We start from the raw sequence: 143769 nt of genomic DNA, 5'->3' as shown, positions 1-143769 counted from the left end.
GTCTCCACCTTCCCTTTGAGCACCGCCTTCTAGCACACAGCTCAAGTCAACAAAAGGCATGGGGTCTTTGAATGTGCCATGAACCTCTGTAACAATTCATTCAATATATATCTTTTGCTTACGTTTTAATGAGTATATATTGCATAAATGCAACTCTATCAGTCTGTTTCATTGTTTTATTCATGTGCTGCTCTCATTATGCTGTAGCTGTCTGTATTACCATAGATTATAGTTAGCTAATGGGCTAATAAGAAGAAATAATTAGAGCCGAACCTAGTTGTGAACAACAAGCTTTCACAAAGTCTAAATGCAAACAAGGAGTGTGTATGCATACATAAGCTTGTTTGTCCTTAAGCAGTCCATTTCTCAGTATGGCCAATGTCTGTTTATGTGTGTTTGTGCAAAAAACCATGTTTGACCTTTTTCTGTCAATCTCCACATCTGTTAATTGATTATGTGTGTGCATGTGCGTGTATCACTACAGTGTGTATGAATTGGCAGGCCATAATTAAATGCACAGACCTCTCCACTATCTCCACCTCCAGCACCGCGCCAGTGACGCACGAGCCAGCAGCAGGAGAGTGAGTCATACAGCCCCCGGGGAGCCGCACCCCTCCTTCCTCTAGCTTCTCTGCCTCTCTCTCCTTCTCATTCATTCCTTTTGCTCTCATTTTTTTCCCTTGTCCTTTTTCTCTGTTGTCCTTTCACTCACTTTAGTATTCGGCATATGTTTAAAGACTCTCGTTTATACATCTCTTGCTTTTTTCTTTGTTTCTGCTTCATACTTCTGTTCTATTTGCTTGCTTACTCCCGGATACACACACGTTTATTTGTATAGCACTTTTTACAATATTGTTTCAAGCATCTTTACAGAAAATGCTTGTGTCAGTGTTAAAATTTGAATTTTCTATGGATTTAATTAGATTCAATTAGAAGATAGATTATATAGAAAATTTAAATGGTTCTGGTAATTTGTGCATTATCTGTAAAGTGTGAACACAGAATCTTATATATATATATATATATATATATATATATATATATATATATATATATATATATATATATATATATATATATATATATATATACATATATATATATATATATACATATATATACATATATATACATATATACACGCACACACACACACACTGAGCATTCCAATCTAAATCAAACTGCACTTGGTTTATTTTGATTATTTAAATAACAAAAAAATTAAATAAACAATACAGCTAACTAACACAATCATGTGGAATGAAAAAAAAAAAAAAACACAAAAACATCCCCAATTCAAAATACAGGTAAAACACTGGCAAAAAAAAATCTATACTAATTCATACGCTCTATAAAAATAATTCCTTCATTTTAAAACAGTATATTGAACCTTATTTTTAGAACATTGATACTTTTCTGAGTGTACACAAACCCAGTGCCAAACCATTGGCCTGTGAATCGTCTCACCAGCCTCAATGAAATGGCCAGAGGGAGTCCCATTGTACTGGCAAGCCCTGTTATGGACTGCCAATCCCCTGCCAACTATGCTAGGTCTTTCATATTGGTTATTTGGAGGGGATGAAAGCGTATTTACCAGCATCACATAAATCTGACCCATCTTGGCAGCTCAGTAAGACTCACTGGCATTCTATTGAGGGTTGATGTGGCAGTATGCAGAGTGAGAAGTATGTGCAGGGGTGTGTTATCAACAGATGACACACCATCTGGGGGCTAAAGGTAATGGCAAGATCAAGCACAAGGCTGCACACATTGCTGCCACAGAGTCTCCACGATGCTCATTAATCATTTCAGATTTAATTAAGAAAATTCCATGAAGCAATGTTAGTATGACAGGATTGTTGTAACAGAGTCTTACGGTATGAGAGTTCATGTATGTGAAAGAGCTTGTGAGATGACATTGAAAAACTGTGTAGACACTCGTAGGAACTGCAGTGGCTCCTCTCTTTCTCTGTCTCTCCTTCTCTCTCTCCTTGCCCACACGTGTGCAGTGGGGGGTGAAAGTGTGTGGGAGACAGTCCGGTTCCAAACAAGGCGATAAATCGTCAGGTCCAATAACATCAGCTCTATAGTACTACAACAAAACCACAGAAAGAGAGAGGAAAAGAAAGAGCGAGGGGGTAGCGTCATCAGACTAATGTGTATTGACATTGGGGGGATCTGAAATTAAGGGGAAATAAGTCTGCATCATTTATTTTTTAAAGGATAATTGAATGTTAATTCATTAGTATTCTATATGCAAAGCAGGATTTGAGTATTTATTGCATTTGGCAGATCTTGGCACTCTTAAAAATGAAGGTTCTAAATGGGGGTTTTCGCAATGATGCCATAGAAGAACCATTCTGGGTTCCCCTAAAAGGTCTCTCAGTGAACAGTTCTTAAACTTTCAGAAGAAAAAGGTACAAAAGCTGTCACTATGATAGTACCTTTCCAAAATGTACACTTACTTAAGGGTGCATATTAATAAAGACAAGTGTGAGTGCCATATAAAAGTGCTGTTCCATATAAAATTCTTCTCAAAGTACCATATCAGATTCTTGATGAAACCATAGATGTCAATAAAAAGTTTTATTTTTAAAGCAATCAAAACTCAAGAAGCAACAGATCTTTCTATCCATATTGTGACCTACGTAAGTGTTATGCATTTTTAAAAAAGAAAAAAGTAGGTCAGGAACTCGGTTGTATCCACTGGTTGTTGATTGGATTTTGAGATGTGGGCGATGCACTCAAAAGTAGAGGAAGATGATTGCAAGCTTGCAGGGGTTGGGTTTAAGTGGTTTAAGTGGATAAAATCATTGAGAAGTCCTGCGTATGTCAACAGAGATAAGTCTGTAATTTTCACCCGAAGGTCCAGTTATGACATTTTTATTAAAAAAAAGAGACAAAAGATTGTTTGAAAATGAAAGCTAACAACAGATAAGGTTTGTTGACAATGAGATCTTTAACATGCATTTAGATTATAGGGTAAATTATTTCATGCTAATTTTAAGTTTGTAGTATATTGCAGATTCACTGACTGGGTGTGAAACCTCTCTGAATTGCCGCATTTGTGCATGAGCTTCAGAACCGAGTGCAAGCGTCTATATAAATTTGGCACTGCCTGCATTATTTATCTTTTTCACTGAATTACACTTCACTTTTCATTCATCTCCTCTCCTCCTCCTCTCTCTCCCCATCTTTCTCTCTGTGCTTCCGTCACACCCCACCGACCCCCTTCTCCCCTTTCATCATTCTCCTTTTCCTCACAGAACGTGTTCAATTTCAGGCCCCTCCGTTTTTCCTCTATTTACAAATTCACAATCAGTTTTTCAATCAATGCTAAAAACGTGCACTTCAGACTCAAATAAAGCCAGCTAATCTTACAGGGATAAAGCACAGAATAAGAGTCAATAGAGGTTATCTTTGCATAGTACAGCTAATGCGAAAATGGTTTCAAATGTTGAAATCATTTCCACAATTTATATAGTTTGTAACTGAATGCAAAGGTGATGAAAGTGGCTTCCGAGGCTAAGAAATTAAAATATAAGCTAAGACAGAGTTTTTCATAAGAAAAGTGTGAGTTTGCAGATATTAAGAAAATTCACAAATCAAAACAGCAAGTATGAGAGAAATTGAAAGCTGTCGAAATATAAAAATAAACTTTTTTTGTTTAAACCAGGTGGATATTAATGTTAAATCACTTCACCACAATCATATAAAAGTGGGATACAAATATGAACTCTCCAGAGTGAACATGTGATGTGTTACCTTCGTTGCAATGGATATGCTTACATCTTTGAACTGACATTACTTCAAATATTGTTTATAAGATACACAGCGTTTCATTGTCTCACTATATACTGCAAAGCTGCTTCTCTGCTGTAGAGCAATAGGATATGTATCACTATCAATGACACTAAAAAGGGCACTCGGCCTGGAGGCTCAAGAAGAGGGATAAATGAATCATTCAGCATGTTCTTTCTCTCCTTGATAGCTGCTTTTGTCTGGTTCACTCCTTATCTGCATCTAGCTGTCAAATCATCTTTGGTAAAAGAATATTCAAATGGTGCACTGGGACCCCGAAAGAGTCAAAAGTGATTCTTTAAACCATGTTTTTGATCTTCCAACATTAATGTCATGTAGGCCATTCATCAAAGACGTGGATGCCTATAAATCACGTCAGGCTGTGATTTTTCACTCTAAATTGAATCTGCAGGGCGGTGGTAAATGCCATGCTATTTCAAAGACAAGTGGCCATAGAGGACATCTAAATAGCTTAATAAGTGTCCAGATGTGCAGAAGATTGCAGTGCATTGCACATCAGTTTCTAAAAATTCAGTTTTCATTCACAGTGTTCTTCAATATCAAATCCTCCTTTATGAAAAAAAATAAATAAATCAAGGTCACATTATTTTAAGGTCCAAAACGCCTAAACGCATCCTATATGACTTTCTTCTTTCAGACAAATCCCATCGTGCTGGGCCTTCCAGGCATTACAAATGGGGTAAGTGTGCTTTTTGTCAACAGTCCAGAAGATGTAAAATAAAGTGCATCCACAATAAAACGTGCCTCACACGGCTCTGGGTTGAATTTTTAGGACTAAAAAGCTTTCATGTAAACACTACATACAGATTCATAATTTGGAATTAATTCAGTCCAATTGAAACAAAAGTTGTGCATGTAAACATGGCCATGGATAAACCTTATTGGGTCTGCAACTGCATTCATCTTTTTTTTGTTTTTGTTTTTTGTCATGGAAACTGGAATGGTGGTTCCCTTTTCCCATCATGCTTTCCTTTGGGCTGCATGGAAATTACACACACACACACACAAAAAACTTTGAAGAATAACGTTATACAAAGCAACTGATAGTTACTATCTTCTACTAGGCCAGTTGATAGATATTGTGTTAATTAACGTGACTTGTTTCTACTATTCATTTAATTGGAACATCCTTGAATCTTCATGTAACACAATGTTAAAAGTTGTAGGACTTTTAAAATGGGAAGGTGGTGCTCGCATGTTGTCAAACTGACAGGGAAACTCTGTTTGGATAGTACTTTGTGTTAGCAAGGCTCGCTTCGCTTTGTTGTACGTAAGCGTGGGCAAGAAGCCTCTGTCACATATCCAATCTAAGGGCATCCCTCCCACGGTTAGTTGTCTGAATCGATTATACATGTATTACTTTTTTTAAGGCCCCGGGTGCTAAAATGATGCTTGCTGTAGCGAAAGAGATTCATCTGGGGGAAGACCAAGACACGGTGGATGCCGCCTCATTAATTCCCAGTCAGAGCCGGGAGAACAAACGATCAGTTTCGCCGCCGCCTTTGCAAAGAACGCCAACGCGGCGTTCCCCATCCTGCGTCTTACGCAGCACAGTGAGGAAATGAGGAGGTGGGAGAATTTCTCTTTCGGCTTCAGGAGATCATCGCGGGATAGGTCATTTGTCAACAGTGTGTTGTTAATTCTCTGAGGCAGAACGTACCTCTTCAGTCGCCTGCTCCTGTGAGGCAATCGACCTCCCCTGCATGGTGAAGTTAACGTAAACAGTCAGTTGGTTTCAGAAACACTATCTTTTCCGACAGCCGTGTAAAGCCACTGTCAACTCATTCTCACCATGAGCTACTCCAATTCGTTCATGTTTAACACCACAGACATTCTGAAAGAATCCACATGACAGGATTTTCTTAACTTTCATTATGGAATATTCATTATCTTGTCGTCACTGTAACAAAAACATGCCAAGTCACACATTAAAACTACTTAAAAACTGCTATTCTGCATTATATCCTGTATGAATGTTCAAAACAAATGGCATTAAAACTTTAGATCGATATATAAACGTTTATTTAATTGCACAAGTAAAAGAAAGGTTTAAGCACCCTAAAGATAATTTAACTAATGCCCCTTAAGCTGTCATATACTATTAGAGTGAGCAACAATTAATTCCCAATGAAGAAGAATATAGGCAACAAATGAAGGCCTAGTACCAGGATCATCCCGCATTTTTGTGAATGAGCTTACTCCTTTCATGTCAGAATTAAATAGGGGGTAAAGTAGCATAAAATTGAAAGAATGTTTGGATAGACGGCAGGAAAATAACGCTTCACAGTTTTGAAACTGATGGCTTTCTACATTATTTTAGGTATGTTAATAAGTTTAACTTTTTAACTCAACGGTCCTTTCTGCATCCCTGTTCTAGACAACTGCTCTGAATAAAGGCGTGTCACCACGGGACAACAAAGTTGCTCGTACACTTGCGTTATTATTTAGCTCTGTAAAACAATTTCACTAGAGATAATGACACGTAATGCATGCAAAAATGAAGAGATTTCATTTTAAAAGAAAAAAGATGCGGTCCACCTGGAAACATTATAAAAATGAGCTTGAAAAATGAATGGAATAGGGAATCATTCTGGCACCTTCTTTATACAATCTTTATTTTAGTATACTATGGCCATATAAGTTGCTTAAAGGAATCCCAAAAAAGCTTTTATCATTTACTCATACTCATGCCAGACATGACCTGTGTTTTGTGGGGATGAGAGTGACTGACGGCCCGAGTCACATTAACTTCCTTAGTAAGGAATAAAACGATGAAAGTGAACGGTGACCGAGACCGCCTCCTAAATCAACATAGGGGACGGGGTGAATAATAATGACAGATCATTGGGTGAACAGGCTTTTAAATTCTCAATTGTCAGTTCGTTCAAAAGTTGAAGTGCATTCATAGTCCCTGAAACTACTGCTGACAAAAGCTAATGTTTTCTCGCAATTGCATTTACTCATTGCATTTACCGAAGAGTCTCTTTTTACACACTACAAGGTTTTGGTGCTCAAGCAAACCACGACTGCGAACACTCCTGTACTCATGATAAATTACATTTTTGCAGGAATTTTTTATTTTTTTGATTCAAAGGCTTCAATAACGATCACCCGAACATTTAGGAAAGAAAAGTGCATTAAACATAGAACGACATTAGATAAGACAAATTTAACGACCGGAATGATGCTTTTTAATCAACAGGCTATTGTTTCATACAGAAATTGTGTTTACTTCGAGGGTATTTTAACCTGTCATCTCTTTGCAGTTTGGATTTTGACGTTGCACAAAGGATAACACAATAGTGCACTGAAACACTGTACTGTAACATTGTATTGTACATGTTTAATGTCCATAAGGCCATGCAGAAAAACGGTTACAGCAGCTTTCAATAATGATACATTTCAAAACATCCTATCACGACCTGGGTGCGGAAGAGGCACTTTAGCTACTCAAGCTAAGTGCAGATGAGACAAAACATGTATAATATGCATTTGGGATCGCTTTTTCACCATGCACTGACGATTCAAGCGACAGCTGTTTCCTATGTGAGTAACACAGAGTAATTGCATTTATACATTTTGCTAGTGAAGCAATGCACATCGTAATGAGGATCGTTGCTTCCTTTGTGTCACGCTGTCGTATGCAGCTGCATCTGGAAGGGACCGGTCTCGCGCTCCCCGTGTTGTCTAGCCCTCTCTACTCGGCGAAAAAAAGTACCATTTCATTCATCCCGTTTCCTTCCATTCATCTGGGCACTGCAGCGTAGCGAAGACTTGGGGTTCGATCAGCACCAAAATTCTTATCAATGGAGAGGGTGACGTCAATGAGCTAGAATGACGTGCAGTCACGTGGGCGCAGTGGGGCCGAAATAAAAACACGGAGAGCTGACCGTGGTACTGAAAATATCCCCATAGCACCGTGCGAGAAAAGCCTACCATACGGCTTACAAAAACGAAATCACTGTACAAACAAAACAGTAACATTCAAACAAATAATTTATTGTTGAAGCGGATTCTTACACGTAGATCACGAGAATAACTTAAATACCAAGTTTGAAGAAGACACGATTGGTGCGTTGGACTGCGCTGCCACTGACAGGATTCCCGGTAAGTCCCGGCTTTCTTTTTATAGTAACAGGCAACAGTAATGGCAGAAGCCGTGGGAAAATAAGTGCATATTGTAATGTGGACAGAAGAAACTAATTAAAAACGTAAAGATTTCCCTATGTATAGCATGTAAAAAAAATGCACTTTTATTAACAATAATAATAAGAATAGTTTTAAGGATGTGTTGTAAAATTCATTCTACAATGCTTTTTTTAATTTTTAATTTAAAAAGTGGAGATGAGAAAAACATGTAGAAACTAAAAGTAGGCTATAACATTTAATAAAATCTATATAATTCAATTATTGGTCAAGGAGCTAATGCAACCTATTAAAACCACTTGTATTTAGTATGGTGTATATGTGATTTCATATATATATGTATACTTAATGGTGAAGGTGACGGGGTTGATCAATAGCACAGCTCTTATAATGATTTTTACCACGCCCTTGCTCATGCTTTCATCATGCTTCTCATCACCATAGCATCAGATACCTAAAATAACAACGTTGAGTCCAATCATAGAAGCACACGAGAGACACTGAGAAAAAAACGTTTTGCTTTGGCTTGCCTTGACTTTTGCTGGTTGAGAGTTCAATTTGACTTTTATTTTATATAGCTACTTATATGTACCTGCTTATATGGAACATAATAATGTTGACATGGCATTTAACAGCAGGATTCATTATCTGTGTTCATGTCTTTCGAACGTTGTTGATTGGGTTCAATTAGTGATAGCAGTATGGCAAATCTTAAATCTAAAAGATCTGTCTTAAAGGAGAAGATTATAGGCCTAATTGGGACAAGGCTTCTTAGAGCCGGATTACTTAAGTGCTTTGTTGATGAGAACTCCCCAGTGTGCTCTGTCATTGGCGGCAGTGAAAGAGGGCGTTAGATATGTGCTTACATTGTGGAGACACGATTCTTGTAAGAGCAAAAAAAAGTGCATTGGAGAGGAGATACAGACTGTTGTTTAAAAAAAAAAGTTACTACAGCATCTGGCAAACACCGATGCCAAACTTTAGACATGTAAATCCGTACATTTGAAGTCAGATGGCACGTTTGACGATTGCTGCGGTGTTTTCTCGTACAACGACGAGTGGAAATCTAGCCACATAACGAGATTTAACCATACACATCTGTGTCGTGATGATCATACCTTTCAGAGCCAGTATTCATTACAAAATGAAAGTGAGATAAGAATGCGGTTTTATTCACGTTCATTGTTTTTGCGATTCCAAAGCTTTAAAATCCAAATTCCATGGAGTGTTTTATCCATGAGTTTCTTTTTTTTATCTTAAACTTGCTTTTCACGTTCATATTGAGATCCTCTGATCATCTTTGTATTGCTTACTTATTAACCTCCCACGCATAGGAAGGGCTCCCAGCAAAGGAGCTTTTCCTCCTATTACTTATTAGCACCGCGCCGCGTGTACGAGCAATCACATGCACAAAAGCGCTTCAGAGCCCTCACGAACCGCACCAGCTCAAGCCGCAAAGCCATTTACAACGCCTTTGCGAAATCAGCTTAGCAGCAGGCAATAAAACATAAATTATAGCTTAACAAAAATATACCCCACTCAAATGATTAATCAAAATATACAGAAGGATTGTTAAAATGATCTCTTCAGAGAAGAAAAAAAATCATCATTGGATGACTGGGGGGGTTACATATTTGCTAAAGTGTACAATAACATTAGTTATTCCATTATACAAATGAGCAAATGGGTCATGAAATGCTCCCAGCTATCAAAGGCAAATCATTCATACAAATTTATATTTAATAGTGACTGTTGCATTTAGGAAGTCTGGAAAGAAGTGAATCATAAAATGTGTCCACCATCTTACCTGAGAAAAATGTTCATCTTGAGCTACATTGCTCAGCATTGATGTGTGATGTTTGTGCTTGAACTTCTGTCTTTCAGGTTCAACACATATGTGCGGTCATGTTCGGGCGCCAACAAACTTCAAATGCCCCCTTCATTTTCCTGTTCATGTTATTTAGTCTCAAAGTCAATCCTGCAACCTCTAGTCCATTGACAGCAGATAGAAACACAGTTAGTGAAAACTATGCAGCATCCTCCTCTGCTCAGCAACAGGCTCAATTTACTCAACCAGCTGAGGAACAGGGCACACAACATGAGGAAAATGATGAAGGTGATGAGCTTTTCAAAGATGTGGATCCTAGAACCCTAGCAGCGGTCCTTCTAGAAGCCCTCAACCAGCCCCAGAAGGAAAAGATGAGTGAACGAGAAGACGTGGGATTGGATGTTGAAAAGGAGAGGGATCTCCAGGGCTCAGATAGAGACAGAGATGGTCACAAAGAGCTAGAGCTGGTCATGGCAGCTGCTGCAGCACAAGGAAAAGATGAGAAAGAAAGAGAGGAGGAAGAGGAGAAAAAAAGGGCTGAGGAGGAGGAACGGCTAACTGAGAAAGTGACGAGCCGCACTACCAGTCAGACGGTACCATTAAAAGAGCAGGTGGCCCCACAGGAGGGGGGCACAAAAGAGGAGGTGATCAAGGAGGAGGAGAGACAGGAGCCAGAGAGAGAAGAAATGGAGGGGGAGGAAGAGCAGCTGAGTCCAGAGGAAGTGAAGAATCTGGAGACTATGTTAGAGGAATTCCAAAGCTACAGCACAGCCACTAAGAGAGAGCGTGACACGTCCACAGGCCAGAGGGAGAGCCGTGGGGAGTATTTTGATTATCTAGACCGTAATGGCCTCATGAATAATGAGATCAAGTCTAAAGCTAAAGGTGATGACCTAGCACTGTCCAAGAAGAAGCTAAAGTGGCAGCTCGAACAAGAAAAGAACAAAGTTCAGCCCTTGCAAAGAGGAGGCAACTTCATGGATGACTTTTCCAACAATCTTGCTGACCCAGAGGAGGAAGGTGAGGAAGATCAAGAGGACGAAGAACAGCTGAGCCCTGAAGAAGAGGAAACTCGGGCCAAAGCGGAGCAAGAGGAGGTACGCAGACAGGCAGCAGAGGCACAAAGAGCCAAAGCGGAGGAAGAAAAGCTAGCAGACATTGCATCGGACATGCTCCTGAAATACATTGTGAAGCAGGACAAGAAAAAGTACCAAGACAATAATGGTGCAGAAGATAAGCGCTCTGATGAGGAGGACACTAATGATGATGATGATGATATTGACCCACAGACCATCGATAAGTTGATTGAGATTTCCAGCAAGCTGCATCTTCCAGCTGATGATGTGGTGGACATCATTAACGATGTAGAGAAAAAGAAGAAAAAAGATGCTCCTGAAAATCTCCAATGGCAACGTCCTCTCGTGCCGCCTCCAGCCCCCGTTGCACCTTCTACGCTGTTACGTAAACCTCCTCCCTCAAAGCCTCCTCAAAAGAACACAAACCCATTGAAAGCCTGGTTCAAAGACAGGGCTTCGGTCAAGCCCAGCAAGCAAGACATTTGGACGAGGCAGCAGTGGCCCTTTCGTACCTACCCTTCCTACAGTGTCTATCAAAAACCCTACCGGGGATATTACCCCATCTACGTCCCGCCTCCAAAACCGAAATCCCGCTACTATCCCAAGCCCTCTTTCTCCCTCAACGATGTCCTGGGAAACTCTCGGGACTATGACTTTAATTACTCCTCCAGGCGGAAGTCCCGTCCCTGGGCACAGTCTCGCCAAACAGTCCAACCAACTTTCCAGCGAAACTTCTACTTCCCTCACCCTCGGACTTTCAAAGCCGTACCCATGCCTAAACCCCGGTCGCCTCCACGTCGTTGGCCGTCCTTTTATTACCCAGCCCGAGCTCCTGTAGTCACCAGGGAAGATGATTACTACAATCCACTGAGGCAGCCGCCACAGGACAGTGAAGAGGAGCTGGAGAACTTTATCGAGAGAGTCTTTATGAAACATCCCAGGATGTTTCAATAAGCAGACTGAAAAAAAAGAGCGATGAGGAGGAGGAGAGGAAAGTGAAAGGGAACAACTTAAAGACTGTTCATGGCCAACGTATCATGTTCTGGTTTCTTTTGCTGAAATAAGTTCCATCGTACTCATTTATTTACCTCAGATTCAAAGTTTACCCTTAGGATAGAACATATTCAGGATCCTCATGTCTAACTAACCATCTTCCACCCTCCTCCCCCTGGAGAGACTGAAAGACCAGCAAAGCTTCTGGAGCAGTAAGAGGAAAGAGTGCTTCAAAATCTCATATACCCAACACTGATGTTCTGGAGACCCCTAGAAGGCCTTCATCAAGGAGCAGATGCATGATAGCATTAAACACCATGTTTTCATCCAATACAAAGACATTCAAGATGGAATCCTGAAAGACTTGCCATTATTATGGAAGCAACTCCATTAAGTCTTAAGTATCTTTTTTGTTTTATTTGGTATATTTTTAACATTTAAAATCCCATTGGTCAGTATCATTGATCATAATGTAGAGCGAGATAGCAAAAAATACTCTAAACGCACCTTTAAGGAATGCAAAAGTGCAGATTTATTCAAACAGAGAAACCATTACAGTGCCATAATAGTGGAAATATACATTTTCTTTATTCTATACACCAAATGTATTAAGTCTTACTTGTACCTCAGAGTGATCTGCTTGAGCATTTACCATTTGTGCATTCCCTTGTGAAACAAAGGACACACTCTAAGTCTTGTACATAGAATTAGTTTCTTATCGCTGTCTGCATTTTGAATTTTTTCCTTCAATGTGTTTATACCATTGTTTTTTACGCAAAAAGATAGAAAGCTGTTGCAAAGGACATTCATACATTCCAACGATTTTTAAGAAACAAATCTATTATTTCATAGAAGCTGTTTTGGATACAACTTTTAATTGCCTTAAAACACTCTCTTCCCCTTTACAGATGAGCAGCATTTTTGTCACAGACTAGCTAAAAGGTTTGTTCTCAAGCTCATAAACTGAAAAGTAGTGATCAGCCTTTTAACATGTTTTACAAATAAAACAATTATATATAAAGCTAATTAAAAACATGTATTTCATGTTTGTGGTTTTAAATGTGTCAAATGTTAATGGTTTATTCAAGAGTAACCTTGCCCCTACTACATTTACATCTTACCAAAATCCATCGCTGGGCCAATGAGAGCTCAATCAAAAAGCATTGACAATCTATTAAATGATTACAATTCACATGGGAAGGAAGCAATGCAGATCAGTGTTACCGTTAATTAAGTGAAAATTGAAATTAGAAAAAATAACTTGTAGGCATGAAACTGTCGCTTGTCAATCTGAAAAATAAAAATAAGGGGGAGGCATACACAGTTCTAATTTTCTTTAAATGGTCTGAAAGGCTGTCAGACGAAAGCTAGGGGAAAAATGGTTGAGATAGCTGAACCAGTGGAGGAGTAAAGTTTCTGCACGTTACTGTAAACTTGCATCTAAAATGTGTTGCTTCTTTGAAGACATTATGAGCATTGAAAAAAAAGTATAAAAAAAGATGAATGACTAGTGTATCCAAGTAAAAATGCCGTTAAGTCTTGTGAGGAAAAAATGTTTATATCCGTTCTAGATGTATCTTGTACGTAACATAATAAACATGCGTTTGCTGGATGTAAATAACCGCATGTTGATGACTAGTTTTGCTACACAGAGAAATAAACTTGACTATTTTTTATTAAGACTGTTTTTTTTATTTTTTTATTCCTTCTTGGAAAGAACATGGTTGTGAGATTTGCTCACATCATACATTTATTTACACACTAATAGTTCCTATATATAGCACACTCAAATTAAACAGCACAAATTACTACAATTAAAGTTTTGGTATACCGTGTTCCATTACTAGATGGTACCATAATAGCTTTTATAACCGCAAGAGAAATATGTTAACACAATATATCTGACAACAACAAAATTTGCACATAGCACCAAAACAATACTGAGATCGGAGGGTAGTACCAAAAGGAAGTTAAACATGAACATTCACAGTCCCAGAGTGAAAATCTTTCAGAGATGATCTCTATAATAAGCTCATTTGATCAGCAATTAGCCAACAAACCGTGTGAGCCCCAGAGCCAATCAATGCCACATTAACATCTCCCTAATTGCATGCCAGGTCAAATTTTCTCTTAGCTTTGATATGGCATACGTGAGCAAATACAGACACGTATGTGCAAGCACATATTATTAAGAGACAAAAGAACATTAAAATAGGGCCAGAGGACAGATTTACTGTTGAAAGGGATCATGAAGGGAAAGTAAGAAAGAAACAAGAAAGCAAGTGGGGCAGGGGTCTTGACTAATGAGAGACTGAGCACATTAGTAGTCCCACTAGGACTGCTGCGTGCAATCAAAGACTTTCAGCAAGGAAGGCTGTTCTGGGGAGAGACGTCCCTCTATCACACCACATGAGACATGTTTGGGAGTGAGGTATGCTTTGCATTTATGTGAATCAACTTAAAGGAATAGCACACATGTGCACGTGTTCTAAACAATATTGAGAAAAAAAATAAGACATTTTTCAAAATATCTTCTTTTATATTTGAAGGAAGAAGGAAAATCATACAAGTTTGGAACAACATGTAAGTGAGTAAATGACAACTGTTTTGAAAGAATATAACTCGTATATTAAAAAGCCTAACCTGCATTAAAAAGCCTATATACCGTATTATGCACAAACTAATTACTTTTGTCCTTGCTCATGTTTAATTAGTTACCACACTATAATAAATGAATTAAATGTGTTTTTAATTAGTCCTTCTTTTTTATAAAACAAAACAATAAAAAAATCAATTTATTTGTGACATCACTGCATAAGGTATAAAGACTTAAATTAAATAATTTAAATAAGTGAAAAATTCTACCAGTACAGTAAGATGCTCTTATATAGAAATACTTTCATCCTCTGACATTAACTCTAAAGTTATATCATATGGAGATGAAGTGTCATTTCTCAACTAAACTCATTTTGTTTCAGAATATAAATATTTTGACCAGTAAATTACAAAACATACAGATGAATGATTTTTGTAGTGCATTTAGATGTAGTATCTCTCTATATTTTTTATGGGGCAATCTCCTCATAACAAACTGAATTTGTGCTTTGATTAAAACAATGTGGCAGAGCACTAAAAAAGTAATATATTGAAAATACATTCTTTTTCATACTAAGTATAATTTAAATCTATTAATATACAGTATTTGCTCATATACAGTATTTAAACATATCCCTCGAAACTCATATGCAAAGTCCATAGCACTTAATCGCTTGACTTCAGGAATTTTCAGTTCGCATTGTTATCAACAACTACTCAAAACAATGCTGGAAGCAAACAAATAGTGAACATTTCCCATGAATAAATCATTAAAACGAGAAAAACGATGAAGGTTTTCATAACAAGGACAGAAACAAAATTAGACAAAGAAAATCACAGACTAATAAAATGACTATAGGGAAATTATAATTAACAACAAAAAGGCTTGGAATACAGAGATAAAGAAGTGGTGAGAGGTAGTCAATAATAATGTTAATGAAGAAAGTGAGGGGGTGGCTATGAGAAAGAGAAATAGAGAGAATGGGGCGACGGAGAGGTTGATAAGGAGAGCGCAGCCCACGGAGGAGCAATGATTCATGAGTCACATGGTTGAGAGGTGAGTCATACTCGCTCTACTGCAGAACCCTCAGCCTCCAACACACACTGACAATCCTTTGTCATATTCACTTACTCAGGCACAGCCACTGAGAAGAGTAATTGTCAAATTCAGTCTAACAGACTCTATAAAGCCACCCGATTCAATTAAATATAAAGAGAAACATCTAACAATGTGTGTTAAATCCAATTGTGCACAATCAGGCAATTTTGTACACTGACAAAAGCCAGAATAAAAAGCATGTGCACTTGTCAGAGAGAAAAACAATCCCTTTTTGTGACACCTGCGCACCAGCACACAAACGAAATGACAAACATGACTTCCTTGCCCTGAAGGCTTGCCCAGAAAACAGAGGAATGAAATGCACTTTGTTCTTTTGATCAAATATCGAATCGGTCCGACATTCTCTATGACTCAAATCCCAACACCCCCGATGCAGGAGGGGAGGAAAAAAAAGCTCAGCATAATGGGAAAACCCACGGAAAGCCCATATGTTCCGCCTCCGCTAAAAACAATCCCTGCCAAGTCCATCAGTGTGTTGGCCTGGAGCGGTCTACACATTTCATTACGGAGGTGGGAAGCTCTAGGGTGGGTTTGCCTGTAAATGCTGTCCCAAGATCAGCTTATAATGTCAGTCTTCTGAACGAAAACCTCACATCATTTAAAGGGCATAAACAATAAGGCCATATTACAATACTGATCATCGAGACAGAGATAGATTATATACTACCATTTACAGAGAGGTCTCAGAGGTTAACCTAGACATCACAGGAGTCACATTTATAAAGGTAAAGAGAGGATGAGACTCACTCTTTACAGTGGATGAAGAGTTACTGTCCATAAAGATAATGGGAAAGAAGTAACAACATGACATAAAAAATTCATCACGAGGTAGGCAGAGAGGCCAGGCAATTATGACAGGCGGAAGGAGGTGGGGGAGAAAGCGAGAAAAAGAGAGAGAGAAAGAGAGAACATTCAGAGGCACTTGGCAGAAACTCAGTTTCCACTGGAGATGCGCTGGTGCCAGATCAATGGAAAAAGTCTCATACAGGGGAGAAATGAGGACAGGCATCCATCAAACCATCAGTGTGAGATTATATTATACTTACCGTCATAAAATGTGCTCTACAGAAGCTAAACACTATTTCAGGTAATCACAAAGACAAGTTTGATTAACTTTGCAGTTATCATGACTTGCTTATCAGATGACACACTATGGAAATGCATGTGCTGCAAAGAGGATGAAGCTGTATGTTTTGTTGGCTGTGAGTTCCCAGAATTTCCATTATCCTGTGAATTTCTACAGCCAAACTTGACGGATACGTTGGAAAAAAATCCAACAGATTGCTGACTACTTTAAGCATCGATCTAATTACTAGGGTAAAACCCTCATATCTATCCCTAAAAGGTGCCCTTAGTACCTAGGGTAAACTTTCAGGGTAGACGGGGTTTAAAAGTGTACTTTTAAGCTCAGTCAGTAGCACAAATTCATCAGAAAGACATTTTAACTTAAAATGTCACTTCTGGACAAAATAATCTAACACTTCCTCCAAGAGTCCCCTCACATCCACCAACATATTTAGACCATTTGTGGACTTTTTTTCCCCACTTGTTAGTGGTGCTTGATCTGTGCATATGTTTCCCCGTTGTTACACTAAGAGGTACAATGTTTTCACATTTGCGTAGTAAAATAAAAAAATATGCATCTCTTTACATTGAATATACATAGTTTCATGCCCACTTTTAATTACCTGTATGGTTTTAACTTTGTTAAAAATGTTACATGGAAAAAATAAGCTCTTTAACCTAAAATCTTACAATAATCTTAAAAAAGCTGCATATGGATAATAATACAAATAAAGCATTTTACACAGAATTTCATGCACTACATGAACGCTGGACGCATATCAGGGTAAAAAAAAAAACAAACACACACATTAGTGGACTTGTAAACAAGCATTATAATTCTAAATCCATTAAAAAGACGAAGACGCATTGCATTTGCATGAAAAACCACAGGATACACAATTAGTCACTAAGTGCTGCAGAAATGCAATTTGACAGGAGGACGAAAAGCTGAAAGGCACATGATAGTGTCCCTAGAAACAGTCTGTTGTCCATCTCCACTGAGAGGAGATAAAGGAAGACACTGACCAACAGCTGAGCTTATATTTAGACAAAGGAGGGAGGGCTGCAATCACGCTGCGGGTCAAATCGTTTGACACCTTCACACTGATGGTGGTGAAAGACACAACAGATTTCTGTTTTCACAAATCCCCAACCTAAGGAAGGAAACTCAAACAGACAACAACAAGTCACTGTGAGAAAGAATGATGACGAACAGTGACGTCGAAAATGAAGCACCTTTTATATTACCACCAGTGCAAATTATTAGCTCATATGAAACTGTAAACCTTTTTTCCTCTCTATCACTCTCTTTAACATGCAGTGCAGTGACTTCCATCTTATTTAATTATCACAGACTTCATCAACAAATTCTTCACCCTAAAAGCATGTCTGTTGACATTAAACGAACATGTTGTGTCTTCACCTGTGATATCTTCTCCATTGCACCTTCATTGTTTTTTTTCTTGGCACAATGGTGGTGCAGTCAGCTTCACTGCACCACTGTCACAAACGACCGACTGGTGACTCATCCCCTTACATACTCAATCTCTCTCGCTCATTTTCTCTCTTCAGCACTCTTTATCTTGGCTCCACACACACAAATAATAAAGCATTCCTGACAAAGCACCCTTTTTTGTTTGTTTGAGGATGCAAACATTATACCAACAGAGGTCACACCATGATGTATGTATAAAAAAAGGAAGCAAACATGAAAACTGGTTCAAAGAAATTCTCCACAGGCTTCCTCTAGAAAATGTTAACAGCTGTCATTGGATATAAAATGGAATTATATATATAAAAAAAGTAATTAATTTAAAAAAGGAAGGGAAGGAATGGAGAAAAAGTTTAATATAATATAAATAACAACAATAATAATATAACACACACACACACACACACACACAAAAGTCATTGTACTTGGAGGTTTAGGCTAAAATTGCATTTATTATTTATAAAATTACATTCAAACATAATTCAGTTTTATTTACCCGACAGATTTAACACAGGTATAAACATGCCCTCATGCTGACTTGTTCAATTGCTTAAAAAAAAAAAAAAAAAAAAAAACGGTTCATCTCAAAATATTCCCTTATTTCACACCACGTTTAAAAAGCTTGTAAATGCATCACACTTAATATCAAAGCCCTCTTTTTTTATCTGATACAAGGTACAAATACTCCCTTACTTATTACAACTCCCCCGCCACACTTACAGTCAGAAACATGTCTTTGGAAAGCAGGATGTAGACCAAGATAAACAGGAAAGAGCTTCGGCGCCATTTTGTGGTTGAGATTCTGTGGCCTGTTCTCAAAGTATACATTTAAGACGCTTTACTACTATGGCTCAAGGGACCAAACAGAATGAATAGTCTGCATAATATAGTCCATTCAGTTTTGTAGCCATTTAAAAAGGACTATTTAATATTCCTCCCGTTTGGTGAACATATCCTCAAAATCGGTCCATTAGAAAAAACCCATTCGTAGATTCACTTATGGTCCATATGCTGCAAAAGCACTTCATTTAAAGTGGTATAAGTACAAATATTTGCATCTCACACAAATAAACATGGCTGGATGGTCAGTGTCACTGTTTCCTGAGCAGCTACAGCAGATGTATAGTAATGGCATTTAGGAAGATTCAATTTGAGTTTTTATCTACTCCAGGTCACTTGATCAATGTAACAATCAATCACTCTTTGAAATAAAAATAAAAGCTGAGATGCATGACCTTTTGTTAAAACTCCTTTTTCTAAATATTCTTCTGATTGTTATATTCCAGTGTATATCTGCTGTATAACTCTCTTTCTACAGTTTCTCTTAAGCAAGAGAAGATCCCAGCTAAGCAACCATTTTAACATGTAAAAGACAAAAAAAATGTTGGAATTGAAATACAATCACATGCTGATTTCAGTAGTACCAAAATAACCCCCACCTACCCTGTTTTATTCCCCTGTTCTCCTCCCACCCTTTGGACCCATTCACAAACTCCCCTTCATGTAAGCCCACATGTCGCAGTAGTACCGAAATTTACCATCTGTCTTGACTGCATTGGAAACTAATATTAGGCCAGCCCCATCTCCTCTAGGACGCTCCTGGGTGACTCATCCTCCTGTCCGGAAAAAACGATACGAGGGTTTCCATTAAGGGATCCTCAAAGTGTACATTACACAATGTAGAGATTATTGAACTTGGCAGCTTACAGTGTGCAATGTTTAGAAGAGCTAAGACGATATAAATGACTAAGGAGCCACAAGATGAGAATTCAAGTAACATGTTTGGACTTTTCCATGCAAACAACATAAAAAATGGCATAAATAACAAGCATGCACACACCTCTTGAAGAAGGTCGGCCTGTTCGATGGCCTTGAGCACACTCTTCTTGGACGTGTCCTGAATTTCTCCCCCCATAAGAAACTCGTCCAGGATAAAGTAAGCTTTCTCAAAGTTAAAAATTATGTCAAGCTCACAAACCTACAATGAAGAAATGAGCACAATCTTGTTTACATGCAAAAAATCTGGTGATATTCTAAACATGAGTGCGTCACATAAATGTGTTAACCTAACTGAAATAGCCCAACTGAGTCAAAATGCCAGTTCTCAGGAATATGAATAAGACAGCAATTATATGCTTGTATTATTTAATGAGTATCCTGTCTCAAGTACAAGTCTCTCATGTTCATCAAGGCTGCTTTTTAATGCAGTAAAACAGTGATATCGTGAAATATTATTACAGTTAGAAATGACAAATTATAAATATTATTTATTATTATTATTTTAAAGCTGATTTTCAACAGCCATTACTCCAGCCTTCAGTGTCACAATAATCTGATTTGAATACTGATTTGGTACTGAAGAGACATTTCTGATTATTAAAACAGCTGTGCCATTTAATATTTTTGTAGAAACCATGTTAAATATTTTTCTGAATTATTTGATGAATACAAACAAATAAAAAAGCAGCAAATATAAAAAACAATTTTTTTGCAACATTACAAATGTATTTCCTCTTACATTTTAATGCATAATGCATCCATTTCTTTCAAACCCTTAAACTTTTGAACAGCAGTGTACATGGAAAGTATTAAAATGTGATTAAATTACATCATTTAGGACTGCTACTAACTTCATTAACTTTTTTGTTAACTGTTTGCAAACCAATAATTGACCTGACTAATTAATAATGAAATTAGTTCTTAAATATTTTCATCATTGATTCTGCAAATAAGCTGTGTAAACCTGTAACATTGATGTATGTTAATAAACGGTGAAATGTGCATGGTGAAGTGGTCAGAAAGGAACATTGTGGATGCTATACTCCTTTACAAATGTAGGAGGGACAAGGGCATTAACCTTAATAAATGACAGACAACCAAAACAGATAATCAAAACAGAAAAGTCATGTGCACAACAGCAAACAACATCAATACAGAGAGTGGTAAATAAAAGTAAATAAAAAGGCATCATATGACATTTACAGATAAAAACAAACATAGGATGAATAGCAGGATAAAAGCAAAGGGGAGGACTGGCAAAAAAGCAAAAAAGATGGGAAAGTAAAGAGAATTTCACAGGTTTTGGGTTGCTGTGATGTGAGGTATGAAATAGCGAGAAAGAAGGAGAGAAAAAGAGAGGCCAGATGAAAGAGGGGTGGTGGCGAGGAATGACTCACACTGCCAAAGTACTTATCCAGCAGCTCCACAAAGCGATGGATGACCTCCAGGGTAATCAGCTCATTGTCCTGCTCCTCCACCGCACAGCAGAAATATAGACTGGCATACCTACACACCCACACACAAACACACCCCGAGAAATGGACGCATTAGATGTTACCCAGTTAAAAAGTGTTTTTGAAGGCAATATTACATGAAAATTAGAAATGTTGCCTAGGCAACTAACTGAACATTCAAATATATATGAAGAGTTTATTTGCAAAAACATAACTTAGTTAGCTGTATTTTTTTTTTATATAATTTTTTGCCCAAATAAAAACAACCCAACTACAGTTTGATTGAGATTAATTGAAATGCACAATGAAAAAACATTATTTTTGTTATCTGTATTTGCAGATTAACTCTTCATATGTCTATTTTTATGGGGAGCGTTCGTGTGTGAGCGCTGCAGTGGTCTCCCAAAGTGACCCATGGTCTGTATGTATACCCAGAGACAGTGAGCAACAGACTTTCAAAATAATAACAATAATAATAAAACCGTGTTAAGGTGCAATAAAATAATTGTCTGCGTTAATTAACGTTAATGCATTAACATGATAATAATGCATTAATTTGCCAAGCCGTATTTAATACATTTGGTCTTTGTTAAATCTAGAAAAGACGATGCTGTATTGGCTATGACTTGGTGACATCATTCAAGACGCTCTTCATTATTATTATTTTCTTTTTGAGTAAATTAAACGCTGTACTTTATTATTAATATTATTGGGATATATTATTATTAACCAAAATTTCTTCTATTCAAGTGAACCAGTTTTCTCTCTCTCTCGTTATTAAACCCTGCTTTATGCACCTGACCAATATCGGTATCGGCCAATAGTTGTTTGCTTAAATCGGTATCGGCCAAAAAAATGTATATCGTAGCATCCCTACTAAATATAAATATTTAAAATGACTAAAACTTAAAACAAACAAACAAACAAAAAAAAAACATAACAAAATGTCAAACACTTAAACTAAAATTATAGTAGTATATAAATAATACTAAAATAACATTGATACAAACAGGGAAACACAAAAAGTGATAACTGAAAGTAATAACACACAGCAGGTGCTGGTTGGATGCCAGGAGGATGTTGGAGGAGAAGACATGGTGAATACTAATGAAATAAAAGTGACTGGATCAATGCCTGTTGCAACACCAGCTCTGAAATAATCTACAAACTCCCTTAGTGTGTGTGTGTGGAAGTGACCAACCAAAATGTAATAAGGATTGAGCCAACATGGATGCACGAATGCAGAAATGTTATAATGACAGTGTTTTTGAACTCTAAATCAAGCAATGACATAAAGTAGCGGCCAAATCAAGTACATATCTGTGGAGAGGTCAAAAAAAAAAAAAAAAAAAATCACATGCAATGAAGAACAGGGCAGCTTTACTTTTAGTGCCCCCTTATGGCTAAAAATAATGACCACCTCTCTGCACCTCTTTTTATTGTCTATCCTGAGTGCAGTGACAGTATTAAATGCTTACAGAAAGGTCACATTGTTACACAATGCAAAGGGGCACTGTGAGAGTTCATAAGAGGTTACTAATGAATTAAGTCAAAGCCGGCGTGTATGTGCGTAGGTGACTAGATATGAAATGTATTTTGATGTTTCAAGCAATTCCACTCAATAATGACGCATTAATGAGTCATCGTTCACAATAATTTGATGTACGCTTCCCTAGACAGTTATCTCAGCAAGAAATAGGTGTATAGTCTACGTACTGTGTTTTATTTAGTACAACCTTTTAGGTGTATGTGAGAAACCAAAAAAAAAAAAAGATACATTTGCAGCCTACATTTCTGTCTCACAAAGTCATCAAATGCATGCGTGGTTTTGTACCTCTTGTAGACTATCTTTAGATCTCTCCATTCCAGGAAGCTGCACATTTTGGGTTTTCTGGCCAGGACAACCTGCATGAGCTCCCTGACCATCTTTTTCTTGTCACGCTCAGCCGTAGCCTTGTACCATTTCTGGAGTCGCAGCTTCCCCTGCCGGCTGAACAGAAGCATAAAGCGCATCTGCAGAGAAACGGAGATAGAGAAACACAGGAGAGGATCGCATAAAGAAAATTTGTTATTTCATAAATACCAGACTATACTCCATATGGCAGAGAAGCTAGATAAATTAATTAATAAAAAACTCTGGTAACAAATAATTAGAGAAGTGTTATTTTATTATTTATGCACTATTATAGTACTGATCAATATTTATTAGCTTTTTTATATGTTTGTGTAGTTTTTATACTTTATTTTTATTTTCATTTTTGTTTAACTTTTAGTACCTTTTTATATTTTTTATTAGATTTATTTTTTTATATCAGTTTTTCAGTAAGTTTAGCATTTTAAACTACATTTATTTAATTTCAGATAGTTATCAAGACATTTAGAATTTCATATGTTTTTTTTTTGTCTGTTTTACATTTTATATTTTTATTTTTAAATTAATACAATTATTTTTACTGGTAAATATTTGTAGTTAGTTAACAATATTTACATTGAACTGAATACTAATAAAAAAATAATAATTTTTAAAAACCAGACTAAATATTTATTCTAACAATTTTTCACTAAAAACTGGATTTGTGTCTCATGCAATACTTCACTAAAACCTGCTATATCATAATTATTTTATGTGCAGTTTTTATGACCTCAAATTAATTTAGAAACAAGTTAGTTTAAAAAAAGTCATACGTCACCACAAAATATAAAAAAGGCCAAAAGATATTAAAACCAGTGAAAAACATTTAAAAACTGTGAACTAAAATGTACTAAAAAAAAAGGTTTGTGTGCATGTTATGTACAAATCGTGATTCAAATGTTGTGAACTATGCTTGTAACCAGCATCTGACTTATCAGAAAGGATGAAGGCGTAATGGAAAAATTGTGTAAAAAAAAAAAAAAAAAATTACCTCTTTTTTTTTCTAACAGAATGTGAGCATCATCATTATAAAATTAGAAAGCAAGCTGGCCTATGCATTTCAGGTGTGTTAAATATTTAAAAGGACAGATGAAGAGCACTGCATCTGCTCCCATCAGACATGGCCCACATATCAAACATGCTGCATTCAGCTCCATCCACTCGAAAGGCTATCCAACTATCACGTTTCCTGATCAAAGAACTAGTACTACACTATGATTAAAACCACAAGACTATCACATGGAACACTACCCTTAAGCACACGTTAGTTTAATAGTGAAGCATTTTTACCAGTTTGCTAAACTGAGTACTTATACTTTGTGCCAGAATTTGTCAGCCTACATCAGCTCTTGAAATAGACTAAAAATGATGCATTGCACTTGGCAATGAAAGGCTCCGTTGTACAAGAGATGTTTCATACCCAAAAATAGAAAGACAGAAAAAAATTAATAAGGGCCAAAGACGAGAATAGTAACCTCCTAAGGGAAGGAGAGACTATATTCTTCAATGCTCTAAAAAATGGCTTCAAGTCCATATTTAGCAACCAAATCAAGTGACAATTTAGTATCCACACATACAGTGCACTGTTTTAATTTGATCAATGCAGTGTCTTATAACACTTGTAAGTAGTTTAAACAAATATTGGACATTAATTCATACATTCATGAAAGTCTTCTGTTAATAAGGAACAGAAAAAAAATCTACAGAACAGAAAATCAGATCACCATCTACTGCTAAACTACACATCTTTACTTACAGTGATGAATGCTTTCTGATGTTTTTCTAGTGCCATAGCAAGAGGGAGAAACAAAGGGTCTTATAAGGAGAAATAAATGCTCTTTAGATTGATACTGTACTAATGTGTTTATCTCATCAAAGTAAGAAGCAAGTCCAGGTCAGCCTGTTTGTTGAACATGGCAAACAGGAAAATGATGAACAGTCTGAACAGCATAAAAAGACATTACATCTTGTTTCCATCTGCTATGATCATTAGTGCTTTCTTCATTTAGTAAACAGTTTTATGATGTGTTGGATGTTATCTTTCAGAGCAGCACTTCCTTTCATGCCTAACTGATGAAACAAAGGAAATATGTTGTGAAATACTTCTATAACGGAATATTTTTGAGATAACACACTGTTATAGCTGTAAAAACCGCAGTGAAATGTACTGTGTGGGATTAAAGGCACTCTTCTGACTCACAGCTCATCTGAATCTCAAATACAAAGCGTTTCCGGGTCGAGTCAAACGTCAAAAGACAAGTTTAAAAATAGGATCTCTAATGAAACGAGATCTCAAGTATTCAGAAAACGCTTCGTATGAAAGCTATGAATGGCGTTTATGTGATTAGTAACAGTTAACGTTACCAATTTAACATCAAATCCAGCTGTCAAACTGACCCTGGCTAGTGAACAAATGCTTTTCAATACATAACAACGTGACATTTTTACAGTGTATTTGAGAGATGTAAATCACACAGAGCGTCCAAACTGAATAGACCACCTAGGACCCGACAGGTGAGATGTAAGTTACATTTTTAATCAGGGTTTGAGGTGTCCAGGTAGCTGACTGTACTAACTTAGCCTTAGCTAGCTAGCTCTGCCTGAGAAAGTGAAGGATAATGCGAGTAGAACTTACCATTTTGACGGTTTAGTGAGAGCAGTCAGTTGTTTTCAATGAACAGCAAACCGCTTTTTGGTAAATACCACACGGTATTATCAGTACATGGTTATCTGACTGATCATACTTTCAGAGCCCCATTGCAGCAGCCTGGAGTAGCTTTGTGAATGAATTGTTCTTTTGAGTCGGATCTTTTTGTGTTCATTCATTCACGAGTTAGAACACTTACAGTAAACATCCGTATTAATGAAACTTACTCGAAAACTCGTAATACACAGCTATATGTATTATACTAATCCGACCCAATCCTAATCCTAAACCTACCCTCTCTATAGCGCCTAATAGGGTCACAGAATCCGGTGTTACAACCATTTGGTTACAACTGCATGGCGACTGAGTCGGTTCATCTGAACGAACGGTTCGAAGGAACCGATTCGCGGAATTGAGCCGCACTTTCCGTCACTAGAGAGGAGACAGGTAGCGTCATCACCACCAGTGCGCATGCGCTTTGCGCATTCTCGTCTCCACAAGGTCTTTTGCAGAAAGTCCACTTGCAGCCTTTACAAGAAACGACTTCCTGCTACTAACAAAAAACTGCGAATGATTTATGTGTTTACGTTTTCGAAAGTAGTAAAGTGGGTTTTCTTGTCTGTTTGTAAAACTTAAAAGCTTTCCCTCTGCCATCAGGGCAAGATGTTCAGATGCTGTTGCCATGACAAAACAGGGGTCTGATTGAGGTTGCCATGGTAACGGAAATAGGGTGAGGGTAAATAACTTTAATCTGTTTATGAAAATCCAGATTCATGATGCTCAGTTTTTGGTCATTGCGACAATCGTCTTGGCAGCTCAAATCACAATGCCATTTGTACTGCCAACTCTTAAGAATACATTTATCTGTAACTTGATTACAAAATAGCAGTCTCTAGAGACTTTCCATTGATCTAAAAAGAGCTGCAGTTTATTTGACTTTTCGTCGTTGCCAAACTTTGAACACAAGATGTCGCCAGCACCAAAGTAATTTAATAATGCAAAACTAATTCATGTTCGCGTATAGTAGCTTTTATTATAAAAAGAAACAATATCAATTAACAGTCTTCACGAAAATATAACCTTCGACAATAAATTAATAAATACTGTAAAATACAACTTGTAAAAAATATATAAGCACAGTAAACAAAGCATACAAATGAATTCACTCTTCAAATTATTAGTGCATGTAGATTCTCCGTCTGCTGATTATTAAATGTCCTTCTCATTAAATGTCCCATGATGTTTCAGACATGTTTTAAACAGTAATCTTTTCTTTATATTATAGATATTTTCTCTCTCTCTCTTATATATATATATATATATATATATAGAATATTTCTTATTCTTATTTCTTGGCACTTCAAGCTATGCTCACATTACAGATATAGAAGTTTTTGCATTTTTCCCCTCCCAATATCATTCTGTCTTCAGTAGTATGTTGTGTGCAGACTTGTTGGTTTCCCTGGTCCTTCTGTTTGTATGGGCACTCTGGACACAACCTTGGTCTGTTAGGATTCCTGAGGGTGGTTCACTTGACCGCTGAACAACAAGGCACCTGTGAAGTTAACCAGGGGATTTTAATATTGAGGGAGACAACCAACAAACTACACTGACACATATCCAGATAAAAATTAGCAAAATTAAATGTATGGTAAAAGCATGTGAAAAGCGCAACTGACCAGTGGGTTTGTGTTGAATGAGGAAATAGAAGGGTCTGTCGAGTGTGATCTCCTCTACAGCCATGCGAGAGTAGATGATAGCCGCTGGGGAAAAATCACAGAAAAAGAAATAAGTCAAATATGCATTTTGGTTTCACTATAATGACTGTTAAATTCTATTGAATACTTTTGTACTGTATTTTAATTCAGTGTCTGTACCTGTGGCAGATGAGCCTTTGGTTCCTTCTTCATTCACCTCAAGTTTTACCCTCTGAAGGACCTTGGATACACATAAAGGTTCCTCGGCTAATTAAAAAAAAAAGAAAGAAAGACACAACACTATTAATTTAATCAAAAACAGCATCCATTACCACCTATATATTCTTTAGCCACTTCATTGCAAAAAGTGAAATCTGATCATTTCCCATACTCACTGGTAATACGAGAGAAATCAGCTTTGCTCTGGCTGAAAATGTCTCCAAGACCCATCTTGCTCAGTGTGGACTTCAGATCAGTTTCTGTATCCATGGAGAACCTGAGATATCATTATATAACACACATTAGGCCTTCTGTTATAAAATGTCCATCACAATATAAAAGTCCCACGCAAGTTCACAGAAATAGATGCGTTACCTTGGAATAGCAAGTTGTTTGTTAATCTTTCTCATCTGTTTTCTCCATTGCTGAATCCTGCTGCTTCTTAGCTCTTTGTTCAAGGCCAACAGAGGCACATCCCTCTCAAATGGTAAGACTAGAAGCATACTTAGCGACTCCCCCTCATAAGGCACCTCAATGACATCATAGTCCACACCGTCTTCAGTCACAAACTCACCTAGACGGAGAATACTTTTGTAAATAAACTTGACAAAATTCTTGATTTTCTTATCAGTACAATTAAAATAAATCATCGGCACTCACCACAGTTGAATTTTGAAGTCATAATCATCATAGGAACAGATACTGCACTGCCGTTGACTCTGTGAAACAGCTGTTCCCTAGTAAGTTTAGGGTCAAAGGGTGTCTTCCAGACCCCATGGAAGTGAAGAGCATTCAACAGGACCAAGCGTGTCAGCTCACTCAACACCCCAGATGGGAGGAAGTCAGAAATCATTCCTAAGAAATGAAACCAATAAATCATTTAAGCGCCTTGAAAATGTGTATGGTGAGCGAGTTTACATTTCATCATTTAGCAGTCATTTTTATCCAAATTGATGTGGAACATACCAGGCAATGCATTCAAAATAGCAGGGACTTACCACCAGTGTGGTCAGATGTCCAGGAGTTGATCACCTGCCGGGCCATCTCTGGTTGACTGAAGTCTATTTGGTGCGGGACGCTCTGGAAGGCTTTGGATAGGCTGCGCCTGAATACCTTTTCCAGGATTATCTTCCGGTCAACCATGACACCACTGGCCACTTCTACCCCATCTTCAATAGCCAGATCTCTCTGAAGAAGCCGCTGTTGCTTTGGCATACCTCGTGCTATCAGAAAGAAAAAGAGAGTTAGAAAAAACAACAATCTTTACACATTAAATTAGAATGTAAAATATTAGGATTTAAACAATGCAAGGTATAAGTGATACATATAGGCATATTCTCTACAAACATTTGCTTTATTAAAATGATACAATGAATGAATGAATTTTAGAATTTCTAAGTTGTTCCAAAACATATTATAATTAGATCTACTGCTCTCATTCATCTACCTTGCAGTGAGTAGCCCATCTTGGAGGTAAGCACTTGAAGAGTGCTGCCGTAGGCACCCAGCTGAGCCATGCCCAGCACTGAAGAGATGCCATGGGGAGAAAGAACCAGATTTCTGTCCGGAGCAGATTGGACTACTTCAGAGAAAACCTGCAGCCCAAAATCTGTCTGTTTCTCTGGCATACTGTTGCACAAGCTTGACCCGCAGAGGGATAAGATCAGCAGCACACTCAGGCTCTGCATTCTGAATAACAGAGGAAGATAAGAAAGAGGTCAGCTTTGATAATTCAAAACTGTAAATGCTAAGTACAGATATTATGTAAAAGATCATTTTAAAAGCTCTGTTGTGTTTTTAATTTCTGCTGAAGTTTATTTCTGATCACAATAAGGGTGTGTTCACTTGGCAAAACCATAGCGACAAATAAATGTTTCAGCCTCCTCCTTGTGAAAATTCTCCCTAATGTGCAAGATACAACACCCACCATTCAAACGCTACGATGCCATCTGTGTTTGTCTATCTTGACTCATGCCTCACATGTTTACCTACAGAATACTATGGCACATAAGAAGCTTTGTCTATAAACACTTATCCCAAGCTTAATGTTTATAACTTTATTCTATGTATACTGATGTCTGAGTAAACAACTAGTAATTTATATCAACAATTACATTTTCAAATTTCACATCTAATTCAGTTCTGCCCATGCTGGTTAGTCCAAAACATACTGTCAAAATCTATTAGATCAAGCAATCAACTACTTGAGTTAAAGGCTACAAAATTTTACAACTTCTAAAAGTTTTGATCATTAACTTGGAGTCTATTTTCAATATGAAGCAAAACAAGAACATGCAATTACCTGAAAGATGCTTAGATTTTGGAGAGTTTCTTTGTAGATTTAGTTTGTTGCTGTGTTCTTCTATGCAGTGCAAGCCTAGAGCTGCTCTTAATGTGTCTGTGAGTAGCTCTGCCACTATTTAAAGAACTTTTAGAGACCTCCCCTTCAGACGTGCACATACTAGCGGAAGTTATGAAGTCATCTTTGTCTGCCTTTACAGTCCCCCATCCCCTTTTTTACACAGACAAGCATAAACACTTTTTCCACCCAGTCTCTTTCCTTTGTCTGTCTCTCAATTTTTTTACAGGACCGTTACACAGCAAGGCCATAGCTATGTTTAGTCTAAGGCAGAAGTCACTGGCAATTTTGGCAGCATAACAGTCTTTAAAGCTTTGAATGTGTTTCTTTGTTTAAAGGGTTAGTTCATTGAAAAATCATAATTATGTTATTAATAACTCACCCTCATGTCGTTCCAAACCCGTGAGACCTCAGTTTATCTTCGGAACACAGTTTAAGATATTTTAGATTTAGTCCGAGAGCTCTCAGTCCCTCCATTGAAACTGTGTGTATGGTCTACTGTCCATGTCCAGAAAGGTAATAAAACATCTTCAAAGTAGTCCATGTGACATCAGAGGGTCAGTTAGGATTTTTTAAAGTATTGAAAATACATTTTGGTCCAAAAATAGCAAAAACTACTAATTTATTCATCATTGTCTTCTCTTCCATGTCTGTTGTGTGAGAGAGTTCAAAACAAAGCAGTTTGTGATATCTGGTTCGCGAATGAATCATTCGATGTAACAGATCTTTTTGAACCAGTTCACCAAATCGAACTGAATCGTTTTAAACGGTTCGCATCTCCAATACGGATTAATCCACAAATGACTTGAGCTGTTAACTTTTTTAATGTGGCTGACACTCCCTCTGAGTTAAAACAAACCAATATCCCGGAGTAATTCATTTACTCAAACAGTACACTGACTGAACTGATGTGAAGAGAGAACTGAAGATGAACACCGAGCCGAGCCAGATAACGAACAAAAGATTGACTCTTCTAGAGTCAAGAACCGTTTCTGTCAGACGCGTCAGTCTTTGGTGAAGGAGGTCTTATTGTTTTGGAATGACGTGAGGGTGAGTTATTAATAACATAATTATGATTTTTCGATGAACTAACCTTTTAAGTTAACTCTCACAGTTACTTATATATCAGTATATTAATAAATATCATTATTTAATTATCAGTTGCTGACTTCAACATCAGAATAGGCCTACTGTATGTATGTATATATATATATATATATATATATATATATATATATATATAGCCTACACACACACACATAATTCACTATGTAATATTGAAACAGCAATTAATTACAAAGAATTACTCAAGAATGGAACATGTTTGAGCAAGCACGCACTGAATTTTAATAAGGCCACTGACAAAACTGGATTTTTTAACATCTATGTATGAGCCAAAAATAAAAGCTGACATATTCCATCCCCTTATCACTCCGTTCAGCAACCACAATGACAGTAAAAATAGCTTCTTCATCTGGAGTAATTAAGAACATTAGGCTGAAGCACTGACTCACCTTTAGGAAAAACTTCTCATCACATGCCCATATTTGGTCCTACCAAAAAAACATTCCTTCACACATGCTCATGAGGAAGGCCACATTTTCTGAGTACAAGGAATAGTTAGGCATCTAGGGACAAAAGGACAGCAGCCATGGGAAAACTACTGATGAAATAACTTTTTCAAGTTATGTCTAATAATCCCTGGTATGAGCTTTATCATCAAGGCCAACGTCTTCAAGGAAAATGATACAGACTGAATGTGTACAGAAAGACTGCAGAGGAACATGTCTAGAAAACAAGGGAACACACACAAGCCAGGCACTTCTTGTGAGGAATGTTAAAGTACTTAAAAAACGTTTTACTGTCTTCTTACTAACTGTAGGGGCTTTAACTGCGAGAGCTTTAAAGAACTATACAATGAAGTGTCAAAATGTAATTTTGCAAGTCATAAAGTTTGTATTCTCTGAATACAAACATTATGTCATGCTTTAATGTACTTCACAGATGTGTTTACTTGTCTTTGATTTCAAGTCTCGGGTGCAAGTTCTAAACCTTTAAATGCATCGTTAAATGTACTGTAATATCTCCTCTCTCTTGATTTCTGTCATTTACACACTTAGGTGTTTTATGAATTAACGCTTTATTATTTAGAATTTGTATCAAAATTCTGCTATATCATGGATTATTTTATTAGTAGCCTGTCCTAACTGTGGCAGAATACTGATGTGGTACAGTAACATTTTGCTTTTAACTCCCTCACATTAATTATGTCTTGTGTCATGTTGTCATGTCAACTGAGCCTCTCCTCCAGTAAACTTGGGAATGGAAAATTGGACTCACAGCACTCAAAAGGAACGCCAACTTCCTTTCTGGACTGAACATGAGAATCCAGTTAGCTAAGTTTCCCCACAGGCAACCAGGCAAGAAAAGTTTGGAGAGGGAACAAACCAAAACCACATTTTGAAAGAATAAGTGCTTTTATGCAATATTCATTAAAAACTCCAGCTTCCCGCTCAAGAAAAATACTGAAAGTAAAACTGATTTTGAATTAAACAATTACACATTAAAACACAACAGCATTCACATATAGATTTGTTTATATACATAACATAATATTAATTATATGTTGTTGTTTTTGGGGTAACCTTTTTAGCATATATAAGTTTGTGTAAAATATAAACATGGATTTTTCAATATATTTCTCAATCAAGCAGATGATATTTCCAGCATTGGGTTGCAACATTCACTAACATGTCTAAATTCCATAAATGTTTTCTCTATTTTCCAGAGAGTACAATTCAACTGACTTGATGTGGATGTTTTGGGGGGTTTTATTTGTACATTTTGCAATGTTTAAAAACATAAATAAATAAATATATATATATAATAAGTCTTAATGTGTTATCTTAAAATGACTCATTAATCATAACTGTGTTAGGTGTTGGGCTGATCTCACTTCATTTGGCCCTATGTTAAATCGTTTTATTCTGTTGTCAGGGAGTTCAAACAAACAGGCAGAAAATATTGAAATTGTTTGTGGTTATTATGACTAACAATAACTGATAGACTACAGCTGAAAAGTGAGCGAAAGACACCAGATGTGACTGAGGAGAACCTATTGGAACACAAATGTGGGAGAATCTTGCGGTTGAAAAGGGAGATATCTAAGACATCCTGAAAGTAAAACTGATGCATCTTTTCCCAGAAACATGAAATCAGTATATCAGAGCCACTGAAGAGTATAATTCTTTTATACATTTACAGGACTAAATATGAACTTATTGAATAAAATGAAAATGCAATGCAATGTCTATAAGCAAGATTCTTCTGATGTATTTCTATCTGTACTACATTCTGATTGATCAGAAACTTTCTTAACTTTTGTGCAGTGTCCAAGGAAAATGCCAACCATGCTGATTAAGGCACTTCTAAATGAAAATCTTGATTTATGTGGATTTAATGATTCTTTTCTAGACTAAAAAGTGCTGATGAGTGATAAAGTGAAGAGAACAGGAAATTATGAAAGTTGAATGCTTTTCAGATGTTCATACCCTTTAACTTCATAGCCTATGAGGACGTCACCTTTTGCCTCTTTTACTTGCACATTTCTTTTTTTTTCTCATTTCAGATTGCACAAATAAGCATCTGGCAGATCGTCTCATTTAATAAAGTTCTTGTGAAGCTTATTTAATATATAACCAAGTCAAGTTTAAAGAGAATGGAGATACAAGGAGATGGGCAGTTACACAAGGAGAGCTGGAAAGGACTGTATAATTGCAACAATTCAGCAGCAGGATTCTGATTAAACTTTCATAATCTTGTCAGATTTCATACGGGTGACATGGGAGCCTGACATCCTCTAGTGCAGTGGTTCCCAACCATTGCTCTCCTTTGTCTGACACACCCATTTCAGGTCTTTGAGTCTCTACTAATGAGCTGATGAACTTAATTAGGTGTGTTTGATTAATGAGACCTGAAAAACATGCAGTGTTGGGGGGCCTCCAGGAATGTGGTTGGGAACCACTGCTCTAGTGGGACCTGTGCTCACAACCCAGCAGCAAGCATCTCGATTGGCATTTGCCAGAGAAGACAAGAATTGGCAGCCCCACCGCTGGGCCCCATTCTCTTGAGAGCACATGTGACAGTAGTCAAAGAGTCTGTAGATGCCATGGGGAATGTTATGCTGCCTGCAACATCATCCAGCATGATCAGTTTGGCAGGTGGTGGTCAGTGGAGGAATATATTTGGAGGACCACAAAAATGTGTAAGCCAATGGTACCCTTACTGCTGTCAGATACTGGAATGAATTCCTCTGGGCTACTGTCAGACCTGACACTGGTGCATATACATCATATTATCAACAGCACCCAGATTGGTTTAAACATGGAAAAGGTTAACAATGTGATTTTTTGGAGTTCTGCTTTTTTGATCATAAGGAGATGAGTAAGAGGAAAAGGGAGAGGGAAACGGGGAAAAAGATGAGTGGGTGAAAAAAGAATGCTGTGTGAGTGGAACATGGGGTATTCCCTCACCCCTGACACCAACCAAAGAAAGTGATGATTTCCAGCATCAACTGATGATGAGTTTATATTCTGCAAGAAAATGTTCTGAGTAGAGTTTCATTTTTTAGCAAGTACTAAATGCCCATGTAAAGCTTAAATGAGAACTTGAAATATAGGTCATTATTCTTTATTAACATAATGAAATATTCTTTACACTCCAACTTATAAACTGAGGTCATTTTTACCAAAGTATTTGCAAATGTTAATGTTATATACTGAATATGGAAAATAACAATAACAACATTTGAAGCACAAAGCTCTTGCCAAATAGATAAGGCACAGGATGTGACCAATGAGGAGAGAGCGTTGAATTAGGCAAAACACGTCCTGTGTCTCACCCTTACAACAAATTTATATATCCAGGGCTAACAAAACAGCTTGTCCTTTAAGAGTGAGCAAAGCGCTTCACGGGGTAAACAGGAAAGTTGAACCATCCAATAGGACATGCCATGAACACTTTAACGTTTCCACGAAATTCCATGTTTTTATAAAAGGTTAATGGGTGTTGCTGATGGGAAATGTGGAATTTTTTTGAAGGCCAAACAATGGGTATTTCGAAATACTGTAGATACAGTACACTGTAAAAAATTTCTGTAAATTTACAGCATATTAACAGCGTAAATATACAGTACTGAACTGTTTTCTAAAATTACGGTGTCTTACCGTAAATGCACACGTGATCGGTGGGAGAGGGGGAACCAAAGGCTAGCTGAAGCATGGAGGAGCATGGTTTCAGTCAAAGTTTTATGGATTTCATCTCAAGTTGAGGCTCATTTACAGGTAAGCAGATCAAAGTCTGAATACATTTTTATCTTAAACTGCAGCGTTTTTTTAATGTGGGCACAACATTTTAATTTACCTTTGACAAATCTTGCCAAGACGGTGAACTAGCATGTATGCAATTTTTACAAATTTCTCCTGAAAGTTAAGTGTGTATGTGTGTGTTTGTGAAGGATTTGCATCGTTTTTTTTTCTTTCCTGCTGTAAAATCCTGTAAATGTTAAACTTGTAAATAGTTAAATATAAAATACTTGCGTTCGCTGATTATTTCATTGGATATCAATTGAACGTATTGGGCAACGGTAGAAGATGAGCACGTGATCGGTGGGGGAGGGGAGCAGCGGTTAGCGTCTGATACCAGAGAAAAGCATCATCAGTCTCAGTGAATAAAACGGATATTATCTCAAATATAATCTCGATTACAGATTGCAGATAACGAGGATATGAAGTAAGTGTGTTTTCCTGATTTTCTGAAACACTTATTTGCACAATTATATTTACATTTTGCATTGGCGCCAACCCAGTGTAGTTTAAAATCGATGATTTGTTTTATTTGCATTAATGTTGCTAAGTTAGGTGCGTATAAAGTTGGTAACTTATATATTATCCTTATATATTGGGAAATCGAAAATAGGCCTGTAAACTTAATTTTACTTAGGAAGCATAAACTCATCGCCTTTTGCATGAGCACTTGACTTGATAGATGGAAAGAGTAGCGTTAACGTTATGGTGAGAAACGTTTGTTTTTTTCGGAGTGACACATTAGTCTTTCAATATAAGACGTATCTAAAACTAGTTAGAGTGTAATCTAAATATATTCTAACTTATTGTTAATAAAGTGGGCTTTGTATCTGAGCACATTTTAATTTTAAGTTTGCACTGGATTTATTGGCACAAATCTCTAACGTTATATCACAGAGGAAACGTTACTTCATTCACTTACATTCTAACTTGTTCCTCAGACTCAAATACAGTTTTGTGTGTGTGTGAGAGAGAGAGAGAGTGTGTGTGTGTGTGTGTGAGAGAGAGAGAGAGCGTGTGTGTGTGTGTGAGAGAGAGAGTTAGAGAGAGAGGAAGAGGAGAGAGCAGTAGACAGAATATTTTTAAGTGTTTTTAATGAAAAGTTGGAGGATGTCCCAGGATGAGAACAAAGATATGGTACACCTGCTTGTCAAGATTCTAACGTTAATGTCCCACTTCCAGGAACATGAAGATGGACTGGATTCGCATGCAGGTGTAAGTATTTAATTTTCTTCTTTCCACTTCACCACATTATATTATGTAATATTATTATTTGTGTATTGTGTGTTCTCTACAGGTTGCAGCATCTGCATCTGAGGTTGAGAAGACACTCAGTCTACCTGCCAATCCTCATCTGATTTTGCTGGGTTAGTGTGTCATTGCACAAGACGAAGAAGAAACATTTACTGATGGCTGAGATATAAAATTGTTAACATTGCTGTTGTGCACAATTGTTAAAATTGCTTCTTTTTTTTTCTTTGTGAGTGTCCAGTCAACATTTTTGACTGCAGTTACAAGTGTTTGCTGTGCACTACATCTTCAACCTGCAGTATCAAGAGGAGGCTTGTTGCACGTTAGCATTTTTTCAAAGGTAAGTGTTTTCCTTTTTGCATATGTTTTTATCACTCTCTTAGAATCTGTGGTAACACTTTATAATAAGTATACAGTAGTAAAGTAATAAATTATTTGCAAACTAGTTACCGCAACCTTTCTTCTGTGTTCTACTTGTGTTCTTCCATTTCAGTTTTTTCAGTTCATCATCTGAAACACTGTCAAATGTGGTTTTATTCGCATGCCAGACACGGAGAAAATACGAGAAAGGCATGTAGATCCACATTAAATCCAAACGAGTCAGAATATATATATAGATCGTTTGCAAATGATTTATAAGTGCTTTATTACTTTATACTTATTATAAAGTTTTACAAAATTAATCTAAATTCTAAACCAAATTAATTAATCAGAATTTTGAAAAATGGTTATTATACACTTCGGTAATGTGTAATTTTTCATCTTTTCATCTTTCCTTAGATGATTCTATGGAATAAACCCAGAAAGAGGCTCAAAAACCTGCCGAGGCAAGGTAGTCTCCAAGAAGACGGGGAAGGTGGTGAATAAGAAGTCCACTACAGTCAATCCAAAGGTTGCCACTCTACAAAAAAATCGAATGGACTTCAAATGGGACTTCATCTAGGCAAGTGAAGTTACACATACATTTTCATTAAATACAGTTCTTAATACAACTTATTTCACAGTTTACACACACAGAATATTTCTCACATTTAAACTTGTTTAACAAAAAAAAAATCAACATTTAAAAGTAGTCAGTTGAAAAAGACTGGTGTGACTCATTTTGGTTACTAAATGCGTCCCTGTAGTTTGCATTGCATAAAATAAAATAATTTACAGCAAAGAAACGGTTTTATAAATAAAATCCACAAACCTATATTTGACCCAAAAAAAAGTCGTCAGTGGCACTGAGAACTACCCTGAAGAGGATACAGTCCGCACTCATTACAACCCCTATGTTGTTGCGACTGTTCAGTCCCAGGTTACACAAAAACTATCCAAACACACAACAAAAATTTTGAGGTTGAAATAATATAATGATTTTATTAAAACCATGAATTGTTTTTTTTTTTTGTTTTTTTTGAGTACATGCACACTATTAATCGGTTTAGTTGGTCCACTAATGTTGCTCAAATGCACCGTTACCTCTCTGTCCTCTAACCGGTCACCCCACTTTATTCCGGGACCTAGCAATTTACAAATTAAGTACTGGTCATACTAATAGTGTGGAAACAATTGAGAAAAAAAAGAGAAAAGAAGCATTTTCCATTTCTATGAATTATAAAAAATTGTATGCAAGCGCTCAACTCTGAAAAAAATTAAATAAGATTTACTTTGCGAAAAGTAAAGAATTTGCACAAATATATTTTAAGTAAATTTGACTGCTCTAATATAAAGTGCAACTCACCTGTCATTCTCAGGTAAAATCTACTTAATATTTAACTTAACACTCATGAAGAAATTAAGTAAATATGTTTTATAATTTTTTTTGTTTTGTTTTATCTTTTTCAAATTACATCTTAATGGTTAAAATACATTTTAGAAATCAAATAGCATGTCCAATTAACTGAAATCCTGAAAGTGATTCAGTTAAACAATTTATCAGTAATTTTTTTTATTTTTTTATTATTCCTTAAACATCATTTTTAATGATTATTATTATTTTTATTACTATAATTCTTATTTGTATTATTATATTACTTTGAAAATGACATATTCTACTGTACAAAAGTGATATATTTCCGTCACAATCACATCACATTAGACCGAACCTTTATTTTGAAGGATTGATGTGAAGACGCTTGATTTTTTTTTTTTTTTTTTGTGTATGTGGGATAGACCTGCAACTATTGATTATCTTTTCTGTAAACTGTGATGTGTGGGCGGAGCTAAAGAATCACGAGCGCCAGTAGACTTTTGCATTGAGAGCGTTTGGAAGTTGTGACATTAGCGTGAGGAAAAAAAACCATCATCCAAAACAAACCATGGTTAACAGTCAGATTCAGCGTTTATTTATGATCCAGAATCAGATCCTGAGGCTGAAACTGAACGAGAGCAGCAGCAGCAGCAACGACTCGCTCCGAGTGGGGCTCGAACCCGGGTCTCCGGCATGGGAGTCGGATGCACTAACAAGGAGGCAGAGATATTTGAAGCAGTTTTACTCACCGCCTGCGGTTCCAACACACGATCGTGACCCTTTTTCGTTGGGATTGCATCATCCTTAAGAAATAAACGATATGCAAACCCGGCGTCAAACTGGGCCTTGTTTGTAAAACAAGCTTCTTCGAAATGCAGGGAACAAACACAAACACTTGCACAGCTCCGTTGATGCTCTGTAAAAATAAACTCCATCCACTGGTCCCTTAATGCTGATCAATCTTTGCAGGGTTGTCTTGCCCTGGCAACCAAATAGACACTTCTTTTGTGACATTTGGCGCCGCTCTCGCTCTGATCAGTGAATGTCTTGTCTCTGCTCTGCTATACGGGAGCGCGCGCTCTTTCGGCATAAGTGCTCTCAGGACCCATATAAGGAAATTCCGCTCCATCTAACGTCACACAGAGCCATACTCGAAAAAAACTTGACGAAACTTGTGACAAACCGGAAGGAGTATTTTTGGAACAAAAATACTCCTTCAAACGTACAACTTAATTTTTGAAACTTTGTCGATGTTTAGCATGGGAATCCAACTCTTTAACAGTGTAAAAAACTCAGTATGCATGAAATAGCATTTCACCCCCCCCCCCCCCCCCTTTAATCTAGTGTTCCTTTTTTTGATTAGCTAACTTCTAACATAATATTGCAACTTTTATTAATTAATACACTAATCCACATCGCGATTTCAGTTAGTGTACAACACTATTTTATTGTATTCATCACAAATGTGACAAATTCTGTGACAATCCACATTATTTGCCTAATTCTGTTTTCATGATTTGATTCCGTGATTGCCTCCATGTTTTTCACATCGTGGAAATCGTAGGGTCCTAAGTTTCTGAAATGTTTTATTTTATTATACAGTATACATGTTTTTTGTTACGTTCTATTAAAATTCTGCTGATGTTATTTTAACTTAAAAAGGATTTTTCTCAATGTTTATGTTTCAGACTACACCCCTCCCTGGCTACACTTGCATCAGAGTTGGTGACAGTTTTATGCTTCTGAAACGTTCTTGGACTGTTCTACAAATCCTTGCCAGGTTTTGACTTATTACTCCAAAATTAGATTCTTGTTCAGAAGTTGTTTGCCATTTCTTAAAGGCTGTTTTTAGGGGAACGTACACTCCAAGCCCATGCCCATGCATTGTCATACTCATAGCACAAAGCTAGACCTAAAATGGCTGCTTGTTTTGTGTTTTATATGGTCAACTTAAATTAGTTTAAATATGTCCACAGACTTCTGCAGGGTTCATTTTGCACATTGTCTGTTTTGTAAATTGGTTAATTTTCTTCTCTAACACATACAAAGACTGATTCTTCCATTTTGATTATTATTTTTTTTTTTTTTGAGAAAGCATTTGAATTATTGGTTGGGCACTTAAATAAATAGTGTTCTATAAGAAATACCCCCTTGGTCTTCTCTTTTCTGTCTATTTGCTGCCACTTTTTAGTATAAATGAAATGCCAGTTTGTGAATTTGTTAAAATACAGATATTTTTAATAAAGTTAATGATTGGCAAAATTGCCAGTTCTACGGTTTAGAAAAAAAAAAAAAAAACTAGAATACAGTAATGATCCTGAAAAATTACAGTACACCGCTGGAAACCCTGCTGCCAGTATATTACTGTTAATTTACAAAAAAAGCTGTAATTCAGAAAACTGTAAAATAACGGTACACAGCTGGAAACCCTGCTGCCAGTATATTACTGTTAATTTACAGAAAAGCTGTAATTCTGGAAACTGTAAAATAACGGTACACAGCTGGAAACCCTGCTGCCAGTATATTACTGTTAATTTACAGAAAAGCTGTAATTCTGGAAACTGTAAAATAACGGTACACAGCTGGAAACCCTGCTGCCAGTATATTACCGTTAATTTACAAAAAAGCCGTAATTCAGAAAACGGTAATAAAACTGTAAAATTACGGTACACTGCTGGAAACCCTGCTGCCAGTATACTACCGTTAATTTACAGGACAATTTTTTACAGTGTATACTTAGATATAAACAGATGTGTTTTCCAGTTGAGAAATGCTGAGCAAGCATCTTTTATTTAATGCCCCCCAAGATTTAGACCTACTTTTTTAAACCAGTAGTTTGAGTCTAATTAATTTAATTTGACAATATTGTTACATCATTTATCTGTTTAAGGCATTGCTGAAACATTTAATATCAGGGTTTTCCTTTAACTGGCCAACTAAAACTTGGTTGCTAACAAGAAGCATTTTGTTCAAGGTTACATAACTGAAGACATAACATGGCAAAACAATTATATCTGGAAAACCCAAAGACACCAAAAACACAGCCTTGAAGGGTGTATACAAAAGAAAATAATTAGTCTTCGGATTTATAAAATGATTCAGAGGCTGAGAGTTGAAAGTCTTGAGAGTCAAAACTTGTGTTCACCTGTTTTGTGGCTGCGGTGTTTAGGAATGGAAGCTGTGGTTACAGTCTGAGTACAAACTGTTGTCACAATCTTCTGCTCATCTGCACGCATATCCAGAGGCCATATTAACTGGTACTAAAAAAAAATAAAAATAAAATAAAAAACACCTTAATACATTAAGTGGTGTCCTTGCTAACAGTAAAACAGGTAAAGCCTTTTTGCATTTGCACTCTCCATTCTGGAACTTCAAATCTCTGAATTTTAGAACTATTTATTATTTGGATTTCGTAAAAACAAAACGTTGATCAAACAAATACAGCCTTGGTAAAGAGAAGTTACGTCTTTTTAAAAAACTTAAATCTCCCTTTTTTGAAGGGTAGCATAGCTGATGAAATACATTTTCAAACTCAATATCTGAACCGAGACAAAACATTTTAATTACAAAAAAATGAACTTTTAAATTTGTATTTAAGTTGAATTAAATTCTATTCAATTATATAAAACTACATTCACAAAAATAAACATGCCATGTGTTTAATTCATTGCGATATACAACACTAGACTCAAATCTGCAATATTATGTTACTAAAAAGTCTCTGGATGTCTTTTTTTTTTTTTTTCTTTTTTTTTTTTTACAATATACATTTCAATTTAACTCTAATGCCTTGTTTAGGAAAGTCAGGCAGCTGCAGGCCTATCAGTTTGTGCACATTCTAAAAACACACACAAATGTGCACAGATCACAGGATCCAGATGCTTACATAACTTAAACGTGTCTTAACCTGATGAAAACCTTGCAGAAACACATTTCCCTGATTTCAAAGCAAACACATCAGCCAGACACTGTGCCCCTGATTTCAGGAAATCTGATTTCTTTAGAATCAACAAAGCAGAAAGCATGCAGCATGTGTTTGCATGTGTATGAGCATCTATGACTCAGTGTTTAGCAGTCAGTACAGGAGCTGCTGAATCACGTGTGCTGCTGTTTGTACTCTTTACTTGATAACAGTGCGTTTCCCCACAGTCACTGTCTGGGATGGTTCAGAAAGTGTTCATCTGTCTGGAGAAAAAATGGTCATTAAGGAGCAACAATATCCCATCGTACACTCATACTGACTTTTGACATGCTTATTTGATTTGCAGTGAGTCATCAGCAGGTAGGGATGTGTGGTATGAAAATGTGAGTTTGACACTTTTTCCTGTGGCAGTTAACATTATTTACTTTACTTAATAATGAATACTTGCCTTCACAGGGACATAATTATTTTTTGGCTTGTTATTGACACAAATTTCATGATTCAATATGATTTGCTTCACAATCTTGTGATTCAGTTTAATTTGATTCTGATTCTATCCAACATGGATTATTTGGGATATATCAGGTAGCCTGCACTATATGGCACATTTTCTCAAACAAAAACAAACAATTTCTCAACTAATGCTGTAAATAGGCTTCAGTCAGTTGGTACAACATTAATATAATATTGAAGGTTAAAATTAACTGATTTGTATATACAGTCACTTAAATTACACTCAATTAAGTTTTTAAAATAATGAAGTTGACTTTATTTTATTGACATAATTATGTTTCTCAACTCCTATTTAAATTGCTGTCATAAAAAATGTTTGTCAAACATAAATTAAAATACTGAAGAACAGTATAATTATAATGGTGCATATTATTTGGCAAAATGCTCCTCTCTAGATTTTATTTTTTCTAGCTGATTTATGAGTTTGTCGTAACCGAATATATTTTTTACTGAGGTGACAGTTTACAAGCTGTTATATTGATGTTTTCACGTGGTTGAACACAGATTGAGGGATTACATGCACCAGATACAGATTTCAGTACGTATTCAGTATTAATAGACGAAATAACTGTCTATTAATATGCATTCTAGATAAGAATGCAGTCCCATTTTGCAATTGTGAAACTGAATTCTGTTAGACAGCAGTCAGTTGAAAACACCCTCACACGTGTTTTTTTTTTGTATTGTGAATCATAATTTTTACAGCACTAATGTCGGCTACATTAAATGTGCATATTATGTAACGAGGAAATATAGGCCTCTATGTAATGTGTAACACAAAGGAGATGATACTGTCAACTCACAAACAAAACTTTACATTTATGCATTACTGTAGCATTTATCTTATCTCCATTCAGTAGTTTATTTGTCATTAAATGCATGTTTAATGTTTAATATTTAAAAGAGTGCAGCCGCCTTGTAACACCTTATTCAATTTGTTGAAATGGTTGCTCACATTTTCCCAGTGCTCAGGGAGATGACTCTATGAAACCACGGTGATTCACATGGTCTTTGGTGTGTGTGTTCAAGACAGAAGGGAAAAAGTGGGACCCTTAAGATGCCGCATACAGAAGACATACTGTTCTAAAAAAGCCATCCTGAAAGAAGAAAAATGTTGAGTTGCGTTGCCAACACCCACACAAACAAACATGTGTATAAGGTCATTACCTAGCACACAGAACACAAAACAATGAACTCTCTTTTCTATTATAATCAGAAGCATATGAGAATTTTCCAGAAAAGCTTATTATAATCAATGGAACAAATCTAATCTAAGTCCATCTAAACAAGCCTAAGAGGAACTCTGTTTTGGGAACCCTGACCTTTCTACTGAGCAAGGTCTCTCATCACAGTTACCTCACTCTCCCATTTCTATAGCGAGAACAAGAAATAACTCCACTACCACTGTTCTTTCCTCATTTAACATCAGTTTACTAACTGAAATACCTTTGTGACTGTACTTGTAAATAATATTATTTAGTGCAGAATGATTGACGTATTGTCTGAGTTTGATTTCAGTTCAAATTTGACTCATCAAGGAAGCTTCGCCCCTTTCTTCTATTTAGTTTTTTCTTATTGACATTTTTATTGCACCATATACTTTCAAAATTACTGTCTATTAATATGCATTCTAGATAAGAGTGCAGTCCCATTTTGCAATTGTGAAACTGAATTCTGTTAGACAGCAGTCAGCTGAAAACACCCTCACACATGTGTTTTTTTGTATTGTGAATCATTGTTCTTAATCTGTCCAGGATCATTTGGCTCTTGCCACCTTCCACTGTAACCACATTATAGCTCACTAATAATTTTCAGCCTTATCATTAGTACAATTCAGCTTTTAATCATTACTACCAATGTTTTGGTGAGATCAAATAAGCGTAATACAGTCACACTTGATCCACATTAATACTGCATTAATAACTTATAGAATTTGCAATAAGTAATCATGCATACAACAAACATATTCACATTCCATTATGTTTGTGTCCCTGTATGTATGTATGTATGTATGTAAGTCACAAGTCACTTGGGTATATTTGTAGCAATAGCCACCAATACATTGTATGGGTCATTTTTTTATTTTTTTATGCCAGAAATCCTTTTACAAGATTTATGAATGTATATGTATACACACACACACACACACACACACATTAACATTTCATCAACATTACATATAACTTGTTTTGATATATATCTAAATAGAGCTAAAAATAGTCAATGTAAAACATATCCATGTGTGATAAATAGAAATTTTAAGTCATGAGTGTACACTGTACTTCAGTGATATTGTGGTATACAGGATATTACATCACTTGGAAACCCAGTGGCTTGGACTGAAATTAGAAAAATATGTAGAGAAGAACAGTAGAGTGGAATAGGAACGAACAGATGAGTAAAAACATCTGGAAGCAGTAGCTACACGCATCTGGGGAATATGCCTAAAATAAGCTGATTTAACAATTATTAAATATGTTGCTTAATGTATGGAGTGGAATGGAGTGCCGAGAGTCGGCGCTTTAACCTAATATTTGGCCATGTTACGTAAACGTTGTGGTGAACCCTGGCACTTTCTTCTGATGATTCAAGCTGCCACAAAGAACCGAGTGTCGGTGAATAAACAGACTCTGAAAACTGTTAGCATGAGAGCACGAAATTCCTGAACGATTCTTTTACTGAAGCGGTTGAATGAATAATTCGTGGTCTTTCCTTATCTCCCTGGTAGACCCCATTTTTCTGGTATGGCGACATCAGTGAAAGTTACTTACATGGAAAGTACAACAGTGACTCAGAATTTAGTATTGGATGGCGTGTCTGCATTGTATCAGTTTTGAGTATTATGTATGCACGCAGAGCACATTGGTTAATCGTGATTTCAACAGTTTTCACTGTTTAAAATTTCCAGTACGTCCAGTAATCTGCTGTTTAAAACCATGTCACGCTGGCTCTTGGTCGCGTAGGACGCGCTGCCACCGCGTGGCTGAAGATTATTTTCACTATTAGCAGCATTAGCTTTGTGAGTTATTTAACACTAGAACTGCCATGACGGTCAAAATGACCGTTTTGAAATGTATATGTACAATAACTTTGTTGAATAAAAAAATACAATCTTGCTGGTTTGTGACTTTTCCTAAAAGTGTTTCTATTTTTACTTACAATAGATTTTATATAAATTACATAAAAGGCAAAAAAAATATGAGCATTTCTACCTATTAAAACCATAACGGTCATATTGACCGCTCTAAATCTCGCGCGATTCTATTGTTCTTTCCCGCGGTTTATTGTCTCTGTCAGCGTCACCAGTACTATTAGCATATGCTCATTTGATTATAAATACAAATTCTTGGACTACAAATTATTATTGCCTTTTAAAAAATAAATTTATAAAGAGTTTATAGGGAGCGTTTAGAAAATGTCTAATACAAATAATAGAATGAAGAGAAATATGACTTTTGCCATGGCCTTGGAAATGCTTCACAATCTGGACAGTGATGACTCTGATGCAGGGGCGCTGTCTGAGGTGGAAAGTGACAGCGACCTTTCTGGGTGCAAGACAGACAGTTCATCCTCATCAGAGAGTGAGTCAGAGTCCGTAAAAAGGAAAAAGAGGCGGTTACCTTCCTCGGAGATTAGGGAACCAGATGTTCCGTTCACAGCTGACGTTCCAGGTAAACTTGGATGCCCATATTTACTAGTTCTGCTGTTCATATTATTATTATTTTATTATCTTATAATATTATAAAATTATTATTATTATTATTATTAGAATATTACTATCATTCTTACGTAATTGTTATTGTTATTAGAATATTATTATTATTGTGATATTATTATTATTATTATTATTATTATTATTATATTTTTGTTATTATTATTCTTATTAGTGTTATATTGTTGTCCTAGGCCTTCCCGAACCAGTACCTGCACTTGAGCCAGCTGGAGTGCTCAGCCCGCCCTTAGAGTCATCTCGGCCGTAGGTGGCTGTGGAAAAGGGAAAGGATGGGACGGTGTGGACCATCCTTCAGTCAACTGAACGTCCAGGGAGAAGGCAGAGCCAAAATGTTCTGACTGAAGCTGCCGGTCCCACCGCGCACGCGAAGCGCAACATCGAAGATGCGCTCACTGCCTTTCTGTGTTTGTTTGACGATGGCATGTTGAAACACATCAGGGACTGCACTGTGGCTGAGGCACATCAGCACCGTGGTGACAGCTCATGGGACCTGACAGTGGCTGAACTGAAAGCCTTCATAGCTCTGTTATATATCCGTGGAGCACAGGGTGCGAAGAACATGGATTTGGGGAGCCTTTGGTCGGAGAAATGGGGCTTCCCGTTTTTCAAAGAAACCATAGCTAGAAATCGCTTCAGGGAGATAATGAGATTCCTGCGGTTCGATAAAAAAGAAACCCGACGTGTGCGTCTGCAGGATGACAGGTTTGCCCTGGTATCGGCCACTTGGAACAAGTTTATTCAGAACAGCATAGCCTGTTACAAGCCTGGTGCCGACATAACCATAGATGAGCAGCTGTTCCCCACCAAGGCCCGGTGCAGATTTCTTCAGTACATGGGGAATAAGCCTGATAAATTTGGCATCAAATTTTGGCTGGCTGCTGATGTCCGTTCGAAATACATGCTGAACGGGGCTCCGTTTCTGGGTAAAGAAGAGGCACGGAGCAGAGGTCAGCTCGTGGGAGAGAGTGTGGTGCTGAAACTGGCGGAGCCATTCTTGGGTAAGGGAAGAAATATTACAACGGATAATTTCTTCACTTCACTAAAACTGGCCACCACCTTACAGGCCAAGAAGACCAGCCTGGTTGGCACTATGGGAAAAAGTAAGCGCGAGTTGCCCCCCTCCGCAAAAGAGCAAGCGGAGTTGTATAACACAAAAGTGCTAAAATGTGCGGATGCGACTCTCACGATATACCAGGGAAAGCCGAGGAAGAATGTGTGCATTTTGAGCTCCGTGCACACAAGCGTGGGCATCACCGATGGGCCGAAAGCAAAGCCGGAGTCTGTGACCTATTACAACAACACCAAGTATGGGGTGGATGTCCTAGATCAGATGGCACGGGCATACTCTGTGAAAGGCGGTACGCGTAGATGGCCAGTGGCTGTATTTTACAACATCCTCGACCTTGCTGGAATCAATGCCCACATCCTCTTCAAGGAGTGCACCAGCAGCAAAATTGCCCGGAGGAAGTTCCTGCTGCGACTGGCAGAGGAGCTGAGAGCGGAGTTCATGGAGGGAAAAAGGGCAGCATCGCAGTTGACACAAGGTCCCAACCAAAAAAATCAACCCCCGCAACTGACACCAAAACGGAGACAGTGCCAGGTGCGGAGAATCTGCAAACAAAATAAAACGCACGACACCTGCTGCAAATGCCACAAACCCGTGTGTGGAAATTGTGCGAGAAGAACAGAAGTAACTTGTGTTGACTGTGAATCTTAAATAGCCGAGCACGATATAGATTTATTTAATATAGAATTTGTAGCGTAATTGTTTTATGGTTCCAAACTTCGTTCGTGACTCTTTTTAACTTTAGAGCTGCTTGTTTCCAGCTTATGTTCTGTGTTATAATGTATCATAAATGTTGTAACATTTTTTTTTTCATAATCAAATAGATCATTTTAAATGTTATTTTGTTGTTCTGAGTTATGTAAAATAAATACAGAGAAATACTGAATATGCAATAATTACATTTTACTATGAAATGATGCGAATATTTCTAAATTTATAATTATCATTTTTAACTAAATAAAAAATGTAAATGTTGGTGTTATTTGTTTTTTTAAAAGATATCCTAACACAGTTAATACATTAATCTCTCATTTGGGCAATTTATTTAGAGATTATAGCGTTTATAATATAGCGGTCAAAATGACCGCTCACGGCTGTTCTAGTAGTTTTGGAATTCTGGCGCTTCTAGTGTTAAACAACCGCAGTAATGCAGTTGCTTTTCACGGAGATCCATAGTCGAAATTCTAAATTGTGTATTGCATCTTAAACGGGCAGAGTTATCGTTCCTTAACTAAATATATTTAAATCTCATAACAAGTGTGTGTGTATATTTAGAAGGATCATATATCAGCGTGTATCAGAATTACGGAAAGGTTACAACATTTCAACGTCCATATGCTTTTAATACAATAATTAATTCATTAATAGCTCACTTGAATATTCTTGACATCAAAATTTTAACGTGTCGCCACGAGGCGCCGTGGCTTAGTTGGTTAAAGCGCCTGTCTAGTAAACAGGAGATCCTGGGTTCGAATCCCAGCGGTGCCTTTTGTGTCCAAGTGGCATTATTATTGCATAAAACTGAACATTCACTGCTTGTACCTTTAGTTGTGAATCTCTGGTCTTGATGGCAAGTTTTAGATGATGACATGAATTCATCTTTTCAAACACTTAGTGGGTACTGTTTATGTTCATTAATGTTTTTTATTTTAAAAGCAGCTTATCACAAACAACTAGATTAGAAAGATATTTCATTTAGACATTTTCTTTAGGGGCTCATCTAAAAAAAATAACAGTAAAGGTAGACATTTAAAAAAAAACCTGCAAAACTTATTAGTATTGAACAATTTGTTAATATCCTAACTGTACTTGCCACCTTGGCATATTCTTGTTAGCATCTTAATGATGGTGTATTTGTTTTTCCATCACAGCTTACATTTGTTTTTTAACAGCCAGAGGCTTCTGCAGCTGCTGGCCATGCAAATCATGCACCTTCCACTCCAAGTTATCCTGGACAGTGTAGTTGTAGGTCTTGTAATTAAGCATGTCTCGGGCACGGAAGACTTTGTTTGATTCGTACAGGTTGCTCCAATAGCGCGGGAGGGGGTTGAATCCCCCTAGGCGGGCGAGGTCGTCATTGTAGGCCCATTGCTCAGAATCTAGTTTAAGGATATGGCGGGTGGCAATTCCACGGGAACGACGGGCAGCAATGTCCAGCTCAATGTCTTTCTCCATTTCCTCACGGGATGGCAGGCGGAAAGAACCATCCAACACTGACATGACAAATTGAGACTGGGGAAAAAACACGAGAAAACTATTTGAAGATACCTCAATGACACATATTCCCAAACAAAATATCCTTTGCTTTGCAACTAACCTGAATATGGAAATGTGGGAAGGGGCATATAGCTCTGCAGATGCCCACTATAAAGAGTGAAGGGTAGGCTGGAGGTATTAGGAACTTATAGAGAGGCCAGACAAGGTGCTCCTGCACTTTTACACCCACTTTCTTATCCAGGAACGGGAAAGTGAAGTTGTAGCCTGTACAAAACAGGAACACCTCTGGCTTGGCTGTCTCCCCATTTTTGAACTCTAGAGTGCCATCATCCAGGACAGAGGTTACTGGAGGAGCCTGCTGGACTCCCGGAGGAAGGGGGCAGGTCAACGGCCGCTGTCCATGACTCAGGATGACCTGGAGGTCAATAATAGTACAAAGTAAACAAGGAATTCCAGATAAAATACTTTGGATCTGTACGACACAAGTTAAATGACTGGAGGCTGGAATACACTACATGATTTTTAAAATCTAGGCAGCATACACTTTGGAAACAACTTTGGAAACATTCACAGAGGAAAGACTGGCCATTGTGCACTTAAAGATTGAGATTCCCAAGCTACCAGACTTTGAAGTCGTTCAGATCGCAACAAACTCATGCAGAACCACACGCCTTGTTGCTAGGAGATGTGTAACAGATGAAGTCAAATGTCAGCTGCTCCATACTGTAAATCGAGCCACACAATTAATGTAGTGTATTCAAGCCTTGAGGATCACACACTAACAGACTTTTCAAGTTGCTCTGAAAAAACAACAAACTCATCCAGAAACGTGCCTCATTTCTGTGAGACAATGCTTGTCAACTGAAAAAAAACAATGTGTATTTTAAAGTCGGCTCAGAATATCAAACATATTTAATGTCCTCTGACTGGATGGATCAAAATCCTAAACTAAAAAAAATCTATGCCCACCACACACTGTGATTTTCTGTAAAATATGTCAACTCTTGATTTTACAAAATCGTCAGACTAAATCTGACTTTCAGAAACTAGTGTTAACTAATTAAGGGAAAAAATTGTGCAAAAAAGGTTTTGTAGTATATTCCAACTCAAGTCAAAAATGCAGCATTACAAATAGCTAAACAATTGACTACTGTGAAAGACCTGAGCATCAACACTGGAGAGCTCCATGGCAATATCTAGTCCAGAGAGACCAGCTCCCAGCAGCACCACTGACTTCCCAGCCAAAGGTTCAGCACTACGATAATCATGACTGTGCATCACCATTCCTAAAAAAAAAAACATGCAAAATATAACATTTCATAGAATAACTAGAAAATATTTAAATCCTACATGCTACTCCACATATTACATTATCATCATCAAATAAATAAATAAACTCAATTAGCAATGTTTGGTCAATCATCATTTTTCAGGTTTCCCCTTAAGCCTGATGAATGTTGATTGACTAATACATGCATTATACAGTATATTTTCTAGTTCATATTATACTTTCATTGTATGCACCTATGAATGATTTTGAGCATGCACTATATTTTTTGTTACGTTTTATAGTAATAACAATTACTAAAAATGCAATCCTTAAGCAAGCATGCATTACAGTATGCGTACATAAAATTCATTCATGAATTATAATACATTTACAGTGATATGAAAAAGCCTTGCATTATGAGAAATGGATAAAAAAAGACTCAACATCAGAAGGAACATAAAGGTCTAACTTAAACTTAATTTACCTATTGATAAATGTTAAATAATATAATTATTAACCAAAACTTGGTCTACTTTCCAGCCCAAAGCCATGGTACGATCTAAAGCATTTCTCAGTAGATCCTCACTCTGATAAACTGATAACATGTTGCAACAGCAAAAAAACACATTGGAATTTGCAAGTCTTCTGAAACCAGATTGTATAATGTAAGGAAGGGAAAACCTTTGAATTTGTCCAGTCCAGGAATTGCAGGGATGTAGGGGTCATAGAAGTGTCTGGAATAAACACACAGAATTCAGTTTGTAATACTCGATTTTTAATAATCAGTTTTATCACCTGATTATATAATGAAATCGTACCCTGGACAACTGGCACAGTATGTAAGTGAAAGTGCAATACAGTTTCATTGCACCATTAGTTACTGTTTAATCCACTGCACTCAATGGCCTTATTGATCTAGGGATGTACATTTTAACTATAGCTGCACATAGGAAGGTTTTACAGAGAATGTTTCACAAATTTTGCTGTACACTTACCCATTGCACACCATAACAGCATCAAATCTCTCCGTAGTGGATTTGCTGTGGTCTACAACATCGTTGGAGGTGACATCCCAAGCCAACCCATTCCACCCACCCTTCACATCAACTGGGGTCACTGAAGCCACTGAGGTGCCAAACTTGTTGGTAGAGAGAAATACACCTATCTATACTTTTTGACATTCATACTGATGGTTATTAAGCAACATGCATCAGCAGCAACATTCAGTCCTTTGTACCATTCATTCTCTAGTAGTTTTCCACAATCCTGATCATAAATGTACAGTAAAGATAAGGTATGTGATTATTTTTACAGATTAACAACTTTGACAGACTGGTCATAAACAGTGCAATTAATAATTATCTGCCAAAACTATGCAATGAGCATGAAATAACCTGAAATGCTGAACATGAACAAAGAGTCGTACGTATTTTAAAACTGTAAGAACTGGGCTACAAATATAATCTTTTTTCACCTTTATGTGGTCCCACAGGTGATAATGATCACAGTACTGCTCAAGGTACTTCCGTACCTCGGTGTGATGGACAAAAGAGGGGAGATGCTTTGCAAAAGGAAAGTCAGGGAAAGACATCACCTCTTTGGGAATATTGGTTCTAGCATGAGGGAAGAATACATGGCAGAACACCATAAAGCCACAATACTGCTTTAAATTTTTTAAATATAACACAAGCTACTGATATTTCAAGAACAGTTCATGAGGAGAATAAGTAAAAATTGAATTAAAAAGTTGTTTTACAGTACATTTAAATAAGCACAGTCCTTATCACATGGCATGTACTGTAGTAAGATGGTTGCAACACATATTGACACTTAATGTTTAATTAAATAGTGTGTTAAGTTACTAAGTGACATCAATCCTTATTGCAATATAATAAAGTATTTCACCTGAGGTCCCTGTACATGCTGCTGTGAATAGGCAAGCCATTGTCGTAATGTCCCACTCTTTCCTCATAGACCCAGGTTCCTCCAATATTCTTGGTGAGCTCGTACACCACGGGTGTCGCGAAGGTGTCCCGGCGGGAGAGAAGATGGCGGGCCGCGCAGAGTCCTGCAGCACCGGCTCCGATAACAGCGACGCGCAGCTTCTCCAAGCCGGACATCTTTATGCAAAATGCGGGTATGAGTAAGGAAGTTGACACCTGGCAAAACCAAAACAGATGCAAAACCGCAGATAGCCTACATGTTGTTTCGCTGAAAAATTGAAAACTTGTTCAGATTACAATTATATTTCCTTTCTGCTTACTGTATTTCGGACTGGTATCTACAGCTGTCCTCGGGCGAGGGTCGGGGTCTGACTGTACGTCTCTCAAAGTGACTGCGAAAGCTCGTCTAATTTTATCGAAGACGCGTTGGAATCGGTCCAAGAACCCCAGCAGCTCAATCTAATTAACCCTTCGTGTTCTGAAGTGGAATTTTCATTGTAAATTGACGGGAAAAACCCAAACAAAAGCAAAATAATACTTAACTATACGAAACAACAGTATTATTAAATGCTCGTCATTTTATTTATTAAGTTTAGGGCTAAAGTAAGTCACAAGTACATAATGGAAAATAATTGTTGTAAGTCTTCTTCATTTCTTATTTTACATGCATTATTTTGCATGAAAACATGTCTACATGGACTTTAGTTTTTACATTAGCAATTGCAATAATTATTTAAAAGTTTACATATGAATTGCGGTATGCTTGATAAGATGCCACTTTCCAGCAAAAAAAAAAATGTTAGTTATTTTCAGCATTTTAGCAACCCACACTTGTATATGGATAAGTCATGTCGTTGCTTGCTGGATACAGCATATATATCATATACCAACATACCTGGCGCACTTTTTTGACATGCGACTTCAATCGTGTAGTTTTCAATTCCTCAAAACCTTAAATTATCGCTGCGAGCAGGGTTCGAACCTGCGCGGGGAGACCCCATTGGATTTCAAGTCCAACGCCTTAACCACTCGGCCATCGCAGCGCCGGAACTACTTCTTTTGACTTCCTGCTTTGTTCTGTAACAACTACACTATGCAGTGACTATAAAGTAACTTTGTTAAATTGCAAACGCTCCGCGCAAAAACACCACCACCACCATCTTGCTTCAACCAACTGAAATGCAAGCCAATGATAATGTTTGGGAATATGCTGTTTTATTTTGACAATTAACTAATTTCAACATTGATTTTGATCATTATTATTTGCATTTGAATTTCATTAAGGTATAAATCGTACCGTTAATGGATGCTGAGATGACAAATGCAGCTTCCGCGTAACGTTACCTCCAGCAAACAGGCACTGGCCTACTTTCTCTTTTACCAAACAGAACGTCACATGACATATTTGGTTGCCAGACGCCCTCCCCCCATTCTATTTTTATTATTATTATTGGTTGTAATCAATTAATTAAACCGGTTAGTTTCAGCATAACTTAAGGCACACAGTACGAATATATTATCCGCTATAATAAAGTACTCAATGATTTGATTAAACCGGTTCTTATAATGAAGTTTTTCCAGACTGACAAGTCTGAAATTTACGTACACACGTCATGGAAACTTCGCAAGCCAACCCAAACAGATCTAGATCTTGTTCTTGAAACCAGGAGACGTCTCCCATTTCACATTTGAATGCGTGGACTAGTAAAACCCAATTGGAACCTTAATTATTTCTTGAGAAGTGTATAGATTTGCCCTAATACATATTTAATTCAATTCTACTTCTGTGTGTCGTGTTAAGACAATTGAAATATAAAGAAACGTCTTCCGTTTTTGTGGCTGGTTCCTTATATTTTTTCGATTTCTTATTCCACAATGTGATATTTTTTGCTTAAGCTGTTGTGGTGTTATTGTGTAGAGTGATCAGATGCATTGTAAATGCTAAAAACGTCATTGGCTGAAAAAAAAAGAAAAAAAAAAGTGTTTTGATGCTGACAAATGCTCTCTCATAATTCTGCCCCAAAACTGCCATGAAAAAAGAATATCAATATAAAAGTGACTTCTTGCAACGATCCATGAGCAATTTGGTAATGATTCTGGACAAGCAGAAGCCTAATATTCAGCATGCAAGAGCCAATTGCAGAGGTTATGAAGAACAAGGGTCAACAATGTAAATAGTGACGCACACACACACACACACACACACACACACACACACATATATATATATATATATATATATATATATATATATATATATATATATATATATAGCCATAAGGGCCTTAAAAACATACTGTGCTTATCATTGTTTTTCAGTATACCATAAAAACATCTGGAAAAATAATTTACAAATACTAAAACAGCAAACTTTACAAAGCACTATTTATGTTACTGACAAAAATTTTGGCCATGACTGGAAGCATGTACTGTATGTTTCAGGCAATGTCCAGTAGGTGGAGGTATAGTAATACCACAGAAATGCCTAAATCTGCAATGTTAAAGCATCCAGGAAAGTGCTCACAGCGATATCAACAAAAATTATTTCACGTTGTAATTAAGGTGTATTGTCTGATTGTTTGTAGAATATTGAGGAAAATACATGATTTAATCCATTTTGTAATAAGGCTGTCACATAACAACAAAATTTGGAAAAACATTAAGCGCTGTGAATGCTTTCCGGATGTGCTATAACTTTACTAGCTATATATTCAAAATAAAGTCACATTTGAGGTTATGGCCTATGATCAATATCAGAATCCTGAGAAATATACAGTGCCCGTCCAAAAAAAAAAAAAAAAGTCACACTAATATTTTGTTGGACCGCCTTTAGTTTTGATTATGATACAAATTCGCTGTGGCATAATTTCAGTAAGCTTCTACAATGTCACAACATTTATTCCCGTCAAGAGTTGTATACATTTTTCACCAAGAATTTGTATTGATGATGGGAGAGTCGGACCGCTGCGCAAAGTCTTCTCCAGTAAATCCCAAAGATTCTCAATGGGGTAAGGTCTGGACTCTGTGGTGTCCAATCCATGTGTGAAAACTATGTCTCGTGAATGCTGTACCCGATTTGAGCACGATAAATCCTAACATTGTCACCTTGGAACCGTGACATAAGGGAAGAAAAAAAATCCATTGATAGCATAACCTGGTCATTCAGTATATTAGTATATAGGTACTTGTGGCGAGTGGGGCGGGGCCGAGAGGCGTGGGAGCGAGGAGTGAGGCCAGGTGTAGTGATTGGAGATGAGCTACACCTGCGCCCCACCGCTAGTATCGAGTCCCACGTAGGAGATGGAAGGATATAAAACTGGAGCGACGACCGTGAAGGACGAGAGAGGACCAGGCCTGGGACATTAGTTTATGTTTTGGTTTTTATTTATGCGCACCAGTCGTCCGTGAGGGGCTGGTGCGCCGTTTTGTATTTACTTTTGAATATTAAAATGAGTTTTGATTGTGCGCCGGTTCCCGCCTCCTTCTTGTCGTGGGCGGTCGGCAGCGAGCTCGCCCGTCCCCGGCAACTCGCTCCAGCCCACCGCCTCGAGCGTCAATGGCGGCACGTACCTCGCCAGCTCGAGGGCACCGCGGATTCACCACAGCGGCGAGGGATCTTCAGCAGCGCGTCCCTCCTTCTCCCGGGCTTCGGCACCACTGTAACGATATGCAAATCTCCATATACATCGGGAAGAAGGAGGCGGGAACCGGCGGACAATCAAAACACTTTAATATTCAAAATAAACAAAACAGCGCGTCAGCCCCTCACGGCGACTGACGCGCACAAATAAAAGCCAAACACATAAAATAATGTCCCAGGCCTGGTCCTCTCTCGTCCTTCACGGTCGTCACTCCAGTTTTATATCCTTCCATCTCCTACGTGGGACTCGATACTAGCGGTGGGGCTCAGGTGTAGCTCATCTCCAATCACTACACCTGGCCTCACTCCTCGTTCCCACGCCTCTCGGCCCCGCCCCACTCGCCACAGTACTCAGCTGACCTCATTCTTTGGGAACATAATGTTGCTGAACCTAGACCTGACCAACTGCAGCCACCCCAGACCATAGCACTGCACCCACAGGCTGGTAAGTAGGCACTATGCATGATGGGTGCATCACTTCATCTGCCTTTCTTCTTACCCTGATGCGCCCATCATGAACAGGGTAAATCTGGGCTCATCAGACCACATGATCTTCTTCCTCTGCCTTTTTTTCCAATTAGCCTCACTGATAAGTGGTTTTCTTAAGGCTACACAGCTGTTTAGTTCCAATCCCTTGATTTTCCTTCGCATTGTGCATGTGGAAATACTCTTACTTTCACTATAAACATAGCCGTGAATACTACTGTTGTTTATTTACTATTTGATTTCACCAGACTTTTAAGTGATTGCCGATCATGATCATTCAGGATTTTTTTTCAACCACATTTTTTCCTCAAAGATGATGGTTCCCTATTATCCTTCCACTTAAAAAAAAATGAAAATGGAGGATGGATATGCTTTAGACATCCTGGTACAAGTCATACGATATTGGCATTTATTACCTAATGTTTATAATTATGGCTATATAAGAGGAGCTGCATATTCAAAAATTAAGTCACATTTGAGGTTATGCCCTATGATCAATATAATCTGTTTAGAATCCTTGGAGTGCAACCATTGTTATTCTAACATAATAAAAGCAACTAATAAACAACACATCTGCACCTATCTATTCTTCCATGATTAAGGTGTTTTGCGCAGTAAGTGTTTCATATAATAAAGGATTCTCTGCTTTTTACATAAAAAGATTTATGCTTTCTTCTACACAAATTATCAATCAAGACCAAACAATAGATGTCTGTCTGTTAATGCACAGTTGCTAGAATCAAACAATGAAGATGAAAGTGAGTCAGCATTTTAACCAGGATGGACCAATAATAATAGTGGTCACCAGCAATATGCTGCATTAGTTCAATTCAATTCAATTCAATTCAAGTTTATTTGTATAGCGCTTTTTACAATACAAATCATTACAAAGCAACTTTACAGAAAATTAATTTCTACAACATTTAGTAGTAGCTTATGAGTGGTGACTGTCAATTTGTGCGCATATGACAGGATTTTTCAGAAAAATTCATACAAGACGTAGTCAGCCAGACGATTAACATTATTAAAATCAATTATTATATGACGCAGTCACACTTGTAGCAATATTTGTTAGTTCTGTTTGTTGATTCAGGGTTAGCATCATCTGGGGTCCTCTGAGGGGTCAGCATCATCTCTTCTCAGGTGTTCTGGATCCAGACTGGAGTTTACGAAGGTTAATCTAAGAGAATATTGCTATATATTGTTACAACACCTCCACCATGACCAGTCTGATGGGGCCAAAATTTAGACCAAAATAATCATTTGGTTTTAGCCAGGTTTCAGTCAAGCAGAGTACATCAAAATTATTATCTGTTATCATTTCATTTACAATAACTGCTTTGGGTGTGAGTGATTTAATATTTATGAGCCCAAACTTTAAAATTTGTTTTTGTTCATTTACTTTACATTTTTCTGGTATAATCACAGTAAGATTTTTTCTAGATCCTACGTTAAATTTATATTTTGACCTCACTATTCGGGGGAACAGACACTCACAACAACAGTCTTAAAAGATTGTACAGCACAAGTACTTTTATCATTTAAGCGGGTGGAACGAAAGTCATCATAATAGTTATTTGAGAATTGGTTTACTAGTCACATGGAGCGAAGTATCCTGGAGATGTTGTCATGTTAGTCATAACAAAACTATTCTAGAAAGTCAAAACGACCTTACAGGGCAGGCAAATCAAAACCACACCCACGATAATGCAACGCCTCAGTCAAGTGGACTTCTGTGTACTCTACCCACATTTCACAAGTACATTGTTTAGTTTTGTTACTGGCAACCAAAATTGTCATATCCACATGCAATGGCAATTAAAAGTTTATAACTTTTTACACAGGCTACTCAGAGAATCTAAAAATCAGAGTTTTCTGTAAATTACATAACACTCTCAGTATGAAGAGACAATTTTCCATAGTTTCAGTTTCATGGTCCTCATTTTAGCTTAAGATGCATGCTAATTTAAAGGATCTTTTTGTGTGTAATGAAAAAAATAAGTTTTTTATTTCTTTTTTTACTTGAGACCCTATAAAAGGACTCATTATTTCCAGAAATTGTGAGACACAATATCGTGTTGATGTGGAAAGAAAAAGTACCTGGAATGTCACTGATAAGTTTCAATGAAAAATATGTAAAAGCCAATCAACAAAATAAAACGACTGTTGTGGACTTTAGACATTTACATGACAAAAGCCATCAACAACAAATTTCTATGACAGACTCAATTAAATCATGTAAACCAACATCTGCAGCGTAGAAAAGCCTATCAGAGACTACTCTTCATCAGACAACTGCCTCTAGTCTGTTATTTCAATGCCAAACCTGAACACTTGTCACCAGAGCCTCAAAGATCACAGTAACTCATGAAATCCCTGAACATCCATCACACTAACACAGCCAAAACATCACGGTTAAGAACAACATCTTTCCAACAGCTGTCAGGTTTTCCAACAAACACTTCTGATAGTAACCACACAGTATAATCCATGTTTACGTAACACACTTTCAAATTAAGTATCTTAATCTATCATTCTTTATCTTCAAAGACCTCCTCTACTATCTACAATCTGTCTATATTATATCACAGTTTATATACTGTTTATATACTGCACTATACATGGTTTGGTTTTGTACTCTACCTTGTACTGTATTGTATATTTTATAGTCTTACACTTGCACTCTTAAAAATAAAGATGAACATTTCTGGGAGCAGTTCTTGAAAGAACAATGTGTGTCTGCATTTTCAAATTATAAAGACACTTTTGTGAAAACATCAATTCCTAGAAAGAACCTTTTATTTTGAAAGAGTGCAATATTTATTTTAAGGTGTCATTGTTATAGTGTAATTATAAATTTAAGTACAGATTAATATTAATTAACTACTTGCACTTACTACATGGTTAGGGTTAGGGTTATAATTTATACTGTGCAGTAATTAATTTGATTCTACGTTCTATGCTTTATCCTATAATCTATCAATTCTGTTCTATTTTATTCTATTAGTGTGTTTTTTCCTCTACCTATTTATTTGTAGTGGATGAAAAAAATCTCTCTGGAATGGATGTATTCTTGAGTCAATAAGGTAACAATAATATAATAAGTCTCTCTTAAGAACTCTCTTCACTCTGGAACATTTCCCTCAGCATTTAAGCAGGCTCGGGTTAGCCCACTGCTTAAGAAACCATCTATAAATCCAGCACTTCTAGAAAACTACTCCTTGTACAGAACAACCTCCTGGACAGCAACCAATCTGGCTTCAAAAGTGGCCACTCAACTGAGACTGCCCTGCTTTCCGTTACTGAAGCCCTGCGACTGGCAAGAGCAGCTTCAAAATCCTCAGTACTCATCTTACTGGACCTGTCTGCTGCTTTTGACACCGTTAATCACCAGATTCCATTGCCCACCCTCATGCCCGCTTGCTACTGGGGTTCCTCAAGGCTCAGTACTTGGACCACTTCTCTTCTCCCTCTACATGACGTCATTAGGATCTGTCAATCAGAAGCATGGCTTTTCTTATCACTGCTAGGCTGATGACACTCAAGTCTACTTCTCATTCCAACCAGATGATCTGATGGTAGCTGCTCGCATTTCAGCCTGTCTGAGTGACATTTCTAGCTGGATGGATGACCATCACCTTCAGCTCAACTAAGACAGAACTCCTGGTGGTTCCAGCTAACCCATTGTTTCATCACAACTACTCTATACAGCTGGGTAGAAAGATTAGACCCTTCCTGTCAGTTCAATCTTATGTGCCCTCCAGAAATTTGCGCTCTGCAAGTGAATGACGCCTTGTGGTGCAATCCCAAAGAAGTTCAAAAATCACTCTCACAAACCTTTTCCTGAACTTTGCCCAGCTGGTGGAATGACCTCCCAATCTCAAGTTGTACTCATTTTCAAGAAACATCTAAAGACTCATCTTTTTCGCCAGCACTTAACCAACTAACATTAGCACTTTTCTTGTTTTATATATATATATATATATATATATATATATATATATATATATATATATATATATATATATATAGTACAGACCAAAAGTTTGGACACACCTTCTCATTCAAAGAGTTTTCTTTATTTTCATGACTATGAAAATTGTATGTAGATTCACCTTGAAGGCATCAAAACTATGAATTAACACATGTGGAATTATATATGGAATTATATACATAACAAAAAAGTGTGAAACAACTGAAAATATGTCATATTCTAGGTTCTTCAAAGTAGCCACCTTTTGCTTTGATTACTGCTTTGCACATTCTTGCCATTCTCTTGATGAGCTTCAAGAGGTTGTCACCTGAAATGGTCTTCCAACAGTTTTGAAGGAGTTCTCCGAGAGATGCTTAGCACTTGTTGGCCCTTTTGCCTTCTGTCTGCGGTCCAGCTCACCCCTAAACCATCTCGATTGGGCTCAGGTCCGGTGACTGTGGAGGCCAGGTCATCTGGCGCAGCACCCCATCACTCTCCTTCTTGCTCAAATAGCCCTTGATGCCTTCAGTGTGACTCTACAATTTTCATAGTCATGAAAATAAAGAAAACTCTTTGAATGAGAAGGTGTGTCCAAACCTTTGGTCAGTACTGTATAATATATATATATATATATATATATATATATATATATATATATATATATATATATATAAACCTGACTAACTGAGACTTGTCATGACACTTGTATACTGTTGTTGTTCTCTTGTTGGTCTGATAAACACTAAAATGACAGCTTTACACAAAGACTAGACTAAAACTAAAATTAAAACAGGCTGGCAAAAACAATATTATCTAGGTTCATAAAGTTGTTTTAACAATATTAAAATCTATCATTCCACTGTGATGCTGAATAACAGAAAGAGGGTCGACACTGATACAGTTCCCAAATACAGTTGAGAAATGCTTAAATCCAGAGAAATGCTTAAAGTTTGACAGACAGACAGACATTGCTATGCATTTGCTAGGGGTACCTCGGCTGATGCTTGAGTGTTTCTATGCGGTTTCTAGGTACTCTGGGCAGTTGCTAAGGCATTTTTTTAGGGTACATGGAGTGGTTGCTAGGCCAGTTGCTAGGGTACTGGGGTGGTTGCTAGGGTGTTGCTATGCAGAAGCAATGCTGTGCCAAAATTCATTTAAATTAGAAAAAACTGAGAATGTGCTTAGACATAGTAAAAGCAATACGATATTGGCATTTATTATCTAATGTTTATAATTATGTCTATATTTGAGTAAAAAATGTTATGAAAAAAAAGACTACTGACTTGTATAAAATATAATAAAAACAATCAAATGGGGTTTGATGTGAGATTATTATTGAGATTATACACCAATGAGTAACAAAGTGTGGAAGGCAGTTTTGCATAGAATTTCTTGGCTACATGACAATATAAACATTTTTTTTGTAGAACAAACTGAGAATAGCATTCAAAGAACAGCAGGATCTGCATGAAAAAAAAATACAGAATTAAATAAGTGATTAATTAAAGGAGTCATTATGTGTGTTTATTTGACTCACTATTGTGGACATAGTGATGGTGTATAAAGGTGATTATTACACCATGGGATTTATCAATAGCAGTAGTGAGGAGGTTTTGGTAAAGTCATGAGGAATCTAAGGAATCTACCATAATCTACCATGGGACAAAGGTTTAAACTATTTTATCAGTGTAGTTTCTTGGGATTAAACAATTTATGTTTTGGTCAGTGAAAATAAAAATCTCTCTACAAACAAGAATAGATAAAAAAATTCTGGGTAACACTTTAGAATAAGGTTCCATTAGTTAATGTTAGTTAATGTATTAATTAACATGAACAAACAATGAATAATAAATTTATTACTGTATTTATTCATCTTCGTTAATGTTAGTTAATGAAAATACAGTTATTCATTGTTAGTTCATGGTAATTCACAGTGCATTAACTAATGTTAACAAGCACAACTTTTGATTTAAATAATGCATTAGTAAATGTTGAAATTAACATGAACTAAGACTTATAAATGCTTTAGAAGGATTGTTCTTGCTTAGTTCATGTTAACTAAAGTAGTTAACTAACATTAACTAATGGAACCTTATTCTAAAGTGTTACCAAATTCTGTATTTTAGAAAACATATCTATAAGTAATGCAATAACTAATGAGCATTTATTTTATTTTAATTTAAAATAAAAATTTAATAGAGTAAAACAGTAATATTGTGGAATTTTGTTTCTATTTGTAAAATGTCATTTATTCATGCAATTGTTCAGCCATTGCATTCTTCTGTGAAACATGATTCTTCTGAAGTCTTTCTAATATATTGATTTTGTGCTCATGAAACATTTCTTATTATCAGTGTTGAAAACAGTTGTGCTGCTTAACATATTTAATATGTATAACGGAAACTGTTATACATATTTTACAGGATTCTAAGAAAAAGAACGTTATAAAAAAACAGCATTTACTTTCAATAGAAATCGTTTGAAATAAATGTCTGCTCTGCACTATAACTTTTGATCATTTAATGCATCCCTGCTGTATAAAGAGTATTATTTCTTTATTATTTACATTTGGTGTTGCATCTTTTAAACCTATGAATATATTACATAAAAATTTTTACATTTAAATTGGGTACAAGGCACACTCCTTACAGTTATTAACAATTAATAACAGTATATCTAAAAATGAACATTACCATATATTCATAAAAGCTGTAAAAATAGTTATTATTATGCACCAGCTAAGCAAACATGGATAGGTTTCAGTTTCAAAATGACATTTCACATTTTGAAACTTGAGCGAAACCTCCTTAAGCCAAATGCCCTTGTTAATTAAAGTTTCTTTAAATAAACAGTATTATATTTAACAGCTGAAAAAAATAGTTCATAGCAAAAGTTCAAGATCTTCAGTTTTCATTAACAACTGACAAAACAGCTAACTTCCATTGGGAAGCTACATCACGTATTCAGATGATTCAGTAACTCTTCACAGTAAAGTCATTAACAAACATAATAAAATGCTTAACAGATCAGTAGCATATTCAAATCTGTTAAACATTATAACATGATGTGTGTTAATGGCGTACTAATCAAGTTATACAGTTCTTATGTATATGATAATCAAAAGTTTATGAAGAAAAAAGGTTATTGTAAGTTTGGCTTGAGTCAAATACTTTAGAATAATTTAGAAAGGGGTTGACCTCTACTCATCAAGTTTTAGTGGTTCACTCTGCTGGGCTGGACCTGATCTGTAATATCATTCACAGGGAGCCTCTTTTTACAGGCATCATAAACATGCATGCCTTATCAGAAAACAGGGTGGAATCACAAAGGTGTGATTTCCATAAGTTCTGGTCACAAGACATAAACTAAATTAGCATCAGAAGTACTATTGTGAGCCCTGATTCATTGTCCTAACAAGAATCATTATTTCAGTGAAAAATTATGCTTTTTGAATGCTGTTAACTTGCTTCTGTAAATGGAAATCTGAAAAACCTTAATTTGAATTTAAATATTACTTTAGTGATTTTGCAACTGAATATTCAGGCACACACAGTTTACTGTGGTAATGGAAAACTTTACTTGAGTATGCATTTATTTAACATTTTTCTCTACAAGATAATCACCAAATTGTACAACATAAAACATAAAAAATATCTACAACCTCAATACTGATCCCCCAGGATGATTCCTGACTGGTCTGGCCTCCTTTGAAACATGAAAATTAATTGAAATTATGGACTGCTAATTCTATATATATATATATCAACTTTTTTTTGTCCTATATTTTCAATATTTGAGATTTGGAGCTTACGTCTACAATGAATTCCTGGTACTATTCAGACTAGTCCCAAAAAAATAAATACAAATAAATATTTCTATATATATTAGTATAGTTAATAATAAACCATATGGGGATTCCTGATTTAAGAGCTCACTAAAAAAAGGTCTATGTACTGTATGGGCTGAACTTCAATGCATATTCTGATAAATGTTTCCACCCATAAGACCTAAGACAATGGGGGAACACACCCAGGTCCTATCACAAACAGTTACTGATTCACTAAACTGGTTTTGTAATAAGTTATGTAAAATTATATTCGTGAAAGTGATAAAAAGTGATACACACATTCTTGCCCTGCCTCACTGACCATGCATCACACGACCCTTTATAAACTCAAACAGCTTTCTCACTTCTGTCTTACTGAACCTAACACCATCCATTAATCCAGACATGGGACACCTGGAGTTAATTCTACTGTTAACATGGATAACAGGTTGCTTTACCATAGACAACAATGCAAATAGGTGAGATGCTCATAATTTAGTAATTTGGTTTAATGATTTAGTAGGAATGTGAATGTAAATCTTATATTGCTATCATTACAGATTCAGAAAAAAATGTTGATTATAGTTTATAATAGCAAAATGTTGTAGCCTACAATTGTATACATATTTATATGTATATATACAAATACATATTGTAAATATATACAAACTAATATTACAAATATATAAACATATATTATAAATATATAAAGGTATATTATAAATAATATTTATACAAACTACATGGTTCAGTAAATAACTGATTATCATTTGCATCACGCATTTAAATAGAGCCACACATTTCTGACAATTAGTTTTATGAAAACAGGCGAAATTAAAAACTGTAAATGTAAAAGCATGTTAACATATCAGAGTCTTGTTATTTCTTAATTTTATACACAACATTAACGTATTTCCAAGGCATTAATTTACACTTCCTAACAGTTTTTATTCTAAATTTAATTAAGCATCTGACCATAATGATGGAAACAAATGATAAATATTATGACAATGACTACTGTTATGTAACTGAATTACACTCATTTCATGCCTTTGTACTGTAGATAAGAAATTAATGTGATTATGCAGCTAATCTAATACTTATCAAGCATGGTAAAATACTGTATAGCCAGCTGTTTCATCTTTTTTTCTGATATTAGTCAAATCATTCCTTTTTCCTGTTTTTACAGATTTGGAGTGACAGAGAGAGATGCAGGTAAGTAAACTATCATGTAAAATGTATGGACAATAATTAACCAGGAAATTAGTGCTATTGCAAAATTTCTATATTTCAATCATTTATTTTTACTTATTCTTTTTCAAATATTAAGTAACATTTTAATATAAATACATTGCTACAATATAACCAAGAACTACTATTATAATTTCCAATTACAAAGACTATTATCTTGTCTGTTTTACATTAATGAACACTGGGGACAGACTTTGTTCTGTCACAAAAAAAAAAAGATGCTTGACTTTGTACAAAGTGTTAACGCTTGCAATCAAGCAAGGACACGTGATTACAAAATTACATGAGAACTGGTTGTAAACGGGTGGAGTATGGTAGGCCCCCGCAAAGCATATCTAAGGTCCATGTCCATTACCAACACATTATGAACATGAATAGCATTTATTACTGGAAAATAATGCACATAAAAATATTTAAGCATTACATATTTATCATTTTCTAATTCTAGGACTGGTTTTGTTTGAGCATATACTTAAATAAGTAATCTAATGTCAACTAGAAAAAAATTCCTAGTATAGTAAATCTTAGATGGTTTCCACCACTGAAAACGTAAAAGTCTTGTTTTTAAGCAGCGTTGGCCTCTTGTGATTTCAACCAAAATGAAGAACCGTTCTGCAACTTCCGACAAGACACCACAGATAATGGTGACTGGACGCGTCACACTGGACCCACCCCCACCCCTGGAACTGGGCCCGATGGAGACTATCCGGATGGAAGTGAGTATGAATGCCAAACCACTCACTAAACTGAAGATGCAAAATCACTTGGAAATAATGTTCAAAACTGAACATCATCCACTTAATATAAATGTTTACAAAATGACAGTACACCGACTGATGGCACATGCACTATAAAAAGTTTTGTCAAACAACATATAAAACACTAAAGAACCTTTGTTATTTTCTTGCTCTTATTAAATTTAACCTTTTCCCCCAATAGCTGGCTATTACATATATCATGAGGCAGACAACTCTGTAAATGGACAGAAAATACGCTTTCTCAGTCCAGTTATTAGTAGTGGACCTTCTGAGATCTGTGTACAGTTCTTCTACTACATGTATGGCTCTGACAGCAATAACACCCTGACTGTGTTGGCCAAACGTCCCCACTCTGAGGAACAAATGTGGCAAAAAACTGGAATACAGAGCCCGTCATGGCTTGAAGCCTCTGTCACTGTGCCCATACCAGCAGGACAGACTGCTCAGGTATTTGGGTTTGCTTAAAAACAGTAAAATATTGTGATTAGTACTGACGAAAGTGTTTTTATTATGCTACAGATGTTTGTCATTTGTTCTTCTATAGTTCTAGCACGCCATTTTTTAATTAAATACATATGAGTACAGTCTTGTTATACCTTACTAAATTGCCTTAAAAATTGCTCTAGTATTATGAACTTGAAACTTATAAAATTTCAGTGTGGTCACTTTTTCTTTTGCATCAGTTATTAAAAAACAAAGACAAAGATCACTTCTAAACTCATGATAAGAGAATGAACTCTGTGAATCTTATACAGTGTGAAAGAAAATTCCCTTTCAGGAAGTTTTAATTTTATTTTTCTCTTCTAGATTGTGTTTCAAGCAAAGCGTGGGCTCTCCTCATCATGTGACACTGCCCTGGATAACATTGTTATCACTGAGGGAGCATGTGCTGGTACTTTATTTTACCCATATTGCATATTATAATATAAACATTTGATATTAAAATGCAGATTTTATAAAAAACATTCTGTTTGTTTTTATACAGGCTGTATAGCTGGGTGTGATTTTGATGATAATGATAAATGCGGCTGGAAAAATGTGGTACATAATGATAACATTTTTGGTTGGGAGTTTTGGACTGGACAGACAGAGACACCAGACACTGGCCCTGATGATGACTTCTCCAAACCAGGATGTAAGTCCAATATTCCGCACTGATATTTCAATTATTTTAAGGACTGCTTTCAGTCCTCTTTGCATTCTCTATTTTCTCAAAATGTTTATTTTAAATGCAGTGGGGTCATACCTGTTAATGGACTCCAGCTCTAGTATTGAAGGAGAATCCGCTCAGCTCTGGAGTCCCTCTACCTCAGCCTCTGGTTGCCTACAATTGGACTTCCATTACTACATGTATGGCAGTGCCACCAACATGGAGCTAAATGTCTATGCAATCACCAACGGTAATAGTCACAAGCTGTTCGAACGGGTGACGTTTGAGAGTTTGTTAAAAAACTCTTGTCTTAAGGACACTTGTGAAATTACAATTATGAATATGACAATCATATTCACATATACATGCAATGAAACCTAGATGGTCAATGATTTTCAAAAATGTTATTAGGCAGAATAATTTCAGAGATTTTTATTTTTTAGGTGGAGCACTTGGATCCCCTATTTTCCGCCTCAGAGGAAATCAAGGTCAGGCCTGGAAGCCTGCAACCGTTCACTACATTGGTTCAGCTGATTCAGTGGAGGTCAGTTATATTTTCTCATGTAAAAATTTGTGAATGAGCTTTTTGTATTTTTTACATAATGATATGGCCCATTTGAGCTGCAAAGTAATTTCTATTCATCATAAATATTCCCAAATTTTCACGTTTTATACTTTTTTATATTACAGTTTGTAATTGTAGGTGTTTATGGTGAAACACACAAGACAGATATAGCAGTTGACAGTGTCTGCGTTACCACTTGTACAGGTAGGTGGCAGACAATATCATTAATGCTACTGTAAGGCTAAAATTACCAGTTGTCATATAATACATATTATATGAATGATGCACCAGTATATTAATTGTTTTCTTGCTGATTTTAGCAACTCCAACAACACCGAAGCCATCCCCACCCCAACCCACTACACCTAAACCAACGACATCAGGTCCATCATCCCCTAAACCTTCTACACCTCAACCTACTTCACCTAAACCAACGACATCAGGTCCATCATCCCCTAAACCATCTACACCTCAACCTACTTCACCTAAACCAACGACACCAGGTCCATCATCCCCTAAACCGTCTACACCTCAACCTACTTCACCTAAACCAACGACACCAGGTCCATCTTCACCTAATCCATCTACACCCCAACCTACTTCCCTTAAACCAACGACATCAGGTCCATCATCCCCTAAACCGTCTACACCTCAACCTACTTCCCCTAAACCAACGACATCAGGTCCATCATCCCCTAAACCGTCTACACCTCAACCTACTTCACCTAAACCAACGACACCAGGTCCATCTTCACCTAATCCGTCTACACCCCAACCTACTTCCCCTAAACCAACGACATCAGGTCCATCATCCCCTAAACCGTCTACACCTCAACCTACTTCACCTAAACCAACGACATCAGGTCCATCATCCCCTAAACCGTCTACACCCCAACCTACTTCACCTAAACCAACGACACCAGGTCCAACATCCCCTAAACCATCTACACCCCAACCTACTTCACCTAAACCAACGACATCAGGTCCATCATCCCCTAAACCGTCTACACCCCAACCTACTTCACCTAAGCCAACGACATCAGGTCCATCATCCCCTAATCCGTCTACACCTCAACCTACTTCACCTAAACCAACGACACCAGGTCCATCATCCCCTAAACCGTCTACACCTCAACCTACTTCGCTTAAACCAACGACATCAGGTCCATCATCCCCTAAACCGTCTACACCCCAACCTACTTCACCTAAACCAACGACACCAGGTCCATCATCCCCTAAACCGTCTACACCTCAACCTACTTCGCTTAAACCAACGACGCCAGGTCCATCATCCCCTAAACCGTCTACACCCCAACCTACTTCACCTAAACCAATGACACCAGGTCCATCATCCCCTAATCCGTCTACACCTCAACCTACTTCACCTAAACCAACGACACCAGGTCCATCATCCCCTAAACCGTCTACACCTCAACCTACTTCGCTTAAACCAACGACGCCAGGTCCATCATCCCCTAAACCGTCTACACCCCAACCTACTTCACCTAAACCAATGACACCAGGTCCATCATCCCCTAATCCGTCTACACCTCAACCTACTTCGCCTAAACCAACGACACCAGGTCCATCATCTCCTAATCCGTCTACACCCCAACCTACTTCACCCAAACCAACAACACCAGGTCCATCAACTCCTAAACCAACAACACCTAAGCCAACTACTCCAGGACCAACACCACCAGGTAAGCTTAACTTTTTCTATATTGATTAGAAATATCAAATTATAACGTTTGTTTAGATAAACAAACCATTCTTGTCTTCAAACAGTGATCTGCCCTCCAGACTCTGAGTACATTGATTGTGGCCCAGCCTGTATTCCTACCTGTGCAGAACCCTCCACCAACTGCTCTGGTTCATGTATAAGCGGCTGCTTCTGTAAACCAGGATTTGTTTTCCGTGGGAGACGCTGTGTTCCTATTGAGCAGTGTGGATGTCTGGATGAAGAAAACAATTACTTTGAGGTACAATAGTTTTCATTGTGAGACTGCATTTTTATCCAGCTTTGGGACCTAAAGTTTTGCAGTAAAAAAATCTTGCTCTGTATTTTCAATCAGCCTGGTGAGATCATATTTGGAGATGGCTGTTCCAAGTTGTGTCGCTGTGCTGGCAACTACACCTTTGACTGTGTGGACAACACCTGTGATCCTGTGACAGAAGAATGTCGGGAGGTTGGTGGAGTGTATGGCTGCTACCCTAAAGGTATTTCAGAAAACCGCAACAATCTTCCCTTAACCTATAATTATTTTAATGACAAGCTATCATTTTGAAGTTATCTATTAATACACTCAAATAATATGCTAACTTACAAACATGAAGGTATTTTATACAATCTTCAACTTTAAGCATTCTTATTAGAATTTTTATATTTGACACCAAGGGATTTTCATTCACAGGAACCTCCACCTGTATTGCCTCTGGTGATCCCCATTATAACACCTTTGATAACCGGCGCTATGACTTCATGGGAAACTGTTCTTACCTGATGTCCGAACGTTGTAACAGCACAGATATGCCTTACTTCGCTGTATACACAGATAATGAGAATCGCTACAACAATCCTCATATCAGCTATGTAAAAGCAGTTCATGTCCATGCGCTGGGAGTCGTAGTGTCCATTCTGAAAGGAGGAACTGTTCAAGTACGAGAATAGAACAGTACTTACAATATTAATGATTTATAAACTACAATGTATACAGTATTATTTGTGCACATATACTGCATGACTACATGTAATTTAGTGGCACATTCAAAATGACAATTTAGTTTTCTGACTTTTCTCAGGTCAATAGAACCAATGTGAACATTCCTCTGAGTCCTGTCAGTGGTGTTGACATTTTTATGTCTGGCAAGCATTACACAGTGGCCTTGAACTTTGGAGTAACCATACGTTATGACGGAAACCACTATATGGACATTAAAGTTATCAAGGAGTGAGTGTGGTTCTTATAAATGTATTTTAATGAAAATTTTATAGCTTGATTGACTTTTAAATGTCTCTACATGTTCGTGATCATTTTACAGCTATAAGGACCAACTTTGCGGACTGTGTGGGGATTACAACGGAGACCCTCAGGATGACTTCCAGACCCCAACTGGTGAACTGGTCCAAAGCCCCAATGACTTTGGCCACAGCTGGAACACAGACCCTGAGTAAGGCACTATACGAGGCACATGCTGTTACAGCTAAAAGACGTGTCACTATTAATTCACATCATAGATAACTCACCTCTGATTCTGCCTTCAGGTGTAACAAAACAGATGTTGGCCCATCTCCAGGCTGTACAGATGCTGAGCAGGAGTTGTATGAAGGGCCTGCTTACTGTGGTATAATTTTGAACAGCAATGGCCCATTTGCTGCTTGCCACCCAAAAGTCAACCCCAATGTGAGTGAAATCTAAAAAGTTCACTTGAAATATGCATATTTTAACAATATAACATACTTACAGATCTTGTGTGCCTTGTGTGTAGGGTTTCTTCCAAGATTGTTTGTTTGATGTTTGTGAGCTGGATGGTGCTCAATCTGCTTTGTGTGAAGCAATAGAGTCCTATGTCAATGAATGTCAGGACCGTGGAGTCACAATTGGACCCTGGAGAAACAGCACCTTCTGTCGTACGTCTGAAAAAACATATTCCTTAACCATAAAGTAAAAATAAATAAATAAAAAATAAACACTTAAAAGGCTTGTCCGATTCATCGTACTGTCAAATAGACTGAAGTCACAAAATTATGATTAGCCCTAACATATATTCTCCATCTTCAGCTCTAAAATGCCCACCCAACAGTCACTTTGAATCATGCGCACCAGTTTGCCAGCCTTCCTGCAGTCCATTTCCACCAAGTCAGTGCAGCGGGCCTTGTTCTGAAGGATGTGTTTGTGACCCTGGATATATCCTCAGTGCTGGCCAGTGCGTGAAAGAAGAAACATGTGGTTGCAGCTATAATGGAAATTACTATAAGGTGAGGAAATTGAATTTGATATTATTTAGGACAGAAATTATTTATTATAGTCAATTTAATATTATTTTTATGACTTTTCCTCTCTCCATGGATTTAGCCAGGTGAAGAGTTCTACACTAAGGACTGTGAGCTACTGTGTAAGTGCGCCCCCCCATTTGTTTCCTGTAAAGCTGCTGTCTGTCCACCAATGGAACAATGTGGAGAACAGGGAGGTGTAATTGGGTGTTACCCAAAAGGTGAGCACTCTGGTTAATTCAGCAAGTGTGTTTCCATTCAATTTTCAAACATCCATCCATCCAGTTTCAGTCAGGCTTAAGAAATAATTTCTTCTAAAATATAAAATAAGTCTATAACTTAATTGCACATATATATATAAATAACATTGCACAAATTACATATATATATATATATATATATATATATATATATATATATATATATATATATATATATATATATATATATATATATATATATATATATATATTGTAAGGGAAACAGGTCAATTTAGCTCAAAGGGAATCATTTAAGATTTTAAAGGGAATTTGAACAGAATCACTGTTTCACGGCTGTTCACGGAGACGCGCCTGCGGTTCAGTGAACGAGCCGTTTAACATCAAATCTGCGCTGGATACTAATATCCAAACTATAGTGAAACCACTATCAATTAGCACAGTAACAAGATCGGCAGTTTAAGACATTAACTTGTAAGCACAAAACACAAGATACTTATCTTTTCAATATGAATAAGGCTTTATTAGATAAATCTAAGACATATAAACTAATCTAACACATAAACGCACGCACACATACATTCACACAAGTTGCAGGGAGGTCGAAAGTTAGGGAAAGATGAGTTTAAGAGAATGGAAATATGGAATCCCAAGTTTACAGCAATACGTTAAATTGCATAGACATGAACAACCATCAATCACTTAATTAGCCCTTGCATTGAGTTCCTCAATGTGACTAAAATTATATTAGATACACCAGCACAACAAATATCTGGGAATACGTTGCCTTTGTTTGCTGTGAAAGGGACTCCAGTTGAAAGGGGTATCCCGGTGTCGCTGATTGGCTGGAAGTTCAGTAGTGGCTGAAGTGACGTCTTGGGGAGCCCGTGCTTGGGCGTTGGCTGAAAGTGCAGAGTCGTGTTCGCTGGTTGAAGTTGAATGGACGTTACAAAACTTAACTCAGAACACGAAACTCTCAAACGGAAAAGAAAAGAAATAAAGTTTGACGAGACTAGGTTGTGTTCCTTCTCATTGTGGCATAAGTAGCAGCAGGCAGGCACGCTGGAACCGCGCTCAAAGAACCATGATGACTAACCGCATGGCTAGATGCTACAAGCTAAAGCTAGGTAGCAAAGCTACAAGCTAAGAGCAGGCATGACTGATAGCACGAGCAAGGCTGGAACTAAAAGCCGACATGGCTAATAGCAGCAGCTAGACTAGAACTAAAAGCCAGATTTAATCGTGTCCAAAGTTTTTAAACTTTCTTGTTGGCCACCCCTCAAATGTTGCCTTGACCAATCAGATATGTTCTTGGGGTGGGTATCATAAATCATTTGTTTATCTTACCAAGCATGTGGTTCTTGCCTCACAGGGTCTAATTTTGGACATGATTCCTATAACATGATTATGATATATTTTACAAATAAATGATTGTCAGGACAATATCAAGCAAGAAAATGCGATTATTTCAATACTAGACATGACTAGGTATCCTATAGTTATCAAAAGACATACACAATAAGTGATTATACATGATAGTCAAATGTGTGGGTTACACCTAAATGAATATGGAGTTAAGCAATGGAATGATTCATTCATAAGTCTTTTTTGAGTTCATTCTGGTCCATATATAATGTATAAAAAGGGTTTCTTTGCCATTCTCTGGCAAAGGACTTTTCTGTGAAGACAAAGGTTTAAAGCCCTTCCCCCTTAGGAATTTCAGTCTGGTTTCACTGGCTGGGGGGGGGGGGAAGTCAATGCAAGTATTTAACTTGATCTCCTGGGTTTACATGTGATGTCCAGCGTTGCATTCCAATCACGAACAATAAATTTGACAATCTCTTCTTCGAATTAAAATTGTTAATAATTGTTCTATTGGTGTTAATGTTGAAAGCTGTTGTGTGAACAAGTTGGTTGGTTGGTTGGTTATCTTGCTTGGTTCTTGTGGCACTAGAACTGATTTATGACTTCCTGAGGAATTCGGCTCTCGTTTCAATGCACACAGCTCTGATAGACTCTTTGATTTGTCTGATTCGACTCATTTCTGCTACAATATACATATATACATACATATACATATATATAAAGCCGAGTCTTTGTGCAATGGCTCTAAAATGACAGACATGATATGTAGTAACCCTTCTTATATTAGATTAAACATCATGTATAACTGGCTAGAGAGATGGAGACTGTAACTTGACTATGCATGTTTACAATTCACTATTTACAAATAGTGTGCAACAGTAAACTATTGTAATTTTTCACATTCTTTAGAGCTTAAAAAGTTGTTGATCAATCTCTTTCCTCAATCCCACAGAATCTCAAGACTGTATTATCTCTGGTGATCCTCATTATAACACTTTCGATGGCAAATACTACAGCTACATGGGCACTTGCACCTACACTCTGGCCCGCACCTGCCAAAACAACACTGGTAAGAAATGGCCAAAGCCAACTATCCACAATCAGCAGTTACAGAGTACTTTGGTCATCAGATAGGTGTTTGGAGTTACAAACTATTTTATTATTACTATTCATTAAATGTACATTAAATGACCCCAAAATAACTTTAAAAGTAGGCTCAAATAAGAATAAACATACAGCTTTTAAAATAACTTCACTTTCTTCCCTCCTGGGTCTGCAGGCCCCTGGTTCTCCATAGAGGGTAAGAATGAAGAGAGAGGAGTTTCTGGCGTTTCTTACCTGAGGAAACTGTACGTGACTGTTGATGGCATCACTGTGACACTGATGAAAAACAAGAGAACTCTGGTCAGTATCCACAGCAGCTGCATGCCTTTATTAAACCATCAATGAAGTTATTTTTTAATCTTGAGATCTAGGATTGAGATTTAAAGTAAATCTCTCTTAGATTATAATCTCTTGGATTATGTTAATGCATAAGAATAGTTCTGAGACATTCCTCTTATTTCATATATTTTTTCTAGACGGTTCCTAATCTGTTCATAGTATCATTATCCCTTTCCATTTTTTAGTTTTCCAAGAATAATCTTGCCTTTAAAAGTTATTTTTGTCAAAGATAGCATTAGCCTTCAATCCAACTTTGGTTTTACCTCTTCCACACACTCAGGTGAATGGACTCAGGGTGTCTCTCCCTCACTCCCCATCTCCACTCATTTCGGTGTCTCTTGCTGGACATTATGTAATCCTCACAACTCCGTTTGGCCTGGGGGTGCAGTGGGACGGCAACCATTATGTCAAGATCTCAGTTCCTAGGTAAAGAAAATGAAAAAAAAAAAATCCTACTGGAATATATACACAGTACTGACCGTATTTTGCAGAAACCACTAAGACACACAATGATTGTTAAGGGTTATAGGTTATAAGTAAATTCAAGAAGAAAAATCAAAAAGCATCTCTTGGAAAATTAATATCTTTAGATTAATCTCTCTTTTTTCTCTTTTTATCAGTTCCTACTATGACCAGATGTGTGGCCTATGCGGAGACTACGATGGAAACCCCAATAATGATTTCACTAAGCCGGATGGCTCCCAAACCGACAGCTCCAATCAGTTTGGTGACAGCTGGCAAACTGATGAGGATGAGGATGCAACGTCAGTATTTCTTACTTTTCTTAATGTTATCAACCACACAACAGGCAGGGCAATGTTTTAAGACTATTCTTAAGATTTTAAGACTGACCTCAAATTCTCAGGTATGTCTTGATAATGACAATGTCATGATTTCAGGTGCAAGCCGGACCCCGGGCCTCAACCACCATGCGATCCTAAGCTGGAGGGTGTGGTGTCAAACCCAGAGAACTGTGGAAGAATAAATGACACAAACGGAGCATTTAGGTTAGGACTTACCAAACTTTGACATTTTCTGCTAATAAACAATCTTGAATCCTTCCATTTGAAATGAATCATCACAAATATGTTTGCTCTGTTATTCATACTGATTCTAACCTGAGACAATGAAGAACTTCATGTGATTAATCATTGCACACTTTCTCTCACATTCACAGGGACTGCATAAATGTGGTGGACCCCTTGCCTTTCTTCCTGAGCTGTGTGTTTGATATGTGCCGTTATCAGGGTCTGCAGCAGGTCCTTTGTGATCAGCTTCAGGCTTACACTGATGTTTGCCTGAGTGCAGGTGCTCCTGTCTATCAGTGGAGGGAACCAGACTTCTGCCGTGAGTCATTCTCTCACATATTCTCTCATATTGCATAAAGTGTAGGGATCGAGAAATGGTTTGAGCATATAATAAAGCAGCAAATTATGGCATCTTACATCCATGCAAGAATCACATTTCACATTCCCAGTGGCAAGCCTGTTTTCAACTCCCTCTAATGCACAATATAAATTATTGAAGTGAATGCAGTTCAGATCAGGAGGTTAGAATAAAAAAAAAGCTAGAGCTGAACACTTACTTTAACTTTAGCCTTATTGTTTTTATTATTCATGGGGCTTTTATGCCTTTAATGGCCAAGGCAGAGAAGATGGGAATGCCATCACAGAGGGATGGTACATGTGAATGGGAAACTACATAATGTATCCCCACTTTAACCATATTTCCAGAATTTAATGCCGTTTTTCTATTTTTCTTCAGCTCTGGAATGCCCTCCAAACAGCCACTACTCCATATGTGTGAGCTCCTGTCCGGAGACATGTCTGGGTATCAATGGACCACCGGGCTGCAGTGAGAAGTGTGTTGAAGGCTGTGAGTGTGACAGTGGCTTTATCCTCAGTGACAACAAATGTGTTCCTCTTAAAGACTGCGGCTGTGTGGACTCCTCAGGCTCCTACCATCCAGTGAGTTTAACACCAGGGCTGAACTGTGGGGTTCTGGGGCCAGAGAAAATGTTTGGATTAAAAATATTCAAAGAACCACTCCAAACAAGAGTAAACTAAAAACACCCATTTCTTCTAGTTCACCTAAATAGCCTTTTGACAAATAAATTATTAAAGGCTGAAGGAAACTGAATATAGCTTATACCTTTTCACTCTATGACTTCTTCAGGCCTGTTTTCTAAGTTGCGCTTGCACGAAAAATGACAACCCTTACGAAAGGAAAATATATTTACCAATATATTTCTTAAAATATATTGTGATATATTGTAATATATTATTTACCCTTTTATTTTCTAATATTTTATATTTTTGAATACATTTAATAATATATTGATGATACATATATTATATAATATATTGCAAAATATACAAATGATTGCCGCTTTCAATATATTGCAATATATTGGAAAAAAATAAATATATATATAAGAATATATGCTAATATATTACATATTTTCCAATATACTGCAATATATTTTTGTTTCATAAGGGAAACACGATGTCTGACATCCAAAAGTGTCTTAAACACTAAACAGCAAAAACACCAACTCAAATAGCCAAACAACAAGCTCTTCCATGACTTACCTTTTGCGTTTCTGTCGAACGTGACCACGTTTGTCCAAACTGAAGGTAAAGTTCAAGCACCGCGGCGTGAATAAATTATGCAAATGCATCTAATTATTTAATATTTATTGTTTTACAGTTTTGTACTTTATTTGTGCTGCTGTTGTCGTTTATCACTTTCAGACAGTTTGTCACTTTCAGTTATTTGTCACGTAGTGATTATTCAAAGCGCATATTTTAATTTTATCATAGAGTGTGCTTTTATGCTTGAATCTCGTTAATGCCTGTCTGACTTGAAATCGTTTTCGGTGAGCATTCATTCATTCATTTGCTATAACAGTAATTAAAATAGATGGTTATATCGGACAAATTATTATAAAGGATAATAAAACATTCATCGAATCTATATTTTATAACGATTCGGTTGAGTTAAATGTTTTATTAAGTCCCCACACAACACAACGTGACGTTTTTGTCGCCAACTACTGGACGAAAGAGGGACCCGTACGAAGCAATGCATGAATCTTTGGGTAAAAAGATTTAAATGAGTCCAATTCACTGCAATAAATCAACCTTCAATGTAGCGTCTGTATCACATATACGATTGCTTAAAACACAGTGCCGAATTTTAACAAAGTGCTAATGTTTAAAAATAGGAGAAATGTGCTAGACTTGTGAATTTCTAACACGTTCCTATCAATGTGGCCATATTCAGGTAAATGAGAGCTGGTATCTGGAGGGCTGTACACAGAAGTGTGCATGTGAGGGTGGAGGAAATATTCACTGTTACAACACCAGCTGTCTTCCTACTGAGAGCTGCCAACTTGAAGATGGAGACTATGGCTGCAAACCACTTGGTAACAAATATAATACTAGTTTACACAGTTTAGTTTTTATATCTTATCATATACAAATATGCAGTTCTGCACAAACTGTTGACACGTGGAACTAAAAGTTTATCTGTCCATTTTTTATCTCTTTCTCTTTCAGGTACAGGCATTTGCTCAGTTTCTGGCGACCCTCATTATAACACCTTTGATGATAAAGTACATCACTTCATGGGTGCCTGTTCTTACACTCTCACTAAGCCCTGTAATGAGACCTCAGGCTTGCCATACTTTTCTGTGGAGACACAGAACGAGCACAGAGACAATAATAAGAAAGTGTCTTATGTAAGATCTGTCATCATCAATGTGCATGACACAACCGTCATTTTGAGCAAGGGGCGCAAGGTTCAGGTAATGGACATTTCCAAGATTTGAGAGACATACAGAACAGATTACAGGAGATTAGAACAGCAGTCCATTCTTGTGCTTACCTTATTTGTACTTCCTGCAGATGAATGGAGTTCAGGTCACTGTGCCTGTCACGCTGTCAAATGGTGTTAAGATCTTCCTAAGTGGAAAATTTGTTGTGCTTGAGACAGACTTCGGATTGCGTGTCCGTTTTGATGGAAACCATCATGCAGATGTCACCTTGCCTTCCTCCTACAGTGGACTGTTATGTGGACTCTGTGGTAAGCACTGCAAGTTCAGATATCTAACTAACTGATGGATATATTCAAAAAGCTATTTTATACTGAAACTAACCAAATAATCATTTGACATGAGTCATTTTAATAATAATATTTTACAGGAAACTATAATGGTAATCCTAATGATGACAACATCAAGTCAAATGGAACGCAAACAGACAGCACCAATGAGCTTGGAGAAAGCTGGCAGGTTCCTGACGACAGACCAGAGTAAGTGAAAGCATATTTAATCGTCCACTGCACCAATTTTGTTTCTAAATATACACTTTTTTTATCATTGAAGCTTTAATCATTCATGCCTGTTGTTATCTTGCACAGTTGTACTCATGGTGGAGGAGACATTGAATGTGATGAGAAGATTGAGAGTGAATCACAGAAGCTTACTAGCTGTGGCATGATCACAGATCCCAATGGTGAGACACAATACCTCATACAAACATACATGTAAAAAGGTCACTGAATAAAAAAAAAACATAAAAAGGTTTGTCATAATTAGAAATGGTTGTGTTTTTTATTTTATTTGCTTAATAATTTCAAATCAGCATATGCTAGAGTTTTTGTTTACAGGATGTAATAATTAAACATTCTTTCGGGTCTTTGTGTCACATTTCTTAATAACCTATAATTACTCGTATAGGTTTCCATCACACCCACAATGGATTTTTTGTTGTATTTATAAATATTGTCTTTTACTAATATCAGAGTCAGCATTTGCATTTGCAAATGTTATTTCACCTTCTTCATGCATTCATTAGAATAAATCATGTTTATGTTAGAATGCAAGAATCAATCTAGTTTGACTACAATCATTGTAATACATTTTCGAATGTATGTTACCTATCACTTGAAGAGTAAAGGGTTAATGTACAAGAAGCCTCATTTCACTCTATTTATGACTATATTCCAGCACATCTGTTTAGTGCACTGAGCTTCTCTGCTTTATAGATACACAACACCTGTTTTATGCACCATTAAATCATTCTTTTCTCAGGAATCTTCAAGCCATGTCATGCGGTGGTGCCTCCCAGTCCTTACTTTGAGAACTGTGTGTTTGATCAGTGTGGCACTGGTGGCGCCACAGTGGCACTGTGCCAAGCTATTCAAAGCTATGCTGACCTGTGCGCTCAAGCTGGGGTGCCAATTAACTGGAGGAATAACACCTTCTGCCGTAAGTGTTTGAGCCCTACAGACATTCTGTAAAGCGCCATTTAAACCTGCAATTAACTGTATCCTGGTAACCTTTTAAAGACCCTGCCTTTGTAGTGTGCAGCCTTCAATTAGGCAGTGATCAATGAGTGTAGTGTGTCTCTTTAATTCCTAAATTGGCTGTTATACTTATATGTTTCTCCGTCTCTGCCCATAGTCACATTTCTTGTCCATCCTTTTTCTCTTTTCTAAATGTTTTCATTCATTTACTCTCTTCTGTCCCATTGCATTGGTTCGTTTAACACCACTCTTTTACTTTTCTATTTCTTCCAGCTATTAAATGTCCGGTTGGCAGTCACTATGAGCCATGTGGTTCAGCCTGTCCAGCCAGCTGTCAGGACCCTGGATCTGAAGGCAGCTGTTTTGAGCCCTGTGTTGAGGGATGTGTGTGTGACCCTGGTTTTGTCCTCAGTGGGGACAAGTGTGTGCCCTTCAGCGAGTGTGGATGCACTGACAAAGACAACAACTATAGGCCTGTGAGTTCTTGAGAAGTCTGAATGAAACTTCTGTTTTCACATTTTAAATAATTTCTTACAAATTTAAAAACAATTCAGTTCACATTTTTGTGAATAAAGGTGTAGTTTAATTATGCATGGATTCATTTCTATTTTAGCATTGTCCCTTTGTCCGTATCAATTATTAATGCGTATCTATTTGATTTTTTTAGGTTGGAGACAGCTGGTTCACGAAAGATGATTGCACAGAGCGCTGTGTTTGTTCACCTTTCAATACAGTGACATGCGAGGCATGGCAATGTGGTCCCGCTCAGGAATGTAAGGTCAATGATGGTGAACTAGGCTGTGTGAACACAGGTACATGTGCTACATAATCTTCTTATCTCTTTTTTATGTTTTTGGCTGTCTCTGTTTGACACATGCTTATTGATCTTCTTTGCAGGAGTGGGCATTTGTCACATTGCTGGTGATCCTCACTACTACACTTTTGATGGCATCATGCACACCTACATGGGTACCTGCACTTACACGCTGGTGGCGATATGCAACACCTCTATGGTGACACCCTTCACTATTGTGGCCAAGAACGAAGAGCGTGGCCAACCAGAAGCTTCGTATGTTCGCTCTGTGACTGTCTACCTGCCCACTACCAACATCACCATCAGCAAGAATGGCAGAGTACTGGTGAGAGCCTGAGAACAAAGAAGGAAGAGATGCAATCGTGACTTTGACTAGGCTGCATTTGCATGTCTTCTTCTGATTAGACATCATGAATAGGAATATAACAGTTGTTTAATATCATAGATGAGATTCTATGTACTTAGTGATATGATTGTTCTAAATCTCTGGCTTGTGCTCATATTTGCTATGCCCTTCGACTAGATGAATGAACGCAGGATAAAGACCCCCTATGACATCAGTTCAGCCAATGCACGGGTGTTCACCAGTGGAGTAAACACCGTACTGGACACTGACTTCGGCCTGATTGTGAAGTTTGATGGAGTGCACCATATTGAAATCACAGTGCCTGGAGACTATTTCAACAAGGTTGGAAACTACACAAAAAATAAAGCTAGAACATCACCCTACTTGACAGGGGTGGGCAATATACTGGTAGACATGATTAACAGGTAGAAATTTGTCTTACAGGTATGTGGAATGTGTGGTAACTACAACGGAGATTCCTCTGATGACAACTTGATGCCTGATGGGAAACCAGCCAAAAATGACACTGAACTTGGTAACAGCTGGAAGGCAGAGGGAGACAGTGATCCTGGGTGAGTGTTACATGGTTTAGTCCCTCTCCATAATTCAGAAATAAACAAAAATCGAAAGATGGATGCATTATAGATGCCCTTATGATACATATGAATTTGATTGAAAAATCAGTAGTTTCACTCGTCTTAATTCTTTCTTGTGTTCATTAATGCCTCGTTTCTCCATCTGCAGGTGCAAACCTGATGAACGGCCTGATGACAAACCCAACTGCAACAAGAATGAAGAAGAGATCTACAAGTCGCAGTGTGCGGCATCTATCCTGTCTGATCTCTTCAAGCCCTGTCACTCTCTCATTCCTCCAGAATCTTTCCTGGGGAACTGCATCTATGACATGTGCGAGTATGACGGCATGCAGTCGACTCTGTGCGATAACATTGAAGCTTACGCCCAGGCCTGTCATAGCGCTGGAGTCACGATCAGCTGGAGAAACAGCAGCTTCTGTCGTAAGTGAAAGAGAAAGAGGGAAGAAAAGACTAGGAGATGTGCTGAGAATGTTATGCTGAGCTGGGTGACAGAAGGAAGAAGAATTCAGCTAGGATTGTAAAGATCAGAAAAGAGCAGAACTGTGATGCTGAGAAAATGATGCATTTATGAGATTCTTTACCGATAATCTCTAGGTTATAAATAAATATTAATGAATATCTATGCATATTTAGAAGGAAGAAATGGCCTCTGAATATGTCAGAGAATCATTGTCATTCAAAACCAATGCATCAAACCTCTTTATGTACTTCAATTTCCAGCTCTCCCGTGCCCACCAAACAGTCACTATTCTGAGTGCACAGCTCCTTGTCCTCCAACTTGTGCCGATCTCTTCCCCGTATTCTGCCCATTACCGCCTAATAGTTGTGTCGAAGGCTGCCAGTGCAATGGAGGTTTTGTGCTAAGTGATGGCAAGTGTGTTCCTCTCTCAAGCTGTGGATGTGTTGACAGCAGCGGAGAGTATCATGATGTGAGTAAAGTTGCTAGAACTGCATATTGATTCTACTACTTTTTTGAAAGAAATTTTATTCAGCAAGGAACCATTAATTGATCAAAAGTGATAGTAAAATACTATGGTGTTACAAAATATTTATATTTCGAATAAATGCTGTTTATATTTTATATTCTTCAAAGAATCCTGAAAAAAGACATTGAGCAGCACGGCTGCTTGGATAATAATAAATGTCTCTTAAGCACATGATCTGTTCAGAATCAATATACTGATATATGAGAATGATTTCTGAACGGATCATATGAATACGAATATGAATATGAATATGAATATGAATACTGCTGAAAATTCAGCTTTGTTATCACAGTAATTCATCAAAAAAGAAGTTATTGTAAATTGTCATTTTACTCTTATGATCAAATAATTGTGGTGTTGAACATAAGAGACGACTTTCTAACGTTTAAACATCTTACCGACTCTAAACTTTTGAATGGTAGTCTATGTTATAAAGACTGGTTTTCTTTAACTCTATTTATCCGATTCAACTCTTTATTGAAATAATTTTCAATATTAACGAATAATGGCAAAGACATGATACATAAAGAATATGTTATAAAAAGGTGCTGTAAAGATGACAGTGCTTTTATTTCATATCAAAAGATTTAACAATACTGCCTGCCATATTTCAGGTGGGAGATTCATGGATAAGTGACCACTGTGAACAGAGGTGCAGCTGCAGCCTTGGAGGAGTGCTGTCCTGCACATCCTTTGAATGCAATGACAACTCGATCTGTGATCTTGACAGCAATGGAGACCGTTACTGCAAACCTGAGAGTGAGTTCAGGACAGTTGTGTAGTGAGAAATATTAAGAATGAGGGAACAATGACATCAACCGGCTTAACTCGAACCATCAGAGCAACCAGAAATTCATATTTACTCTACATGAAAGACAAAAGTTTGCAACTTTTTACACATTTTATCTTAGCAAGGACTACTTCAAGTTTTTAGGGTTTTAATGCAGCCTGTGGCCATCTAAAGAAATGTAAATGTTTAAGCCTTGAAGCAGGTTAGTCTTAATGTTCACCTCATGAATTAACTAACTCAAACTTCTTTTACTTCTCATAGAATTCGATGACTGCAATATTGCTGGGGACCCTCACTATCATACCTTTGACGGATACAATCACCACTACCAGGGAGCGTATACCTATGTGTTAACTCAGAACACCACTCTGCCCAGCTCCCTCACCCCTTTCATAGTCCGCGGCAAAAACCAGCGGCAGGGAGGCATTAGCCGGGTGTCACTCCTGCGCGAGGTCTATGTGGACGTGTACGGCATTTCTGTTCGCATGCAGCAGAAGAAGAAAGTCCTGGTGAGGGATTCATGGGACATGTAGCCAATTCTAATAGTTGTATCTATGAGACCTCATATATGGACCATAATACCATAGTATCATTAATGTCTTCGCGTTTTTTTTCTCCATCAGGTTGATGGAGAAAAGGTTGGTCTACCGTTCAGTCCTGTACGTGGAGTTAACATCAAAACAAAGTCTCGCTATGTGATGCTCACAACTGACTTTGGCCTTTCTGTGCGCTTTGATGGCAATGCTCAAGCAGGTAGCTCAAATCTCACACCCACACAATTATCAAGGACTTTTTTAGGCACATCTTTGCATATTTTGTAAAGCATGTGATCTCACGCTCTTCTTTTTCCCTAAAGTGGTGAGTCTACCAAGTGTATACAGATCTCGTGTGCTCGGTCTGTGCGGTAATTATGATGGAAACAACCGTAACGAGTACACAAAACCAGACGGCAAAGTTACCCGCAACCTCAATGAGTTTGGAGACAGCTGGAGGGTGACTGACAGACAGGCAGGTCTTCGTACCACATCACTACCAATGAGGGTACACCTACACAAGTACGGACAACTCTGAGTATCTGTTATGATATGCATTATAAATCAAATGGGTTGAAATAAATAGTCTGACATAGTCCTACCCCTAAATATCCTGTCTTCTTTATTATTAGGCGTGAAGTGGAGGCCGATCCAGATTCAGGGTTTGATACGACAGGCTGCACAAATGCTCTGCTGGAGGAGCTGAATGGGAATAAAATGTGTGGGGCTCTCAGTGACCCTGCTGGTCCTTTCACTGCCTGTCATGCTCTGATCGCTCCGGATGTCTTCCAAGAGTGAGTAACGTGTGCATGTGTTTAGGGTGTGTGTATTCTAGTGACAAGTATGAGTTCACTTTAATGAGTTAATGCTAAGTTGGTGTGTGGACTATGTACAAGAGCATGTGTATGCTTAAGCTTTTGAATGAGATAAGCTTGTGATATGCAGGTGTTGGTACTGATGTGCCGTCATTTACAACTGTGTGTGTTTGCATTGCAGAGATTGTGTGTTTGACCTGTGTGCTGAACAGGGCAGTGAAGAGCTGCGCTGTGAAAATTACGCCGTCTACGCTCGGGCTTGCCAAGATCTGGGTGTCGCACTAGGGCCGTGGAGACAAGAACTGAATTGTGGTATGAAAAATTAAATATTTTTTGAAATATTTAGATTAAAATAATGGTTCCCACAAAAATATAATGCGGCACAACATTGGTAATAAGAAGAAATGTTTTCTGAGCACAAAATCAGCATATAAGAATGATTACTGAAGGATCATGGGACACTAAACAAAGTAACTGTGTGTGTTTGTGATTTAGGTCTGCAGTGTGGGCCCAACAGCACTTACTCCTCCTGTATGACTCCATGCCCAGCGTCCTGTGCAGATCTGGCAGCTCCCTCTGAGTGTGAGCAAACACAGTGTGTGGAGGGATGTCAGTGCGCCTCCGGCTTTGTCCTGAGTGACCAAGACTGTGTGCCTTACAGCGAGTGTGGATGCAAGTACCTCGATCGCTACTATCAGGTGAGCCTTTTGATGCTTGTCAAATACTGCAGGTTAAAGGTTATAATATCGAAAGGAATTGCACAAGACATATCTGATCATGTTTCTCTGTACCTTTCCACACGCAGTTAAAGGAGACATTTGTGACAGAGGACTGTTCACAGAGTTGTGAATGTTCTACCACTGGTGCTGTGTGTCGAGCAAAGGGCTGTGGAGAAAACGAGATCTGCACGGTGTACGACACCAAACGAGACTGTTATAAATGTGAGCTATTTCTGACTCAAAATATATTTGAGAAATAATGCATAGCTTGCAGAGTTTTCCTAGTCTAGGAATGATACAGAATTGGATATCATATGGTAAAGTTAATTATAACTATGGAAGCTCATTTCTGCCATGGGATAAAAATAATAGCAAAATGATCTCACAAATCAGCATTTTTTTCCAGAATTCTGAGTTTATATCTTGCAATTTCTGTGCGAGTCCATGCTTTCTTTATTTACTCAAAATTTGCTCAGATAAAAAAAAAAAAAGACAGTATTGTGAGACATGTGTATATATATATATATATATATCATGGTGGAAACAAGCTTTCATATATTACAGATGTTTCAGATAAGTAATAAACTTTTGCCCTCTTTTTCTCTCAGCGAGTCCATGTTTGAGCTCACCCTGTCAGAATGATGGTACCTGTGTAAATAAACCAGATGGTTCTGGTTATACCTGCACATGCACTGAAGGTTTTGAGGGCACAAACTGTGAGCTCTTAAAAATCCCCTCTGATGGAGGCCTAGGTATGTGAATGTGAACGGACTGTATTCATTAATATTCATTTTTAATCTAATCTAAAAAATGAAACCATATACTGTATGCCAGTCATATGTAACAGGTTTTTCCTGCTTGCTGTTTTGTAGGTCAAACAGCTATTATCTTGATCGGAGTCCTTGTGCCGCTTGGCGTCATCCTCATAGTCACAGCAACTGTGTGCATTTACAAAAAGTGCAGGTAAATTGTATTAAAATCACTGTATTGTAAAAAAAATCTAAAACTTACCAAGCCAAGTATTCACTTGCAATCATTTGAAACATTGTGGTTTTAAAGGCAACTAACGATTGTTAATCTCTTTTTACACAGCCACAAAAAGATGAGTTACGATACAATTAAATTTGAGCTGAACAAAAAGACAGGTATGTGGTAAATGATTATAATACTTTTTTTCTTAAAAAAAAAAAAAAAAAAAAAGAATGTATAATGTGAGCTGTGATTTGAGCATTTCTAAATTTGTCCACAGATCATTCTTATAAAACTCTTGATGAGAGTAAGAAGCAGGGAACACAGAACAGTGGAATGAAGGCTACTACATTCTGAAGCAAAACCTCCATTTTTAGACGATGATTTCTGGACGAGAGTTTGTTTATATTTATTCATTTTAAACGTCTTTGTGGAATATGTGAACTAACTGTCAAAACCTTTCCGTTACTTATTTGTAAACTTCATTGTAAATTTTGATATAAGCCGTGTTTTGATTTGGGGAATGAGTGCATTTATTAAATGCCTGTGAGCATCTGACATTAAATAAATTCTATTTTCTTCATACATATTTTTTTTCATATCTTAAATAAGTTAACAAGACATTTTAGGCCCTAGCTGCTTTTATTTAACTTGTTCAAGTGCAGCACTCCAATAACCAACAACATTTCCAATGACTCTGAACACTTTTGTTAACACTTCAAACAGCAGTTAAAGGCATATAAAAACAAACAATTAACAAACAAAATAAAAAGTGCAAAGCAGAAGTTCATAGAAGAGTATAGTCAAAACTGTCTTGTCATCTAAATGATTGAGTTCCACAAGGACTTTCCACCAGAAGAGCTTCTTGGTGGGTCTTGGCAATTCAAAAAACCCAAAACAAAAAGTCTGAGCAAAGAATACAAGCGCAATACTCAGCATATATTTGCTCTGATACCTTTTGCAGGACTTCTAACCTCAAGCTATTTCTACAGACTTGGAGTAATCCAGTGGTCAAAGTTGTCAATTGTTCTGTGATGTGCCATACCAAGAGGCTAAAAAACAAAGAATCCAAATGTTTTTGAAGAGAAAACATAAAATCCAGCAACCAGTCCTTTGAGCATTCCTTCTTTAAAAAAAAAAAAAAAATGAAATAAAGTGCTTACAAAAAAATAAACATGATAGTCCAAATTTTTTGCAATAAATTATCCACTTGTGCCAAGAACGCTTTCAATGTAAAATAATAACATAGTCCAAAACAAGAAAACTGGCCAAGATGCAAATATGGAAATTGCGAGTGAAATAAATTGAAAATTGAAAAATTAAAATACATCACAGTGTTTAACGTATTATACCTACATCCACAAACCGTTTTGAAACATTGTTACATTTCCGCAGAACAAGTAGTCTGTCTAAACAATTCAGCCTGAAAAAAAAAAAATGAACATTCAAGATCTATATCTATATTCAGACACAATATAAAACCATTGTGCAACATTCCACAACAAAGGAAAGGTTTTTCAGTCCCAAGCATTAATCAGTAGTCCTCACATGTGCACAGAAATGTAAACATTGATAAAAGAAATCAATCGTAACCCCATTAAATGGCACAATGGGGTGTCACTACAGCCTGAGGGGTTGTACATATCAAGCTCTCTGTTAAAGTCCAATGTTCAGTGTAAATGCATAGAGATCAATACTACTGTATGACCAGCATCTGTCCTGATGCTTACTGGGAGTTTGTTCCCGGACATCGAGCGGGAGAAGGGCGAGATCATTAATATAGAGCAAAAGAAAAATGATCCCACATTTCTGAGAACACACAATGCAGCAGGAATGTGACAGAATATTTCTAAAGCTATGACAGGAGGAGCAGAAATAAAATGGCATCTGCCAATAACACAAGCTCCACCTCCAGCAGAAGTGATTTGATTTGTGTGATTAAAAAAGGAAACCTGTAGAAACTGAACAGCTTGATGAACTGGAGTCTTGTTAACATTACAGCAGTGAAATCATTTGATGAATTAAATAAATTCTTATTTTACAACATGCAAACATAACTAAAAGAATATCTGTGATACAGTTACACTGCAGGGTAGAATAAATGCCAGACCAAAAAGATTCCAGAGTTCAGGACTGAGGATGAAAGAAACTGTCTTATTGCTCACAGGCACGACATTGCAAACCATCTTTCAAGTAATTAAGGAAAACAATAAGCACTTTTACAAAAAGGAATGCAAAGAGGAATACAATTTAGGAAGGGAAAGGTTGGCAGTATTGACAAATGAAATGTAAAGACATTCAAAAAATCTATCCAATAGTAGTAAACAAACAAAATGCTAGATTAATTTAAAAATTAAAACATTACCCAAATTAGCCAAACCATTAAATAATCAAGCACGCATGGGTCTAAATATAACCATCCATTCTTCCTTTAAACAGCCATCAATACAATATTTTTTTAACGTGTATGTAACACGACATTTCATGACTCCAGTGAAATGTCCTATGGATAAACAATAAAAACCTGTTTGTGTTTATGTTTTCTTTTCATTCCTTCTGTCGAAAATGTCAAACACACTAGCTGTACAGGACGTAAACCATGAATGCTGGTAAAACAAAAACAAAATAAATATATTCTGAAATGAAACTGACAGACATTAAACAACGCTTTCGATTTACACTACTTCATGAAAAATGATTCTTTGCCAAAGTTAAAAAATATCCCTACTTCGTATCCCTGTGTGTGTGTGTGTGTTTGGATTCAGGTGTGTGAATCCAGTACCAGCACCTTGCACTCACGCTTGGCAATTTTGTCGAGTGACAAGATGTTCCTGTCTGGAGGGAGGTACAGTGGCCGTCCAACAGGAGAGCCCACGGGAGGGGTGATAGCCCTGCGCTCCATAACACTGCCTGTCCTGTAAGACACAGTCAAACATGAACACAGACATGAACCTGTGCTGCATAAATGAGACAATCGTGATTTGACAAAGAAAACAGGATGTACCAGCTATACGCTATCAGAGTTCCCGAATATGTAGACGCTTCTAAATCAGTCAACTGATTTAGTCAATCAGTCTATATATATATATATATATATATAGAGAGAGAGAGAGAGAGAGAGAGAGAGAGATAGATAGCTATATATAGCTATAGATATAGATTTCGATATAGATAGATACATAAGGAGAGTTCAGATGCCAAAATCTCTAAGTGCCATCTGAAATTTTCTTCATAATTAGCATTTTTGTCAGGCTTCTATGTTTAAGTTCAGTTATTTCACTTTAATGGCAATGAAAATAACCTATTCATTGCCATTAAAGTTAAACATTACTGAACCTACACATAGGAGCCAGATAAAAAAAAAAGCTTTAATGTCAATTCAATGCCTTCTTGCTGAACAAAAGCATTAATTTCTCAGAAAAAATCTTACTGAACCCAACCTTTTGAACAGTGGTGTATATTGTCACTACACTAAGAAACCCAATTCAATTAAACTGATTAAATATTAGATTATTAACTGAATTTATTTGTGGGGAAAATGTGGTTTGCATTGCATCTTTGTCCACCCACTGTGTAAGATCAAACCTTTAAAATTAATGAACAAATATTTGTAATTACTATTAAAAGCCTGTCAACAGAAAATATTTTTAATCCAGACAGGATGGAAATACAAAAAACAAAAAAAGAAATGTACTGCTATATTAAATTATTGTTCAACATACTTAATTAATTTATGGTGTGTATAGTGTATGTGAGAGAGAAACTGTGAGTTTGTACCATATTTTCATCAAGTGAAATAAATGAAGACGATCTGTGTGTAAGTGTTTAATGCTATACCTTGTGAGGTGAAACTTTGATGGTTGCTGGTGAGAAAAGGACTGAGAGCGGCCCAGACTAAGACTGGCCTGATGTCGGTCCAGAATATCTCTGACCGCTGGACTCGACGGACTGTTCTTGCGGGATAAAGGACGAGCATCAGGAGGAGGGTTGGACACGGATGCTGTGAACTGTAGCTTTAGTTTCATGTGCTGACTCAACTAAAGAGAGAATAGAATAGCGGATACTGAGGTGTGCAGATCCAGTAATGTTACTCACTGGTTTTGATGAAGGAAGTGAAATAAAATACTGAATTGCTCATATACACGTAATGAATTTTACCTCAAAAAGACCTGCTCGGAGTACCTGGAAAGCCACACTGACAGAAAGTGTACTGCCCTTTCGGCAGTAACCCAGGTTACTGAGAGGAGAATGACAAACCACTGCATTCACTGCAGGATCCTCTTTCTGTCCACGACCTGAGAAGAAGAGAAGATCATACATCATGGGGACATACAACAGAAAGCAATGTTGTAGTTATAATTAAACACAGACACATCGGGCACATTAGCAAGGTTTTCATTCAAAGTCTCGAATTGGAAGCTCGCACAAAACATCTGCAAACAAGCACAAGTTTCCATCCAACGAGTCAAAGAGAACAAAATCGTCACTTCCTGATAAACTGGCACTATACATCACTAAGAAAAGTTAAGAGGAATTTATTTTGCAATTTTTTGAATTAACCCTTTTTCACATAAGTCAAAAGACACCTCAAGCGAGCATAAAAACATTTTTGCGAATTAAGGCATTTTTATTCAAAATTCAGCGTTTTTATCACTCGATTCTGATGCGATACTTCAAAATGCACATAATAGCAGGTTGATGGAAACCCAGCTATTGAGATGTGCTGCTCATGCAAGACATGCAGGTTCTAATCTGACCCTGGTTGTGTCCTAATCTTTACCTCACCATCATTTCCTGTTCTCTCTGCTATTTCCTTATTTATAAAATAGCAATTCATAAAGACATTAAAAAAAATCTAATATGAATCAGTTGGAAAGTTTTTATTGTCTATCTGCATTGCAGTCAATATCTGCAATTGCTGCAATTGCAGATATTGCAATATCTGCAATTGCAGTCTGGATTCTTTTACTTATAAGTGTTTGATGTGCTAAGTCTGACATTAGTTCATCTGGCATTACATTACAAATACTCACAAGCACAGCTGTAGCCTCAAACTCTTGTTATCTACATCTACAAACATGAACCACACCCCCTATGTGCAAATAACATTTAGCAACTTTTGCCTTTGCTCTGCAATTTGCTTTTATCAGTCCCATCTCTGATAGCATGACAACACTATTTTTCCCCAGGGCTGCTATAACTCCACAAACAACACCATTTTATTGATTGGCAATATCTCACTGCTCAGCACCCCCCCCCCCCCCTTCAAACCAGTTTTGTCTTACAAAAGAGGACACAATTAGAAATCAAAAAAAGAGGTGTTATGTGAATATGTTGTGGATATATAGATATGAGTTGTCTTTACCTACAGTACAAAACCAGTCACAAGCTGGCTGCCCAGTAAACTGCTTTACAGCTGACAAACTGATGTTTCCTACAATAGACTTTAGGTAAAATATCCACCTCCTTCCCTGACTACAAAAATATCCCATTACACAGTGAGAAACCTCTGCAAATGATTCAGAGCTTGAATGAACTGTCCACATGAATCAAACTGAATCATGGACAATTTCAGACCTTTTAGCAAATCTGTTTGACCGATTGGATCAAGTAACTCATTCGCAATCTGGCATCACTAATTCTGATGCTAAACAGCTGATAGAGATCACTCAACATGATTTCTGAAATATTATCAGAGAAAATGATTTTTGGGTGTTACATGTTAGTATGTTAAAGCAGTCCTTCTAATCAATTCAATCAGCATGCAGCTCAATGTACCCATCTGTTCTTAAACCTAAGGCACTTGCTATTATTATTTTACTCATCCTCACCTTCAGGCGTCCAGACTAGGCGGACTGCCAGGAAGTCCTGCAAGTTGTTCAGAAGGGTATATCGCACTCGAAAATGCTCATGGGCCTTGACAGCACTGGGGCAGCTGGCTGTCATAATGAAGCGCGGACGGTCCAGTCTCACACTAGGGAGACTATAGTGAGTGTAGATAGAGTTGGTGAAGGGCAATTTAGAAGTGGACCACTGTAAGACTGCAACTAATGGCACCTCTAGTCCCTGTAGCAAAAATAAACTTTTTTTTAAATAATACTATTTAATTTTTAAATACATTTATATCATCACATTTTTTAATTATTGCAAAGAAGATAAATTACTGTGGGATACATATTTGTAGCCTGTTTTTACCATTAAAATATAATGACAGCCCACCTCATTTGAATCATCTTGTGGCTGGTTATTGAGCTGCAGCTGGAAGAGAAAGTTCTGCTCCTCTAGAGCACTGAGCATGCTGGGAAGGTGACTGGACTCACTGTCCATTCTGTAAAATGATGCCATGGCCACTTCTCCTGACTGATGACTGAAGCCGATAAACAAAGAGATAAACAGCAATACAAACTCTCTCAGATGCATCTGGCAAGGGTCAAATCAAAATGCATGAAATATTAAAACATTAAAAACTAAAAACTGTAATTTATTATTAATGGATGGCATATTTAAAAACATCAAAGCATGGGCAAAAATCCTTGTGCATGATTATTTTTTCCCTGTGAGCTATCAAGTACAACAGTGACATTTGCATTTCCTCAAGGAAATGACAGTGCAATTTCTAAGCTTTGGTTCTACTTTTTTTGTTTTTGTGAATAAATGATTAAATGTATTCCAAGAGATCAAGGAGCATCAAAATTAGGCATACATCAATTTAATAAAGCAATTAAATATTACTTTTTAAAATGTTGAACATTCTACAACTTTTCAAAATTAAGTGTTACATTTCTTTCAAAAATTATGAAGTTTACAAGTTAATAGATAGCCAATAAGTAAACCAATATATCTTGTGTTATCTACAAAACATATATTGGAACACTGAAGTGTTTCAAGCTTAATACATAACAGAAGTTTCATTAGCGACAGAATTAATAACTAACCATAATCAGAATGTTTGAGGATGTATTGTAATCACACTCACAGGTGTGTGAGGTCACGCATTATGTTTTCTCTTACCAAACGTTGTCCACCAGCAGAACCGAGCCATCTGGCATCATTGGTAAGTATGAAGCATTGAAGTTGGGGAGGATTTTGACATCACGCACACACACTTCCTCCTGAGAACTCCCATTTACCACTGAAACAATCAAATGTTCAAACATACATAAACAGGGTGTCTATCACATAAAGTTACAGGAAACCATAAAAATAAGAAAAGGTACATGCACATATAAACGTATCCAAGCATCCTCCCTTGAAGACTGGTTGGGTTGATATGGGCAATCATTACTTCTATAATGATGTATGAATGTCTTTTTTCACTTGCTTACATTATGTCCATTAAAGACCTATTATATCATAATCATAAGACAAACAGACATTAGTATTTATGAAAATTTCTAAAGATATGCTTTTAGGTAGGAGACTTACAGGGATTACACTGACAATTAAAACAATTGCATGCCTTCAAAAGTTTAGAGTTGGTAATACAATGTTTTTGAAAGAACTCTCTTATTCTTACCAAGGCTTCATTTATTTGAATGCTAATATATATTATTACAGTTTGTAAAGTCTGTTTTTTATTTTAATATATTTTAAAATGTAATTTATTCCTGTCATGGCAAAGCAGATTTTTTTTTAGCAGCCATTCTTTAGTGTTACATGATCTGGTGCTCAAATAACATTGCTCATTATGATCAGTGTTGAAAACAGTCAAGCAGCTTAATATTTTTCTGGAAACATCCTGAGTGGATTACACCACGGTTTCCAGAAAAATATTAAGCTGCTTGACTGTTTTCAACACTGATCATAATAAGCAATGTTATTTGAGCACCAGATCATGTTTTTAATCAATAGAAATTTTACAAGAGCAGAATTTATTTAAATAACATTATAAATATCTGTAACATTATAAATGTCTGTAATGTTATTTATGATCAATTTAATACATCCTTGCTAAAATAAAATAAAAATATTATAAAGTATTATTTAATTAACAAACAAACAATAAAAAAACGCAATGACCCCGAACTTTGGATAGTAGTGTGTATATATACAGTACAGACCAAAAGTTTGGAAACATTACTATTTTTAATGTTTTTGAAAGAAGTTTCTTCTGCTCATCAAGCCTGCATTTATTTGATCAAAAATGTAATATTGTGCAATATTTTTACAATTTAAAATAATTGTTTTAAAATGTATTATACTTTAAATGATCATTTATTTCTGTGATGCAAAGCTGAATTTTTAGGATCATTATCACATGATCCTTTAGAAATCATTCTAATATAATGATTCATTATCAAAGTTGGAAACAGTTCTGCTATTTTTTTCAGAACATGTGATACTTTTTTTATTTCAAATTTTATCTTTCAAAAACATTAAAAATAGGAATGTTTCCAATATTTTGGTCTGTACTGTATATATATATATATATATATATATATATATATATATATATATATATATATATATATATATATATATATATATATATATATATATATATATATACACACACACACACACATAAATAATTTGTGCTTATAAAATGTGACCCCGGACCATAGAACCAGACTTAAGTCTTAATATTTGTAGCAATAGCCAACAATACATTGGGTCATAATTATAATGTTTCTTCTTTTATGCCAAAAATCATTAGGATATTAAGTAAAGATCATGTTGCATGAAGATATTCCATAGAATTTCACACTAATAAATAGTTGTATCTCAGCCAAATATTGTCCTATTGTCCTAACAAACCATGCATCAATGGAAAGCTTATTTATTCAGCTTTCAGGTGATGTATAAATCTTAATTAAAAAAATAAAATAATTACCCTTATGACTGATTCTGTGGTCCAGGGTCACAAATGTGAAGAAAAGCTAGAAATAGAGCTGACATTACCTTTGAGGACAGTTAAGTGTCTCCCTGAGACTGTCATTTGTTGACACTTTACAGTCGGAGGGGGCAGGACATTGAGTGTGGTGCTGACTGTTAGCAAGCAAGAGAAAACGAATTTAAAACAATTTCCTAAATAGCGTAGGTTTCTAAAAACAGTACAAATGCTTTGCAAAATACATGAATGTAATTTCAAGAATGCAAGTGAGACAGCAGGAAAAACTCAAATTTAAAAACAAGACATTGACACTTACAAAGAACAGCAGATAAAGAAACAAAGAGGGGAGAAATAATGAAAGGAAAGCAATGGCGATGAGGTGATGAGCGAAAAAGGCAGATCCCTGAGGTCCTAAATCAATAATGACAACATGCAGTACTGTGATGATGGAAACAAGAGCTCACCCTGTGCTTTGAATGTGTTCAGATCTTGGCGAAATGTTTGGCAGGGGCTCTTTTGTTGGAAAATGCTGAGGTAGCCATGTTCTTGGATCTCAACTTTCTCCTCTTCTTGCTTCCACACAGTTACAATGATCTGCATTAAGGAAACACACATTCATTCACATGTATCAGAGCAACATGACATATTATGAGCACTGGTGTCTGATTTTATCTACATTTCTTGCATGCACACTCACACTGCTTTGCATTAGAACTTTGCACAAACTTGTGCAACTAATCAACAACACAGACGTGTGCAAATAAATGCATTCCTTCCTGTTCTATTAATACCAATGCCACTATACCAATATCAACTAAAAATATCAACCATATGTTTGAATACACATAAAACAGAAAATAAACACATACACAAATCAGTCATACCTTCACTTTGAGAGTGTTGACAGGAAGCTTATCCAGGGACACTGTCAGGGGGAAGATGACCTCATCGCTTAAAACAACTGGCTCATCCACAGGAGACTGAAAACACAAAGTGAAACACTTCAAGGGGATACATAGAACAGGCTAAGACACTATTTTTAGTCCATGCGAAGATCAGGGGGTTCCCAAATCCCTGGAGGTCCATGAAGAAAAGTTCAAGGGGACTGTGGGTTTTCAAAGCATGCTTCAAAGAGAAGTGCTGCACTGGTGAATTCTAAAAGTTTTTCTTTTCACAGTAAATGCAGCAAACCCCATCTCTGCATGTGCTGAGAGTTCACAGTTTCTCTAATTCGCTTTTTCAAAAAGCGAAAAAAAAAAAAAAACCTGTTAGTGCAATTATCATAGCTGTTTCCTGGAACATCAGAACAGCATGTCTGCAAAAAGTAGTAACTCAATCAAAACATTTAATTCATGCTTCAAAACATAGTTGTTGTGTCAGTGATTTGGCCAGTGGAACCAAAACACATGCAATTTGCTTAAATTCAAATTGAAAGTCAATTTGATGTGAACGAGAAACTGTTCAGACGTCTAAACGTGTTGCTTTGAGAGAGAGAGAGAAAAAACCCTTTTATTTCAGAATTGAGCCAAAGCGATTGAGAAAAACTGTAATGTGCATTTAGGAGCACAGCATATGCTAGGCTCACTCTATTTACACATTTACATTATTTACAATATTTCTGTGGGCAAAAGTTTACAGCATTTCACAAGTGTTTCCAGTAGCTCCTCACTGCAGAACGCAAGATCCAGGGGGCGTGGTTGGATAAACATATGGGGGGGTGGGGGGTTTTGCTAGGTTTAGGGGCACAAAAGGTGGGAGGAGTTGGATCTGGATGCAACCACACCCCCTTGATCTTGTGTTACACAGTGAGGACCATCTCCAGTATTTCACTACAGTCATGACAAAAGGGTTTGAAGTTTGAATGTGAAGAATTTAATCTCATGAATATTATTATTGTACCTTTCATTGTAAAATTAAAATCTTATTAGATATTTATTTTTATTTTACAGTACAATTGTTGTTTGTAAAATGTTTTTCTTAATTTTTGCAATTAGAGTTAATATAATAATAATTGCTGTTGTTATTATTATTAGATTAGGTTCATAAAATACCAGTGTGAATATAATGTTGACTGAAAAAAAAAAGATATTTCTTTTGCTAAGTAGTTTGCATCAATGGTTCTGTTATTTGCCTGTTTAATACAATGAACCTGCTTTGAAACAATCTGTATTGTATAGAGCGCTATATAAATAAAGGTGACTTGGCTTGATCTATTTAGCTGCATGTCTATTAACCAACATCAGAGAACATGTGATGTGTCATTGCATTATTGGAAAAATTAACTTAAAATCTCCATGCTTTAAGCAAATATATTTTCTCTAAGGAGTCTAGCTGACAAAAAAAAAAGTTTGAGAACATCTGTTGTAGAGTTCGTTTTTGTACTTCAGATACAATATCAAAGCCATACAACCTTGGCCTATAGATCGAGTATTATAACTGTAATGTCTGACTTCTGAAATGGGATTGGTGCATTTAAATATATTTGCACTACTGGGTGTGTGACTAGCAAGAAAGCAGTGCAAACAGGAGACTAAGCCCTCATTTCACAAAGTGGTATGGACCACTGTTTGAAAAATGAATCACCTTGTTTTGCTTCTTATAAGAATTTTACAATAGGAAAAAACACGGAAGCCTTAAATGACACATTGGTGAGCTGTCAAAATTTTGTTAGGTGTGAAAAATGTGTTTCTGGACTCTTTATTTAAACTCTTGACTTGATTACAATGACCATATTCAATTCTCCAGATATCATTTACAAACTGCAGGTGGTATTTTTCTCTTATATAGTTTCTGTATGCTGTGCTGGGGTATATTGACATTTGAGAGAATACGGGGAGCAAGCAGGTCCAACTTTTGAGAAAAATACTGAAAGGAGATCCTGAAAATACTCAGGTAAAATTACTAAAGATAAAACCTCTCTTGGTATCAAAATCAACTCATCATTTTGATCTAAAAACAGCAGAATGCTGTGAGAAGACCTTCAGGGTAAATGTTTTTTACATGTAACTTTCGTGGTTGACAAATGATAAAATTATAAAAGCAAAAATAAAAAGCTTATGCTCAACCAACTGTAGAGAAGTTTCAATAATTAGAAAAAAAAATCAACAATCGGATATCTGATGAAGTCCTTAGAGTTAGCCTAATCGTCATTGTGTTTAAAGAAATAAACTTCCGATATTTATTGAGTAAGTGAGGAACTTTTCTACTTAAGTTTGAAATTAAATATGGGAATTATATGACTTTAATCTTCATGTTCTTTTAAACTTTAAAGTTTTAAATTTACCAAGCTCTTATTTGTTTCAGAAGTGGGTTGGCTAGTTTTGCCTTATCTGTGCTGATTCATGAACATCTGTGTTTGTTGACTAACTTTTGGTTGCTTCACACTGAAGCTGATTGGTTATCTTGGTTATCTCCATCTAATACTACAAATATCAATATACAGGACATCATTTGGTGTCCATATGGCATCACCTCATAGGTGAACCGCTCCTGTGAAATCAAATGGCTTTTTTACTAGATGCTTGGAGTCTTCCTCTAAATTATTTTCTAGAAGATGTATTTTTTTTTAATATCCTATCATTTAATGATATTTCTCAAAAGTGCTGCTCATTTATTTCTGTATAATATCTTCTTTAGTTAAAGAAACATTACTGCGTGTCCCTGTAAGGGTTAAAGTCAGGACTGTTATAGAAATACACATGGTAGCATTCTGCCCAGAATACTAAAACAGGAAGTCCTTTCCATTACTGTCACCATCCTCAACTATAAATTGAAAGAGACTGTTCTGCATGGTTGTCAGCCATGAGAAAAGGCAAACATATCTCTCAAACAGTACAACAGGAAATATTAACACTTCCGTGTTGTTATCATCAAATGTATTTGCATGCATAGCAGTGACTTTTAACTGTACAAGGAACAGCTACTCTCCAACAGACTGCAGTGTTTGTTTAAGCACCTGTAAAGGAGCCTTGCGGAATTCCCTCACGCCGTTGCCGGGGTTGTTGTGAATGAGGAGCGGCTTGCACTCCCTGAAGCCGCGGTACCTCGGGCCCCCTCGACCTGCGCAGCCCACCTCCGCAGCATCACCATCGTCCGTGTCCTCCACACACTCGTCCCCGCTGCTGTGGTAGTCGTGATACAGAGGCTGTGTCCGCTGCCGGTTGTCGCCGGGGCTAACGCTCGCCACGGCGCAGAGAGAGCCGGCCAGCTCCTTCCAAGAACGACTGCTGTGATGCTCCGAGCCGCTTCCGTCAGACCCCGACACCGACGCGACGCTCTGAGAGCGCAAAACCAGCAGAAAGCGCACGGTTTCCCCGAGATATAGGTGACTGCGACGCGGGAGCGTGCGGTATTTAGCCGGGTCCGACAGGTCTGAGATGGGGACGGCCGGGAAATACATAAAATACTCGCATTGCGATTCCATCATTAACACCACGACCATCACAGCGCGCTGCAAGCAGACATACAGCGAAGGTAACGTTACTCGGTTAGCCTGAGCAGCCTGCAAACAACTCTCCCATTCATACAAGAATCTCGAAATTAAATGAGACTTTTATTTACCTTTCACCTCACTAAATATTACGGTTTTCCAGATTGAAGAAAAATTACATTCATCTTATTTTGTCCCATCTCGGCTGACTACCAGTTGACGTATACAATACATTCAAGAGAGCGCTATATGACAGGCACGCGTGTCGAGTTAAGATGGAGTGGAGCCGGATAATAACTAGGCATGAATAGTCGTTGTCGATAAAGGTAAACAATGGGCTCGCACTGAAGGCTTCTATATTTAATTACTTTGGTTGTAATGGTGTTAAATTGAAATGTGTTATATTATAATTTCCAACAAAATAACGGATTTATATTTTCCCATGCAAAAACAAACAAAACACACACACACACACAAAACATTATTGTTTGAGCGAATGGAGATGGAGTAACATGGTAAATATGGTTAAACCTGTGTTCTTATTGACATAATTACGCTTTAGATTTGAGACTTCATAAAATCCACTCTTTTTATGTCATGTATTTTTACCCCTTCCTTTGTTCCTTTACGTCAATAAATGGTTAAGCTTATACATTTATTTTAGCTTGTTTATTAAAGGCAAGTCATATTACATTTGCTGATTTAAATGTTTGAATACTGAACTTTGAATTATGTCATTCAAAATCAAATACAGTTGTAGCTATTTGAGAGTATTACATGCATGTGCTTATTGTGTTTCTGTTTGCAGGCTGAAGATCACAGCTAGTGCCCATGAAAAGACACATGCAAATTTACAGTTCCATTCCCTATTTCTGTTTTGTTTAACTTTGTGTAACATGCATCCTGCAGAAACAACCTTATGTCATTCAGTAGTGAGATCCTGAGCTGCATGATAAGAACAACAATGCTATTACAAAACATCAGAAACAAATTCATCACATGTAAAAGCTTTATTTTACTACATACAAGTAAACCGAAATCAAGTTCATCTACATACAAGTAAACATAATCAAGTTCATCAAACATCTACAGAGGTTTCTCCATATATTCAAGTAACAGAGAAAAATAATAAATATGGTAAAAAGGTTTGAAAAAAAAAAACGTAACATAAACACCACATGAATCGCATTATAGTCTTAACAGTGCAGAAGAGAATGAATGTAAATGATTTTAACTATCCTGCTTAAATAAAACTGACTGATACTGACTACAGATAGTGTTGTAAGAGAACTGTTGCATTCTTCTCATTTGGAGAGCACACTTTTAATTAAACTACCAACCATTTCTTTTCCCTCCCTTATGAGATGATCATTGACGCAGACCGTAAGCTGCATTTGCACCTTTACACTCCATCTGAATTAATTTTCTGGTAAACAAATGTAAGGAAAAAATGTGCCAATTGTTCATATATCAAGATTTCAAGAAACATCAGTACCTCTTTGGTTTATCTTTAAATTGCAGTACCACAGTTAATCTATCTAAGGAGTCATGAAGACACTGAACCAATTGATTTGTATGACACGCAGGTATTACAGCACAATATTGCCAGACTCATTAGAGCTTTCTCTAAAATGAGATGAACGAATGTAAAATCTATACATCTCAAGGTTAACAGGAAATCAATGCTTAAATTCAGTTTACTGTCAATTTCTTCAAACACGGGTTCACAGTTATAGCATTATTGTTTTCTTTTTAATGGAATAAACATTAAATCTGCCAAAAGTACTGTTTATAAAGAGAAAAAGGTAAGATCAAAATGAACCATTGTCTTGAATCATTGACTTTAAAATATTATTTAAAAAATAATTTCCTTCATATTCACTGAAAACTAAATTTCATAGTTGTTATTTAAAATCTGAATTTAAATAATTTAACTGTTTTTATTTTCTTCTTATTATTATTATTATTTTATTTTAGCTCCATCGATAACCAATTCATAAGAGCTGGAAACACAGAAGCCAATGTGAACAGAAAAAAGTGAAAGATAAAGACTTAATTAACTTCTAATTAACTGGCAATAGTACCATCCAAACTAGAATGCAATGGAGTATTAAAATGCAAGTCAAATTACGCAGTTGTTTATCAATTACACAAGGAAATGATTGCTAACTATAGCCATGCATATAAATTCTAACTATACAATAAACAATGCACATGAATAGGCACGCCACAGTGTCCAAACTAGTGTTTTCTTCATTTCAATACCATCTGCCTTAGACCAAAGGAAATAAATTCATTGGTAATGTTAGATGTCATCTTGCTCTGTGCATTGAAATCTGCATACAAAAAGCTGGTTGTTCAAACATGGGGCGATTTGCACAGTGCATTCCAGTCAAATTTCTACACTATGTTATCTCAGCACTCACAATAAGAGGAAAAAACGTTCTGAGAGTATAAATGCAGAAGATACACAGAGAAATTTATACAAAAGCATAATAAATACAGCAAGCTCTGATAGGAAAGCACTGCTTCACATAGGTACTAACTTTAAGGCAAAATAACCAGAGTTTTGGAATTTCAGGTGGTGTTTTGATCAGTAAAACGTCTATGACAGGCCTCAGAAATTACAGCATTTACCATGCCAATGAACATTCACCATCTATTGTTTTTTTTATTTTATTTTTTTATTATTATTATTTTTTTAGATTTTATATTTATTCAAAACTTCAAAATAAAAAGCTAAAATATCAACCTCTAGCAAACATCGATAAGTAAACAGACTGTTATAGGTTTTATAAGTGCAATGGCCAATCACTTAAGGTAAATACAAATCTACAGCCCATTTTGCCCTTTATGAATGGTCATAATATTTCACAGTGTTAAAAACTGGAGATGTTCTCACAGAACCATGGGAGTCGTATTAGCTTATAATGTGTCACAAAAAATGCATGTGGCATAGAAAAAAAAACTACAATGAATTCCTCTTAAAAAAAAAACACTTTCAAGATTCCTGTTACCCAAATAAATGGATATAAAACTAAATTCCAGCAACTCTGAACAGTACCACTGTTTGAATCTTGTGTGCCAGACAATGAAGGGTCTGTGGTTGCACTTTCGTTGAATTTCATCATGCAGCAAATGGATATCCATTGTGTCTTATTACTATAATCAAATAAGAAATCAGCATTTCCAGTATCAAACTGTTATTTCATTGGATGCACAAGTCTAACTTTTTTGGTAGTGACACTGGGGGTACACCCGCAGTACCATTTAGAAGTTTGGGATTTTTCAATACTTTTTTAATGTCTTTTTTTGACAAAGGATGCATTTATTTAATCAAAAATACAGTTTATGAGAAGTATTATTACAATGTAATATAACTGCTTTCTATTGTAATATATTTTATAATGTAATTAATACCTGAAATGGCAAAGCTGAGCTTTCATTAGTTATTGCTCCAGTTTTCAATTTCATATGAACATTTTTTCAAGATTCTTTGAATTCAAAAGAACATATTTGATTTGAAATGGAAATCTTTTATATCATAATGAATGTCTTTACTGTTACATATTAATTTCATGCATCCCTGCTGAATGAAATTATTAAGCTCTTTCAAAAAGAATTTTATTGACCCCAAACTTTTGAAGGCTAACGTACCAAATACACGTTACCTATTTAAAAGTAGGCTTTTAGCAGTATGTCTGACACACTGCAATCACTTACATAATGTGCACTGCTAAGTTTTTTTGTAATATACCATGACTCATCATGCACAGGGAAGCAGCATTTTCTCACTTCTCCTCCATTTAGTGAGTTTGTGCATTTAGCTTCCATACGGCATGCTTGAAACATTATATCACCCCAACCATTGCAATGTTCTCACAGACCTCTTCTTCACTCTGGAACTCTGTGTTGTGTAAAATAAGAGTGCAGAAGGGCAAGATGGAGGAAGGAAGAGTAGATGACAAAGTAGTGTGTTGTGTGTCTTGATATCCCTTCTCCTCTAGTAGTGCAGCACAGAGGCCCGTTGAGCCAAAATGGGTCAGAACTACTGACCTTGAGGCAAAAAGGTGCAACTAGCTTACTATCTAAGTCTTACTTTTGAATCAATCTGCTCTAATGATTGATTCCGAAATAGAATGGTCCCATCCCAATCCTTTTCCACCAACCTCTTTCCCCCACGGTCTTCATTCCTGAGTACTGAGGGCTCCCTCTTTACTGGAAGCCCTCCAGCAGCTTGGGGTTGTTGGGCTCGAGGGAACTGCCGAAGATCCAGCAAGTCTTTGTATTGGATTTCAGGCCTGATCATGCGTAGGCAAGCTTCCCACGTGGCGTTGTCTAGTCCCGACTGCAACTCGTAACCCAAGATCTTCACTAATCCACTCTGGAAAGGACGGATGGTCTTGTCCCGGATGCGGCTGGCCTCTATGGGGCGGCCGCCATCACGCAAGCAGATGCGAGTGAGAACCTCCCGTTTGGTCCTAAGCAGGGCCACCTCAGACTCCATCCTACTACGCCCGAAGCGCTCTACATCCTGCCAGAAAGTGAGATTAAAAGCTTGGTAAAGGTGCCAGTCGAGTGCATTCCATTCACGTAATTTCAATCTTTGCTTGTCTGTTAATGCCAAAGGAGCTGGAGCTGCAGCCTTGCCCACCCATCCTGATCTTCCACTGGGCATCTGCTGCCTGGCGTTCAGGCTAAAAGAAACCACAGCATCTAGAGGCCAGCAAAGAGCGTGACGGAGCAGCACCATAGATTGATCGAAGTACTCTGAGATAAGGATGAGCTTGAAGTTCCGACGCACTGCGGCCACACCGCGCTTGGCCAGCGCAAAGCTGAAGTTGGAGGTATGATCCAGACCAAAATCAAACCACATCAGGTTGCGGGCATAATGGTTGTTTCGGACTCTGGGGTCATAGTACTTATAGGGGTTGTCTGCAAAATCAGCCAGTCCTTTGGCACGCCTGAAGGAAGGAGCAACATTTTTATAGTAGGCATAGGAGGATTCAGCTAGCGCCACAGGGTCTCGAAGGATAGAGAAATAGAAGGTGTCAGCTGGCATGACCTTCTCAACCTGCAACAAAAGTAAAAAAAGAGAATCATACTAAAAAAAGAAACAACTTTAATCATGTAACTGAAATCAAATATTGAATGTAAATCTTCATAGAAGGTTTCTATAGCTTTTCTGCTTAGGTTTCTATTTAAAGAAAATAAAGATGCATCAATCAAAAGAATCCGATTATAAAATAACTTGCATGATTATTTGGTACTTATAATTAATAAAAACATAAATATATTTGATTGGATTTACGATTTTTTGATGCTAAAACTGATTTACACCAGAAAAACAATATTAATACTAAAGAAGCAAATCCATTTTATTGCTTGGACCCCTAAATAATTAATCAAATCTCTACAACCACAGAGTGATTTTCAAAAGATCTTTTTGAGAAAATGCCAGCTATTATGTGATGTACCTCTGGTCTGTTGAACCGCATATGATTTCCCATAATGTCAAATTCTGCCACATGAGGGCCTCTGTATCCTTTCACCCTCTGAGCGATAAATGGCAGTGGGTAGCCAAATTGGTACCCCACAGGTAGGGCAAATTTAAGGCCCCGCTCCTCTCCAAAGCGATAGAGCAAATTGAGAACGGTGCTGCTTGCCGTCTTATGAGTCTTCAGGAACATGATGTGGGTGTGTGGCTGGCAAGACCCCAGAGAGTCCCCTTGGGAATTCTCAGAGGGAAAAGAGTAGATGGAGTGAGGTCTCTCTGGCTGCATCCAGCTAATGTGGAGAAAGAACAAATTATGTTGTAAAAATGATAACGAGAACAAAAACGAATCTCCCGTTCCACTCGATATACAAAGAAAAATGACAAAATGGAGAGTGAAATGAACTAAAGAAATTAAACAAGACAAAAAGGCCTGCCGGGTTACAGATAATTAAACAAGAGTGATAATTAGGATGAAGTGATTATGGAAGTAGAGAATAAACAACTTCAAAGAGAATGGCTGAGAACAGATTAGCCTCAAATAATGAATTCGGTGATATTCTGAGAATGTGATATGAATATCATCACTTATTATTGCTAGGAGGAACATTATATATTATTAGAATAAATTAAACAAGAATACCAATACAGACAGTACTATTTGGAGCAGCATTAAAATTAGTAAATGATAACATTATAACAGATGTTATAAGGGGGGCTGTGGGTGTGGTAAACTGTTTAAGTGAGAACTGAATTTCTTTCTCAGAAAAGCCAGCCACAAATAATTTTTTTTACAGTGGATTACTAAAGCATTATAAATTTTTTCAGCTGGAAATAATCCAGAAACATTTAAGCAACATTATTTCTTAACTTTGGGTGATAAATGACAAAAATATGTAACCAAGCAATGTGCTTTATAAGAATCCAGTTCAAGATAACAAGACAAAGGAATGAAGAAGGAATAACAGCATTTTCTTACCTCTTGTTGAAGATGACTCCCAGAAGTTGTCCCGCAAAAGCGATGACAACAAATATCAGAAGTGCTTTCCATACGGGCCCCAACCGATAACATCCCAGCCACCGCATTCTCCTATGACCAAGAGAAGGAGGTTTAGCATGAGTTTTTACATCGTGCAGCACAGAAAGAGAGTGAGATGTTCCTTAATAGAGCATGAAATCATAAAAGACCAACCAAAGGACATTAAAGGAGAAGAATGTGAGCATGTGAAGTGTGAAATGTGCAAGAAAGGAGAAACCATAATTGGAAACACAAAAGGCACATTATGAAAAAGAGCCGCGTCTGAAAATGGAAGACAAGCGACAGGAAAAAAGAAGAGACATACACGTGTATCTTTTGTCAGATCAATTCCACATATATAATAAACACACACAGCAAGCTTGAAGGCTGTAATCAGAAACTCTTTCCATGCCTGATGCCTCTATTATCCATCAGCAACCTAAACTCTCTGCCACACAGGATTTTATCAAAGCAAACAGACTTTTGTCCAATGCTTTTTGCAAACTATGTCTGCATTAAAAACGGCTATAGAGGAAAATTAGAGATGCAAAAGGGCATGTCTCAATACGCTTGCCTTGTATTGCTAAAAAGGGTGATGCAGAATTCGCTCAGACAAAGACAGAAAGCCGCTGTATTAAATCACAGCATTCGCTGCCAGTCGCTGCTCTGAGCCTGACACACTTACCGAGCTGACCGTCTGAAAACCATGATAAAACCCGGCCGGTATCACTATAGATCGGCGCTTGGTGACAGCAGCTACGGTGCATCTCGGCCGATGCCTTTCAGATCTGCTCGACGGCGTCTGTGTAATGGAAGAGCTCTCTCCGCGCATCCATGGTCCGACAGCAGAACACCTGCACGACTGCACTCGACTGCGTTAGATTTCCAGTTTGCTTGAGGTACGTGTGCTTCGCTTCAGCTTCTCGATGACTCGAAGACCAGCAGATATTTAGACAGAGAAAAGGACTGCTTTGTGTTTAGAGGTGAATGTGGGCGGGTGTTTAGGGACCAGTCTGCTGCTAGCTACGTGAGTCGAAGCCTGACGTCAGATCAGCTCTTTGCAAGCACTAAATACAGATTCTCTGAAAGGATCCGCGCGGACGTGATTGAGAGCGAAGCATAAAAGTAAACAGCACATCCATCACTTCAGATTTAGATTTCCACGTTTAGCCTACTCCCCGATGTCATAAAACATTATGATAAGTACACATGCAGTGTTTTTATCGTAAGACAAACAACTATTACATAATACAGTATGTAAACTATATGATTTGAATGCATCAAATATTTCTACAACTTCTCGTACGCCTATGATTTGCTTAAGCTTACTTAAGCTTAAGGCCGTTTTATTTAACAAAGGTAACTTCGTTATGTGGAACTTATTATGTTCCTCCCTCTGGTAATGCAGTAGCTAAAAGCGGCATAGCATTATTCATGTCTGTGTTCATCAACAACTTCAACGTTCACCCAATTAACTGGAGTGGATCTAATTGATTACTAACATTTTCTCTAAACATTGACACCATACAATTCTTAAAACACTTGATCATTAATGATGTAAGAGCAATTGGTCTAAAAATCATTGTTACGAGCCGTTTTTGGCACATGAATGAAATGAGACTTCTTCCAGATTGCGGGGATTAATTTAGAATCAATAGACCTTTGAAATATAGAGCATACAGTTGACAATTCCTCTGCACAGACTTTAAATAAAAAGCACAAGATACCATCAGGACCAGTGGGTTTCTTTGGATATCTTTGAACACATCTGTTTAAATAGTGATTGAAACTGGTCTCAATCAATCAACAACCTATTATCCCGCAAGTCAATTCTAAATATAGACCTCAGTTCCATTTTTACATTCTAGATCAAAATTTGGATTATCAAACCTCAAGAAGAAACCGTTCAAATCATCAGCTTTTTGTGAATTTTTTAAAAGTAAACATTAAGAAAACAGAGGAAATCATCTTTGATCCTAAGAGTATTTGTGATCATATGTCTGTATCTGTTTACAATCAAGAAATTACACAGGTGCAATCATACAAACATTTAGTAGTGCATATAGATAAATCTCTTACGTGGGACATTAATGTTAATTGGGTTTGTGAAAGATTTCACCAAAGATTGTATTATCTATGTAGATTGTGGTTTTATGGAGTTGACAGGAAAATGATTTATGTCTTTTATCAGTCTATATTATAGTGTTATCAGGTATGGTTTGTCCACCTATTATAGTAATCTTTCTGTAAAATCCAAATAAAAGATACTGTATATTGTTCAAACTGCTATGAGAATTATATGACTGAAAGACTAACCCAGTATTCAAACTCTGTACTAGCAATCTACATTGAATGAGGATAAAAGGATACTAAGTAGCCCGTCTCATGTACTCTATCCCTGTTTTGAAGTCTTACCCTTTCGAAGAAGGTCTAGAATTTCTTGGTGGAACAGGTTTAAAAATGTGTTTATACTACTGTCAATCAGATTGTTGATTACTGAATATTGAGGTTTATGCCTTTCTGTTTCTCCGTGAATGGTTGATGTGTACTGTATATTGTGTATATACTGTTTTTAATTTTTAATGTATCAGGTTCTTTTGAAATGTTGGAAATCGAGTCCACTACGAATTTCAATAAACTATATTTAAATTTCAACCTTTTGACAAGTCTAGGTCAGCTAAAACTTTGAAAAATTATATAGACCTAAATGATTGAAACCATAGCATACTTGGAACTTTATTTATTTATTTATTTTTACCAGAAACTATATATTAATATTATATTCTAAATTATACCAACTATCAGGGCTGGACTGGGACAAAAAATCAGCCCTGGACTTCATCCAGACCGGCCCACCATGCATGTAACATGCGCGCACACACACACACACACACATACACACACACACACACACACACACACACGCACACTACATGTCTATACATACATTAATCTGGATGTAAAATTAATGATTAGAATGTATTAAGTATCAAAACCAAGAAAAAACTATTAAAATAATAAACAAAGAAAATGTAAATTATTTTATCAGGCTTTATTTTAAATATCTAAAGGTCTTCATTTATGTGCTTCTTATTATTCTAATAGAAATATTAATGCTTAGGGTACACAATTTCTGCTGTAACTATATTTCATGTGCTGCAACATAACACTTTTTTTTTATATTAATTCACACAAATTACCTCTGACCTGTTGGCTGCTTATAGTAGGCTAGTATTAAGACCACTGAACTATAGTAAGCATTATTTATAAAGACCACCGATATACAATAAAATAAAAGAGTAATTAAGACAAAGAACGTTGTGTAGTGATTTATTTTACATTTTTCATAACATAATCAAAGGCCTTTAAAAAGGCGCAGCATAAATGGCTGCCCACTTCTCCGGGTGTGTGTTCAAATTGTGTGTGTGTGTTCACTGCTCTGTGTGTGTGCACTTCGGATGGGTTAAATGCAGAGCACGAATTCTGAGTGTGGGTCACCATACTTGGCTGAATGTCACGTCACTTTATTCAAATGCAGAGCTCAATGCTAGGGTTCAGAACTTTTCTTGCCCTGCCAAAAATAAATACATAAACAAAGATAAAAATAAAATTGCTATTGTTTTCTTTGTAAATAAGCTGCAATCTCATTTCACATTTGTAATTTCAATACCACAATAAACACTAACTATTAAGTTCAAACATTAATGAAGACAAGTGAGCAGTCAGTAATAGAAATGTTAAAAAATTATCATAAATAGCACCGTTTTCAGGTACAGATATTGCATAATCAAATGTAAAATACTTTAGGTGAAAATATAATAAATATGTACTGTAGTGCACATATTTAGCAAAATACTCCTTTCTTATGGCTATTTTTCAATCTCAACTAACCTGCTATGGTCTTTAAAGGGCTTTCTTGAGGTAAATGTAACATTCTGAGAAATAATTGTTCTCCTGCTGTTTTGACTGATAACTGATCGATATTATTTCTGAGGCATATATAAATTTCTGTAAGTTGTACTGTATCTTTAAACAGAAAGTAACAGATGATCGGTTTCCTTGAACTGAGGCACTAAAGCGATCTGTCACGTCACATTCTCTGACGCCAAAACGGTATTGTCTGAATTTTGTAATAAAATAGACAGAACTTGAGAGCTGAGAATTTTAAATGTAATTTATATAGATCAGTGAGTGGTGGCATATTACAGCTGGAATATCCTAACTTTTTGAAACAAAACAATGCAGTAGCCTACGTATATCATTACATTTCTGTCTCACCTCAGCAGTCAAGTCTCTCCCTGCTGACGTCTTCACTTAAGTCTTTTGCCTTCCAGCAAATAATTTATTTATCTTGACACATTTGGTGGCATCTGCCTCAAGTGCTTGTCGTTTTCTCTCTTTCAACGTTCGGCTCCTCCTTTACGCTTAGTTATTTTATTATTTAACATATTGAATTTCGTCGCAGTTGTAAAGCGGCCGCTTTTCAAGGCTAGAACTTGATTCTGATTGGCCAATGAGCAGTGAACACGTCACGTCTCGCAGCTCGCATCAGCATCATGAGCACGCGTCGTTTTATCTGTTCTTTATACTGCTTTTAGTAATGTTTTAAATAAATTATTGTGACTAACGTAAAAAAAAAAGCATTTTGCGGCTTCATGAGAGAGACACGTAAGGCCGGAATTGGACTGTACAAAAATATACTTACGAATATATTTGCGATAAATAATGATTTAAAAACAAAATACATAACGCACCGGCCCAACCAGACCACAGCCCACCGGGAATCTCCCGGTAGTCCCGATGGCCAGTACATGCCTGCCAACTATACTAAATAATATGCCAAATTAAAAAAGCTTTCAGAACCTTGTTTTTTTTTTTGTGTGTGTGTGTCCCTGCACCACAAAACCATTCTTAAGTTGCTGGGGTATATTTTTAGCAATAGCCAAAAAAAAACATTGTATGGGTAAAAATTATTGATTTTTTTCTTTTATGCCAAAAATCATTAGGATATTTAGTAAAGAAATATCAGAGAAATAATTTTTGTAAATTTCCTACTGTAAATATAGAAAATCTTAATTTTTGGTTAGTAATAAGCATTGCTAATAATTGATTTGGGCAAATTCAAAGGTGATGTTCTCAGTATTTAGATTTTTTTGCATCCTCTGATTCCAGATTTTCAAATTGTTGCATCTCGGCCAAATATTGTCCGATCCTAATAAACCATACATCAATGTCATTATTTAGTCGGCTTCCATATTATGTATAAATCTTAATTTCGAAATATTGACACTTGAGACTGATTTTTTTGTGGTCCAGGGTCATGTTTATACTTTAATGTCAGTTATCTGATAGCAATATAACATTATAGTGATCGTACATTTTAAAGTCACAATGTAAATGATGTGAAACTGAGTGAAAAAAAATGGCAGATTGTTGATTTAATGGAGGCAGATGTGAATGTGAGATTGCAGTTGATTGTAAAAGAAGCTTTGTTTAAATGCAGATGAAACGATCAGAGAAATCCAGCATATATCATCAATTCAAGCCAATAACTCATAAATTAAATGAAAATCTGTTTAAAATTGGTTTCGATGAACTCATAAAGATTTATTTGTTCATGAGTCAGACGGGTCGCTCTGTGTTCAGTGTTGCCTGGAGTGAGGACAATGCAACAAAGAGATGCTGAAAAGCAGAAAACATTGGCATGAACTCTGAAGATGTAATTAACTAACACCCCCTCACCACTTGAAATCTAATAAAACTGCAAAACTGCATCAGGGATTCTTGGAATGACAAATAGCTCCAAAGCCAATAAAACTCAATAAGCATCTCTGTTCCAAACATCTCCTAAACAATTCACTTAAGGAAGGCCCCAGATATCTGGGTGATCCAATCACAGATGCCCATTTATACCTTGTATACAGAGATAAAATCTTGTGTGAGCACTTGTCAAATTTTGTTGAGGGAAAGGATTCTGATGTCACCACATACACATAACTGACAATATGTAATGGTTTGGGTTAGTTTGGACTGAGTTTGTATGAGTTTTGGGTTCGAATCCACCCAAGTGAAGTCAGAGTCTTTAACCAATCAAGTCCAAGACAATTCCAAGTCCCAAACAGCAAAGTCAGAGTCCAACGAAACACTATTATTTATTAGTATCTAAACATTGTTTTAACCTTTACAACTAGAAAAATGTAATGTCTCTTTAAATGTAACAAAAGCAAACCTCTATTGCATTGCTTCCCAAACCTGCCCCCCTGCACAGAAACTGTTGTATGTCTCTCTTATCTATCACACCTGATTCCACTATTCAGCTCGTTAGTAGAGACTGCAAGAACTAAATTGTGTGTGCCCGATTAGGGAGACATAAAAAATGTGCAGGCCAGGGGGTCCTCCAGGACAGGGAAGCACTGCTCTATTGTATCTTGCCATTTAGAATTTAATTGATTTTAAAATTAATTAGAGTCCTGCTTTGCTTAGCAAACTTAAAGTAACAGAAGTTATTGCTGAATTGATTTATGTATTGTGACATATTTCAGAGTGAAACATGTTTTAGATTGAGAATAATGAAAGGGCGGGACATGGCTTTATCCATCATAAAAATAAATGTATAAATTCAAGGGTAAATTCACCTTTTATCTCAATAAAAAAAAAACAAGCTAATAAAAGTATGAATTTTTAATAATAAAAATAAGTTTGTGTCAGGTTATTCTATTCATCAGTGTTTGAACCATTAAAAAACAAACCGCATTTCAAATAGCCTACAACAGACATTTTATGATGCAATAAATGTAAAAAATAATCATCACTGTATACTTTAAATATAGATTATTCTTATTAAAGTTAATAATTGATTCAGTCAAGAGCAGTGATTTCCTCTTTTTTTGTTCGCTTAACATTTATGATGCAGTCGGCGGCTGAAGGGTTTACACTGCTGCTTTAAGATCTGACACATAGATCAAATATTTTGAGACATTTATATTTCTCGCAATTGCTCAAGTTCACTTAAGACAAAACTGATTGCATTTCCATGAATAGTCTCCAAGGAGTGCATTTTGACAACTTTTTATTTAAGTGTGTAGCAATAACAGAACATGCACACTGACTGGCGATTATTGCATCCAGCTGCTGCTGAACACAGAGTGATTATAAGTAGGCAGCAGGGGCAGTGCATATTCAGGTTTTTGCTGAGGAGTTGAGCTGGTGACTTGGCTGCTCAGCGGTGGCACAGACGCTGTGGTGACAGGATGTGACATCCCCATTACCTCCTTCAGGGAATGAGGGTTACAATATGTAATTGAGACGCTGAGGCTATACCCTGGACTTTACACATATGTGGTCCACTTGGGTCTCGCCTCATGGAACCTAGCCCTCTACTGGTTCTCATAGGTTCATTGACAGACAGGGCCTCCTATAGGGACTCTCTGGAGTGGTTTTAGCAAGTTGACGGGAAGCTGGGGTGTCTCAGTGCTTCTACCCATTTGAGGTGAGAGCACAGGAGAATATCGGCTCCACACGAAGGCTATAGAATTTAATGAACATATTGGGGGTCGCCCAGCCGCAGCTCTACAAATATCTGTCAGTGTGGTGCTGTGAGCCAGCACCCAGGAGGATGCAACACTTATAGTAGAGTGAGCTTGCAACCTGAACAGGCAGGGCACACCCTGTACCTGATAAGCTGGCATTCCCCTTCTGCTGTCCTCCGTGGCAGACAAAGAGCTTGTCTGAGGTCCTGAAGCTTTGCACCCTGTCTACATAGCATCGCGATGCCCGGACGGGACGGGGCAAAGCTAGGGCTGTTTTATCCTCACATGGTCTTATGCAGTATCACATTACTGGTCTTCCAAAGATACATAATTTTTTTTATATCCCCACAATGGTAAGGAGTAAAATGTTGTTAAATTTGCCAAGCAACTGTATTACCAGAAACACAACAGCTGTCATTGCCTCAGGGGCAAAACTTATCATGAACTACAAATTGATGCAAACAGACAAATGGTTCTTGCACAATTTATACACTTTCTAGAGAAATCTGAGATTGTTTGTATGTTATTGTAGATTAAGGAACAAGTAATATTCAGAGATATTTATGGGTACCAAAGACCATACCAGGACCTCACCATGTGAATTTCAAAAGGAAGACATCAGGTTTAGGTTTCCTGCATTTGGTTTCCTGCCTTGCAAAAGATAAACTTTGTTTGCTGGCTTTCACCACTTTTACTTCATTGGTAATGTTCTCAATCTTTAATGTAAGTGAAATTAAACCGGATTGACAGTTTTGTAAAACTCTTAAAAATAAAGGTGCTTAAAAGTTAAAAGGTTCTTCACAGCGATGCCACAGAACAACCATTTTTGTTTCCACAAAGAACCATTCAGTCAAAGATTCTTTAAAGAACCATCTCTTTCTTACCTTTTTATAACATGAAGAACCTTGTTTCGCCACAAAGGACCTTTTATGAAACAGAAAGGCTCTTCAGATGTTAAAGGTTCTTAATGGAACTGTGGCAGGGGAGGCGTGGAATTGCCCAGCAGTGGTTTGAATTAAACGTATGTGCAGGTGTTGCGACTTTGTTTTATTTTTGTTGATTAATAAATTCCCACGAGCCTCAGAAACGCAGACCCTGGTCTCCTTCCTTCTTCTACAAAAGAACTTTATCACAGGAACCATTTAGACAAAAAGGTTCTTCTACTAGGGCATCGTGAAGCACCTTTATTTTAACGAGTGCATGCCTGTTACAATTAGTTGCCATTTAACACATTTTTCTAAAGCAGATTGCAGTACACTAATTGCAGGAACAGTGCCACTAGAGCCTGTTAGATTGTGCTCGCATAAATATATAAAATAAAACAACATAGAAGTTGGTCACTGTCTTGAAGCAATACATACTGGTTGCTATTAAGCATCCTTAGATTCTTCAAGCCTCTTGTAGTAATTATTGTTGTGTATCTCTTGTATCTCTATATACTCTATGATAATCAACTGGCTGAATAGAAAATTTGCATATGAACCATGTTTCAGATTGTTTGCAGAATCACTTCCCCTGTTATCGCACTGCATGCAGCTGAGAATGCAGTAAATCTCAGGACAAACTGTCTGTAGCCTGAATTATTCGCATGAAAAAGTTGATATATCTTGATGGCTCTATTAGTTTAAACATTTTTCAAAAGCACAATTTTGCATGGTTTTGCTTCATTGCGGTATTATTATGCAAATACAACAAATGCAAGCCATTCTCACTCCAAACTCATCACATATTGACGTTTGGTCGGGACACTTTGGAGTCACTTTTTGAAATACAGGATACCTCTTTAGCTTCATTTTTCAACGTGCAGGGTCCTCTATTGTTTTAAATAAGAAAGCCTTGGCATCTGTATGTGGATGCGAATGGCACTGGGAATTTTATCATCATGATTAAACATTGGGTAATAATATTGCCATTATTGCATATATGTTGGTGTGTGATTTTTAAATGTAAACGGTCACAACAGTTTTATTGATATTACATTATTTACACATTTATGGGCACGTAACTCAACCCCTGCCCCTAAACCTAACTTTTGTCTATAAGAAACAAGCTATAAGAGGGATAAACAACTACAAACATAATTTGTTAAAAAATTATTAATATTCCAAGTCTTCTGAGGTAAAACTATTGATTTGCGAGAGGAATACACGTGATCGCCTTTTCCATCTGCTGTAAAGCTCATACTGTGTGCTAGGGATGGATGCACCCATCCCTAGCACATAATGCAAGTATCAAAAGTATTATACTCTATTAAAAATATCAGTACTAAGGTGTGTTTTTTTTTTACCATTGATTGTATTTAACAAAATAATTTTGTATACATTGAATTGGATGAATAACCCATGTTAGTGAATAACTGTGTGGGACAGAATTATTTTCCTACTCATCTGAACACATGCAAATGATGCAAGACAGAACCAATCAATCACAGAGAGTGTTCACTCACTTCCAACGGTGCATTCAAGCAGGGCTGCAGTCTGTGCACAATACATATTCAAAAACTGCCTTGGTTGTAAAATGCTATTTGCCCATGTGTGTCTGATGTCCGATTGTGTCATGCTACGTGAGTATCTTTTTGAATGGGATGTGAGTGCGTTAACAGAGCAGGATCGTTTTCAGGTATTACCTTATGTTTAACTCTCTTCTTCACATAAAGATATCGTATGGCTTCTGAAGACTTGGAACGCAACACAACTTGTTTGTAATGCTTTTATACTACTTTTCCATTTCCATCATTTTTTTCCAATAAATACCTGTGAAGGGTTTTCTCTTCCCCTTTATAACTTGATTGTTTATCTATTTTGCAATCCTTTAAATGATATAGTTGCATTTTATTAATTGCATTATGTCTGGATCCTATCACAAGAGATTTGTGCGCATTTTTTGAGTGTTCCACAGGTTGGCCTACTGAATAACATTAACTAAAGGAAGTCCTTTACAAGCATGCCTATATATAGACTTAAACCCTATAATCGTTTAACTGTGGTAGACCTCTGGCCCATCACCAGATACCTCTGCCTTCTTAGCATCAGTGGCATGACAGTTTGTTCAAGCAATCTAGAGAATATATGATGGTTCCTTGAAAAGTGTATTTCTGTGTGAATGTTTTATTTTTAAGAAACAAAACTTGCAATATACAGTGAAAAATCAGAGCAATATAATATCATCTGGAAATACTGGTGCACCTCTTTTGCACTGAACTGGTGTATAGTTACAATTTGAAAAAGCTGTTTTCTATAGACACACACACACACACACACACACACACACACACAAACACACACACACACACACACACATGTGCAGAAAACCATAAACAAGCAAGACAGGCTTCAAGGCCAAACATATCTGCCCCACTTTCTCCATTCACAACTTTAATATTTTATTAAGCCGAGACTGTCACTGTTAGTTCAGAGCCTCAATAATCAAATAGTGGGGCTAATTTTACAATGCAAATGACAGAACAAGCATTGTGTTTATATTACATGACAATTGCTATGTGCCATTTATGTGGCATACATTCAAGTGCATATTTATATTTAAAAAAATTAATTTCTTTAGATTGTCAATGACTTTTTATTTATACAATGTGACTCGGTTAACATAAAAATTATAGAACACAGCCGTTTTTATTTAAACCTACAATTCTGGCAGAGGGGGGAAACAGTTGTTGTTTTCACTGTAGTTGCAAAACTGGACTGCTGTAAGAAAGGCAAAACCTGTGCAAGGACCACTGCAGACAATTGAACACAAATGAATCATTACACAGTCCCGTAACTGTGCACCTTGATTCTTTACCTGTTTTTGATGGTTATTATCAGTGTATTATGTAAAATGTTACAAACAGATATTAGTACTTCAATAGGTTGGCATATTTACACTAAAACAGTTAATGAAAGAAGTTTTTGTAAAGTCTGTAAAATCTAAAATGTTGTTACCATATTTTTTATGGTAAACCTCTGGTAACCACAGCTGTCAATGACGAATAGAAGGTTAAAAAAAACAGTATTTATTTTAAATAAATAATAAATACTATTTAAAATAAATGTATTTTAAATTTAAAATGGTAATTTTTGTTTTCAACCTTGAAGACAAATCACACCTCAACCACATACTAAAAATACTGTAAAAAGAGCATATCAAAATTCAAGAAAAAACTCACTACCTCAGACAAGATGGAGGTGCCTCTGCTGCTTACTTGACTCTTCATAATGCTCTTGAGCTTTCTCTTTCTCTGTTTAAAATTACCCATCACAAGGGAAGTAACTGGAGAAGACAACTCCTCCAAACTATAAAAAGGCAATGTTTTACATACAAAAAAAATAAATAAAAACTGAAACAATTGCTTCATCCCTTTTCGTGCAGAAAACCATAAACCAGCAAGACAAGACAGGCTTCAATGCCAAACATATCTGCCCCACTTTCTCTAATCACAACTTTAATATTTTATTAAGGCGAGACTTGTTCAGAGATAGCCTCAAGAATCAAACAGCAGGGTCAATTCTATAATACAAATATCATATAATTTATTTTGATTGTGTGTGACTCTTTATTTAACCAGCATCACTCACTTAAAAAACTACAATGACAACAACAAAACTATAAAATACATCAGTATTTGATGCTTTATTTCAGTTTAGGCCAATTGGCTCAAAAAAAAAAATCAAGGCTCTAAAAGGTCAAAATCTCAAAATGCAAATTCTCCTATAAATGTGCCAAGGAGAGCAAAATAATTTGCAGTGAATGTTGACTTTTGATCTGAACGCTTTATGCATTATATATAAGTCACATGGGTCACTTTTATGATACTTCTATGTGTTTTGTTGATTGTTTTTGTCAATTTGGAGCTTGAGAGCTTCAGACTTCATTAATTTTCATACTAAAATAAGTGTCCAGGATATTCTTTTCAAAATTACAGTTTGAATTACACAGAACCAAGTCAATTAACCAAGTTTGGAAAGACATGAGGACGAATGAGTAATAACATACTTTTTGGGTAGTTCGCTGTCCCTTTAAACTATTTGTAAAGGAGACAAACTCCAGAGCAACACAACAGTTGGTCCTTTGCAGAAACCTGCCTCTGTGTGGAAAACTGGAATTCTCAAAGAAATCTTTTCTTAGAGCGGAAAACAGTCCAGCCTTGTCACACAGAACAAAACACTGCGTCTAAAACTTAGCAGCTGCTAAACAAGCTTACCCTCACTAATCGACCCCACAGCCGAATAATCTACGGAATTACTCGGGATGACTATAGCAACTGAAAAGCGCTTTAGGGTGGATGTCTTTAGACCATATGTTGTCCCGACACGTACACAACTCATAAGTACACGTAAACAATCATAAGACAGAATAAAGTGTCAAGCTGAATCGAAGAGCATGTGGTTTTCAAGGGGAAATATCCCCAACAGTGTCAATGTACAGTAGTAGTGTGTGGTCAAAGCGTCTGTCAGATGGATAAAAATACCCAAGACAATGATTAATTAGTGTTTTTCGGTTTGCATTATCAGGTCTACTCACCCAGAATGTGTTCCAGAAGCAAACTGTGGTTGTTTCTTTAAAAAAATGTGAGATCGCTCAGCACTCCAGACTTCTGTGAATCGAGTCTTCCGTTATCCACCAACATGCACCAAATGCAACAAAGTTTTGTGTTGATAAACAGCCCACCACGTAGAGATGCTTAACTGCCCTCCAAACTACAACAAATACGCCTTTCCTCATTTAAGAAGTTCCTCCCGTCTGTCTGCAAAGACAATCCATCTGTCCCAACCCCCATCCATTAGGCTACTGTATCCCCGTCTGTCTGCCGCGCGGCGCGGTGAGGCGCGCTCTCTACAGTCCACACGGAGAGTGTAACTTTATCCTTGCTGCAATCTTGATACCAGGCTACATTTTCGTTCTGTTGCTGCTGCAATAAAAGGGATAGTTATGTGGGGGAAATCATTTATTCATTAAAGAGATGTGTGTCAATATGTGTGAATAAATAGAAATAAAAAGAAGTAGGCTAGTTGACAACATTTTGGTTAAAAATTAAATATTCAAAATATAATGTATAAATTAAATGTAATATATATATTTATAAATAACATATACGGTGAAAATGTACACACACACACACACACACACACACACACAAACAAATTATTTTAGGTTTTAAAAAGTCATGTTAGAAAGTTACTAGATTTTTCAATCACATTTTTAGCTTCAGTAGTTTTCACTAAATTGCCCTGTGATGTGACAAATTAATTTTTAGAAGTTAGATATTTAGAAGAGATATTTTCTGCTGCCTGATGTGATGCCATCTCAACTGAAGTATATTTAGTACAGTCACGCTACTCTATATATAATATAGGCTTATAACGCACTTACTGTACATATTTCTAGATTTGTATTTTTTTCTCTCATGCAAAATGAATGAATGTGAAGGAAGTAAATAAAGGATCTATTGCTTTCCTATGAGACTGAAGAACTGGCAACTCCAAGGTTTAGTGTGTCACTGTACACCCAAACTATGCGACCCCCATCTGTTGCACTCGCATACAATATCCAAAGCCTAACAAAAGCCCCATTCATCTCTGAGCTCTTGCTCTGCAGTTGATACGGAATAATGAACCTCAAGGTGGATTCTGGGGATCACAAGGCTCACACTAGTTTTCATCGTAAGAAACCTGATTGAGCTTGGGCACACAGCTAATTCTGTTCAGTAGTTTGTTTGAGAAAAAGGCTTAGCACAGCTATGGCCAAATTTAGTTTGTATGTATTTAAATAACAAGCTTCAAGAGAAAAGACGCAAGTGAGCACAGGAAGACTGAGCAGCCAGAATAAAGGGGCCAGTCAAGGGATAAATGTCGGCCATCACAGACCTGTTTTGTCTTGTTAAAAATAGTTCACTGCCACCTGGATGTATGGTGAACATGAGTGGGTGCAGATTTAACACTTAACTATGAGTTACCAGTCAAAGACGTGTTCAAACACACCGGTGCCCCAATGAAACAGCTGGAAGTCTGGAAATGTACCCATCTCTATCTACCCTTCACTTTTCAGGAATGAAAACGAGTCTTGGGAAGATAGACCCTTGGAGGGTAGGTTGCCCTTTTATTATTATTCATTTTTTAATGTTGCATGAGATTAAATATTGCCTCCTGGTTTTGTTTTACTTTGTACAAAATTCAATACTATGTTAATCCTGGATAAGTTCTATTTCCTTTCAGACTCCAACCTGCACTAATTCCAAATCTACATGAATTACACTCTTTATCTATTATTAACTAGAATGCTAGACTATGTTTTATAGTAAAATTAGCTTTCAGTGTAAGAGAACACTAAATAATCCATTAGGGGGCAGTCAGTGCCTGCTTTGGGAGCAGTCATCTTGTTTTAGAATGTGACTAGTAACTGTGGTGCTGTGGCTAGTAAATAATGACATCTAGTGGCTGTTTTAAGTAATAGCATGATTTTCTGACAATATGAATCAAACATATATTTTGTTTGCCTTAAAGGAATAGTTCACCCAAAAACACAAATATGCTGAAATTTACTCACCCCCACCAGGCCATCCAATATGTAGACGAGTTTGTTTCTCCATTGGTTGATCTTGTGCTCTTTTCTCTTTGGTATGCTAAACTATCCATCAAGAAATTGGCAAACCTGAAAAAGTTTTTTCCTTTTTTCTGTATTAACACAGTTTATTGAATGTTATGTTCAGTTTCAAATAGTTGGAATTGTTAATAAATACAATAGTATTGGGATGTACAAAATGTTGAATTGGAGTAAATTAATTTAGAAGTGCCTGTGATGCTGTTTGAAAAAAAAAAATCTAAATTCTAACAATATTTGCTTGTCAGTGGAATAAAGAGCCAATTCTTATGTGTGACAGATTAAATGCAAAAAGACAAACTGATCAGTGTAATTTTCTTTTTTTTATTCACCTTTATTACAAAAGTTTTGAAAATACAAATCAATACACAGTTCTGATTTTTCATAAAGAAAATCAGTTTTAACTGCTTCAATATGAGGTACTAGTCAGACTCCTATGTTCTTGTAATATACAAGGATGGAGTATATTCTTCACAAATGATCTTCTCAGTTCTACCCTTTCTAAGTCACCATTAGTGATTTGCATATTGGATAGAGAAACATGCATAAAATCCACTAAAACCCACAGTACACCATGTCTAAAACCCATCTAGTAAAAAAAGAGAGAAAAAGCAAAGTAAGGTATTATAAGCTTTCCCTACAAGTGGTCAAGAAAGCAATACTAGTCAACAAGGGCAGCTTTGGTGTCATTTGTGATCATATCCTCAAAACATTAACATAGCATAATTTGCTTCCAAGCATGCAGTACAGTGCTTTAAATGATACCACACAACCCCATGGGACTTTGTAACTGGATATGATGCACCCCTTTGAGTGGAAAGCACTTAACCTCTCAAGAGAGCAAATGTAATGGAAACCATTAGGTGGAAGAGGGCAGGCCAAAGGAGGGCAAATGGGGGGCTGGGCTGCATTCATTCACCAGGGTCTCCACATTGAGGGATCAGCTCCTGGAAAGAAAGGGGGGAGGGCCGATCGTGCTGGAGTCTGAGGGGAAGGAGACCTGGGGGGAGAGGACTGTTCGCGTGGTCTCTCTCTATTCGGTGGGACTCTGGGAGAGTGAGTGGGGCTGGAGGGTGGGGAAGGAATTGGAGGGGTGTGCAGGTGGAAAGGACGGGGGTGTAAGGAGGCCAGGTTTAGAGGGGATTGGGTAGGGGATAGAGGAAGAGGGCTAGGGGTGACAACAGAACTCGTGCCACCGGCCTCAGTGCTGACATGGGGAAGAGATTTCAGCAAGTGGTTTAGCAGACGAGCACCCAGAGTCTTGTCCATCCCAGGGCAACTCAGGAGCAGGTTGTGCACCTCATGCATGCATTGAATATAACCGCTACTGTATCTTTGTCGAGACTCAAACCCAGTGCCTGGACTGATGCTACCGCCTGGAAATAAAATATAATTTAACCATGGGAGTGATTTGACCTCATGTAAACAATCATGAAATTACCTTTAAAGACCAGTAGGGTTTGTTTGTATGTTTGAAATAATACTAACCTCAAATACGTGTGAAAAAAAAGGTAAGATATGATTTTAGGATAGTCTAACCTGAACCTCTCTGAAGATTCTCCATGTGCTGGACTGTTATCTCAAGAACATCTGCCTTCTCCAATTTAGATTGCTGAGGAAAAGGTGAGAAAAAAAATGTTATATACAACTACTTTTTTAATTATTATTTATTTTAATACAAAATAATAAAATAAGTAAAATATATGTATTAGGTAAATTATATATATATATATATATATATATATATATATATATATATATATATATATATATATATATATATATATATATATATATATATATATATATATATATATATTATTATTATTATTATTATTATTAAAATGATTGCTTATCTGGGTCACTTACATCCAAATTGTAGGCATCCACCATAATACCCTTTAGCTGCTCAAGGCTTGAGTTTATCCTCTCTCTGCGTTTCTTTTCTATCAAGGGTTTCCGCAGCTAAAATGATAAACAAGACAGTTTTAGGGTGTATGAAATATTCATTAGACATCCTCAACCGATTCATTAGCACACATTTGACAACACGTGCCAGTTCTGTAAGGTGAATGTCTGAGGTGTGAAATATTAATTGTATATCCCAAATTATTATTTGCATGTCAGTATGTTAACATAACTAGGCATATACTTGAGATTTGAGCACTGAATGAGGAAAAAAAACATGCTATTTAAAATGTATTTTCACTTATAAGGTAACCTACTTATAAAATCTAAAACTAAGATACTATATACACTGTGGAAATAATATTGAGATTAGCAAAACAGATACATTGTTTTATTAAACAGAGCTATATATTTAGCTTTTATCTTTTCCAATTCATTCTACGTTCTTATATTTGTATCGCTTTCTATATGTATCCCGCTTTGAAATAGTTAATAGTTGTATACATGAAAACAACACAAAATTACGATAATGGCACTACCTTTCGCTCTTCTTTTGCGTTGAAATTCTTCTCCGGACCATTGCCGATATTAGAGGCCGTCATTTTTCTGCCGATCAGGGATTTTTAGAAACCTTTCGCTTTCCCACGACTATTTACGAAACTAGAGTTTGCAGTGGGGTAAACTTGATAAATCTTGAAACTAAACAGGGTCGCTTAACCTCGTTTAACAAGTACTCACGCTCCCCACCAAAACTCCACCCACCGAAATTACCATGACAATACATGGGTGCTTTTTACTGCACAATTTCCCACAGTCTCGGGTTTGGCTTATTAAATACCACGAATCCCACGTTCCACGCATAGTGCTGGTGCACTGAGATGAAGCAAGAGTTCAAAAGTTTGTTCAGAAGTGATTCAGTCAGTAAGTTAAACAGAATTGACTCAGTTGAAAAATGAAAGTGTCTCTCACTTTAGCGACTACTAACACCAAAGTAAAAAGTGATTTCTCCAAGAAAAGGATGCACATCATGATTTCATTGTCCCGGTTAATTCTGTGCATAGTGCATTAGTGCATAGTGCATAGCCTATAGCTTAGTGCATTAAATGAACTGGGATGCGTTTGAAACATCTTTTTTACTGCTGAATTCCAGGCGCGATGCTTTCATAATATGCAAGCAAAAAACAAGAATGAGTTTACGATAGGTACTCCAACAAAGACAGAGGATGGTAAAGGCTGGAGGATGGTAGCGTGCAACAATAGCAAAGAAATCTTAGTTTTTAGTGTTTTCACAGTAGGAGAACTACTATTATCTCTTAGTTTCCCACCCCTTCTTCCATAACCCGCGACCCTTCCCCTTTACCCCCTTCTCTGTTGTTCTTTTCACCTACGGGACGGGGACGGGCACACTCCACTGAATCACGCCGAGATCTCTCTTTCTGCTATTGTCCGGCAATAATGACCCTCAGTCAACGGAATAATAGACAGGGTACCAAATCCCTAATGGCCATCTTAAACTCTTTAGCAACCCAGATAAAAACACATCCATAACATCTCGCTTTCCAAATAACTGCTTATAAAGGAGAGTTGAATAAATAGAATAAGAATAGAATAGCTGTGGTCTTGTGTCTACAGTAGCCAATCTATTTTTGGATAAATAGAGATTCATTTATAGACAAATAATATGATATGCATAATGAACAAGAGCCGTTGCAATGAAACCAAAATCATAGGCTATCGTGATTATGATAATGTCTGACAATTAATTGATCATTCATCAACGCGTACGAAAGACAAATTTTTTCAATTTCCCAAGTGTTTAAAGTAAAATATTTGATTTAACCTACCACTAGGGGGTGCTCAATTTACAGCAATAATGGAGTGCAAACTCAAGAACTTCTGCGGATGCTCAGGTAGGCCTTTCTGTCATGTAGGAATAAGGTTGGGGGTTTCACACTGACTCTTGTTTTTATATATATTGACGCGATTCATATATACAACCACTTACATGCATCAAGTAAATAATATATGTGACCCTGGACCACAAAACCAGTCATACGGGTCAATTTATCGAAACTGAGATTTATACATAATGAATAATTAAGCTTTCCATTTATATATGTTTGGTTAGGATTAGGCAATTTGGCCGTGATAAAACTATTTGAAAATCAAAAATCGCCTTTAAAGTTGTCTAAATGAAGTGCAATGCATTTTACTAATCCAAAAATAGGTTTTGATATATTTACAGTAGAAGATTGACTAAATATCTTCATGGAACATCATGTTTAATTAATGTCCTAATGTTTTTTGGGTAACACTTTAAAATAAGGTTCATAGTTAGGAAAACTACATGTCCTACATCTTTGTTCATGTTGATTGCATACATGATTAACATCTTGTTAACATTAGTTAATGCGCTGTTAACCAACAATGAACATCTGTATTTTTATTAACTCACTTTAGCGAAGTTCATGTTAGTTTATTCATTAACTAATGTTTTAACTAATGAACCTTATTGTAAAGTGTTACCTTTTTTGGCATAAAAGAAAAATCAATAATTTTGACCCATACAATATATCTTTGTCTATTGCTATAAATATACCTCAGCGACTTAAGACTGGTTTTGTGGTGCAGGGACACATATAATGTAGCAAGTGGCGTGCATGAGCTACTGTTCGGCCACAGAACGGTGTTGTGTAATATTCGGTTCCCGTGGGTGGAGTTTACTTGAATAGTCTTTGGTTCCTCTGTTGTGGGCGTGTCCGTGAAACAACTGAAAATGTACTCTCCACAAATCGCTGCATGTTTAATGGATTATTTTGAATAGGTAATGAATTGTTAGGCATTGAATCATTAATGGCAACAGTGTCAAAATAATGTTTGTGTAATATGATAAATCGTCTGTAAGCTGTTTTGCTTTGGTTGATTACAGATACACAGCGAAACAATGAGCGAATAACCTGCTAACATTGGGTAATATTGTTTTTTTCTTTTTTTTTTCTTTTTTTTATGTGTTTAGCTTTTTAAACATTTAATTTGTAGGGCATTAGTTGTTGTTTGAGTAGTTTGATTAACCAATAGTTCGGTTTTTGGTGACTAATATCACGTGTTCACAAGCCAACAATGCGTGAAACTAATATCTGTCGTCATCTAATAAAAATAAACGTGTCACCTAATAAATATAGCTATAAGTTAGCTATCCTGTGTCATTTCTAAAACAAATGTTTTGATTGTGTTTCTGTTACCTAAATAAGCCACATACATAGCGATACATTTTTTTCGTGCGTTTAAAATTTTAATACCGTTATCATTATAATTCGTAAGTGATTATAATACAGTAAAAGGATTGATCTGATGCAGCAGCTACTCCACGAATATTATTTTGACATTTGGATAAGAAATCATGTCTCATCATCACCAATGTTATAATGTAATAATACACTTACTTACTTTTGCTTTGCTTCATTCCACATGCATACTTTCACACCACTTTCCTTGTCTTTTTAATTTGAGTTATATTCATAAAGCAATAACTTCTACACGTGTCATAGTGACATTTAATGAATGTAACTTATACTTATGTGATACAATATAATTGTTGAGCATAATTTTAAACAGTAAAAATAAAACACTTACTAAAAAGATAACATGTTTGAGAATGACTCAGGATGCTGACATCATTTTTATTAGGCCACAGATATATTTGTAGTGGTTTGTTTGAGTAGCACAGGCTACTCAAATCAAGCTACTAAAAATAAATATATATAGGTATATATATATATATATATATATATATATATAGGTATATATATATATATATATATATATATATATATATATATATATATATATAGGTATATATAGGTATATATAGGTATATATGTATATATGTGTGTGTGTACATATATATATATATATATATATATATATATATATATATATATATATATATATATATATATATATATATATATATATATATATATATATATATATATATATAAAGCTAAACACACTAAAAGGTAAAAACTAGATAGGTTATATACTTATTGATTGTTTTTCTGTGTGCCTGCAATCAATCAAGCAAAATGTTACAGACAGTTTATCATATTACACAAACTATGCATTGTTTTGACACTGTTGCTGTAAATGCTAATTAATGTAACATTGACACCCATTACCTGTTCAAAATAATACATTAAACAATTAGCGATTTGAGGAGCATGCACTGATATTTTCAGTACCATTCGTTTGCATGTTGTTTCGAGGAAAAGTCCACAACAGAGGAACTAATGACTATTCACATAAAGTCCACCCACGGGAACAGTTTTTTCAGAGAAAACAAATATCACACAACACTGATCTCGAGTCCCATTGAGGAGCTTAGGTCACTGTGCTTCTGAAATTAGATAGTGTGCTTTAGCCTTCATGAACACCTGTCTTGACACATGTTTTGTGCAGTCCTTTGTGATGATTATCTCTATCAACATCAGTTGCATTTTTGAGATATATATGTCAATCCCGAAAATTTGCAGGTTGTAGACCAAGTTTTATTTGTTAATTCAGAATAGATCACATGTATCCAAGAAAGCGCAGAAAGAGCGCTCCATTTATAATATCATTCTCGCTATCCCAGAAAATTCCATTATAAAATAATGTCTTATTTACAACTACACATTACTCATCATAACAAAACAAAACTCCTACGTTTTGTTAGGTTGGTGAATTCTGACTAAACGAAATTGGTCTAATTGGTCATACTTTCCTTTTGTTGTTTGTTTTTGTTTACAGGGGCCTGGGTTGACAACTTTTGAGTTTAACGTTGAGTTTTCACACAGCAGGTTGGTTGGGGGTTATTTATTTATTTATTGTATTTAATATATATTTATTTACCAAAATCTAAAACCCCTGTCGGCAGAGCTTTGTCGACATCTGGACCTAAGATACATAGTAGTTAACGTCATAGTAGTTTTTTTTATTACATGAAAATTCTAATATTTTTCTATTAGTCTGCATTGCATCTATTTTGAGAAAGTGAATCGAAAATGAAACTTTGCTGCTTGGATATGGTCATTAGCAACATGGAAAACAAAACTTTTATTCAAATTCTGAATAGATTATATCTAACCTAGAAAGTGCGCAAATAGCCCTTACTTTATAATAACTAATAATGTGTCACTTATTAGTTCATCGCCTTTGTCACAAAGTTCCTTTATAATCACTTAACCCCTTTATTACATTATGTTACAGTGAGAGAATTCACCAGCATGCAGGAAAATAATGCAGCATTTAGAAGTGATTGAACACAAAGGCCAATCACAGGTGTTCAAGAAATCAAGTATGTCTGGGATTGGCTACTTATCACATTTTAGGTTGAATCTTTTGGTGCTTTACTCAAACACAATTGCACACTGCAGCCTTTACCAAATCTGATTTGCCAATATCCTGAGGGTTCTTTTGCCAGAATGACAAAATTGATGTGTGGCTTAACAGCAATAGAAAAGTGTCAGTTGCATGAGAGTTGGCAGCTAATTATTAAGTTTACCATAACATACCATACATTTTCCTTAAATCATGCTGTCAACCCATTTATTTTTAAAGTCTTGTGACCCAGGGTCTGAAAACTACTCGTCAAGAACAGTGATGGATAGTGTGACACTGTAGTTGAATGTGATAGCAAAAATCCCTCCCTTTTGCATTTCCCTTGTGTCTCTCTTTGAAGAAACCGCCTCTGCTTCTGAGGAAATTAGTCGATCACTGAACACTTAGCAGCCTTTTGTGGTTATCGTTATGCATCCTTAAAAATGTAAATCCTTAACTTACCTGCAGGATAAAAATGAAGGCAAGACTCGAGTAAAAATGAAAGATGATATCCCTGAAATTCAGATCTACCTTCTCTATAAGTGCCTAAATACTGGAATACATTAGACCTTAACAAATTTTGCCCAGATTTACAATTTGTTGACTCTTCGAAATGTCAGAGCCAGTCTGCAGATTTGAGTTTATAGATTTCGTAGAAAAACCACATGATATATGATGGTCACAGTCTCTTGATTTTTTAGCTTCAGACTAGTTTCAAAATTCCAAATACGTTTGAAGTCTGACTGAGTCAATTTTAGAACATACTGTTTATATTTGTTATGCGTCTCCTAGCAACAAGGTGCAAAGTTTCTCCCAGAGCCTTAGCAACACGTTAAAGTATTCTAATATTATAATTTAACAATTATCATTTATGCTTATTTATGCAATAATTCATTTTTTCATCTTCACTGATGAAGATGAAGCTTCAAGCTTGTAAATGCAAAGTGTTGGGAAATGGGGTCATGAGAAGAACGTTTTCACCATGTTTCATTTATTAAAATGTATGAAAAAATAAAATGTTTTTATTTACAAATGCAGTGCCTCTTGTTTGTTTCCATTAGGCTTTAGAAAAAGAAAACCACATGGACAGATAACAATCATTTAAACTGCGAAATGAGAGTTAAACAAATATACTTCAGTCAGTATTAATACATTTTATTAACATATTTAGACAATTTCTGTTGTATTCCGCAAACGTTAAACGGATGTGGTAGAGAAGGGGAAGGGTGTGGAAACAGGCAGGAAAAAGGGTTTTGGTGGTTTTCAAACAACTAATATCTAAAATTTCACAATGTAACAGGACATTTCTAAAAAGTTTCTAAAAGGCTACTTTTACTAAAGTGAAACAACAACCATGCACATATCAAAAATGCACAAATGAAAAATTATAATGCACAAATACAAATTCTTATAACAATTATTACAAATATTAACATTTAATATTAATAGACCAAAAACCCTGCTGCAAAACTAAAAGGCTATGAATCATTAATGCAACTTAGATGAGGATATAATGCTCTAATCTATGTCTTATGTTTACTGTCTTTTGTGTATGTTTATCAAAAAATAATTATCCTCATTTGTCACACTGTTAAAATTCTTATAATGATTTCCCACTGAGAGCTTGTTTAAAAAATTGTTTTTAAAAAGGGGTTGCACATCAATGGCTAAAAATTAGTCATTTATTTACTTTATCAGAGATGCATATATGATAAAGACCAAGGCTTCACAGCAAACTCACTTTTGCACACACTATGTTTGCATGCAGCCTAGAAACGTGAAAACTCAGACTTCTTGTGGTTTCCTTTAAAAAAAAAACTGAGTCATACCCGATTATCTCTCATCGTGTTTCGCTCTTATAGAGGCAGATATCTATATGTGAACGATCATGTAAACTGAGTCAGTGTACGCATGAGAGATATAGCTTACATGAACACTTATTATGATCTACATAATAGTTGAGCAGACCCACGTTCTTATGTTGTGAGTGGGGCACGAGAGCGGTTGTTTCCGTCTGAGCTGTGACTGTTCGTTGGCCGTATTTTGCGTAGAGCTCCAACATCCATTTTTTTTTTAAACGTCTCCGTGGTGAAGTAGTATGCCACAGGGTCCAGCATTGCATTTAGGCAAGCTACCATGAGGCTGTACCTGTAGGCCGTTAACAGTGTGCACGAACATTCACTGGCATGAAGTATCAAGAGCATAATATGATATGGCAGAAAACAGAGCAGAAATATGGTCAAGTTTGTTATTATCATCCTTTTAATCCTTGCGCTGTCTACTAAGTCGCTGGTCTGGACAGCCGTGCTTTTGCTTATAGCCCTTATGAGCCCCCATGAGCTGAGGATCATAATGATTAGTGGGATCCCAAACCCGATGATAAGAGTGGAAACAAGAGGAGCTGTTTCAGTCGCATAGGAAGGGAAATCATCAAAACATGTGTTATTGTAGGTATTGTTGTCTGATGTTTGTTTTTTCTTCTTTATGAAATAGATTGGTAAGCTTGTTGAGATAGTTAGGATCCAGATTCCCAGACACACGCACCATGCTTTCTTCCGCCCCTCACGGACACGAGAAGACAGCGGGAAGCAGACTGCTATGCAACGGTCAAAGCTAATGCATGTGAGGAAAAAGATGCTGCTGTACATGTTACCTAGCATTATGAGACCGCTGAATTCACAGAACTTCTCAGGCCGATCCGTGGGCAACACACTGTGGAAATAGATCCGCACAGGAAGTGTACAAACCAAAAGAATATCAGCAAAGGCCAGGTTAGTCATGTACACGGTGGTGTGCGAACGGGATGTAGAGTTACGGACAAATACCACAAGTGCTGTCAGGTTGAGGATTAGGCCAATTATGAAGACCATTGAATACACAACAACAAAAACCTTTTCTTGTACTTGATTTGGACATGTCATATTCGGACATTTCGTAGGATATGGCATCGTTGTTCTTAGAATGTATCTTCTTGACTAACCTTCAGTGACCTGAAATAACAGAGAAACAAATGGTTGTGTAATGATTGTTAATGCAACAATACCATGCCTAACAATCTTTGCCCCATAATCTTTTGATTATTGGCTATTTGCAGATGTTCGGCAGAGAATTGCAAGAATGGTAGCTTGTGTGCATGGGAAATATGAAGGAGTCTGAGAACAAACCTTTCCTCCTACACGGAGGGTTAAGAAACCAGTCTGGTGTTGAAACATGTATTTTTAAAGGTCAAGTGACATGAACAGTCTCATAAAGGGTACAAAGTTCATCTCAGATCTTGCCATCCTGGCACCCACACATTTGTCATATTTGTTGATAGACTTTGCGCAAGGATTATGTGAGCTAAATAAAGGTGGAGGAAAAAAATACTTCTGTAGCCTATATTCTGAGGTAGTTTTTACTTCATTGGCTTCAACATGTAAATGACGCTTTTACCGTAGAACGGAAAATGAGTTACAAAAACTGTCAAAGCTTTCCAGTTCAGTAGCACTCTTGCTTGGTTTATTTAAATTTTTTCATAGCCTGTATATGCTACTTGCAAACTAAATGAAAATAATATTTTTATAATAACATGTATTACTATTATATATAAAAGTTGTTAAAACTCAGGACTGGCCAAAAACATAACCATTTTAAATGTATCGACAAGCCATATGGCAGAGAAGTCAAAAGGATTTAACTTATATTTTAAGATTAGCTCAAATTCATTTCTCATTCAGATTCACAGTTTTTTTTTTTTTTAGATCTTATGTGAACAAAGAGTGGTAAATGACACAAAACTCAAAGCTGTCAAAGATGCCTTATTAAAAAAGAAAACGTGCAAAATGATTATGCGGATGTTGTAATTGCACTCACCGTTTGTGTTCTGTAGAGCTGGCACCGATGCCAATGAACCAGAATGACACTTGCGTTGCAGTCTAATTTCTCCTCAACTTCACCTCAGGAAATGCGTTTGTGGTAAGTGCAGAAACAGTCCGCTGCTTGTCATTTCTGGCCTCATTTTAGGTGCCTTTTTATGCTGTTTAAAACACTACTGAATGAACATAAACACATGCAGAACAAGTCCAAAAAACACATTGACTCCTCAGTAATAAATCAAAGAGATTATCACAAAAGTGTAATAAAACAGCCAAGGCCAGTTTAAATTGTTTTATGAGTTTTATTTCAGCCACTACTACCAACTACACAAGCTAAATGCTTTCTTTAAGAGTTAAATTCTTTAAATATCTGGATACATTTAGATCGAAGTCAAAAAAATCCTCCCACATCAAAGTGTTTGAATGTGCTATTACTCTTGAGACACACGCACAGTAGTAATGTAAACTTAAATCCAGTTGAAGATAATGTTTGGAGAACATTATTTTATTATATTTTGCAATGATAACATGAATACATTCATGTTATTATAACATCTGGATATTGCTGGATATTTCACAACACATTATAAGAAAAAAAAGATACAGATGTAACATATTTACATTTGTACAAAAATGGACCAATTGTATTTATTTATTTGTGACCCTGGACCACAAAACCAGTCATAATGGTAACATTTCCATTGATGTATGGTTTATTAGGATCAGATACAACTATTGGAAAATCTGGAATCTGAGGGTGCAAAAAAAATCTAAATTACTGATAAAATCGCCTTTGAATTTGTCCAAATGAATTCTTAGCACTGCATATTACTAATAAAAAATTAGGTTTTGATATATGTATGGTAGGGAATGTACAAAATATCTTCATGGAACATGATCTTTACTTAATATCCTTAATAAATTTTGGCATAAAAGAAAAATCGATAATTTTGACGCATACAATGTTTTTGCTATTGCGAAAAATATACCCCAGCGACTTAAGGTTATGTGGTCCAGGGACACATTTAGTTATTTAGGAAATTACCAGTAATGTTGTCCTGCCACATTTTCTCAATCTGTTATTCAATCTGTAAACAATGGTTTAATAGACAACACATGGTATTAGTCAGTGAAGTATGTGTGAAGTACGGTACTTTATTGTTTATCACTGTACACTCCCACGTTTTCAAAAGGTCACAGATTGGTAATGAAGACTGATATGTGTCTGGTAATAAATCTTGATCCTGTGTTGATCCAGTCTGTTGTCATTTTGAACTTATGCCACCTAAAGTAACAAAGCATAATTTAGACCCACTATCAGAAAATTGTAGAAGACACCGTGCTGAAACCATAGCAAAACTATTAGCAATAAATGCAGTAAATAAATGATTTGACCTTTAGAAATTGTCATTATTGTACCTCTTTGTGGCTGCATGAACCACAGATGCAGCCAAAGAGGCCGTTGAGCACCTGGATTCCACAGAGCAGCAGTTCTAAACAAGCAGCCACCAGCAGAGCAGAAAACAGGCCAATGTGAAACTCCACAATATTTTCTGGTTCTTTGCAAATGTTCCAAAGGTCAGAGTCTCCCAAATAGCTTGTAGTGCTGCAAAATAGTAAATGAAAATAATAAACAACAAGAACAACAACAAAAAACGTGTCACATTAAAAAAACAGTAGCACTCCACAAACACTGTTAAAATGGCCACACAGAGAGAGAGAGAGAGAGAGAGAGAGAGAGAGAGAGGGGTTAACCAGAGAACAAAGAGTGTGTGCTCACTGTCAGACAGGAGAGATTGAGACAGAGACGCACTTCCTCCTTCACTATCCATAAGAGACCTCTACTTCAACAAATTCACCAATTTAATAAAGGACTTTACAGACATAAGTGAAAGAGAATGAATAAAGTTAATTTTAGCAGAGGGACACACAGCAGCACTGTCTACGAGATACGTATGGAAGTGCCACAGCCTGAGAGACAGCAGGTGAATGTGTGTGTGTGTGCTCTTGTTTTTGTGACATATCAGGACACAACTCTGTATAATGACATGGGTATGACACAGGTATTACAAGGAGAGAGTGACTTATGAGGGCATAACCCATGTCCCCATTTTTCAAAAGGCTTATAAATCATACAGAATGAGTTTTTTTGAGAAAGTAAAAATGCTCAAAGTTTTCTGTGAGGGTTAGGGTTAGGTGTAGGGTTGGTGAAGGGCGATAGAATATACAGTTTGTACAGTCTAAAAACCATTATGCCTATGAGATGAACCCACTTTTCACAAAAACAAATGTGTGTGTGTATGTGTGTCTAACCTCAGTGTGTCTGACCCTAATGTGCACCACAGCGATTCTTATTTGTTTCTATGTAAGTTAAAGACTGTGGTATCAAATGTTCACACATTAGAATTTGTTACAGTTTAATATTTTAAGATGTTAGAATATTCAGTTCCATTACTGTGATGTTCATTTAATTATTATTATTGTCATATTATTATTATTATTTTATTTTTGTATAATTATACTAAGCTTTGGCAATATTTTAACATTTACATTCATGCCAATAAATCAATATTGAATTGAACTGAGAGGTAGACTCTATTTCTCTCTGTAAGTTGTTTGTAATAAAAGTACTTTTCGGGCTGGAAAGGATGTTTTCAGTTCTGAAAAGAACCTCTTGACCCTCCTAGGCCCTTTGAAATGGGATGGACCATTCATTTCCATACCTGTTTAGGAATGGTCTGCTCCATGTACCATCTTCAACACTGCAAACTGGTCCACGAATCAATCCAACCACAGCTATAATGCCACTGTACAGGGCACCAGCCACACCAGCTGCAGCGAAGATAACGGACAGGAACATCTAAAGAACGGAGTAGGTTTATTAAAGGGTGACTAAATGGAAAGTGTAGAAGAGCATATTTGGTCATGTTTGGAATGACGTGAGGGTGAGTAAATGATGATAGAATGTTTCTATCTCTTTAAAATGGTGAATATTCCTTTTTTAAGTAAACTGGTCACACCTGCTGTAATGCGTAGGCAGTGTTAAAAGCAGTGAGCCAGAAGAACTCACCCCACAGCGGTTTGCACAACAGCCTTGTCTCCCAGTGCTATGAATGTGGATCGCAGGGATCAACACCTAAAAGGGAAAAACAACAGCTTTTTTTCAACAGAAGCTATATCAGATGTAGTCTATCAATGCACTCTTTTAAGGATATTCCAGTAAATAGTGCTAATAAAATGATCTGACAACCGATATGTCAAAGGGAAACTCAATGACAATACAATGAGAAGGAGGAGAATTTCCTCACCAAGATGCCTCCTCCAACAATGCCTCCCATGTATTTGATCTCATCTGCAAGACGGTAGAGTCCCTCTGCTTCCTGCTGGGAATAAATGGTTTGAAGATCAGGGAAGAACAGAAAAATGTTGCAGACGATGGACAGCAGTGCCAGCGGATAAAGGCTGATGCCAATAAACTTGGAGCACTTTCCTGTACACATGATGTGAATATTTTCTTTAATTAAAACTGAGAAATATTAAGCTGACTTTAAGCATGTAAGCCTTTCTTCTCGAGTGTTGAAGTGAGGAGAGGATGGGTTATAAATACTGTATTTGACTAGACTAACACACCTATACTGATGTCACATGTTTATGATTTATTGGTTGGCCATAAAAAAGATGACTCTACTTTGAATAACCAATGTCACTCTGTCAAAACATTATTTATTTATTTACTGAATGAAGAAACATACTGGATGGACGTTAGGAAAACAGTATTTTGAAGAAAGGAGAAATTGTTCTTATAAAGCTTCTGTTATTGTAATCAATCATACACATCCCTCACCAGGTGCAGTGGTTGCAGTGTAATCTGTTAATGGAAGTCATATGATAATAATTACATCCTGGCATCTATCTTTGATGGTAGATAGCAATGAATGCTATCGGTTGTTGGAGATATGGGCCTGTGCGTGGCTCTTTACTCTGAACCTTTCATTGCATTTCAATTCAGATCCCACGTGCTCTTCTTATCAAAAAATCTATAAACCAGCAGTGGAGACTGACCAAGTTCATCATTAGTACATCAGATATTCGCATATTTTATTCCTTGTAATTACAGCATATGTCAGACCAATTAGGTAATGGATCAAGGTACAGATATTTGGGCACTATGATTTTTCATAAATGTGGAAGGAATCGCTGAATCCCGTCATAAAATTTTAATTTACTGTAGCCATATAACACACAATGTCACAGAATTTGTAAACTTTTTAATGAATAAAACAAAAGCAGGTCAGTACACTTCTAAACACTATGAGGACTAGTGTCTGTGAATATTTAGCCTCAAAAAACTATTTAAATATGAACTCTGCATGTTTTGTGTGAAAGTGTGAATGAATGGTTTTGTTCAGTAAAAATACTGCAGTGCAGGCATTTTCATCTTCTGCTTTTTTGTTTTCAACTTCTGCTTCATCAGTATATAAGTATATTAATATAATCTCCCTTGGTTCTCTTAGAGTCACTTCATGAGCATTTTACCATTTCATTTAAGAAAAACTATTGTCATTATCATATACAAACAGAAACTTTTAATAATATGAATCTTTGCCAGACATGAAAATATCTAAAAGTGTGTGAAAAATTGTGTTTTATGGTCGGTCACAATTGTGGCATAATGTGTGTACTGAATTAATATATTTCTGTAGTCATAACTTTTTTTTATATCTTAGCCCAGATATTTTAAACTGTTTGATCACATTCTAGGGTTACTATTATGCATAAAAATCCCTTACACAGCATTGATAGTAATACTCAGATAAAATACAAAAAATTACAACCGTCAATGTTTTTCAAAATTGTAACTTTTTTGTAAAATATATCATCAAATTTTTATATTAGTGCTACCAGTATTACAACATTAATATTGTATTTTTTTTTTTTTGGTAATATTTAAACTTTTAATTTAGTGCAGTATTTTGTCATTGAAACATTTTAGTGCAACCTTCACTAAGAACTGCAACTGGATTTATATTTTATACCAAAGTTCACTGTTATACTCATTCTATGTGCACACTCAACAAATCTGAATAAATGTAAATTCATATATTAATAATAGACACCTTAAAAATAATGTTTACAAAAAATCTTTGTCATGTCTTTCTGTTAACATTCTTTACTAACCTTTCATTTTGGAGCTTTGATGCAGCCATCATCTTCTCAAGGTTCAAACAGGAAATAAACTGCTCTGGTCATGTGGAAATTTGCAGTCATCATGTGAAACGGCACATATTTAATTGAGACCCATTGTTTTTTTGTTTTTTTTTTATATTTGCAGGAAGTGCAGTAAAACATCAGTTATTAAGGATTTTAGAGCTTTATAAATGTAAAAACGTGGAAGCAAATTTTTAAATAGACATTACTAACGAACTTTGTACATTAATTGTACATTATTACCTAAAAACTCTTAAAAAGACATTCTGTGACACAACATCAGTATTATTTTTTAATTATAGTGGATTTGAACGTCTGCCATGACACTCACTGTGAGAAATACTGCAAGTGGAGTGATACAAATGGTGAAACAGTTGAAAGAGAATAACAGTTGAATAAAAGGTCTTTATTTCTTTATTTAAGGTCTTTTTTGTAATTTAATTTAAAAAAGCAAACTTTCTTATACTCTAGATTCATTGCACACAAACTGAAATAATGCAAGAGTTTTTGTTTTAATTCTGATCATTACAACTTACAGCTTAGGAAAATAAAATATTCAGTCTCTCAAGAAATTAGAATATTCCATTTTGAGCTTGATCAGTTTGCTTAATTTTGAGTATAAATACTGGGTACCTCTTGGGCTAGTTTAGAACATTCAACCACAATTATGTGAAAGACTTCTGACTTGACAGTTGTCCAGAAGACAATCATCAATAGCCTCCACAAGGAGGGTAAGCCACAGAGGGTCGTTGCTGAAAGGGCTGGCTGTTCACAGAGTGCTGTATCGAAATATATTCATAGAAAGTTGACTGGGAGGAAAAAGTGTGGTAGGAAAAGGTGCACAAGCAACAGGGATGACCAGAGCCTTGGGAAGATTGTCAGGAAAAGCAGATTCAAGAACTTGGTAGAGCTTCACAAGGAGTGGACTGAAGCTGGAGTCAGCACATCAAGAGTCACCATAGTAAGACGTCTTCAGGAAAAGGGCTACAGCCGTCACATTTCTAGAGCCAAGCCACTCCTGAACCAGAAAAAAACACCTGAGGAAAGGAGGAAAAAGAACTGGACTGTTGCTCAATGGTCCAAAGTCCTTTTTTCAGATGAAAATAAATTTTGCATTCCATTTGGAAATCAAGGTCTGGATGAAGACTGGAGAGGCACAGAATACTAGCTGCTTGTAGTCCAGTGTGAAGTTTCTGAAGTCAGCAATGATTTGGGGTTCCGTGACATCTGCTGGGATTGGTCCATTGTGTTTTATCAAGTCCAAAGTCAATGCAGCCATCCACCAGAAGATTTTGGAGCACTGTATGCTTCCATCTGCTGACAAGATTTGTGATGCTGATTTCATTTTGCAGCATGACTTTAAGACTTGCCCACAGTACCAAAACCACTTCCAAGTGGTTTGATGACCATGATATTACTGTGCTTAACTCACCTGACCTGAACCTTACAGTGAATCCATGGGGTTTTGTGAAGAGGAATATAAGCAACATCTGACAAACAATACAAAGGAGCTGAAGGCTGCTATCAATGCCTCAGCCGTGCCACAGGCTAATCGCCTCCATGCCACGCCACATTGAAACAGTAATTCATGCTGTAAGTCATAACCATCGGTTCTCGTAAGCCCCTTGATGTATTAATATATTGATAAGAAAACATAACATTTTGTATCATCATTACATTTATAAAGTTAATGGAAAACAACCACAACCCATTTGTCAAGTAATATTTATTAAGAAGAGTCTGAAAAGGTAGAATGAAAACAGCTTTAATAAAGTTAATATTGGTTTACCACAACACTCAGTTCTCAATCAACATAAACTGGTAATAATGAAACAGTGTGGGGACTTCACTGAATGCATATTCATTGGTTAACCACTGTAACTGTGACAATAATGAACTTTACCTGAACTTAATAAAAAGCATGATGTTGTACAAAAGGTAAAATGCTGTACAATATCTCACAAGTCACCATTTCTATACATTTTAAAAACAGTTTACATCCATTATTTAAGAAAGCACTCGAGTACAGTGAATGTACTGTGCTTCAATACTATCTGAATAAGAAATAATTTCATGAGCAGATGCTGCAGGGCCTAAAGAAGGATTTGACTGAGGATGAGAACAAAAACATATGCAATCATAGTAAAATGCTGTAATTCATATATATATAGACACAAAATAATCACAAATGATATATTCTGACAGGCTACAGCAAACAGCTTTAGTATGAAGCAATTTTTTTTTTTTTTTTTTACAAAGGCTTAATGTTGTATGAACTCTAAATAAAGAATTAAGACGGCACACATAAAATTTCCCTCCATATATCATTTTTGTAGAAGTCCCATCCATAACCTTATTTACTACTGAGTAACAACATCTGACATCAATAATATCTTTCACACCATTTTGTCACATGATCTGAAACAAGATAAAGCCTAAAAATAACTTGAATCTTTGTGTCACTGTCTCGAGCAATCAATACGGGTAAACTGAACAACTAAGTCTGAAGTATAAAGCCATGGTAAACATTGACACATGATCTAATTTCACACCTACAGTAGGTGTACAGTGGTCTGAGTGGGTACCAAGGTCCAGTTTTAAACCCCCTGCGTCACACTGGTGATGTTAATTATCGTGTTGCTTGTGATCAAGGGTTCATAATTGCTCTATAAATCCAGGATTACGTCAATGTCATCACTGCCTGTGCACTCTGAATAATGGCCCATGTCCAGGAATGATCACATCAGCCATCTGCAGCGCCATCTGTCGGTGGGTCTCCTGTATCTGAGGATTCTCGCTCAGCTCTTTCCATGAATCTTCATCATGGCAGCGTTCAAACAAGTCTCCAGCAACAAGGACCGTCCCCTCTGCTGTTCCCTTCACCAGGACACTGACATCTCTACCCATGTGGCCAGGCGTGGGAATGACGGATACCTTGTGGATAAAGTGGATTACTTGATGATTATACGTGTACACTACTTCAGAATATACTGAAGAGTTTTTGTTTGCTAGTCTAACAACTTACAAAGTCGTCAATGGGGTATGGCTGTCCCTCAGCCAGCTGGTTTGGCAGATATCGATCCCCCACGCTTATGTCACATCCCACAATTATTTTGGCGTTTGGAAACAAGCCCAGGTTTCCCACGTGGTCCGAGTGACCGTGGGTTCCGACTACTGTATTAACATTATCTGGTGTCAGACCCTTCTCCTTAAGTTTTGTGACTAGGAAGCAGTGTTAATTTTGACACGAAATTTTAATTTAGTTTTAGTCTTAGTCTTTTGACTATAATTCTTTTTAGTTTTAGTCAAGTTTTAGTCATCTGATTTGTTTTAATTTTAGTCTTATTTTAGTCGACTAAAATTGCTTGGTATTTTAGTCGACTAAAATTGCTTGGTATTTTAGTCGACTAAAATAAGACTAAAATCAATAACAGATTTACTAGACAATTTTTTACAGCTGGTATAGGAAACAAACTTAACCAAAATATATAAAACACAAATTCAACTTTATTTCAACACAACTGTGTCTTTATTTTGATTCAAAAGCTTTTATGCTGCAACAAACACTGTCATGATAATGTAAACAATAACTAGCTGCCAATTGACCATCAATAAAAGAAAAATAACGTTAGGTCCAGGACCTTAAAGCTTACAGCTGAGCTGAACAATAAGTGCATACATTTAAAGTAAATATTTAATAAGTTGGGTGGATAAAAAAAGTAACAAGATTTTCTAAGGTATTCATTTGTCTAGCAATATTGTATGTTTTAAATACTACAATATTGCTAGATTTGTATGTATAATGATAGGATGTGAACATTCATGTTTCACATGACTAATATAGAAATATTTGTGATATTGTCAACAAGTAGAACATTATAAAATATACTAAACATTAGTATTAATCAAATGTATTTATCATGATATTACGTATTAGTATTGTGCTCGCATCTAATCTGAAGAAGGGGCTATTTTACAGTACTTTTCAGTTCGTAATATTTAATGCTACAACATCTACGCACTGCACTATTCCAATTTTGCTTAGCTCAATAAACAAAAGAACATCGTTGTGAAATTACATTTGAGAAAATGTCCGGGTGGCTCATCTGTAAATGTCTTTTCAAATTGGTTGTGTTCTTGCCACGAATGAGCGCTCTGCGTGTTTTACACTTTGTTTTGTTTTGTTCGTCGTCAAACGTGAAGTGAGCTGTGGACATTTTGTCGCTCTTTTAGACAGTAGGGACTTTAAGCAACAGCTGCGAATGGAACGGCTACAGCGACCGGAAGTTTGCCGTCACACCGCTGTAGCCAAGAACGTAAAAGTCACTAAGCAACGGTAAAACAGAACAGCGCAACGCAGCATTAATTCATTTATTGAGATCCAAAAAAATATATAATTTAAAAAAGCAAGAGAATGATTGCTTTTGGCGTTAAATGACAATCTTTTGTCAGAAGAGGAGTTTTTAATATTGTATGATGTAAATAAGTCTAAAAACATAACATTTATTTACCTAACCTCTCACGTTGTAGCGACTCCGGCAAATCAGCTGTTCTCCCGTAGTAGACCGTTAAATTAGAACGTCACAAAGTAGCAGTTAAATTCGCGCAGGCGCAATCCGTTCCACCAGAGGCTGTTGCTTAAAGTCCCTATCACCTCTTCGAATGCCGACTTCCCGGGAGCTCATAAAAACTGAAAACCTTCGCTTCACGTCTCAATAAGTCAGGCTCTGATTGGTTCTCTTCTCTCATGCAGTCTGTTCTGTTTTGCCGGTTCTTTTGCT

The 143769-nt window shown here is 36.7% G+C and overlaps 12 protein-coding genes and 2 non-coding genes across 18 annotated transcripts in view; 4 read left to right on the top strand and 10 right to left on the bottom strand.

Moving 5' to 3' along the window:
- Positions 1–7030: 7030 nt before the first annotated feature.
- vgf (VGF nerve growth factor inducible) lies at positions 7031–13545 on the top strand. Its single transcript, XM_026267073.1, has 2 exons — positions 7031–7929; positions 9853–13545. Exon 2 carries the CDS (start codon positions 9874–9876, stop codon positions 11824–11826), a length of 1953 nt encoding a protein of 650 aa, XP_026122858.1. The 5' UTR covers positions 7031–7929; positions 9853–9873; the 3' UTR covers positions 11827–13545.
- Positions 13546–18562: 5017 nt separating this feature from the next.
- Positions 18563–26101, bottom strand: ap1s1 (adaptor related protein complex 1 subunit sigma 1). Its single transcript, XM_026267072.1, has 5 exons — positions 25918–26101; positions 23205–23383; positions 21314–21422; positions 19978–20115; positions 18563–19753 (listed from the first exon to the last, which is right to left on the bottom strand). Exons 1-5 carry the CDS (start codon positions 25918–25920, stop codon positions 19706–19708), a joined length of 477 nt encoding a protein of 158 aa, XP_026122857.1. The 5' UTR covers positions 25921–26101; the 3' UTR covers positions 18563–19705.
- Positions 26102–26936: 835 nt separating this feature from the next.
- serpine1 (serpin peptidase inhibitor, clade E (nexin, plasminogen activator inhibitor type 1), member 1) lies at positions 26937–30298 on the bottom strand. Its single transcript, XM_026267071.1, has 9 exons — positions 30148–30298; positions 29293–29534; positions 28844–29068; positions 28506–28700; positions 28221–28419; positions 28022–28122; positions 27807–27893; positions 27609–27692; positions 26937–27484 (listed from the first exon to the last, which is right to left on the bottom strand). The coding sequence occupies exons 2-9, from the start codon at positions 29531–29533 to the stop codon at positions 27438–27440; spliced, it is 1179 nt and encodes a 392-aa protein (XP_026122856.1). The 5' UTR covers position 29534; positions 30148–30298; the 3' UTR covers positions 26937–27437.
- Positions 30299–45075: 14777 nt separating this feature from the next.
- LOC113105785 (uncharacterized) lies at positions 45076–48922 on the top strand. Its single transcript, XM_026267070.1, has 2 exons — positions 45076–46659; positions 46895–48922. Exon 2 carries the CDS (start codon positions 47143–47145, stop codon positions 48436–48438), a length of 1296 nt encoding a protein of 431 aa, XP_026122855.1. The 5' UTR covers positions 45076–46659; positions 46895–47142; the 3' UTR covers positions 48439–48922.
- Positions 48923–49201: 279 nt separating this feature from the next.
- Positions 49202–49275, top strand: trnat-agu (transfer RNA threonine (anticodon AGU)). Its single transcript has one exon. It is a non-coding gene; the product is annotated as a tRNA-Thr (tRNA).
- A 131-nt stretch (positions 49276–49406) lies between these two features.
- On the bottom strand, positions 49407–54651 carry zgc:77439 (flavin-containing monooxygenase FMO GS-OX-like 4). Of its 4 annotated transcripts, none has more exons than XM_026267066.1 (8): positions 54515–54651; positions 53180–53394; positions 52749–52887; positions 52270–52412; positions 51956–52008; positions 51166–51290; positions 50105–50419; positions 49407–50019 (listed from the first exon to the last, which is right to left on the bottom strand). In XM_026267066.1, the coding sequence occupies exons 2-8, from the start codon at positions 53392–53394 to the stop codon at positions 49660–49662; spliced, it is 1350 nt and encodes a 449-aa protein (XP_026122851.1). In that variant the 5' UTR covers positions 54515–54651; the 3' UTR covers positions 49407–49659. The 4 variants fall into 4 exon arrangements, with proteins under 4 accessions (XP_026122851.1, XP_026122852.1, XP_026122850.1 ...); XM_026267067.1 differs by having other exon boundaries at positions 53180–53433; positions 54515–54610; XM_026267065.1 differs by lacking the exon at positions 54515–54651 and adding an exon at positions 53538–53694 and having other exon boundaries at positions 53180–53433.
- Positions 54179–54260, bottom strand: trnas-uga (transfer RNA serine (anticodon UGA)). Its single transcript has one exon. It is a non-coding gene; the product is annotated as a tRNA-Ser (tRNA).
- A 12341-nt stretch (positions 54652–66992) lies between the features above and the next one.
- zanl (zonadhesin, like) lies at positions 66993–89202 on the top strand. Its single transcript, XM_026266409.1, has 49 exons — positions 66993–67109; positions 67437–67598; positions 67959–68043; positions 68137–68286; positions 68387–68551; positions 68745–68845; positions 68992–69070; positions 69187–70569; positions 70655–70848; positions 70942–71086; positions 71281–71525; positions 71669–71817; positions 71909–72037; positions 72132–72270; positions 72356–72497; positions 72649–72845; positions 72943–73081; positions 75396–75512; positions 75723–75847; positions 76167–76312; positions 76507–76650; positions 76786–76893; positions 77064–77233; positions 77651–77853; positions 79172–79313; positions 79447–79694; positions 79795–79972; positions 80092–80200; positions 80309–80403; positions 80982–81158; positions 81470–81672; positions 81864–82008; positions 82094–82335; positions 82534–82698; positions 82801–82928; positions 83101–83372; positions 83673–83881; positions 84553–84697; positions 84990–85237; positions 85352–85481; positions 85585–85783; positions 85894–86055; positions 86258–86388; positions 86572–86774; positions 86882–87017; positions 87404–87547; positions 87668–87758; positions 87888–87940; positions 88045–89202. Exons 1-49 carry the CDS (start codon positions 66993–66995, stop codon positions 88119–88121), a joined length of 8766 nt encoding a protein of 2921 aa, XP_026122194.1. The 3' UTR covers positions 88122–89202.
- On the bottom strand, positions 88388–101616 carry trappc14 (trafficking protein particle complex subunit 14). The gene is made up of 11 exons (XM_026267058.1): positions 101158–101616; positions 100553–101047; positions 97482–97577; positions 97062–97191; positions 96666–96752; positions 94776–94896; positions 93984–94131; positions 93596–93830; positions 91923–92059; positions 91602–91801; positions 88388–90679 (listed from the first exon to the last, which is right to left on the bottom strand). The coding sequence occupies exons 2-11, from the start codon at positions 101036–101038 to the stop codon at positions 90526–90528; spliced, it is 1794 nt and encodes a 597-aa protein (XP_026122843.1). The 5' UTR covers positions 101039–101047; positions 101158–101616; the 3' UTR covers positions 88388–90525.
- A 401-nt stretch (positions 101617–102017) lies between these two features.
- gal3st4 (galactose-3-O-sulfotransferase 4) lies at positions 102018–120888 on the bottom strand. 2 transcript variants are annotated; one of them, XM_026267061.1, is made up of 4 exons: positions 120585–120888; positions 107500–107610; positions 106504–106813; positions 102018–106100 (listed from the first exon to the last, which is right to left on the bottom strand). In XM_026267061.1, exons 2-4 carry the CDS (start codon positions 107604–107606, stop codon positions 105111–105113), a joined length of 1407 nt encoding a protein of 468 aa, XP_026122846.1. In that variant the 5' UTR covers positions 107607–107610; positions 120585–120888; the 3' UTR covers positions 102018–105110. The 2 variants fall into 2 exon arrangements, with proteins under 2 accessions (XP_026122846.1, XP_026122845.1); XM_026267060.1 differs by lacking the exon at positions 120585–120888 and adding an exon at positions 108224–108717.
- Positions 120889–122964: 2076 nt separating this feature from the next.
- her8a (hairy-related 8a) lies at positions 122965–125324 on the bottom strand. Its single transcript, XM_026267063.1, has 4 exons — positions 125108–125324; positions 124530–124625; positions 124200–124272; positions 122965–124036 (listed from the first exon to the last, which is right to left on the bottom strand). Exons 1-4 carry the CDS (start codon positions 125168–125170, stop codon positions 123576–123578), a joined length of 693 nt encoding a protein of 230 aa, XP_026122848.1. The 5' UTR covers positions 125171–125324; the 3' UTR covers positions 122965–123575.
- Positions 125325–131000: 5676 nt separating this feature from the next.
- On the bottom strand, positions 131001–133977 carry LOC113105781 (lysophosphatidic acid receptor 6). Its single transcript, XM_026267062.1, has 2 exons — positions 133779–133977; positions 131001–132916 (listed from the first exon to the last, which is right to left on the bottom strand). Exon 2 carries the CDS (start codon positions 132872–132874, stop codon positions 131903–131905), a length of 972 nt encoding a protein of 323 aa, XP_026122847.1. The 5' UTR covers positions 132875–132916; positions 133779–133977; the 3' UTR covers positions 131001–131902.
- A 730-nt stretch (positions 133978–134707) lies between these two features.
- Positions 134708–137342, bottom strand: tm4sf21b (transmembrane 4 L six family member 21b). The gene is made up of 5 exons (XM_026267064.1): positions 137089–137342; positions 136851–136916; positions 136504–136640; positions 135200–135386; positions 134708–135065 (listed from the first exon to the last, which is right to left on the bottom strand). Exons 1-5 carry the CDS (start codon positions 137278–137280, stop codon positions 135057–135059), a joined length of 591 nt encoding a protein of 196 aa, XP_026122849.1. The 5' UTR covers positions 137281–137342; the 3' UTR covers positions 134708–135056.
- A 3369-nt stretch (positions 137343–140711) lies between these two features.
- Positions 140712–143769, bottom strand: part of mblac1 (metallo-beta-lactamase domain containing 1) — a 3575-nt gene continuing 517 nt past the window's right edge. Inside the window, exons 2-3 of the mRNA XM_026267057.1 lie at positions 142014–142214; positions 140712–141922 (exon numbers count right to left, since the gene is read on the bottom strand). Of these exons, the coding sequence (XP_026122842.1) occupies positions 141683–141922; positions 142014–142214 (441 nt within the window). The 3' untranslated portion in view covers positions 140712–141682. The remainder of the gene's footprint in view (positions 141923–142013; positions 142215–143769) is intronic.

This window comes from Carassius auratus, chromosome 7 (assembly GCF_003368295.1).
Source record: "Carassius auratus strain Wakin chromosome 7, ASM336829v1, whole genome shotgun sequence".
Lineage (NCBI taxonomy): Eukaryota > Metazoa > Chordata > Actinopteri > Cypriniformes > Cyprinidae > Carassius > Carassius auratus.
This window is presented reverse-complemented; position numbering and strand designations above follow the sequence as displayed.

What these genes read in the sequence shown, in the direction of transcription:
- her8a (XM_026267063.1), bottom strand. Translation starts at nt 125,170, where the DNA reads ATGACGGCCTCTAATATCGGCAATGGTCCGGAGAAGAATTTCAACGCA. An exon ending in ACGCAAAAGAAGAGCGAAAG is followed by an intron (nt 124,626 to 125,107) that starts GTAGTGCCATTA and finishes TTATCATTTTAG; the next exon opens with CTGCGGAAACCCTTGATAGA. An exon ending in GAATCTTCAGAGAGGTTCAG is followed by an intron (nt 124,037 to 124,199) that starts GTTAGACTATCC and finishes TTTTATTTCCAG; the next exon opens with GCGGTAGCATCAGTCCAGGC.
- trappc14 (XM_026267058.1), bottom strand. Translation starts at nt 101,038, where the DNA reads ATGGTCGTGGTGTTAATGATGGAATCGCAATGCGAGTATTTTATGTAT. An exon ending in TCCGCAAGGCTCCTTTACAG is followed by an intron (nt 97,578 to 100,552) that starts GTGCTTAAACAA and finishes TTGTGTTTTCAG; the next exon opens with TCTCCTGTGGATGAGCCAGT. An exon ending in CTGCTGGTGGACAACGTTTG is followed by an intron (nt 94,132 to 94,775) that starts GTAAGAGAAAAC and finishes TATCGGCTTCAG; the next exon opens with TCATCAGTCAGGAGAAGTGG.
- vgf (XM_026267073.1), top strand. Translation starts at nt 9,874, where the DNA reads ATGTTCGGGCGCCAACAAACTTCAAATGCCCCCTTCATTTTCCTGTTC.
- tm4sf21b (XM_026267064.1), bottom strand. Translation starts at nt 137,280, where the DNA reads ATGTGTACAGGAAAGTGCTCCAAGTTTATTGGCATCAGCCTTTATCCG. An exon ending in GTTGTGCAAACCGCTGTGGG is followed by an intron (nt 136,641 to 136,850) that starts GTGAGTTCTTCT and finishes TCCGTTCTTTAG; the next exon opens with ATGTTCCTGTCCGTTATCTT. An exon ending in AGCAGACCATTCCTAAACAG is followed by an intron (nt 135,387 to 136,503) that starts GTATGGAAATGA and finishes ACTATTTTGCAG; the next exon opens with CACTACAAGCTATTTGGGAG.
- gal3st4 (XM_026267060.1), bottom strand. Translation starts at nt 108,246, where the DNA reads ATGGTTTTCAGACGGTCAGCTCG. An exon ending in GTTTTCAGACGGTCAGCTCG is followed by an intron (nt 107,611 to 108,223) that starts GTAAGTGTGTCA and finishes TCTTGGTCATAG; the next exon opens with GAGAATGCGGTGGCTGGGAT. An exon ending in TGCGGTTCAACAGACCAGAG is followed by an intron (nt 106,101 to 106,503) that starts GTACATCACATA and finishes CTTTTGTTGCAG; the next exon opens with GTTGAGAAGGTCATGCCAGC.
- ap1s1 (XM_026267072.1), bottom strand. An exon ending in CTAAAGATAGTCTACAAGAG is followed by an intron (nt 21,423 to 23,204) that starts GTACAAAACCAC and finishes GTGGGTGTGTAG; the next exon opens with GTATGCCAGTCTATATTTCT. An exon ending in TGGATAAGTACTTTGGCAGT is followed by an intron (nt 20,116 to 21,313) that starts GTGAGTCATTCC and finishes TCTTCATTGTAG; the next exon opens with GTTTGTGAGCTTGACATAAT.
- LOC113105785 (XM_026267070.1), top strand. Translation starts at nt 47,143, where the DNA reads ATGTTGAAACACATCAGGGACTGCACTGTGGCTGAGGCACATCAGCAC.
- LOC113105781 (XM_026267062.1), bottom strand. Translation starts at nt 132,874, where the DNA reads ATGCCATATCCTACGAAATGTCCGAATATGACATGTCCAAATCAAGTA.
- zgc:77439 (XM_026267066.1), bottom strand. Translation starts at nt 53,394, where the DNA reads ATGTCCGGCTTGGAGAAGCTGCGCGTCGCTGTTATCGGAGCCGGTGCT. An exon ending in ACCTGTGGGACCACATAAAG is followed by an intron (nt 52,413 to 52,748) that starts GTGAAAAAAGAT and finishes TCTACCAACAAG; the next exon opens with TTTGGCACCTCAGTGGCTTC. An exon ending in GCTGTTATGGTGTGCAATGG is followed by an intron (nt 52,009 to 52,269) that starts GTAAGTGTACAG and finishes TGTTTATTCCAG; the next exon opens with ACACTTCTATGACCCCTACA.
- zanl (XM_026266409.1), top strand. Translation starts at nt 66,993, where the DNA reads ATGAAGAACCGTTCTGCAACTTCCGACAAGACACCACAGATAATGGTG. An exon ending in CTATGGCTGCAAACCACTTG is followed by an intron (nt 79,314 to 79,446) that starts GTAACAAATATA and finishes TTTCTCTTTCAG; the next exon opens with GTACAGGCATTTGCTCAGTT. An exon ending in CAAACGAGACTGTTATAAAT is followed by an intron (nt 87,018 to 87,403) that starts GTGAGCTATTTC and finishes TTTTTCTCTCAG; the next exon opens with CGAGTCCATGTTTGAGCTCA.
- serpine1 (XM_026267071.1), bottom strand. Translation starts at nt 29,533, where the DNA reads ATGCAGAGCCTGAGTGTGCTGCTGATCTTATCCCTCTGCGGGTCAAGC. An exon ending in GACTTCAAAATTCAACTGTG is followed by an intron (nt 28,420 to 28,505) that starts GTGAGTGCCGAT and finishes TTCTCCGTCTAG; the next exon opens with GTGAGTTTGTGACTGAAGAC. An exon ending in AAACAACTTGCTATTCCAAG is followed by an intron (nt 28,123 to 28,220) that starts GTAACGCATCTA and finishes ATGATATCTCAG; the next exon opens with GTTCTCCATGGATACAGAAA.